This window comes from Melanerpes formicivorus, unplaced genomic scaffold, assembly GCF_026170545.1.
Source record: "Melanerpes formicivorus ecotype bairdi unplaced genomic scaffold, bMelFor1.0.p_v2 SCAF_16, whole genome shotgun sequence".
Taxonomy (NCBI): domain Eukaryota; kingdom Metazoa; phylum Chordata; class Aves; order Piciformes; family Picidae; genus Melanerpes; species Melanerpes formicivorus.
The window spans coordinates 13,370,808-13,513,666 of NW_027142368.1; the positions used below are offsets into that span (position 1 = coordinate 13,370,808).

General features: G+C 45.7%; 1 protein-coding gene across 1 annotated transcript; it reads left to right on the top strand.

Moving 5' to 3' along the window:
- The first annotated feature begins 30,309 nt into the window (after window positions 1-30,309).
- PTPRJ (protein tyrosine phosphatase receptor type J) lies at window positions 30,310-105,220 on the top strand. Its single transcript, XM_068148295.1, has 24 exons — window positions 30,310-30,474; window positions 84,059-84,077; window positions 85,622-85,783; window positions 86,475-86,741; window positions 87,284-87,550; window positions 87,851-88,117; window positions 88,570-88,836; window positions 89,277-89,543; window positions 90,586-90,852; window positions 91,282-91,548; window positions 92,392-92,682; window positions 93,257-93,388; window positions 94,746-94,956; window positions 95,107-95,225; window positions 95,888-95,975; window positions 96,644-96,685; window positions 97,571-97,658; window positions 98,671-98,761; window positions 99,646-99,719; window positions 99,888-100,022; window positions 100,572-100,691; window positions 101,189-101,349; window positions 102,199-102,334; window positions 103,554-105,220. Exons 1-24 carry the CDS (start codon window positions 30,400-30,402, stop codon window positions 103,710-103,712), a joined length of 3,972 nt encoding a protein of 1,323 aa, XP_068004396.1. The 5' UTR covers window positions 30,310-30,399; the 3' UTR covers window positions 103,713-105,220.
- Window positions 105,221-142,859: the final 37,639 nt, after the last annotated feature.

The window sequence follows — 142,859 nt, forward strand, 5'->3', positions numbered from 1 at the left end:
GCACTATGTAAAATAGGGACCCAAAAAAAGGCTCATTCACCATACTGCCCATGGTATAGGACCAAATCCTTGAAAGACACCTGTTATGTAGATTTATGTCTGATCTCAAAATTTGGAGAAGCACCAATACCTTGGCACCCAAAAGTGAGGTTTTTGAAGGACTCAGCTTTACCTGTGTGCCAGCATCGACAGGCTGGGTCCTGTGTGGCAGGGTTCCATTCCACTGCAGTGAGGCTTTTGGGGATTCAGGCTTTCCTCCCTAGAATCATCAAAGAAGTTGTCTTTTATGTTGAACTCTGAAGGTAGAAGGCAGCAGAGATCCCAAATATTTTCACTGGCTTTAATAGAGGGCAGAATGGCACAGTGACTGAAAATGGAACTTGTTGATGGACAGCCACAGCTAATTCACTGTGAGGTGTCTTGGGACTTTTCTGGACCACTGGTTTCTGAACAGCATAGTTCCTTTTCTATGTGCAGTGATGCTTGGATATGGAGATGGGGAAGTGTGTGTAGGAAATTCACAAGTTATTCCTAGCTATCTACATATTTAAACAGCAGAAGAAAATAACTTTTCATTTCATTTCTCTCAAGAAATAGAGTTCTGGTCTATTCTTTTTATGCAATTTACCAATGAATAAGCAAAAAGACTGAAATACTTCTGTACCTTGTAGACTGTGATTAAAAGAAGGGAAGCATTACTTCAATTAGTTACACCAATTGTGAATTGTAGCAGAGGTTTGACAGAAGTAGAGGGGAGATCCATGGGAGTATCCACTGCATTAATCAAGGTGAGATGGATTGCAATGAATACTGAATGAATAAAAATGAAACACCAAGAATAAAATGTCACCATTTAGAAGTATAAATATCTTAACTCTTCCATCTACTTGACTATCAGATACAATTGATCTGGCACCAAACTTTAGGGCTGGTGGCACGTTCATTGTTGCTTAAAAGGAATGAAAGCGTGGGCACAATCGAGGCCATTTAGCAAAAGCTGGTTCATCTAGAGCTTGTTACAAAGCTCAGCTGATTACCTGAGTTACAGAGTTTTGCCAGTCACCAGTTAGAGTAGCACAGATCCATTTTTGGATCATGAACACTGCTGTACCACAGTTCATTAGAGGTAAATGTCTGTGCCTGAGGGCACAGAGAGAAACAGTTACAAAGTATATTAATTGTTTGGGGAGAAATATATGTCTTCCTGATGGGAGAGGTTAGGTGCCAATGATTCTTACCTATGGCTTACTTATTTTGAAATGCTGAGGTCCCACTTCGTTGCTGAGAGAGGCAGATCCTACCTGGATGATTTGTGTCCATATCTTGCAATTAGTCTGGAATGTTTAGTGGGATTAACCAACAGAAACGTTGCAGTAAAACCAAAGTGTTGGGGTCACAGATTTTCCCTGTAAATTGGATATTGGTTCTCCAAAATCACAGTGCAAAGGGAGTCATTCCAAAAAGGAAATTAATTCATTTGTATTACAAACAGTTGAGATGAGCTAGTGTGAATTTCAAGTGATGTGATGACACCAGCAGATGAGTTATAAAAAAAGCCCCAATTTTGAAACCTGCACTGTGAGTACTTACACCAGAAGCTTGGTTCATGCCTCCACTTGAGAAGCAATGCAAGGCCCAGTTCTGGCTTCATTTGTTCTGGCTGTTACAGATTAATAAAATTAAGAGCCAGATTGCATAGTACATTCTCTAATCACAGACCACAGACTGCTGTCCTCACAGTGATCTCTGTGTGTCTCACTAAAACACAGCCTGCACAAAGCATGCTTCCAGTTTGGGCTCAAAACCCAGAGAATCTGCTGCTTCCCCTGCTAGTCTGTTCCAATGGTTAGTCACTCTCACTCCTAAAAATGTGTTACTTATTTCCCATCTGGCACCCAGATACGGGAATCTATGTCAGAATAGCTCTACTGGCTTTTATGTGCCTCTCCTGATGAGAGGAGAAACAGGCCTGAGGTCTGTTTGCTCCTGATCCTGACTTTGCAGAGCCTGTTAGTGCTACAGGTCTGAGCACTTGGTGCCAACTCTTCCCCTCAGCAAGCTGGGATGTTCATTACTGCCTTATTATTTTCTTCTGTTTGTGCCACTAAGTGAACATTTGTTCACTGAGTCAGCCCTTACATGGCTGTTCTACCCACTCCTTTTTCTCCCTTTTTCCCAGAGGAGAATCATTGCAGAGTGTCTGCCATTTCCATGGCTAGGGCAGGAGTTCATTCTGCCCATTGACAAGTTGTTCCTACTCCTTGAAGCACACTCAAAACCATGAGCAAACCCACTCAGAATCTGTCTTAAATACTCCTGCTGAAAGCTGTGAAGTATCCCACACCGAGGTAGCCTTCCTTTTAGTCTTTTAACTGTCATGTCTGTCCTGATCAGCAAGTGAGTGCATGTCAGATCAGGCAGTTGCTAGCAAGTGGTAAACTTGTCGGGTTTGGATCAATAATGATATATGAAAGCGTCTAGATAATGGTTTTAAGACTTGGACTACAACTTGATTTTGCGATTTCACTGCTGCTCTCGTAATTACATCGCCACCTGGTGCCTGCCAGCATCATAAACCGCCCTGCACAGCAGGCCGGGTTACTATGACAATAGCTGCAGCCGCTGCGCTGGCTTTGATGTGAAATACTGGGCTTGCAAGGTTTCTTGTGAGAGGGGCAAGATGGGCATGGCTGATATCGAAATGCTGGAGCCTGAGGATCAGATGGGTTTGGAATGTGCTGGTTGCCACTGTCCTCACTGCTGTTTGTAGAACCAGTGTAACCCTGTAGTTTACTGCAGTGATAGGGCTCCTGGGGGACACAGAGGTAGTGGCTGCATCCTTTTAGCAGTACCACATCTGTTGTAGATCTGCACTGGCAGTACCTCTTCATCCACTTCAGCCAAGTGCCCAAGAAAACGGATTTTTGAATACTCTTTAAATGCAGAAGAGTTTTTGCTGCTTTTGCCTTGGTGTTGGAGGGAAATTGAATCACTAATTGAGCTAGTTTCTGTTTCCCTTAAAGCGAATCCCTTCTTGATTGTGGAAGAAGTCCCACAAAGTTTCAGAGCTGGGATTTACCCTCTGCTGTACTCCAAAAATAATGAAGGAAGAAGAGATGGGCCTTCAGGACAGCCAGTAGTAGAGCAGTAGACATGCTAGACAGCTCACACCTACAGATCTGATTTTATTTCATGGTTTAGGATCACCTCCTTGTTGGCTTAATATAGAAGACTCCATTTCCATGCTGTGAAGCCTGCATCCACACCAACCTGACTGAAGGTGTCTGTGCTGCTGTGACAAGCAGTTCTGTTCTCTCTGAGTCAAGAAAGTCCTGGAACAGCCTCTTCCTCACATCCTTTCTGCATATTGAAGGGAATACTTTTGGACAACACCCAGACACAATCCCATGCTGTGCTGTGCTACAGGGTTTCCCTTTCAGTGGAAAGCCTGCTGCAGTGCTCTTAAAAGCCTGTATACTGTTAAAAAAAACCAATACTTTTGATATTAATAAATAATAATTAGTATTATTAATCCTGTTTCATATTTAATAATTCATTATTAATAAGCATGGCAACTGCAGGCTTTTAAAAGCACTGCAGCAGGCTTTTAAAAGGGACATGTTTTGGCAATATTTGGGGCATCATTCTGGGCATATGTGCCCCTCAGCAGTGCAGTGCTTTTAAAAGCCTGCTGCAGTGCTTTTAAAAGGGAACTGGGAGCTTGGTCATAGCCATTTCCTAAACTTCTTACACTGTACTGTGGTTTTCAAGAGTTTTAGTGTCCGAGGCCAAATGGAGGTGCCAGCTCACCCTTCTACCCCAAAATGCATATTTCAGGCTGTGTCCTGCTTCCTGCTGCCACCACCAAAAGCATGGGTGGCATGAGGCCATAGGATGCTGTGAGAGGGATAAGCAGGGCAATGGACTGGGTTGGTTGCTAGCAGCCAGGAAAAGTGAGGCAGTTAGGAAGCCTGGAAGGGCAAGTCCTCCTCAAAGCCTATGACTCTTTGTCCTGCCAGAAAAGAATGAGTCAAATCAAAATGTCAAAGGAAGAAGACTGATCAGAGTGGTGGGTGTTGCAGCAGAGGGATTAAGTCGGGGCAGATGGCAAGTTCAGTGCTCATTTCAGATTATTCCTTTATGCTTTATCTTGCACAGAGGTCAGTGCTCAGCACTTCCTCATTTCCCATAGCTTTCACTCCTCAGCACTCTGCAAGCAGCTCTGTCCCCCCTCACAGGGCCTGTGTTTAACCTGGAGTACCTTTCTAGCCAGTTAGGGCACCAAGTAAGAATCAGTGGCACTATGTGGGGTATTTTAGGGGTACTAAGTACTTGCAGATTTGATTGGCTTTGCTTGGAGCTGCTTCAGTTCAGGAGTTTGGCCACCGGTCTTCTGATGAGTTAGGGAATACATCCAGCCAAACCTGAGCCTGCTTTCTTCAGCCAAGTGAAGAGAATTTGGCATGTTGACACCAGATGAGAATCTGGCCCTAAAATATCTGCTAGGCAAAGAATGGAAAACATGGAAAGCTCTATATATAGTCCAGTTAATGTTTTATAAAGTTTCCTGCTATGTTGCTAGGGGAATTTTAACACATCAGTGCATTTAGAATAGATCTCAGTGAGATGTTTGAAATCAGAGCCAATTCTACCCCCACCCTGAACTTCCTTATTGTTCCTCTCACTATTTCAGCTCTCTCCTGTTTGGAAAAGACCCTCTTGCTGACCCACTTCCTGCCCCCGCAGCAGCAGCAGGAACTGCACAAGGAATCCTTGTTTCACTGCACTTCAGACGCTGACATTGCATTTTGCAGCCAGCCAGGCTTCATCTGGAGAGTATAGTTCTTGTGTTTCCTGACGTGAGTCAGTTGTGAGGAAAGTGTTTAACCTTTCTGTCAAAGGTTAAACATATAAAAGGGGAATGTGAAGCTCTTGTATTCCTGTTGTTGCTACATTAAAGTGAGCAGCTTTCACAGCTGAGCTACATCTAACTTTTGGGGGGGGATATTTCTTTCCATATCCAATTCAAAGCTGCAGTTTACTGTGCTTGTTAAGGAAAGTGTGTGTTGGAACAGGGCTGTATGACAAGGGTCATTCATTGACTATTTCCATTGTGGGTTTTTTTCTTCTTAATAGTCCTCTCTGCCTCCCAGAATGGATTTGAAGAGGCTGGGACAGGCATTTGTCTTAAATGAGCCAAGCAGAATTTTTCAGGATGAAAAAAAAATCTTTCTGTAAAATACAAGAACTTGAGAAGAAAATAAATAGCAAGCATTCTCCTGCTTGAGAGCAAAAGAACTTGTCCCCACCTGTCCTTCCTGACACCATATCATTTGAATCCATCTTTCTCCACTGCTTGGCTGGGTACACTGTTATCTGTACTTACCAAGACTGATGAGTTAGCTGTATTACCTACAATGACATGCCTCTTGCCACTGACTAAATCCTTACTGGCATACTCTTGTCATGGTCCAAATGTTTCTGCCAGAGAGTTTGTTCCAGTTTTACTGTGTGTGTTGGCTGCTGCTGTCCTTTGTGAGGCATAGGAGCACATCTCTTTCTGTTTGGAGGCAATGGCACAGGTAACCTGCTGGTTGTTCTGAACCAACTGCACCACTGATCATTTTTTGATGTTTATCTTCATGGCTGAGCCTGAAATACCTGATCATAAGCAGTGGGCAATGGTTATCCAATGGGTCTGTGAACAGAGTCTAACTGAGCACTAACTCTGGATTTGCTCTTGAATCTCTGTCAACAGAGCCTACACTGACCACTAACTCTGGATTTGCTCTTGAATCTCTGTCAGAGTCTACACTGAGCACTAACTCTGGATTTGCTCTTGAATCTCTGTCAACAGAGCCTACACTGACCACTAACTCTGGATTTGCTCTTGAATCTCTGTCAGAGTCTACACTGAGCACTAACTCTGGATTTGCTCTTGAATCTCTGTCAGAGTCTACACTGAGCACTAACTCTGTATTTGCTCTTGAATCTCTGTCAACAGAGCCTACACTGACCACTGACTCTGGATTTGCTCTTGAATCTCTTACTCAAGGCTTCCATCCTAGCAGATAATTAGATTGTTCTTCTCTGGTCTGGGTTCTTTTGCATCTCTCTAGGATTGTGTCATAGACAGCTCCATGCAACAGTTTTTCTGGGCTGGAGAGATATAGTCTTGAAAGGGAAAAAGAGGATAAACAAAAGATAAAGAGTAAAGAAAAATTAGAAATGTCATTCCCAAGGGAGTGTTCCTGACAATCTGTGAACTTTTCATTGGTGTGTTTGTAACCACTTCCAAAGAAATCTCCCAAACCCTTAGCAGAGCAGCATGACCCTCTGCTGATGAATTGAAGGAAATTTGTTCTAAAGAAAATACATCACATGAAGCTAACCCACAGTGCTGGATCAGCCAAGAACAACACCACGGAATGGGAATTCCTTCAATGTAACAACACCATAATCTCACTGCAGGCTGAGCAGTAACATTAGAATCTGCACATATAAAAACCCCCTTCTCCTAGTTAAAATTTGGCAGTGACAAAATAATTGTTTGTTTGTTTAATTCCTAAATCCAACCTTAACTTCAGCCTGGATGCATTTATTTGACAAAGAGAATTTGTGGAGTAACCACTCATAAAGTCAAATCAACGTGGTGCTAAAATTCCTGTGTTTTATTCCAGGCATTTCAGTAACATGGTATTCAAAATACACTGCAGGCTAGTTCAGAGCTGACACTGTGAGTACTTCTTTGCATGAGCTGTGGAGGAGTGCTGATCTTCCATGGTTCTGAGGTGTGTTTCAGTCACTGGAGTTCTGTCGTCTTCTGCAAGGCAAAGTCAATCTGACTGTGCTTGAAAGGACAAAAGAAACCACTGTGAATCACGCTGCCAAAAACCTAGGCACCACCTTCCCTAGCGCTTGTTTCACATTGTGATTGAGTACTTTTTGGTCCAAAACTTCATTTCTTACAAAACTAGGGTGAAAGAGCTCCGTGTTAGGACCTCCTGGGCTCAGGAACTGGTGGGGATTCAATGTTATTGCAGACATGCTACAGAGCAGCTGCATGATCTTCACTGCAGCTCCTGGCCTGCATTTGTAGCTTTGACCTCCTCTGTGTTCCTGCATGGAGGAACTTTGAGAAACAAACCTGACTGCAGGTCAGTAAGACAAACACAGACCTGTCTCCCTGGGCATGTGACAGCTCTGGCCATTTGTCTGCTGCAGAAGAAATCTTTGCACCAATACAGGCAATTCCTGCATATCACTTCTCTGCACCTCCTTTGCTCTGAGGCTTCAATCCAGGCATTTGCTTGAACTGGGATTTGTTCCATCTAACTGAATGCCTGAGTCAGGAGTGCAGTAACACCAGGCACTGTAGGTTAATGGTTCCAGATGTCACAAAAATCTTCTGCAACGTAGATTTTGTGATACTAGCAGATCTTCTGGGCAAGGGATCAATGAGGATCAGGAGCAGGCTGTTTCTCTGAGCAGGAATCTTTTCTGTCTTTGTCCCTCCCTGCTCCAATCTCACTGCCCAAAGAGGTCCTGAAATATTGGCCCCCTAAAAAACTCAAACAAGTCAATTAACAAAAGGTTCCAAAGGTGTTTTTCTTTTGTAAATCTTAGATTTGTAGAAACCTAGGTTGGGCATTTGGAAGATAGAGGGCTGCTAGGATGACAGTAAGTTGGGATTTATGTTAGAGAAGGGAGGAAAATTATGGCAAACCCAAAGCATTATTTCTTCTGGGACAGGAGGCTTTACAGGGCGAGAAGTCTGTGTGGAACAAAGTGATTACTTTTGCTGCTATTCCTCTGAAGAGTGCAGGCTGTAGCAGAGCCTCCACCTTCTTTCAGCTCAGATAATAATTTAGTCTTTCCATTCACAGCATCTGTACATCCTCCTGCGTTTAGCCGTAGATTACTAAAACCCTGTGCATGTTAGTCACCAGTATGGACCTTACAGACCTACAGACACAGGACAGTTTCAGTGCATTTCAGAGGAAAACATGAATTGGAACTGAATTCTAAATGAGAGAACTCAAGCTCATTTTCCAGCTCTGCCATGTACATCTTGCAGTCTTGGGCAAGGCTTAGCTCTCTCTGAACAATTTGGGGAACACTGCTCATCTGCTCTGCAGACATGCAGAACTTACACAAGGGGACTCCAGCCACTCAGGAGAAACCAGTGAGCAGATGGTAAGTTGTCAGTGTGCTAGGTATTCCCACTCTGACAGCTTTTGTAGCAAATCTCATCTTTGAAAAACTCCTGCCAACAGGCTGAACCTGGAGCTATCTGAAAGAAAAATTAAATTAAGCAGTCTGTGTTCCTGCCAACAGGCTGAAACTGGAGCTATCTGAAAGAAAAATGAAAGGAAGGAGTCCATTTTCAAAGTATCTTTTCCCCAGCACTAAAGTATGGAAAGCAGAAGATGCTTCTTTACTTTGAGGGTGAGGGACCACTGCAACAGGCTGCCCAGGGAGGTTGTGGAGCCTCCTTCTCTGGAGACTTTCAAAGCCCACCTGGAAGAGTTCCTGTGTGACCTGCCCTAGGTGATCCTGCTTTGTTAGGGGGTTTGAACAACTAAAATAGGGAAAGCAGAAGATGCTTCTTTACTTTGAGGGTGAGGGACCACTGGAACTGGCTGCCCAGGGAGGTTGTGGAGCCTCCTTCTCTGGAGACTTTCAAAACCCACCTGGAAGCGTTCCTGTGTGACCTGCCCTAGGTGATCCTGCTTTGTTAGGGGGTTTGAACAAGATGATCTCTAGAGGTCCTTTCCAACCCCTAACATTCTATGATTCTGTGACTCTATGACTTTCTGCTGAGGAAGCTTAGACACATCATTTGCTATACTGGCAAAGTCCTGCTAAAGCCAAATGCCAGTGAGTGCTGTCTTAGGTGAATCCATGGCAGGCTTGTGCTTTTGACTTCCAGAAATGGAGTAAAGAACTCTTTGGGGCTAGATATTTCCTTCATCTCTCACTTGCATTCACTCAGATGAGCTTTGTCCAGGAGGAGTTGCCCCTTTTGGCAATCCTTCTGCATTGTCCCAGGCAGAGATGACAGAGTGGACTGCTCTTACACATAGTCTTTAGCTCATCTGGGTAAAAATAGTGACCCTCCGCTTTAATCTTCAGAACTTGCGTCGCAGTGCAGCTATTCTGATGACAAGGGTGAGCAGCTCTGGCTAAGGCAGGAAACAGATGTATCCTCTTATTCTTAACATAAATTTTGGGGGTGTATTTTTTGGTTAGCTGTAGTCCTAATCTCACTTCTCATCGAGTGCAGAGGAAAAGGGTAATTAGTGAAGTATTAGTGTTATTATTGTTTCCTGACATTAACTCTCCTGCTACTTGTCCATCCTTTTCTCAGGCCCAGCAAAATGGTGCATGTGCTTACCAGCAGAAGAGTGTTTATTGCTGGTCCCTCTCTTTGCTCTGAAGTCATACTGCAAGCACTCTCCTGGGCTAGTGAGAGAAGAAGAAACAACTCCCACTGTGTGTGGCCACAGTTTGGTGGGTGGTAAGTGCCTTGTAACAGCAGCCTGTGCAGGAAGGGGAATACCTTTTAGTAGCTGAGGTTTTTGTAGTTGAAGAACTGCTTTCCAAACACACAGTTTTATCTGCAAAGCAGATACAACTAGAGCTTATAAAAGCTATATTATTGCACAGCAGTAATATATATAACAATAACTAATGTCTGTTAGTGTGACTCTTTGATTTGAAAATGCATTCTTGTCCTTTTTAACATGACTCTGGACGATGCAAAACTGCTCTTTGGCTTAAGCCATCATACAGGTGGTGGAGGCACTGAAAGAGTTGAACTGATTTACCAAACATCACAGTCCCTTGTCTGCTGAAGGTGAGACCTACAGCCAAGCACATGAGGTTCTTCCTTCCCATTGCTTTCCAGGAGCAGCATTCCTGACACCTCTTCACTTACCCTATTGCAAGAAGCATAGTCCTTGTGTCATTTGTTGTGCAGCACATCCTTCCCTCCTAACATCTGGTCTGGACAGATACCCCAAGGACTGTAGGATGCAGAGTGGTGGTTTGTTGTTGTTGTTGGGGATTTTTTTTATCCCTTTCCCTCTTTCCCTTTTTTCTTTTTTTTTTTTGACTATTACATAATAGTTGATTTTTTGGCTGCTGTAGTTATCCCTGATGAAATGTGTTAGTTCCCTAAGCATTTGGACCATATTGCAAACATTTTTGTCATTTTCTTTTTTACAAACCTCCTGTATGTATATCTCTTTAGTTTCTGTGGCAGTTGTTCATAGAGTCATAGAATCAGTGAGGTTGGAAAAGAACTCAGAGATCATCAAGTCCAACCTGTCACCCAACACCTCATGACTAACTAAACCATGGCTTCAAGTACCACATCCAATCCCCTCTTGAACACCTCCAGGGACAGTGACTCCACCACCTCCCTGGGCAGCACATTCCAATAGCCAATAACTCTTTCTGTGAAGAACTTTCTCCTCACTTCCAGCCTAAACTTCCCCTGGCACAGCTTGAGACTGTGTCCTCTTGTTCTGGTGCTGGTTGCCTGGGAGAAGAGACCAACCCCCACCTGTCTATAACCTCCCTTCAGGTAGTTGTAAAGAGCAATAAAGTCTCCTCTGAGCCTCCTCTTCACCAGGCTAAAGAACCCCAGCTCCCTTCTTAGTATATCGTAGCTCTACAGCATAAGGTAGTTACAAAACATTACCCCTCCTTTGTACTTCATTCTCTTAAGAAAGAACCAGAAATCCCAGGATATATTTTGAAGGCAAGAATGAAGGCAAGATTTTTCTGAGACAAACAGACTTATTTAAAGTATCTTTTTATACAAGCAAAGAAGATAATTCAAGAGGCAATCTAGTCCACATCCATGAAACTTTTGGTCTTTCTTCATCAAATTTCCATTTGTTTTCATTGTGGTCAGCTGCTTTGAATATATTTTGTCACTTTATTTAAAACCTACAATTGCAGGTTAGAATCATTATGGCCACTTGGAGCAAATTCAGTTCTAAGGCAAGTGGGTGAAAATCAGTGTTGTGCCTGCAGCATTTGTGAGTTGTTTCCTCCCAGCGTCAGGGCCAGGCACAAGTACCTGCTCTGCTGACAGGCCAGGGACTCCAACCTGCATGTGGCAAAGCACAGTGCCCAGCTGTGCAGCTCTCTCTGTGCAGTGCAGCAACAGCCTTCCTCCAGAGGCACTGTGAATACCAGGGTGTCTTCCACAGGGTAAGTGGGTATTCCTCTCTCTCAGGCATCTGGATGAGGAGTGGTGAAAAGTGGAAGCTGAGGAGTGGTGAAAAGTGGAAGCTGAGGAGTGGTGAAAAGTGGAAGCTGAGGAGTGGTGAAAAGTGGAAGCTGAGGAGTGGTGAAAAGTGGAAGCTGAAATAGCTACACTCTACAGGCTCACTGTCATTCCTTAGGCTCTTGAACAGGAAGGGAAAACGCCCTCTTCCACACTTGCACACAGTTTATGTTCGCTGCTCAGAGATGCATTGCAACTCATAATTAATCTTTTCAGGCTCTTCTGTCCCCATGGAAACTTTGGATAGCAGAAAATAACAGCACAATATGCTACAAGTTGCTATATTTGCTAGGGCTGGCCAGCAGGTTAGTTCTACATATCCTCCCCATTTATCTTCTTCCTCTCCCTTCTTTTCAACAGCAGTGTTGAATATGGCAAACAAGGCTGGTTTCAAACAGAAGCATTTAAAGGAAGCTTCTATGCAGATTGGTGTGTTTAAAAACAGGTCTAAAATAGTTCTCCACAAAAACTGGTCAATTAATCCAAGCATTTTAGTTTACATTACTAAACCAAATCCATCTAAACTGATTCAGGGCACCCATCCAGCGGGACCACCCTATGGCTGCGGCCACAGTTTTGCAGAGGAACTCTGATCTTTCAGATGAGACACCTCCAAGAGAGGCAGAATTTCTGGGAGCAGACTGTGCTGTTGTGTATTTTCTAAGGTTGGAACATTCACCACATGCACAGTATTTTGGGGGTGTGATAACAGGGTGATGCACATTGGAAAGGCCTCATCTTACATCATCTTTGGTGACTGAAAGGAACAATTCTTGAAATGGGTGGAGAAAGAATTGTTACATCTCCCTGCTACCCTGAAATGATAAATTCTTGTAAAACTCCCAGGATGTTACTGAAGTGCCTAAAAAGTAAGTGTTTGTTTTGCACACAAACCTTTTAGATCTGTAAGTAGCTGAATTTGATTATTCCTGTGTTGGTTGCTGTTATCTGACTGGGTATTTCTAGACAGATGGCCTCTTGTAGTGTTAATAAAAACAACTTCTGTAGAATGATTGGGCTGTGTAGTAATTGGGGAAATACTGAGGGATTAGGAAAGAGCATAGCCTGCCAAAACCTAGTTTCTGTTTATACACATTTAATTCCTTCTTGTAGCAAATTAGGCTTTTGTCTTCAGGCAAGTTCAGTTACTCAGATCAAGGCTACAGTTTAGGATGCTGAGAATTTGAGGTTTGTAGGTCAGACTCCTCTTCCTGTGACATTTCACTGGTATAAGAAAGAGGAGTGTCATTTTGAGTTGCTTTTAATAGCCAAACCCCCTATACTTCTGAACCTCTGCCAGCAAATCTCTGAAATGCTACAGACTGCAGATGATGCAGGAAAAGCTGGGAAGGGACTGAGCTGTGAAGAGGGGTGAGCAAAAGACAGTTGCATTTATGACCTTTGACAGGCTTTTTCCCCACTGTGTATTGTTCCCCCAATCTCCTTCTTGCTTTGTGCTGCATCATCTGTAGAACTTGTTTTTTCTTCAAAATCTTCTTAATCCCCACTGTCACCTACTTCCATTTAGTGAAAAATGTAAATAAGGAAAGCTTTAAAACTGTGTTTACAAAATCAGCACAAGTATTTGGCAAACCTTATCAAGATGCAGTGTTTTGAATTGTTGAGAATTTATAGCATGAAAAAAAAAAACCCTCTGCTTTTTCAGTAATGCCATCAGTTGCTCCTCCTCTTCCTTCTCTTCCCTTGAAAGAAAAATATGACCAGCTTTCTCTGCTTTATGTTTTCAGGCAGCTCTTGAGCAGAGATGCAAAATTTAGCCTCTAAGTGTGAGGCATTTTGAAACACACTCATAGACAAATGAGATGCAGAGGGGAATAGAGAAGCATCCCCAAACCTACTGTGGCAAAGACTTCCAGTAGCCTAAAACTCAGAGATAACTGAAAGTCAGATTCTTCCCTCCTGACCACAGAGATTTGCAAAGTGGATGTCTACACCTGAGCTATCCTCTACACAGCCTTGAAAATCAACAGTGAGGAAGAGGCACTTTTAGGATGCTGTCTGCCCAGCTGCACTGTGCCAGCCAAGGAGCCTTTTATCTCTGTGGGTAGTTAAAGGAGCCTGCAGTGACTAGTTCAGACATAGTTGCCCCCACTGCAGGTACCTCTGCTTGGTCATCTGAATCCCACCCCAGCTTCCTGCTGTTTGATGGCAGTTCTGAATCCCACAGCTCACTTCCCACAGTATATTGATACTTGTGCTGAAGCAGTCATAGCCCCTGGCCTGACTTGTGTTTCTCCTCTTGGCTGTTGATGCCAAGACAGAATGCATCCTGTGATGAAAGGAAAGCATGTACAATGCAGTTCAAAGTATCAAAACTCTTTGCTGAGCTGGCAGGAAATTTAATTTAGCACGTGGGACTTAATGCTGCAAAGATTAAATATTGGTATTCAGATGACAATGAAAGCCTTGTGATTGCCTTATCAACTGAAACATGTGTAGAACTTCCAGTCAGCAGGCCATAAAAGCACTGATAGACTTGGGCACATTACAAAGGTCTTCCTAGCCCTTCCTCTCGCTCCTCTCAAAATGGTTTAGCTAAAACAGGATGACTGACTGCACCACTGGCATAATCCCACCTAGTTTATCAGTTTACCACTGATAGCAATTTATCTCAACAGAGTCAAATGGGTGGGGTGCAAAGGGAATATGAGACCAAGGCAGGCTGGGAAAGTTCTTTCTTTCTTTTTAGTTTATTTTTCCATAAAATGCTGCAGGCTTTCATCAAAGAGGCTGGTATTTAGAAGTCTGAGTTACCTGTGAAAGAACAGAACATCTGTATTTTGATTCTTCATGGATTGTGTTCTTGCCCATAAAAAGCATCAATGTCAGGACCTAACCATGTAGATGTGCTACAGATTCCTGTATTGCTACATTCCAGAGCTGCAGGTTGTTGGATGCTGGAGAAAACCTGCTGGATTGACCCTGAGGAAACACTACTATATGCTGAGCATGCTGTGACTCACTTCTCTTACTCCTTGAGCTCCTGCTGTTGGCCACTGTCATTTCCAGGATTGTGGGCTAATGGGAGGTTTGATATCATCTGTCAGGTTTCACTTCCTGCATAACATGAGCACCTGCCATGGTAGCAGAGCTGTCACTATTCACCTGGTTGAGTTCCAGTGTGGCCAGTCCTACCAAACTGCTCAAATCCCAAGCAACATGACACCGAGATGGCACAACGTGGCTTAGCTGCCTTGAGGCTTACATGCACAGAGTCAGCTGGTGGGCAGTTTACTCCAGCAAGGTCAACATGAGGAATGCTCATGAGACTGAAAAGCAGAAGAATTGTACCTTGAGCAGAAACAAACCTCCCCCTCGCTGAGTTCCTCTTGGGGTCCTGGGAGAAGTGGTGGTGGTGTCTATGCTCAGGTGCTCAAAATTCTCTTCCTGACACTACCAAAGTGTGCTTCTATAGAAAGGATCTGTATAATGCTACTTCAATAAAAGCTCTTAGGGGAAGATCATGCAGAAGGTTCTTAACAGAATATTAATCAGGTAATATTGATAAGAATAGCCATGGAATTTTAAGTTTTTATAAGAGCTCAACCCCTTCTCAGAGTGCTTTGTGAAGTCAGCCTGGCATCACTTTCCTGGTAGGAAGTTACAGCAGCTTTTGTAGGCAAAATATCATAGTATCATAGTATCATTCAGGGTTGGAAGGGACCACAAGGATCATCTAGTTCCAACCCCCCTGCCATAGGCTGAGTGCTGTGCATTGTAGTTTATAAGATCAGTAGATCCCTTTCTTTTAGGATCCTGATGTTAAAAGAAGAAACTTCTTGTTTGTCTGCTGCCTTGGCCTATTAGCCTTGGGGTTTACTCATAAAAGTTCTTTTAGAGGACTCTGAATGATGAGACTCTTGAGCAACTTTTCCATAACCAGCCAAAGCATTGGACTGAAAAAAGAATAGGCAAGAAAAAAGCCTCCTGAAGTCTGCCTTTCTGCAGGCAGAGCGTCTCTGAGTATGAATTTCAGAGCAGGTAGCAAACACATTTCTGCTTGGCGTGGAAATATATACAAAATAGCAATTAAAAAGGAAGGAGAAAAAAAAGATTCAGGAACTATTCTTAGCTTATCAGTTCTATGGGTGTATTAGCAGCTTAGATGAGAATAATTTTTGTGATGAAAAGTTAACTGTGCATGCTTCTGGACTGTTGTTGCAAAAGAAGAGGGAGGGGGAAGTTTAATAACTGCTGGTTTGGGCTGGGCTTTTTACTGTGTTTTTACATATCTTTTAACAGCTGTGGGCAGGGGAGCATGGAGAGGACATGTTTCTGTTCTCAAATGGAAAAAGAACAAAAAAAAAGCTTCAGAAATGTTCCTTGGACAGCATTCAAAAACTAGGAGCATTTAAAATTCTTCCCCAGGCAAAAGAGGCCATTTTATGAAAAGGCAAATTGCAGGACCCACCCAGACAGACCCAAGCCACCAGTGTTCCTTTTTCTAGGTTTATTTGAACAGAGCCTTCATTTTCACACCTAACCTGTTGGTGTAGATAGAAAGCACTGCATGTACAACTTGTAGATCATGAGCAAAATCATTAGTTGGCGAGCCAATGTTTTAGAGGAAGGGCAGTGTTTTACAAATGTGCATGTCTAGAGTTCTGTTAATGCCTGTTGAGGTTTAGCCTTCCCCTCCCCAGAGGAATATAGGGCTTTTTCATGGCTTCTGGACATGTGCAAATCCCATTGGAGATGAGAACAGGTGCTCATTTGAAAGTCAAATTGCTGTTATAGAAACGTCTGTGTGAATTCTGAGGTACAATTCCCTTCCTACAATGTGCAACATCAGTGCTAGCAGAGCTCCTGATGCATTCAGGCCTCCTCAAAAGCCTTCCTTGTGGACTCAAACCTTTAACAATCAAGTTTAGTCTGGTTTGCTCCTCCATTGCTTCTGTCTCCCCATCGGTGCTGATATGGACTGGTGGGGAATGTAGGAAAAAATCTAGCCCAGGCAATGCCAGGGAAGCTCATTCTTGCAGTTTTGGGAAGTCCTTTGAGATAGTGGTGTAGCAGAGCATTTGGTTTGTGTGCTACACCTCAAGCCCCGATGCAGCCACATTGCTGTTTAAATGACTGTGAGTGTTCAGTCAGATCAGAGGCTGTCTGGCAGGGCAAACAGTCAGCCACCTGCCAACTAGGGGCTTCTCCCTACACAGCAGGACCCTCTGCCCCAGCTTTGTTTCTTTCTTTACCATCCTGTGTCACCCCACCTCTTCAATTTCCAGAGCTCCCCAGGAAAGTATCAAATCTCTTTATTGACTGAGGAGCTGTTTGTTTGCCTTGTGGGCAGAGGTGAAGGACTTTGCAATGAGACAGTGCTGATGTTTCTACAGGCCTCCTGGGAAGTTCTCCTTTCCATTATTTTGGTGCATATAATGATCCTACATTTTATAATGGTTACTGTTGGACACTGGATTTCTTGCTAAGTCTTGCTAATTTCAGCTGCTTGAGGCTGAGGCCAGCTGTCTGCCTTGCCTGACCTCCTGTAAAAGAGGAAGCTAGATGATCTTTTATTTTTTTCACAACTTTTCTCCAGAGGAGAAATTCCTGATTCCTGCAGTGCTCTGCAATCCAATTCCCTCCTGACACCCTGTCCCCTCCTCCTTGCTGTAAATTGCAAGGACTTCACCATTTAGCCTTGAGCCTCCCTTGGCAACTACCTGTGCCTCTAGCAGATAGGCAATATTTTCACATAGCTCCTCCAGACCTCTGAGTTTGGCTTTGGAAACTTTGAATGAGCTGAATAGCTGTGGAGGATGGGTAGAGTTGTAGAAACTGCCCAAAGCAAGGAAGTCAGATGTGAGAGAGAGGAGCAGCAGCAGTGCCACAGTGTCAGCACTGGTGAGTCATCTCCCTGTTGGAACTGAGTGTGGTGGTGACACTGCCCAGCAGTGACCCAGATGATGAGGCCACTGCCTTTCTTGCAAAGAAGTAGTTTCTTTTCCAACCTCTGTAAGATACAGATAGGTTTTTTTTCTTTAGCTAATGAAAGTGCTCTCTGTTTACTGAGTTCAGTTACATTACAGCAACTGACCTGCATTCTATCACAGTTGAGCTCCTTGCTGTTTATACAGTGGGAGAAAATTCAGATGAGTAACCTCATGTTTTATGACTCAGCAGATGTGGCCTCTGTTTCTTGCTGTCACACAACCTCTTTTTGCTACATTGGGCAAAGTACTTAACTGCTTACTGTGCCATCTGTAAAACCCCTCCCCTTTCTCTATCTCCTGTTTTATCCATCACCTTCTTACTGCAAATGTTACCCCACATATTTGTATAGCACTTGTCAGCAAAGGGACTTTACTCTGGGAAATCCTTAGGCATTTAAGTAGCAATAGCTGAGCAATTAAACCATGCCAACTAGAGGTTGAATGAGGAAACATGTCTTTAACATGTCTTCTGGATGTCTTCTAAAAATTGCCCAACTAGAAACATAAAGCCCTAATAAGAAGGTATCTCCTATCACGTAGTTTGGCTGCAGGTTCCAGAAACAGGGAACTGTCAGTGCTGAAAGACTGAGCACAGATGCCATGCCAGTGGGGAGCAAGGCTGCAAAGGGAGAATTGGAGCCATGAGCTGCCTGGCAGTTATGACAAAGACTGAAATTCTGTTTATTCACCATTACATTCTTTGTCTCACTTTCTTCCTGCCAGAGTACTGTGCATAGGTGGCAGAACCCAGAAAACATGCTTTCTTGCTTCCCTATGTGTGGCATGCTTAGAGTTATTAGGGAATGTCTTTCTCATTTCCTATTGGATTTGCACCTGAGGTTTGTTTCCTGTAAGACATCCATCCCCCAGTACAGATCAAGGAAGGGGAAGGTGAAATACTTCCTAAAGAGTTGTCTTTGGAACCTGAGAGGGGTTACAACGTGTGAGGTATCTATAACTATGTCATCAGTAAGCAGCCTGCCATGTAACTAAAGAGTAGGTCTTCTGAAGCTCAGGGAATTCTGACAAAAGCCATAGTAGTAGGGTCTGAGAAGAAGTAAATGCTGAAGAAGGAACAGAAGAAAGCAAAGGTATACCCACCAACCTTCCTTCTCAGTCAGTTTCAGGTGGGCTCAGTTTTGCCACTTGTAAGCAACTGTGTGGCACTGGTCCCTTTTGGCAGTACCCCAGGGCTTCATGAGTGCTTGTGTGGGAGCAGCTCCCCATTTCTCTGCTCTCACAAACTCATGAAGAATACATTTCTGTATTAAGATTCAGGAGATTCTTCAGCACTGCAGTGTGAAGTAGCTCTCAGCATCACCTTGTGTCAGTCTCCTGAGGTACGTGGGATAATTCTGCTTGTGAGCCAGCCCAGGGATTTGTAAAAGAGACAAGAGGATAGCACAGGCTATCCAGAGTCCAGCTCCAGTTGGAGAGAGCCTTCTGTGGTCTGTTATGAAGTGTGGGATGTTTACATTTCGCTTTTCCTGTAGGAAGAAATAGATCTGGCAAGCAGCCAGCAAGCTATTTCTGGAAAAGTACTTTCCCAGTGACTAAAAGCACCTGGGCAGACTTTCCTTCTCCAAACAGCACTGTCTGGCCCGGCCCTTAGGGTCAGAGATGCAGACTTTATCAGTGGCATCACTGTAGGGATTCAAGGTGCTCTGTCTTAACTTACACATCTTGAATATCCATTTGCAATCAAAGGTAAAGATGACAAAGGGCTGAATAAAAGTGTGTGAAAAGTTCCTCCAAAGCTGGATTTCCAATCTGGCTCTGCCAGGTGTTCAGGCATTGTGAGATGAATTTGAAAATCATGTGCTCTTGCCCCCTGCAATCCCCCAGCTCCCCAACATGCCTTCTGGATTGTGATACTCTAGGGAGCTCTTGAATCATGTTTCCAGGCTTACTCCTGCAGTCAGGAGGGATGCAATCATATTTCATCTTAAGGAAAAGCTGGGAGTCCTTCCTGCTTGTGATGCAAATGCAGGTCCTTCTGCAAGGAAAAATTCCACTGTCCTGAGGCTGGCAGTCAAACTGTTAAAGGTGGTGGTGCTGCAGTTAAAGTGAAATTAAAATGGAGAAATTGAGGTGACTGTAATTATTTATAGTTGGGTGGAAGCAAGATCAAGCTTTGCATTGCATTGGGGCAGCTCCTACTTTCTTCCTGGCTTTGCTAGTCAGTTGGTGTCTCTTACAAAATACGCTGTGTCTACCTGATATTGTCTGGGGAGGGAATGGGGATTGGCAGGCCACACTGAGGGAAAGATTATCTGTTGGATAACAGCTGTCTTCTAGCTTATTCTGCCAAGGCCTTGATGAGGCAGTAAAGATTGTATGGTTAAAGAATGTTTTGTAGCTAGTGGGATACCAGAAGGGAATACAGCCCACATTTGTGGAGGTAAAGGACGATTAGACTGGGAACAGCAGGCTCCTGCGTCCAGAAAGGGAGAGCTGAGAGGAGAGAGACTGGGGAATCTACCTGACAACTACCCTCTAGAAAGAAATAGCAACACCGCTGACTGCTAAACAGATGTCCCACCTCTCCTGTTCTTTTCAGTATCAGTGTCACTAAGGTTGGAAGAGACCTCAAAGATCATCGAGTCCAACCTGTCACCACAGACCTCATGAAATCCTATAGCTCTTGCTTGTCTTTGGCCTAGGCATGCCCTAACCTCTTCCTCAGCCCATTCTTGTGTACAGCGTTCCAAACCCCAGTAAGGCACACCAGAAAGCTCAGCTCCTGCAAGAAAGGGAGAAATTGCTGCAGCAAACTAAGTAGATTATTCACCTTCCTATCTTAAAGCCTGAAAATAAAAACCTAAATTCTCTCTCTTACATATAAGGCTTGCTTAGGAAATCAAACCTTCTAACAAGCATGTAGACAGCAATCAGGATTGATCCTTGTGGCTCTAAAGACCTGAGCAAGCTAAAGCCTGAGGAGCTCTTCAGAGGGAGAGCAGCAGGTAAAAATGTTGATAGTTCATCAGAATCTCAGTATGTTCATGGCTTTAACTTTAACTTTGAATCTCACACCTTTAAACAAAGAATTGTTTGCATCCTGGAGATGCATGCTTCCTGCACTGTCAGAACTGGCTAACAGGCTAGGTGAGATTGATGCTGTGACAAATCGTTTAAAAAAAATTAATTGGGTCTTATTTATCTCACCAAACCATTTATTAATAGTATAGGCAGGGTTGAGGTCTGTTGCAGAAAGAATATGCTTTCTAGAAAAGAAATATAATCAGTTTTATTCCCTAGGCTAATTAAGTATGCTGGATATAGGAAATGAATTAATTGTGCAAATGCTCCATTATGATTCCCTCTGATAATCACTAAGCACATCCTCCATTATCTCCTGCTTTCCTGAGCTGCAGGGATCAGAAAGCTCTCCAAAGGACATACCACCTTCAAGCTGCAAGACCCCCAGCTGGATGGGACCCAGGCAAGGCTGGTGAAATCATTTTGGTAGATAGCCATGGCAAGTACACCCATGACAATAATTTCCCTCCTGTATCTGTTGTTAAGTCTCCCTCTTAGGAGTGCATTAGAGCAAAGAAGCCAGCAACTGAGAATGAAGTGCTTAGTCCTAACAGAAGGCCTCAGCACTGTCTGGTTTGTGGAAGATGACAGCACAGTCTGACAGAAACCTCATGCAATGTGTTTATGGCCCCTCTGCAGTGCTTGGAGCCACAGGTTGAGTCCTGCCTCCTGCTTCTGCTTAGGCTGATAGCACAACAGCAGCAATGCTCTTCCAGCAGGGCAAGAAACCAGTTTGTGTTCCCCTGCTTTTGACTTGCTGTGTTCTTGTTGAGGTTCTGGATTGTTTGATGTGTTCCTGGTCAGCTGCTTCAAATATGTATTTTATTTCTTTGCTTTGGTATGCCCTGGAGGTATGATGATTTTTTTTTGAGAAATAAGGCAGTCATTTTTCTGCCATACCCTTCATATCTGTTTCCCCCTCGCCCTTTTCTCTTCCTGTTTCCTGTCTCCCTGGCCACTGTTAAGTTATTTCTTGCCAAAAAGGAGTGTTTTCACAGTGACACAGTTAATTTGAGTAATGTGCTGCTGTAGAACCATGTATAGCACATACTTGAAAGGAGTTATGTGCTTAATCTCTCTAGCAACAGAGGTGACAGGTACAGCTCCTTAGCCAGTCACTCATGGGGGCTAAAAGAGAGAATAAACCCAGGTCACTTCTCAGGATCTCAGGTAGTGATAGGACTAGGGGGAATGGAATGAAGCTGGAGGTGGGGAGATTCAGGCTGGAGGTGAGGAGGAGGTTCTTCACCATGAGAGTGGTGAGACCCTGGAATGGGTTGTCCAGGGAGGTGGTCAAGGCCCTGTCCCTGGGGGTGTTTAGGAGCAGGCTGGATGAAGCTCTGTCCAGCCTGATCTAGTGTGAGGTGTCCCTGCCCATGGCAGGGTGTTTGGAACTAGATGATCCTTGTGCTCCCTTCCAACCCTGAATGAAACTATGAAACTGTCACATGCAGGCTGTAGAGCCATTGTCTTCCTGTACAAGCTCACTTTGGAGTTACCCTGTCTGCAGCAATTAGGAAGGAGGACAAGTACAGAAAACAACAAATGATTGGTTGTTTTCATGTCCTGCAAAGCTGCTGCAACATCTGTGTAGAGGCACTTTGGGAAGTTGAGGATCATTAAGAAACTGGAAGTTTTTAATTTGAAAAGAACAGAGACTACTCACACAACATTTGTAAGCTGTAAGCTGTACAGTTAACTTGGCCTGTTGCTGGTGAGCACCTGCTGAAGTGGGCTGAATCTAATCCATCAGAAATTATTGGTGGTCAGTTATAGTTATAGTTATAGTTATATTATTTATGGGGTGTCCCTGCCCATGGCAGGGGGGTTGGAACTAGATGATCCTTGTGGTCCCTTCCAACCCTGAATGATACTATGACACTATGATACTATGTGGTGTCCTTGCCTTTTGGACCCTTGAACAGCATGGTGCAAGGGCACAGGATTGGAGCATGGGGAACATCAGCAGCAATACTTCGTTGTTTGATTTGTAGCTTGTTATTTCATTTACAAGAGTTCAGTGAGTGGAAGAGCTTTTCCCAGTAGCATCAGGAAGCTGTGTAGCACTGACTGTTCAAGGGGTGGATAGCAGGGAGTTTTCTAAAACCAGAAATTAACAAAAGAATGTTATCAAAAGCCAGAATGTGGCATTTTTGGAAAGGATCTAAGCAAGCTGGGCACTTGGATCTCGTGGAGAGTTGAAAGGCCAGCAGAAGGATTTGGCCAGCTAAGCCTCAGCATGTCTTTGAAGGGTGTTTAAAGCTGTGGTGCCACAGTAAATAGCAGGTTGTTGCCAAAACATCATTTCCAGTCAGACAGGACAAGTAAATGAACAAAGATCAGAGTGCTTCATCAGGCATTAGAATTGCAAGTGCAGGGATGCAAATTGGAACCAGGGAGTTCAGCCCTTCTAGCTGGGATGTAAACTAATAATTTTTTGATGTCAGCTTTTGTTTTCTTCCCAGGCAGATGTCTTCCTTCTTGCCATCTTGCTTTTCAAGCTCAATTGGTAGGCGTTACTGCCAAGATGCTTGAAAACATCCCAATTCAACCACAGTGGTTTGAGCACAGTAAATAGGACCTGAGAGCTATCAGGAGGATACACAAAGAGGAATCTGAGGTTATCTGATCTCAGTGTCTCAGGACTGGATACAAAAACTCCAGGGACTTTGTCTCACCTCTTCCTTTTTTTTTCTCTGCCTGACATTTTTTGCATACCTTTCTAAAAAGCAGAAGATGTTTAGCTTAAAGCAGATATTTGTACAGGAGAATATTTGCTCTATGTAAAACAGGCCAGTTGTGCTCCAGCCAGCAATTTTATTGATCACATAACTGCTTCTCTCGCTGTATAGTACTGCCAGATGTAGATTGCTGTGAAAATAGTCCATGCTTCAGTACCACGTGTGAAATGAGTCCAGGAAGATGTGTCTGCTTCACTTTTAGGGGTAATTTCTGCAGTGGAGCAAGTGTTAAATGGCCCTGAAAACTACTCTCCTAGGATGTCCATAAAAGGTTCTCTCCTGATATCATTGATAAGCATCATGCTTGGAAGACACCTTCAATTTTGCATTATACTTCACTGTTTAGATTTCCTAGACAAACAAAAGACATCAAAGCCTAGTGTTCAAAGTGTGCCCACCCCTCCATTTATAATGTCAAAAGGAAGGAAAAAGGAGGCTCAGTCCTTTTGTCAAAGGTTTAAACACATTTCTTTTGGAAACCTTTTAGCTTGTTCCTTATTTCATGGATATCTGCTACTCTGGGATTTGAGCAGTCACCTACATCTCTAGAGATGACAATCCTGTGATGTGAAAATCTTGGTGCTGTTAATCAGTGGTTTTGCAAGTGGCATCACAGAACCTGGGTTTTGGTGACAGGCTCCTTAAGGTTTCAGTTCTTAGAGGTTTGTTGTATGTTGGACTTTGTGCAGCATAATCTGTCCAGCCACTCCCTTTTCTCCTGCCCTTGACAGAGGTCCCCAGTCATACACACACCTGCCAGTTTATACTAGACAGGCGGTTTCATCCATTCCCTACTCAGCTATTGTATGTTCTCCAGTACAAATTTAGAAATCAGCTTGGTATTTTTCCACTTGGATTATCTGGTGTCATCCTGGGGACCTAAATAGTCAATGGAAGTGATTCCACTGGAGTTTTATATGCTAAAAAGCATCTATGCATTTCTTCAGTCAGCTGGGAGACAAGAACAAAAAAAACCTGGCAGGTGGAGAAAGGGAAAAATCTTTCTGCCAGCTGCACAGGCTGCCAGCTTCTGGTATTTCCCAGAATCCTGCCAGTCCCTGCTTCCTCTTGCTCAGCATGCTACCTCAGACCTCTCTCCTGTGTGGGGCAGCTGAGCTATCACTATGCCCTTCACTAATCCCTGCAGAGACTGCCTGTCATGAACATTGCTTTCCTCCTGCCCTTTCTACAGGTAGAGTGAAACTCTGATGTGTATCTGGTGTGCTAGAGCCCTTTGCAGTCCGTGACATCACTGCTGGCTGAAGCCTAGTGATTACATGGGGCCTCATGTTTGTGAGACAAGCTATGGGACCATGACCTCTTCTCAACTCCCATTTGCTGCTGTCTAGAAGGTGACCTGTTTTAAAGGCTGGGGTCTGCCTGAACTTGAGTCACTTAAAAAAAAATGTTCTCTTAAGTTGGAATTAGTTCAGGTGCCACAGATGCTTTGGAGTGTGCTAGTCTGTGGAGTGTTAATGGTTATTTTTCCTTCAGTTATTATGTAAAAGACATCCTCCTACCCACTTGCCTTCCTACACAGAGGAAACCAGCCACTGAATGAGTGTGATAGATTGAAGGTGTTACCCACCTCCAAAAGCTGATTTCAGTAGTAACTGAAAGCAGCACCTTAAAGTCTTTGGCCCACAAAGGCTCATTTTCAATTTGTTCTCTTTGCTAGCACTCACCACAACAGCAAAGACTGACTGTCCTCCCCTTCAGTCAAAATAAACCCATCCCAAACATGGCCTAACCAGAATCAACCACTTAACATCCCTCTTGTTGTAAAAAGTGACATGTTGTCTCTGAATGTCCACTCTGCTCGTGTTTTACCTCCATCTGACATGGCTCTGCCAGCAGCTCAGTACATCTTTAATTCCTTGTGAAGAATGTGAGGAAAAAAAAACCTAAAGCCCTGTGTAAGAGTTACACAGGAGTCCCCAGCCAGTACCTGCTGCAGCTACAGGCTGTGGAGAGCTTGGACCAGCAGAAAAGAGCTTAGGGCCACATCCTCTCTGCATCACTTCTAATGGCAGGACCATCTCTAGATGCAGCATTTAGTTACTTTCTGGTTTTTCACTGAAGCTGCTGCTGAGGCCAGTGTAGTGTTTGCTGTGGATCTTTCAGTTGCTGCCTCCATCTTTCCCAAGGACTGCCCTGCTCCCAAGGAGGATTTCTGATTTAATATCCAGTCTTTATCCTGTCCCTCCTGAGCTCAGGCAAAGAGACCTTTGAGCTAAGAACATATGAATCAAAATATACTTGTATCAATTTATTATTCTCTCTTATTACTACTCTATATGTGGAAAAAAAGAATTAAAATCCCTTCTAATAGCAAGACTTTTGGTCAATCTTTTCAAATTCAAGGTTATTTTAAAAGCCACAGCACTGCATTTGCTCCTGGGACAACACTGCACATTATGTTCATGTACAGTTTAGTTTATGCTCTCCTTATTCCTCTGTTACAATGTAAAAGGGACTTGTGGTGCTGCTTTATGAGTTGTTCCCAAGAGACTCATCTTTGAGTTCAGTGGTAAGTAGAAGCCTGAAGGACCTTTTGGCGTCAGGAGTGGTGTAAATAAGAGCCAGAGCAATGTCAATCAGAAAGAGCACTTCAGGCTGTCACAGCTTCAGGGCACTGAGCAAAGATGGACAGGACAGAAGTCCATTTGTTGTGCTGTGTGAGTCACATAGGTTCCATCTTGTCTGAATCTGAGGGCTTGCAATGCCAAGCAAAAACACACAGCACGTTTTGTGCCTCAGTGTGAAATTGCATCATAGGGTGCTCCTCTCTCATGAATGACAACAGGAGCATATCCTTTCCTTGCCACTTTACCTGCCTTGCTTACTGAAATGGCAAGCTGATGCCAGCAGACTTGTTACTTGCTGTATGCTTATGCAGGACTTTGTACAGTGAGGCTCTGGTTTGGATACTGCCTCTGTATGCAGGTAAGAAATGCTCTGCTTGGTCAGACCACTGATGAAACCATCCAACCTAGTATCCCTTTGCCAGCAGTGGCATTAGGAGATTGTTTAGGAAGAGCAAACAAGCTGCTGTCTGAGGTCCATTCCCAGCATCCACAGACATTGATTAGGGATGTTATGGACTCATCTCTGCCTTTTCCCTGTTTGTGAACACGCTGTCCATGAATTTGTCTACCCTCTTTTTTGGAACTGCTTTCCTTTAAAATCCACTGTGACTATGTATTTCTCAGGTTCATTGCCTGCTGTGGAAGAGAACACTTTATCTGTTAAATAAATACCTTAGTAGTGTTAGTGATCCTTAGTTCTAGGTAGGGTCTAATGAGCATTTTTTTTCATTCATCTTATTTCCTGGTAGCCTTTTCTTCTCTTCACTGTTAAAATTTTCCTGGGTAAAACAGCTGGACCACCATCCACAGGGTTTTAACTGCCCTTCTCAGTACCTTCCCCCTGTTCATTGTGTCTTTCTTGCAGTGCTGAGAGCAGTGGCATGTGTCACTCAGGATGTGGGGTGCACCTGGCTTTTACGCCTTGGTAAACGATGCTCACTGCATTGTTCTCAGCACCCTTCCTGATGGCGCTCGACGGTTTGATGCCTCTTTTGGCTGACACTGCACACTGAGCTGATGAATGGAACTGTGAATAACTAATGAGAAGATACTGTTGTGATGAAGGCTGGCTGCAGTGTGCAGTTAAATAGAGCCATACTGATTTGAATTTTTTTCTTCCTTTTTAATATATTTAATTGCCAATCTCAGTGAAAGAGAAACATTATCAATTAGGGCAACTGCTCCAATTTGGACAGCTTTGACTCACTCTATTTTTGCTGTTTCCTCTCTCTCTCTCTGCCCAGAGCATCAGCAGTATACCTTGCTGTGTGAACTAGAGCACTGTCCATAATATGCCTGCACATTCTTCCTGGATTTGTGTGCAAGAGCTCAAGGCAGCTTTTAAACATAGGTCTCTTGTTCAAAAACCTGATTAGAAGGATGTGGGAACACTTCTTTCTGACACTTCCTTTTGAAGAGGTTTCATGACTCAGGTGCACAAATTAACTTCTAGATGAAAAGTATAGTAGAAGCTTTAGCCCAGGAGCAACACCTACCCACTTTTATAAACCTGTCACACACAAAGCTTTAATAAAAGCCTGTAGAATAAACAAAACTTACCTATAGAAACAATTAGGCAACAGCACTTGTAATTCAGGGGATTTCCAGCAGATGAGTGACAAGCTCTGAAGAGCCTGTGGCCTGAAATGCAACCTTGAGCCTCTAATACCTAGGAAATTAGTTGTGTTTTGATGGTTATTGCTGCTGAACAATTAACACTTAGAAGAGTTTTTAAAATAGGGCTTTTAATTTCTCTTTTCCTTTTTCAGCATGTGAAGTCTCCAGTTCTGGCATGACCTCTTCCCTGAGGTCCACATGGCTAGCAGTCGAGCAGAGCACGCTATAAAGAGCAGAGGCACGGGTCCAAGGGAGCAATCAGGTACATGTGTAATTCTTTCTCCACAGAACTCTCCAAATCTAATCAGAAATGCTTTTTTTGGAACATTTCTCACAGAATTTTAAACAATCTGCAGGAGACAAACATTTCATCAGAGTGTGCAGGCAGAGCTACTGCATACTTCTCACACCCAGTAAATGCCTCTGGAAAGGAGTTGGTCCTTTCCTTGAGCTCTGCTAACAGTCAGTCAGAGATGTATCAGTAACAAACCTCCTATGTCCTCTTTGTGCCAGTTTAACCTACTGTGTATAAATCCTGCTGATGACCAGCACTAGTTATGGTTAAAGATAGGCATTAAGGTAATTTTATACTACAGGCCTAGAAATACTCTGCTTAGATACCCCTACAAGCAGATTTAATGCAGTCCTCTACTATTCTGGGTGCTCTGGAAATGAAACTGTCTCCCAGAACTTTGCAGGTCTCCTGATTCAGGTACTTGACATACGAGTAGTTGTGAGGGCTCAGCCACAAGGGTTATATGAGAAAGTAATTAATCACAGAGGCCATGGAGCTTATGTGTGAAAAGCCCTACCAGTTATACTGGATCCAGACAGACCTGGTGTGGTGACAGAAGTGCAGCTTCCTGCAGCAGAGATGTAGCTGCCCAGTCGCTCTTTGGAGCGAGGAGTTAACCCAGCCTAAGAAATACAGTGGCCCTTACTTCTGAGCTGGGTTATGTGGCCTGCTAAGGAAAGAAAAAATGAGCTTGAGAGTGTCCAGGGACACAGAGAGTCTGAGGATGACAACATCAGCTTGAAGATACTGACACTTTCGAACAGGTCAGGATCTCACTTCTTGCCTTCTCAGTGCATTTTCTATTTAACTTCCCCCCTCGGGGCTGGCTGCCATGACTGCTTAAATCAGTGGTGAGCTTCCCTCTGAATTTCAGGGGTAACTGGATTAGTTATTAGGCTGTTGTACTGGAAAGGCATGCAATTAAAAAAGCCACTCTCTTCTCACCAAGCTGGAGCCAAGGATCACCAAGTATGATTGCTCAAGGGCAGCTGTGCAGCGTAACCCTGCTCTGCCACTGTAAAGGTAGCTGCTTGCATTTTACATACACATGCAACCTGGGCTGGCCAGAAGCTGCACTTTGGGAGCCTAGACCCACAGTAGCTCTGCTCAGGCACAGGGAGTTGCAGCAAGGAGTTTAAGAGTCAGAGCTGTATTTTCTCAATGGTTTGGTCTGAGCTGCAGAAATTCTCTCAGAATGACAACTTCATTGCAGCCCATAAGACTTCTGGCAGGTGTGTGCTTTACCAGGAGTCTTCAGCTGGAAAACGATTCTCAGGTGCTTGGCTGTGAATGGAAATGTAGGAAGAGTACCTGTAACAATGGTGTTTGTTTGTGGGTTTTTTTAATGGTGTTTATTTCCTTATTTGAATAGTCCTTGACGTTTGTAAAGTACTTTTCTGATGCAATTACCTATTTCCTACAAATTTTATTGACATGAAGGGATGCCCCCACATTTTACCTGACTCCGTCTCAGCTTCCTGAACAGTAAGATATACACATGCCCTGATAACGATCATAGATTGGGTTAGAAGAGATCTGTGAAGGTCATCTAGTCCAACCCTCTTGCAGTGAGCAGGGACATCTTCAACTTGAGCAGTGCCTGGTTTGGCTGACCTCAAATTTTTCCAGGGATGGGGCATCTACTGCCTGTTTGGGCAACCTGGGAGAGGGTCTTACTGCCAGTATTGTTGAAAAATTTCTTCCTTCTAGCTGATCTGGATCTTTCTCTTTTAAACACATCGCTCCTTGTCCTGTCAACAGGCCCTGCTGAAATGTTTGTTCCCACCTTTCTTGTATGGCCCTTTGACTACTGCAAGTCTGCAATAAGGTTTACCAGGAGCCTTCTCCAAGATGAACAACCCTTATCTTGGTGAGTCTTCCCATGAACTCCTGTGGAAATGGTTGCTTCCATAATGTTATGCATATGCTTCAAGGGCTCGAGAAAGATGGGGAAATTACAAACATGTGAGCTCCAAGCTGTAGAGAGAATGAAGAGTGCCAGTGTTTCCAGAGCTAAAGATAGGATCTGAGCTGACCCTGCCTCTCCTTTTCTCTCATCCACACGACTGAAATGGGAAACAGCGCATGAAGCCTGGAAGTAAGTTAAGGCTACAAAAGCGATTGCGTTTGGTAATGTCGTGTCCTTTTTGATGACATGGATAAAACATATCCAAAACAGTGCCTGGGGTGGGACAGGACTTCTGGGGGGTCTGCCCGCCGGTGATGAATGGCGCAACAAGCAGAATCGCTCACTGCGGGCAAACCTTTTCGCAGCCCCTTACACCCACCCGGGAGCCATGTGGGACCGCAGCACTCCTCTCCTCTCCCGCTGGGTTAACGTCATTTCGCCACCGACCCTCCCGCATACCGCCCGCCCCCGAGCACCGTCCCGGGTCGGGGCACACCCGCGGCGCTGCTTCCTCCGGGGGTGCGCACCGAGACCGGGAAACTTTCTGAGGGAGCCACTTCCTAGCCCGGCGCGGCGGGGGGAGATGTCAGATGCCGGGAGGGAGGAGGGAAGGCGGGGAAGCGCCAGCCGCAGTTCCCCCCCGCCCGCTGCAAGACGGCCATTTAAGCCCTGGGCGAGGGGCCGGCGGGAGCAGAGGCCGAGGGACGTAACCGGCCCTCCCCTCTGGCGGCTGGCTGTCCCGCTCGTCCCCTCACTCCGCCCCGCGCAGGGCTTTCCCCGGCGCGGCGGCCCCAGCCCCCGCCAGCCGCCTTTCCAGGCGGGGAGCGCTAGAGGGAGCGGCGGAGGGGTGGGACGCCGGGCGGTGCGGGGCGCGCAGCCCGGCCATGTCTCCGGGGGAGGCGGCGTCGGGCTGAGCGGCCAAGCGCGCAGCGGGGAGCGCTCTCCGCCACCATGAGGCAGCTGCTGCTGCCCCTGCCCTGCCTCCTGCTGCTGCTGTTGCCGCCGCTGCTGCTGTTGCCGGCCGAGGTGAGACCGCGGCGGGGGGCGCGGGAGGCACGGGATCTGCCGCTGCCCGCCGCACCTGCCCCCGCCGGGAGCTGCCCCCGATCCACTCCGCGTTGCGGGGAGCCGTGTGGTCGGCGGGGCAGGTGTGCGGCCGGGGCTCGGGCTTTGTCCCTCGGCGGTGCCGCCCAGAGAGGGAAGGGGAGGCTGGGGGGAAGGGGCTGCGGCGTGGCCCGGCGGAGTCGGCGCGCACCTGGGGCGGGCAGCTGGCGGGATCCTCAGGGCCGCGGCCTCCCCCGGTGTGCTCCGCCTGCCCTCCGGGGGTCTGAGCCCCGCCCGGCCGGTGGTGCACCAGCGTGGCTTCTCTCCTCATGGAGCTGCCCCGGTTGTTTACCTCGCTAAGGGCTGCCTTAGGTGGAGCAGGGACAGCTTCTGGCTCCCCACCGATACTGCAGCCTGCCCTCCTCGTGTCGCTGCCGGTTAATTAGTAATACGTTATTTGCACATCGCCCGTGCAGGTGGTGTACATCTCCCGCAGGGTTACAGCCTGTAGGAGCCGTGCGGAGTTTTAACGTAAAACCCTGCCGCGGTGCGGAGAAAGCGGAGCTGGCCGGGTAGGGCCACGGGGGAGCAGGAGGCCTCTGCCTCTGTTCAAACCTGCTTCTTTGCCCGAGTATGTTACAGGATGTCTTTACTAGAACACCTTCCACTGATGTAAATCAAAGTCTTTTGCCAGGTGATCCTCAGTCCTTTGCCAGGTGACCCACTTATCTCACGCTGGCATAGACTTTCACCTTTGCTTCTCTCAGCTAATAGCTTCCTAGCGTTTCAGCAGGAGCGCTGCGTGACTGCTGTGAACTCAAATGTTTAGCTCTTTGCTGAACTTTTGCTCCCAGGTGTACCTGCTTGGTCTCTGCCGTAATGGTTTCTGCTTCAGATGCATGAAGGTGTCTTGTTATGGGCCACAGTGCTCAGCTATCTGTTGTGACAGTTCTGCCTGGCCTATGTGTCAGTCCCACCCTGAGGACTGCAGAGCAGAACTATGCGACTGCTTTAAACTGTTTTTTCTGTATCTTGCATTGGCACCAGCTTATGATAACAGCCAGAGGCTGTTATAAACCTTTGCTTTCTCCTCTTTTTCTGTCTCATTCAGCTTGGGGTACCTTGGAGTGTTTTTGGTTCTCCATCTCTGTTTGCTGTTGTACCAAGCCTAGGTTTTAAAACTTCTTCTGAATGAGGCTGTCCTGGGAATCCACGTACTCCAGCATTTTGGAAGAGCTCAGGGCAGGCCTGGATTGCCCTTGGGTGTAGTCTTTCAGGCTCACCCAGGCAACAGGAACCTTGTGCAGGCATGTGGCTTGTACTGACTTCTGTTTCTTGAAGCAGAGGAGCCTTTATGTAAGAATCTACCAGCCATGACCCTCTACAGTTTGTAGATTTTCTTAAGCAGGGTATGAAATCTTGTGACAGCAGCAGAGCTCCTGTCAGTGTGCTTCAGAACAGAGGGAAGATCTACAGGTTTTGGTATGGCTCTTAAGTTTAGGTGGGAGCTGCCCAGTGCATGGTGTCATCATCTGAAAATTCCAAAGACTGCAGTTTTTGACCATCCTGGTTGTGACTTTGGGTGTAGGTGTGCATGCGAGGGCTGGTGGAAATCTGCGTTCACCAGATCTCTTCACTGGTGCCCATTAGCACCTTCTGGAATGTTGAACATTAGGAGAGCTTGCTTGGTATACAAAGAGAGGTGGGGGAAAGGCCCCCTGAGAGTATTTTCCTTGCAGGAGTAGGATGTAAATTGAGTCCTCACTGATGGTGTGATTTTGCAAATCATTCACTCACTTGAAGTAATTTTCTTTCAGTGAGGCATCTTCAGGCAGGTAGGGAGAACAACTCATGTGAGAGAAGTGTGTAATGTTTATATAGTCTGTTAATGCCAGCAGGAAGGATGCAGAACAAAGCCTTGCTTGGAGGGAACACACACTCCAAGCACAGTACTTGTTGCCTGTTCCAAGGAAAGTTGAGAGAGTATTGCCTTCTAAAAATCGGGATGATCTCTAATAGGGAACAGTTTTGCTCTTCATGGTGGATTCTTTGCACAGGTTAAGTCAGGGGTCAGAGCTGGCTCATGGGGACATGGCCTGGGACTACTTAGTGAGGTGTTTAGCTGGTACAAGAAGGTGACAGCAGCTGGCAGTGCTGTCAGGCATGTGGCATAAGCTGGACTTTGTGTTGCTAGTAAGAACTGTTGCCCGTTGTCTCCAGGCCAGCTCATGAGAGCAGAGGCAGTGAGTTGTGTGGAAGTGGCTCTCGGCTGGGTCTGGTCTCTGTGCTGCCTTTCAGATGACTCTGGGGTCGGTAAGGGGACAGTGCTCCGAACACAGGCAGCATTGTCGGCCCAAACACGCCAGGGCTGGGGAGCATCCCGAGCTGTGGAACAGCTGTGTCATGGCAGCTCCTGGGTGGTGTGACAGGCATATGATCTTTCTATGGCTTCCTTTACTCGGGGATAAGCATCTTCCTTATTTTGAATGAATTTCAACGTATTGGACAAGGTTGGAGTTGATAAAAGGCAAACTTTGTTGCGTGGGTTTTTTAATGGGGGCTAGTGACTTGAGAATGATCGTATTAGTGATACGGCAATGTAGCATCTACTACTCCAGATCAGTGAACTGCTAAGCTCCAGTTTTTGTGCTTTTGGTGCCTAAAGTTATAAAATGCCTTTTATGTGCACCTAATAATTTATTCTTACAGATAATTCCATGCACAGACTCCTACTGGTATTGTGCAAGTGGATTTCATAAAACTATGACTTAATTACTGATCTGAATTTCCAACTGAGGCATTCAAATGAAGCACCATCAGATCTAAAATGTGGGCTTGCCATGTGTGTGTCTCACATGTCAGTTCATTTCTGCTATATATTGGTGGTTGTTAATTCTTCTCCTGTACAGCACTCTCAATTTTAATGAATGAAATTATTCTGGGTACCTTTCAGTACATAAAGTTAAAACATTTTGCAAATACTTTCTGACACAGGTCTGCATAAACTAATTTAGAGCTTTTAAAAGGAATTAAGCTTGAGAAATATGAAGCTCCCTCGCAACCATGGTAAATACCCTTCTGGAGGAAACCCTTTAGTGACCACTATTAAGAGCACAGGTGTGGGCATCACTGATTTGGAGACCTGAGCAGGCTTGGACTTTAGGCAGCATAGGCCAGAAGGGAAAGCTGTGGCTGTGAACTGAGTTTGCTTGTGTCAGAGGAGCTTAGAAATACACCTCTCTTCTGTCAGGACGAGTTACTTTGCTGTGATGATTAACAGTGGATGCTGAAGTGCAAAGGCTTTCATTTTTGTCTAGAACTGTGACACAGGTTAATTTCACATGCTTCCTAATGTTCGTTTAGGAGGACCCACAGAACACCAGCACCTTCTGCAGTCCTCAGTAGATGCTTTGTTTCCAGCGTGGCATGGATGTACGGAGCACTTCCCGAGCTGCATGGGCTGGCTTGCACATCACAGCGCACTCAGATGGCTTCCAGTACTTTGATTTGAGTCTCCAGTCAGCAACACACAACAAAATATCTTCTTCTGCATGTTTGAGATCAGAATTCAGGCCCACAGTGGAAATGTTGTCTGTGCAAACAGCCACGCTATTATTAGTACTTCCTCAATTATGTGAGCTACATGCAAGTCTTTGTTGAGGAATTTCATGGCATCTAAATCTTGTTGCTTGGAGTTTCTAAATAGAAGAGAGTGAAATTGCTGCTGTTTTAAAGTCTTTGGGTGTTTATTGTGTAGGGCATAATCTGTATCATTTTAGTGCATGTGTTTCCTTCTTCCTACTACAAGTACAGTGAATCAGAGAGTGAGTATTTCAGCATGAGTGGTTAGGGACTAGGATTTTGATGTTTGTAGATAGGAAGCCTGTCTCAGGTCCTTCATTTGAGTTTTGGTTGTTGGGGCTTTCTTTGCATGCTGGAGAGGTGATAGGAGCAGGGGAGAGAAAAGCTATTAAAACTGTCAGTGGCTGCACATTTGGTTGCTAGCCTGATGGGAATACTTTTAGACTCCAACATTTGAGTGTAAATAGTACCTTGAACCTCGTGAAAGGTCGCTGGAAGTGTAGGAGGAGCTAGTTGAATTTGCTCTAGCAGAGAGGGCTATGTAGGAAGGGGAGAGTGAAAGAGAACCTTGTCTTAAATGGAGCCATCAGTAGGAAATTGACTTTCAGCAGGAGATGACTGTGCAGCGGAGGATTATAATTGTGGGGGGACAAAGGACAAGTAAGTGTAGGTGAGCATGTGTTGATAGGAAATGTTGGAAAGCAACGTGTAGAGGGGAAGGAGTAATCGGGCATGTGCAGGAAGAGAAGAGCAAAACAGATTCATTGCTCTGGAAGGCTGTACCAAGGCTTCTCTCTTAAGTGCCTTCCAGCTGTTCCCAAATGTATCTGCACATAAACAGGCCTCCTGGGGCTATTAATCTAAAATTCCAGGATGAAATCCAAGATTAAATGGCAAAGGTATTTCTGTGATTCAGCAAAGAATGGCCACGTTCACGGGGTCCAACAGAGCTGGATCGATGAACTCGTGCCTTCATTTAGTTACCTTTTGTGCCACTGCTGGGCACTCATTGGAAAAGGCAGAGCAGCAGAGAGTAATGCCCATACACCTCAGTAATGGAGGTGGTATTTGGCACATCACTGAATGTAATTAAGGTTATTTTCATACCATCTCCAGGAAATTGGAAGAATCCCTTGGTATCAGAAACCACATAGTCCATTAGTTGCTTGTTTTCCTCAGAGTCCCCTAGGGCTACATAGGAAAGCCTCTTTCTCCACCTGTAGTAACTTAAGAGAGTAAAGGAAACTGGTATAACTGCTTCTCAGAATAGAGGAAACTGCACCTACAGCCACAAATGAAGGAAGGAATGATGTTGGTGTCTGATGTTGATGTTCCAGACCTGTGGGGTCTGTGACTAATCTTGGCTTTGTGGTGCTTCAGACCTGGTTGGTATGTGTGGGGAAGAGGGCTCGGGCCTGTGTTTGATGCAAGTCCTGCTTTGGGAGGAGAAAGGATCACCCTTAAGCTCTCCTAGCCAGTGCCTACAAATCCCTTTCTCTGCAGTGCTGCTCATCTGCTTGGTTTCCTTTTCCTATTCTTCTTGCATGTCCTCTTTGTTTGGTACACTTCTGACTTTTTCCATTGTTTTGTTGAGTTTTAGCCAAACTGTATATACAAAAGACACATTTGGTATGTCATTGGTTGGTGCCTAATGCATCCAAAGTTTTTGTTCTGTACTGCATCTGTCTCTAGGATTTATTTTTAAATGTTAGGTTGGGTGTTTTGCTAATTGGGAAGACTTCATGGTCTTTTGGTTAAATGGTCTGGCTGTGTAGAGTGCAGGAGAAGGCCATTTACATAACAGTACTGTTGTCTGTTCACTGTGTACCATATGGGCCAGGGGGTGACTGTAAGGAATCATTTCTGTGAATTTCACCCCTGTTTCCCCTCTTGATGGCAAGAAAGTTCTGCTTCCGAGACTAAAAAATCCTCAAGTAAAGACTTGAATATGGATTCACTATAAATTGGAGTCTGTCTGTTGTTGCCTGGCAAGCAGATGCAGTCTCTTAACATATCCGTGTTGGAGGCTGTGGGTGTTAGAGAAAGGGTGAGGGTGACATCTGGTCCTGGCTCTGTGAGTGGGTTTCTTCTGAGCCTGAGGGTGCTGGAGCCCTCTTTCCTATCACAGCCTAGGTGAAAGGAAAGACTTCAGTGCCTGGGAGCTTTTCCTGGTTGGGATTTTATAGTTTGTATCTAAAACACAGCTGGCTCTGTGATTAGGTGCGTTCTCAGATTAATTCCTTACTTCCTTTTGGCAATATTTTGTTAGGCTTTGGTGTAGGTTTTTTGTTCTTGGTTTTGGTTTGGGGTTTTTTTGGTGGTTGGTTGATTGTTGGTTTGGTTTGTTTTTCTGTCTGTGATCCTGTGATTCTTTGGCCCTGCTCTGGCAGGGGGGTTGGACTAGATGATCTCTGGAGGTCCCATCCAACCCCTAACATCTCTGATCCTGTGAGTTGAATCTAGTCTGAAGGGGAGTGCTCCCCAAAGAGGGGTTACTTGGGCAAACCAGCTTCGTAGGAACCCAGCTTGCCCCTGGGCGCTGGGGGGCTGTAGTGTGGCATGTTCTGACAGGTTTAAGTGGATATTTAAAACCTCTGCTTCTGCTAGTTCAGTGGAATTATTTATTTTTTTACATTTTAAATTGTATGAAGCTGAATCAGAGGACTTTGCATTCCTCCATGAGACTCCAAGCCACAGCCATGACATTAGGTGTCTTGTTCTGTTTGCTGATGGTTGGTCTCTGGAAGGCTCTGGAGGGTGTTTCTCACAGAAATGCTGGTGACATTTGTTTCTGCATTCCCTGCCATGGTGGGGCTTAGTCTGAGCTCTTGGACACTTGGGTTCTGTTAAGGTAGAACATTTGTAATAAGCTTCCTTGTTAATTATTCTCTTATATATGCTCATAAACAGGTCACTCTGGTGAGGCTGTTTACAGATCTGCTTTGGAGTCCTCATGTTCAAATGACAATTTCTACCCAGTCAGTGTCTGGAAATGAGGAGAATGGGCAGGGGTCAGCTGAGGATTGGCTTGGGAGTGCTGCATTGCCTCAGGAGATGGGAGGATGCTGCAAAGGGTGAGGCAGCAGGCCTTGGCTAGAGAAAGGTGCATCTTCATTTTGGGGCAGGCCAGCCTTGCATGCAGCAGCACCAAGGCACGGGACCATCTGTGAAAGCTTCCTGTTGCCTCCCTCTGGGACTTGTGCCTGCCATGGCAATAGTCCCTGCAGAGAAATGGAGGTCAGTTGTTTTCACTACATGTCCTTCCTGGGGTTTCCTCACAACCAAAGCAGCTCAGACGATTGGTTCCTAGAACACTCCCTTCAACCTTTGAACTTAATTTTGCCAAAGATGTCATGGTACAGGGGAGCAAAAGGAATAATTGTAAGAGTTCACCCAGTTAGGTTCTTCTGGCCACAGCCTGTATCAGCTGAAGGACAGATGATGTGTTAGTTTCTGTCTGAATTGATAGTAAGATGGATTGCATCTTTGCCTTTCTTTGTCCAAACTTGCTCCACTGCTTGTCTTTATGCCAGGTGGCCTATGCATTTTGAAGTGGAAATGGTAGGGAGGATGCTAGAGAGCTCAGTAGTGTCCAGCTGAACACAGAAGAGGCTTCTGCCCCTAGCAACATTTCAACAGGAAGATCAGCCCTGATTGAAAGGGGGCCTGGTCTTCTGTGCTGTCAGGGATTGAGGGCCAATCACCTCTCTAAGACCAAGATGTAGCTTTGGCTGTGAAAGAGAAGGACTTCTGTTGATACCTGCTGGGGTGCAGGTGAAAGAAATGCATGTTAATAGCAGAAAGTACCAATGTGGAACCATCAAAAGAGATTTGACTCAGCCTTGCCAGTGGCTTTGTTGCAGTATTAGACATGCTGAGGTTTCAGTGTACTTTTTAAACGTTGCAATGTGACTTGTTACAAAAAACGTTGTGAAGGGGAAGAAGTGGGTGTCTGTGGCTGCCATCACATTTACATATGCAAGATTGTCCTGTCTAAATAAGGGATTTTAAGGGTTTCCTCCTTTTGTGCTCTTGCTCAGTTGTTTTCCCTGATTCTGCAGCAACTTTATGTCCTTACAAATGTCTCAGACCAAGAAGGAAATAAAGCCAACAGTGATAAATTGGTAGGGTTCCTTTTAGGTCATCACACCCAATGCTTTTTCTCCAGTGAAGGCAGATGCAGAAATTGTAATGTCATCTTGGTGCTGCACATATTGTAATCACCAATTTGTAACTAAAATTGGGTTTGGAGAACAGACAGCTCATGGCTTTCCTGCTAGGTGAATTAGGCTTCTTTCACAGTCTCTTTGCAGGATCAGCCACAGTTTCTAATGCTAGGCTCAGAGTTTAATACCACTAAACCCATGATTGTTCTGGTCAGATCCAGTGCCATTTTGTTGCTAGGTAGGCTGTGCCTGCTTGACTGAGTTCTTTGGTTTCATCTTCTATGGATTTTTACCCTTTTTTTTTCTTTACTGTAAAAGAGAAGATAGAAGAAGTGTAGCCACAGTTTCCTTCCCACAGCCCTGGTAAATGCTTAACTGTAACAAAACTGGGGAGGAAAAAAAAAGGCAAAAAATGTTCTTTCTTTGGGGAAGTTTATTATCTTTGATTCAGTTTGCATAAGGCATTGAGGGGAATCCACGTCTAGGGTGGCACCAGATGGGCATTCCAGCTTTGAGGTGGGGATCTGGCTTTTCTTAACTGGCTCACAGTGGACACCACAGACACAGGCCTGGGTTTTTAAACTCAGGCTTTTCAACAGAACTTGTATCTGACAGCTGAAGGAGACTGAGGTACTCTCGCAGGAGATAAAAGGGCAGTGTTAACAGCTGCAGAAGGAAAATGTTTCTCTTTTCTTTTTCAGTACCTCACTGCAGTTTGAAACCTTATTGCTGGATATATTCCTGGTATTTAAAAACTGGGTACAATTTGGAGAAAGTTGGTTTGCCTGTTTTTGAGGCTCTGGCCAGCCTGAACTAGTGTGGGGTGTCCCTGCCCATGGCAGGGGGGTTGGAACTAGATGATCCTTGTGGTCCCTTCCAACCCTGACTGATACTATGATAATAAGCCATGCACTAGTTCTGAAGGCTCTCCTTACAACCAGCTGAAAAAGCCACACTCTAGCAGTACCATTAAATTGAATGAGCTCACTTGAATGATCAGTGATAAATTAAATGTATTGCTGCATCCACGTTAAAATAATTGGAACTCTCTCTAACCCCATGCAAAGCCTGGGTAGATATTGGTATTGTGAATGTGTTAACTGAAATCCAATTTTAAGACATAATTATGGGAAAAGGCAAGGCTGTAAGATCTGGAATTAGATCTGTTGCCCCTTTGTCCTTTAATCTCCATCATAATGTAGGTAATTGTATGTATATGATAAATCTCAACAGTGCCCTCCTTTGTCCTTACTGAAGGAAAGAAAACTTTCCTTTCTCTGTAACTTATCAAGGACTTGCATTTGGAGATGTTAAAATTTCTGGGAGATAGGGTTTTTTTCATTTATTGTATTTTACTTCAATTAGCTGGCTAGATGTTTTTATTTGTAACTAAGTGCTGACTCCATTTGGAAACAGGCATCTTTCCCAGCTTTACAGTTGCAGATGAAGTAACTGTTGTGAAGTGTTCATAAGATAAATCTGTGGTGGCCAGCATCCTCCAGCAACATGGCAGTGCCTTTTTATCTTCTCATTGTCTCTCCCTCCAGCTGTAAAGATGCTTCATTGCTGCTGAAAGGTAGCTGATCCAGAATATAAATGTCTCAACACGGTGTATTTTTTCATGTGGAGTTGAGATGATGTAATGAAAGTGTAATTGCTTTGGTGCTTTTATTGTGTGTGCCTGATTCCTCTGTGACATGGTAATTCCTGATCTCTACCCTTCCAGTAGAAAATAAACATTGAGGAAGCTAATAATTGGCTCTTTGTATTCAGCAAATTGAAAGCTTAAAATGCTTGGAAAAAAAGGAGGCATATCCTTAACTAACTTTATAATTGTAGGACCTGTTTAAAAAAAATGGTAGTTTTAAAATCCCTTCAACCAGGCATTATCTGCTTTTCATGATTGAAGCATCTGATGAGTTTATTTTGCTCTGTGTAAAGCTGAATTGCTTTTTCTTCTTTGCCTGGACTATTTAGCAAAGCACTGACACTGCCAGTGAGAGTGCATGTGCTGAGCTCTAGCCAGCAGCAAATATTTGCAGGTGGATGCAATATCTGGAACGGCCTTAGGCAGTGCTCATTTCCCAGTACTACAAGACAGACCTACAGTATGTGGTTGAACTGGTATTTAACTATTGTCTTCTGACTCAGTCTTCATACTTTGAGATGTATCTGTACAACCATTTCCTGGTTCAGCATGGGAAGTACAATGCTGCAGGAGGAGTCAGCACAAGGCCAGAGCTGCTAATTATTCACTGCACAGCCTGCAACTCTTCTCCACCCCAGTGATCTCCTGGTAATAGAGCCTAGTTCTCTTTATGGTGAAACTGGTTAGGACTTCATCTAAGTGGTGCAAATAATTATCTTCTAAGTTCCTGGAAGTTTGAGCAGCCTACAAAAATCCCTCAACATTTCTCCTTTCCATTCACTTGCACTGTTGTTTAGTTTTTTGACTTGCAGGAAGGCACTGCTGTTTGTCCAGCAGCAGGTCTGGGTGATTGCCAGAGCAGCCCCTGCTCCATCCTAGCAAACCTACTGCCTGCTTGCTGTGCTGTTACCAGACAGAAGGCTATTTCTGATAACATTTGCTGTGCTCTATAGGTTATGATGACATACATAGTTCTGTGCAGTCCATTTACAGTTTGGTTTGTAAGTGTTTGCAGTGATTCTTCCTTTGCTTGAGTTTGAGGCTACTGACAGCAAAGGGCACACTTGCTGCTTCTCACTTATTTTTCCAGCTCTTCAAGGTAAGAAGAAAATAAGTTGCTCTCACCAACTCTGTCAGAGCCCAGATGCTGCAGAGGCTGTGAGTCCCCTGTGCTCTACTTCCCACAAGCTGGCTACCCTAGTTGCTTCTGCTCTCATCTGAATTAAGGAAAAATGAAGTTGTGAAAAACAGATCTCTCATGTGCAGACATTTATTCAGTCATGGTTATGTGTGGTATTTGTCACTGTTGTCTTCAGATTGCATCAAAGCTAACTCCAGCTGTGTTAATCTGAGCTTTCCAGTGACAACTGGTCACATAAATGTTTGGTTTCCACCCATTGAAATGTGTGAAAAAGACAGGAGATGATATACTGCCAAATTTCAGTTTCCCTTTTCAGCAGAGACCTCTTTTTGCTCTCCTGAAGTCAGACATTTGCTGCTCCATCTTCCAGGGAGTCTGTAGGACTTCAGAAATCCTGCTAAAGTTTTGAAGATGAAGTTAATGGCTGAGAAGCTTTAGTTCTTTAGGCTGTGCTGCTGAAATACCTCTGAGGACACAGAAGCTGCTCAGCTGCTGCCCCTCATACCTTCTCTTCACACTTTCCTCCCCCTTGTTGCACTGGCTCTGTTTTGTGACCTGAAGGTTGTAAATTGTGTTGTGTGTTTGTACATGTCTAGTACTAAGGGATCTTGGAGTTAGGACCTCTGGCAATGACTTCAGAAAAGAAGTCTTTCTCCATTGCCAGGTGCATGTAGGAAGTCAGCTTAGTGCCTCACCACATTTGTCTCTACCAGGATTCACTTCTGCTCAAAAGTGTGTCAAAAATGAGAGCTGGAGGGGGAAAAAAGCTTCCCTCTCACAGCTTCCTGTAGTTTGTGAATACAGTATTCCTTTCTGGCCATGAATGGGTTATAAATCAGACAAAAGCTGGGTTGTGAGGTCTTGTCTCTTTCTTCTCCAAGTGAATTGGTTAATTCTTGGCGGGTCTGTAGATAGCAAAGGCGTTCCTTACAGCGGGCACAGATGGGGAAGGGTTTCTTGTGCTGCAAGATAGACATTCACCTCTGGACACAGAGCAGCCTGTGGTAAACCATTTGAGTGCTTGGTAAAAGGGGGTAGGAGTATGACTGAGGCAGTACAAAACCTTGGCAGGCATTTAGCAGGACACAAAATTCATCCTGGATGCTTGGTGTGTCATGGAGCAAGTCTGAGTTATGAAACAGCTACTTGGAGCAAGTGAGAGGGATCGGGATGCTAGAGAACAAACTGTACCTCCAAGCCTGTGAAGGGATGGTGCATGGCTCTGCAGATCCTCTTGGGAAATTGGGGCTAAAGATAACACCCACTTAATGAAATGCTGCAAAAATCAGTATGCTAGTAAAATGTCTGCTGTGTAAATGGCTTGGGTCAGGTTGCTTAGGCTCCAGACTGTGTTGTGTGTAACTGAAACAAACCCAGTTGGTGGTGTTGATTGCAGAGCCAGGCCTTCTTTCTGCAGGGGAACAAACCCCCCACTTTGTTTCTGCATGTCCTGTAGTGCAGTGAGTGGTCTTGTGGGCAGTCTGTGGTTTGTGTGTACCAGGAGTGTTGGCAGGACTCTCATTTGAGATGCTGTATCTCTGCTTTAATGCAGTGAAGGAACCTGAGCCATGTGTGGAGGAGGACAGGGAAAGGCAAGCGAATGAGAGGCTAATTGAGTTTAGGGTGTAAGCACTCTTTCATCATGTCCGTGTCTACGAAACCAAAAGCAAAGAGAAGTTTCCAAAGAAAAGGAAGTAGGTTGAGGGGGAGGATGATGAGTAAACACAGAGTGTACATGAGAAGCAAGACTGCTGCAGCCTACGTAAGTTACCAGTGTGTATCAGCTGTTGAAGCAGTGCCCAAGTATGTGCTGTTTAATTACACAGAGCTGAACCGTGTTCGTCCCTGAAATAAAACTGACCAGTCCCCCTCCTCCTTTTTAATTAGATCCTTCTGGGATGAGACATCCCTTCCTGAAATGAGAGAAAGGCAAGGCTCACCCCCCTGCCTCCCCCTACCCGCAGACCTTAGCACACTTGACATCTGTGATAATATAACACTATCCTCTGTAATTTGGATACTGCTTAAAAGTGATAGAAGGCATTTCTAGACAGCTAGTGTTGAACTTGCAAACTCTTGCTCTAGGGGGTTACTAGCTGTCTGCTGCTTACAATGAGGCAGTGGTAATTGGTGTCTGCTCATGGTCAAAACCACTGTCACCTGAAAGTTTCAGGAGTGAGCCTGTCTCTGCTGTACTACAATAGCAAAGTCTCCAGTCTCTGTGGCTACTTCACCTGGTTCTTCCCCATCCTTCCTCTTCCCTAGTCTCCCTCTCTGTTAGTCTTTTGTTAGGAAACCCTGAGCAATGTCACATTACACCCTGTGCTATTACCAGCCAGGCTTCTCACTTAGCTGTTGGCCTTGATTTTCAGAGCATGGCTGCCTTCCTCCCTTTCATACAAAACTGGTTTTCCTACTTCTGCCTCTTGTCTTGCTGCAGGCAGTTTGACTGCACAGTGTGCAGGGGCATCCTCAGTGACAGCAGTCACCCAGGTGAAATCTCTGAGCACACCTGAGAGGGGCTGCCCTGGTAGAGTGCTGCCACAGCCCATTGTCACAACTTAAAGTGGATGAAAGCTCCACCTGTGTATAAAATCATGTGAGATTTCTTTATGCAGGTGTGGATGGTCTTTCTCACAGCAATCAACTCATTTCTAAATCAAACTTATCCAGTTGTCTTAAGTCTTCTCTCTACCTTCACAATTGCAGTTTCAGTCAGTCTGATTGCAGATCCTTCCCCAGTGGCCCCATCTTCTCTGCAGCTCCTTGTTACCTATGATTTTAGAGAAGGCTGTTTTCATATTTCAGCATTCTTCTCAAGATGAAACTTCACAGTATGATTTCTCTTGGCTTTTAAAAAAAAGGTCTATTTCTGAAATCCATCCATGTTCCTCACACCTTTCTCTCTCCCTCCTTCCTTTTCTGCCCACACTTCAAGTCAAATTTTAGGTTTGTGGGTGGAATGGTTTTTAGCAATGAGAGGGAAATGGATAGTTGTATGGAGTGATGATGGGGAGAAATAAATGCCTGTGGAGTATAGTGACAAAACAGTGTTTGTTGCAGAAGGTGGATTGTCACTGCACATGGTATATACAGCACAGCTTCCACTCCAATTTGCTGTCACACTTGTCTTCATTTTTGCCTATACATGCCACAGAACAGTTTAGTTTAATTTGTATGCATTTGGTTTGCTGAGGAGGAGGAGGAGGGTGTTTTAATTGAAAGCAAGAATTCCTGTAAACCATATGTCTTGCTTTTCAGTCAGCTCTAATTAAATTTCTTTCTCCTCCCTGATTTTGAGTTGTTTCCCCTTCGTGGAAGTGAGAACTTTACGTGGGAGATCCCCGTCGTGGGTATGTCATGGTCCTGTTTTCTGGTCTCCTGGTTCTCTCTGTGGTGTTCAGGTATGTTGACAAGGGTTGTGATTACAAACAAATTCTTTGTGGAAAGAGATTAGGGCAGGTTAAATACTCCTCCTCTAAGTCCTTTGCTCGGTATTTCAGTATGATAATGAAGATCAGTCCCCCAGGAAAACTTTGTTCATAAATGTGGAGAACAAGGCATCAGGATCTGAAGTAGCACAGTGCACTGATGATACACAGCTTGGACTCTCTGAATGTGTCCAGTTCTGGGTCCGTCAGTTTAGGAAGGATGTTGACTTGCTGGAACGAGTCCAGAGAAGAGCAACAAAGTTGGTGAGGGGTTTGGAACACAAGCCCTATGAGGAAAGACTGAGGGAGCTGGGGCTGCTTAGCCTGGAGAGGAGGAGACTCAGGGGGGACCTTATTGCTCTCTACAACTACCTGAAGGGAGGTTGTAGACAGGCTGATGATGGTCTCTTCTCCCAGGCACCCAGTACCAGAACAAGAGGACACAGTCTCAGGCTGTGCCAGGGGAGGTTCAGGTTGGATATTAGGAAGAAGTTCTATACAGAGAGAGTGATTGCCCATTGGAATGGGCTGCCCGGGGAGGTGGTGGAGTCGCCGTCATTGGAGGTGTTCAGGAGGAGACTTGATGGGGTGCTTGGTGCCATGGGTTAGCTGTTTGGGTGGGTTGGATTGGTTGATGGGTTGGACACGATGATCTTGAAGGTCTCTTCCAACCTGGTTTGGTTTATTCTAAAATTATTGTAAATTTCAGTGCTGCTCTCTGATTGCAGGAGAGCTCTACTCTTGTTTTCTCCTTCTGCCAAGGAGTCATGTTTAATGCTAGTCAGCTCTTGTAAAACTCTAAGATAACAGGGTACTTATATACTTGAACTGGCTAATGCTGCTATATGTGTGTGTGTGTATATCTGTGTGACTGTGTATACACACATGCACATAGATGCAGAACAGGAGAGCAGAAATGAGCCTTCAGTGAGAAACAATTTATTGTGGTGTTTAGTTTTAGTTGTTTAGCATCAAGTATTGTTTGAAAGAGGCTAAAGGAAAAGGAACTGTGTGTTGAGATAAGCAGTAGGAGAAGTAAAAAAAAAGGCATGTACTTGGCTTAAAAGATGTCCAGACTCACTGTGATATTTTCCAGGCACTGATATTTTCCTTTTTTATTAAGATTATAAACAGTTGAGTTTTGTTGAGTCTACAAAAGAATAAACCCGAGCCGTGATATTAATACACCGAACTGTTCCCAAAATACTGCTTGGAGTGCCTTGTTTTGTTTATCCTTTGTGTGTTTGAAGAGGAGCCTTGTTACATCAGGTTTTAACTTCCAGGACTGGTGGAAGAGCCTTTACCTTGACAAATAACCATGTGATTAATTGCAGGCAAAAAAAAAAACCACCAGTAATTGGTGAATCAAATGGAGAACTCCTGGAGTGCTTTCGCCTGGCAAGGAATTTTATCAATGGAGCATGCCGGTGTTAGTTCAGTGACTCTTCTGCTTCTGTTGAAGGGATTTGGGCAGGAGGGCTTTTTGCAGGCATTTTGTGTACCCACATCTCTGACTGGTGGAAATATCAAAGGCTTCTTCCAGTCCCAGCATCACTGCTGTTGATGTGGTTGCCTGGTAAACAGGGCTGGGGGTTTTCAGGAGAGCACGGTAATGGTGTGTGTTTGCAAGTGTGGGTTTGATGTGTGTGCTTCTGAGCTCTGCAGTCCCTTGCTGGGCTGGTGTGTATCCAGTCTAGATCCATCACAGAATCACCAAGGTTGGAAGAGACCTCAAAAATCATCAAGTCCAACCTGTCACCACAGACCCCATGACTAAACCTTGGCACCAAGTGCCACGTCCAGTCCCCTCTTGAACACCTCCAGGGATGGTGACTCCACCACCTCCCTGGGCAGCACATTCCGTTGATGAACAACTCTCGCAGTGAAGAACTTTCTCCTCACCTTGAGCCAAAACCTCCCCTGGTGCAGCTTGAGACTGTGTCCTCTTGTTCTGGTGCTGGTTGCTTGAGAGAAGAGACCAACTCCCTCCTGGCTACAACTACCCCTACCCTTCAGGTAGTTGTAGACAGCAATAAGGTCTCCCCTGAGCCTCTTCTCCTGCAGGCTAAACAATCCCAGCTCCCTCAGCCTCTCCTCATAGGGCTTGTGCTCAAGGCCTCTCACCATCTCTGGTGTCAAGCTGATGCATTGCAAGTGTGAGGATGGAAAGGTGAGATGCTTAGGGTTTAGCACTGAAGGGTTTGTTGCAGTTGTGGAACCTGATAGCTTGCTCTTCATCCAGCCCATCTGATGGGGCAGTTTGGTTTGTGTAGTACCCAGGCTCTGCTTGTCTGGGTCCCAGGGGCTACTGCTGGTTATGTGTTGCCTCAACAAGATGCCGTGTGCATTTGGGCTCCAGGAAACTGTTCTCCAAAGCTTTTGGTCACGTATCTCTTTCTGAATCACAGTGCTGTGAACTTCCCCCTGCAAGCACATGGCTCCTGGAGAAGAGAAGGAATTAAAAAGCCTTTGATGGGTTTTACACTTAACAATCCAGAATGTAATTTTGGTATGGAAATTTAGGTCATGGTCCACTGTGACCTGGTAGAAAATGACTTACCTTGTAATGATAGAGCTCCAAGAGGTTGGCTGTGAAGTCTGAGTGTCTCCAGATACATAAATAATGCTGTGTTATCTTACCATGGCCTAGGCATAGGTTGCCTTCAAATGGGAGAAATATGTAATGCTGCTTGTTGAAAAATCTCCCTTTCCATAAGGTGTGTGCCGAGAAGCAGTGTGCCGGGGAGTAAGCTCAGTTGTAACTGGAGGGGTTCTATTTTCCTTTTATTAGCAGAATTGTTTCTGAATGAGCAATGGAGCTGGTGACCTACAGGCTTTACAAAATGTAGGACTCTGCCTGTCTAGCCAGCATTATAAATAAATGAGAGAGGCTTCTGAGAGATTTTTGTCGGCTGGATACGCGTTCCTCTGTTTCGGCAAGTCTCCTCTGCTTCACAAACTCCGTTCTGTATCTTGTGCTATTTATAAACTGGGGTGGAGGAAGAGTCCCTGGGAGTGGGTGATTCACAGACACAAAATAGGGTGATAAACAGAGTTAACACTGTGGCATAATCTGATAAAATCAGAAGCTTGGACGGAGAGTGCAACGCTGTTCCTTGCTGGCGCTGCTGTGCAGCAACTTTCTTTTCCTTTCCGCTGACCTTCCCTGACTTGCCAAAAATGCCATCTAGTTTTGTTTGCACAGGGGCCTGACATCCAGCTGCCCAGGGTTAACCTGAGATCAGAGCTGTGGTTTGGGCTTCTGCTGGGGCACACTCCTGTCAGACCCATCTGAAGAGCATGTGTCACCGCTGGTGTTGTGGGATGTGGCGGGGGAGCCTCTGAGGCCTTCACGGTAGCTCCGTGGCTGTCTTCTGCACCCTGGCCAGGAGCTTGTGTTCCTGGCCAAAGATAGGTTAATGTTCACATCACAGGCTGGGAATTGGGGTGATCATTATGAGTATGTGTTTCCTCCTGCTGTTCGTTTTGTGGGCTCTGGTAGAGGAAATAGGGTGGAGGATCTAGCAAAATCTCCTGGAGCTTGCCTGTCACTATGTGGAGGGACAGTGGGCAGAGCACACAGGAGCTGTTTCAGTGTACTGAAGTGGTATTTTGGGTCTGTGTCCTTCCTGTTCAGGTAGTTTAGTTACCTCCAGGGAAAATATACGAGCTTCCTTGTGAGAAATAAACCACTGACAAGTCCAGGATTATTTGCTGAAAGGAGAGAAAACAGAAAAGTTGTGAAGAGAACATAATCACTACTGCTTCTGCCTGGCAGTACTTGGAGCTGCTGAGCTGAACTTTGGGGCACAGCGTATGCTATGTGTACACTGCATGTGCATGGTGTGTCCATTGCCTTCTAGGCTGTTACAGTCCATTGAAGAGGAAGCAATTTCTCAGGTTTACCCAAGTACTGCACTACAGAGCTCATCCTAAAACTCAGGACCCATTAGCAGGCCAGCCTGGCTACAGAACCCTGTACATCCCAGTATCACGATACACTATCACAGTATAACTAAGGTTGGAAGAGACCTCGAGGATCATCGAGTCCAACCTATAAACACAGACCCCATGACTAGACCATGGCACCAAGTGCCACGTCCAATCTCCTCTTGAATGCCTCCAGGGATGGTGACTCCACCACCTCCCTGGGCAGCACATCCCAATGACAAATGACTCGCTCAGTGAAGAACTTCCTCCTCACCTCGAGTCTAAATCTCCCCTGGCGCAGTTTGAGACTGTGTCCTCTTGTTCTGGTGCTGGTTGCCTGGGAGAAGAGACCAACCCCCTCCCAGCTACAACCACCTTTCAGGTAGTTGTAGAGGGCAATGAGGTCTCCCCTGAGCCTTCTCTTCTCCAGGCTAAACAATCCCAGCTCCCTCAGCCTCTCCTCATAGGGCTTGTGTTCAAGGCCTCTCACCAGCCTCGTTGCCCTTGTTGCTTGTATGTCAGTGAGTCATGTAGGAGATGAATATGTGGAGAGATGAAGGAAAAAAAAACCCATGGCACAGGAATTAAAGATGAAATGTGCCTCTGCTGGTGGGTGGGGATCCCAAAGTGCTGCCTCTCAGAAGCCTGTTAGAAGAAAATTCGAATTACACTTCTGAGCCTTCACTCCACAATGGAGATGAACAGCACCCAGAGCTTAAAAAAAGGAAAAAGCAAGCCCAAGCAAATAAAAATACACAGACAGAAGTGTGCACCCATCCCAGGCAGGAAAAGCCTATCTTTTGCTTTCTCCTATTCTGGGAGGAGTCATTGTTTCTTTTCCTGGTAAAAGAATCCCTTTTTAAAAACGTCTGTGGGAAAGGAGAATAGTCTGAATTGAGTCTTTGAGATGTTGTGTTACAGAGAGTCACAGAAAATGTACTATGCAAATGACTATCTGCCTTATTAGATGCCTCAATAGAGTTCATTGTCTCAATATTGCTATTATTGGAGATGGATGGACACTACATGATTTTACCATCAAGCTGAAAAACTTCAGTGTTGCAGTCACATTGCTTGGGTAACAACAATGCACTGACTTAAAGGGGAGAATTGAATTAAGGGAAGTGAAAGGTCCATTGCTCTGTCCATTTCAGTTTGTCTCTTGTAGACTGTACATCATTTTAGGGGTCACAGCAGCGGGGGGGTTGTGCTTCATGGGCTTGGTTTTGTTCATCTTTCACTGCTAGTAGAAAGCAAGCCCTTTTCTGGGGCAAAATCATCCAGCACCTGCTGTGACTTTGCTTGATTGTGGTTATAGGGAAGCTGGCATTTTGGGGCAGTGGTGGTGCTGGCATCTTTTTCAGGTGGGTGTTGATCATCTACCAGCTTGGCATCCTTGTGGGGAAGGAGCATGCCCTTCTTTGCTGCCTGGTGTCAGGAGCTCATCACAGTATTCCTCTTCTCCTCTAGCTTCTTACTTGTGGGACTCCTCAGAGACTCTCCCTTGAGCTGCCTCACACACAGCCTAGGGCAAAATCTAAATCCTGAGAGCTGCTGTAGTCAAAAATCTCTCTAATGTCAAAGGCTATGCACTGGCATAGTCTCTTCTGAATCTGCTGTTGAGGTGTTGCTGTGGATGTAGGGGGTTGACTTATGAACAGACAGGAACGCTTTCATAGATCAGGTGCTTGAGGTTTCAGCAAACTGCTCTTTTGTGGTGTGTGTTGAAGCTTTTGTTTGCATTGGAGTTGTTTTGGTATTTCAGCTTCTCAAGCAGATGTGGCAGAAAGTTTGGTTCTGAAGTTGTTAGAATGGATGGTCAGTGATGCCTGTTTGGGTTTTTCAGTTAAGTTTGGCTACCACACAGGGTGGGGATTCTCAGGTAAAACTTGGGCTTAGGGATTGTGTTTGCTGTCCCTAGAGCCTATGTAACAGCAAGGATCCATCACCGAGTTCTCAGTTAGGGTTGAGCTGTATTGCTGATGTCTGTGGAAGGATGCATTTCTTCTGAGCAGTTTTGGTGATGTTGCCCCTACTGCTTGCTTCATTTGCTTCTTGGTGAGCAGGGGGAAACAATCCAGTTCCCCTGTCTCTTTTATAGTTTGGTTAATGTGTGAAAGTCAATGAGTAACTGGAAGCAGCACAGTCAAATTGGAGAACAGTAACCTTACTCAGTGTTTGCTTTTCTTTCTTGACTTTTCAGTTGTGGAGGGGATGGGGAGGACCTAGTCTTCATTAAACAAGAGAAGTTCTCAGCAGCCCCCAGCGTTTTGCCCCCAATAGCCAACTGCCTCTCCCTTAGTCCTTGAAAGCAGCACCTGTCATGCAGTACTCTCCAGTTGGTATTAATAACCAGGGATTGTGATGAGTGCACACCGTGAGCTCTTGGCATAGCAGGTACACAGAAATGCAGCCATCCTGAATGTGGAGGCTTTGTTTTGTGTGCTTGGTTCCTCTCCTAACTGTGACCTCTCCGTGTGTCACCCAACACTTATTTACAAGCACAGCCCAGCTGACCTCATGAGACAGCCCTTACAGCAAGAAGCCTCTCACTGAAACCACAATTTTGTGATGAGAACTTAAACACTGTGTCCTGTCCTTTGTCCCCTCAGCAGTACTGACAGTGAGGGGAATGGCTCTTGCCTCTCCTTCATTTCACCAGAGCCCCATGTGTACACTGACCTCTGCAGTTGCAGAGTTGGATAAATCTGCTCCTAAATAGTCCTTAAATACTAAGGAAATGTTAAATCTGAAGATATGTGTTCTGCTCACCAACCTTTATGAGGAGAAACCTGATAGGCAGCAAAAGGCTTGCTCTGCTCTGTCATTCAAGTCAGGGTATGTACTCCAGTTCTCAGTATTTCAGTGTTGCTTATGGATGTTCAGTGAACTTTCCTCCCTGATAGATATATGAAGCTCTTTATTTCACTTTTCCACTTCAGTATTCCACCCTGGAGATGTTAGTTTAATACAAGTGTGTGTAGAGAAAAAGAAATGAAGGTATTGGTGCCTGCTGTTAACTCCTGCCTTCCTGTGCTCACAGCTTTGGATCTCTCTCAGAGTGGGGGCAGCTTCTAGGGGTTAAAAATTGTTACCTTACTGCAGTCTGCTGGGAGTTGTTGTGGGAAGGTTTAAGCAGTAACTTAGCCTAAATTCCTCTAGCACCTAATCCAGTAGACCTGCTGAAGCTGTAAAGCAGCAGCTTTCAGCTTTTCTGATTTCATCTGAGTTTTAAAAAATATTTTCATCTTTTATTTTTTTTCATGATGATTTTCTACTTCTGTGACCCCTAACATGGTGATTACTGGAAGTTCTTTAAAAACAACCCCAACCATCTTTGAGAGAGTCCCAACCACCACTGAGAGAGTCCCAAAGAGGGCTTTAAGGATCATTGAGGGACTGGAGCGCTGCCTTATGAGGAAAGGCTGAGAGCCCTGAGGCTTTTCATCTGGAGAGGAGAAGACTGAGAAGGGATCTAGTAAATGTTTATAAGTATCTGAGGGCTGGATGTGAAGAAGGAAGGGACAGCCTCTTCTCTCTTATGCCCTGTAATAGGACAAGGGATGATGGATATAAACCACAGCACAGGAAGTTCCACCTCAACACGAGGAAGAACTTCTTTACTGTAAGTTCACAGAGCACTGCAACGGGCTCCCCAGAGAGATTGTGGAGTCTCCTTCTCTGGAGACTTTCAACACCTGACTGGATGCATTCCTGTGTGACCTGCACTAGATTCTGTGGTCCTGCTCTGGCAGGGGTTTGGACTTGATCTCTAGAGGTCTCTTCCAACCCATAACATCCTGTGATCCTGCAGATTTTTGACCAACTCAGTGTCACGTTTGCTCTGTGTATTCACTCATGTTGCATGTGTCAGGCACAAAACAGGGAAGGAAGAAGCACTGTAGGAGGAAACAGATACTTCTGTAAACCCAGAAGGCACTGTAGATCATCAGGAATAACCCCAGCACCTGAAAATATTCTTAACTGCTGAAAAAATAAACTTAATTAGTAATGCAGCTTTTAAGCTAAAACTCTGTTCATGCTGAGTTCAAGTGCCTGGAGGGTTAACTTGTGTTTTCCCTCTGTCAATAGAGAGAACTTAAGAATATGCTGGGGGAACAAAGATTACAGTGGTATGAGTTGTTTGGCATGTGCAGCAGCAGAAACTCTGCCTTTCTTCTGCTCGTCAGAAGGGCTCAGTGTACAAGGTAGTGTATAGTTTGGCTCTGAGCTTTCTGTCTAATCTTTACATGCATATGTGGCATTTTGTGTGGCTCCAATATACTCTGTGATGATCCATAATAAGGTTCTATTATATGCCAGAAGCATGCTTAACGCTGGTTCTGCCATTGCATTTGTTTTGAACATTGTGACTTTTATGCAGTTTCTCTCTTTCTTGTGTGACTTCTTTGTATTTTCTTTTTTTTTTTGCCATTCACTTTATTAAAGTGGTAGGGAAAATACACTCACTATCTCACTTAAGCAAGCAAGTAACCCATTTTTTGACTGGCTGGCTGCAGTTCAATTACCATTTCACAAAATGACTCACAAAGCTGTGAAGAGCTGCAGGGTCATTCTTTCTCCCAGCCTCTTTTTCTGACTCCCTCATTTGGCTCCAAAAGGCCTGTAGTCATTTTCTGTGCCCTTTCTCTGAGGATTGAAATTGTTGTTTCATAGAATCAACAAGGTTGGAAAATACCTCAGAAATCATCAAGTCCAACCTGTCGCCCAGCATCTCATGACTAACTAAACCGTGGCTTCAAGTGCCAAGTCCAATCGTTTTTTTTGAACACCTCCAGGGATGGTGACTCCACCACCTCCCTGGGCAGCACATTCCAATGGCAAACAACTCTTTCTGTGAAGAACTTTCTCTTCACCTCCAGCCTAAACTTCCCCTGGGGCAGCTTGAGACTGTGTCCTCTTGTTCTGGTACTGGCTGCCTGGGAGAAGAAACCAACCCCCACCTGGCTACAACTACCTGAAAGGAGGTTGTAGAGAGCAATAAGGTCACCCCCGAGCCTTCTTTTCTCCAGGCTAAACAACCCCAGCTCCCTCAGCCTCTCCTCATGGGGCTTGTGCTCAAGATCTCTCCCCAGCCTCATTCCCCTTCTCTGGACGTGCTCATTTTTAGCATCACCACCTATCCCAGGTGACTTTTCCTCCTTTCCTAATGGAAGACTGAAGGTTTGGTTGTCTAATGAAGTGAACCCTCATGTCTTTTGGTTGTTGATGATGGGAAGTGGAATTGCAGCCCATGACCACTGACCTCTTCTACCTCACTTGCCTGTTCTCCTTCTAGGCCAAAGGAAATGAGATTTTTTTTGAGCTGCTACCTTTGCATTTCTGCATTTGCCTTATTTTTCTCTGTTTCCAAAGCTGGGTTTTCTTAAATTCTTCAGTTTTGGTCTGCCAAATCTTAACAACTTTTTTAGGTCTCTTCACCTAAAGAAGCTGCAATTTGGAGGTGACTTCTGAACTAGGGAAGGGTAGATTATCTCTCTTCATTATTCCTATGCTTTGGACCTTGCATGTGCACTACAAAGGCACCTTTTCTGGACCATGAAGTGTTTATGTGTGGTGAGTGTTATGGATTCATCTTCTGAGAAAGACTAGATCTTTCAACCTGGCTAATTCTGTGTTAGGAAGAAGTTCTCAAGTATGGGGGGTGATGGGACTCTGGAATAGGCTGTCCAGGGAGGTTGTGGATGCCCTTTCCCTGGGGATGTTCAAGACCAGATTGGATGAGGCCTTGAGCAGCTGAGTCTAGTTGAGAGGTGTCCCTGCCCATGGTGGGGAGGTTAGACTAGATGATCTCTAAGGTCCCTTCCAACCTGAGCCATTTAGTGAAGAATGTATTGTGAGAAACAGAATTAGCATTTTCCTCTGGTGGAAAGGGGGAAATCCTTTACAAATACCAACTACCTGAAAGACCCTGCTGGGTTTCTGCAGTCAGCTTGGAAGGACAATGGGCAGGAGCCCTTTCTGCCAGATGTGGGGATGGCCCTCAGCAGAACAGTGCTGAAGTGTTACTAAAGTGCAGATATTTGCATGAAGAGGCAAAATAAAGGGTGTTAAATTTCCTCCTGCTTTCTTCAAGTTCTGCTATTTTGAGCTGCTGTATGTGTCTTCTCTGCTAATGCTGCTGTGCAGAAGAAGGAGGTAGAGCTTCTTTCAAAACAAGTATTTGATAGCAGTTAACTTGTACAGTATTTATAGCAATCATTTGAAGAACACATGGTACCTTTTCTGTTGTGAAGAAAAGCTTTACTGAGCTCTACTAAGGAGTAGTGTAGGTTATCTAAGTATTTTGCATCATGTGGTTTCCAACTGGTTCATTCATTTCACTGTTGGTGCTGGCTGAAAGATGATTTGTTCCTGCTCTGTGAGAATAATCCCTCTCCAAGTGCCTTGTGCATCTCAGTAATGAGAACCTGGAGCAGTGAGTCTTCTCTAATAGCATATGCTCCTGTCCACAAATCTGCAGTTATGGCCAAGGGCCCTTCATCTGTGGGGCTTCTGAAGAAGTTGCTTTTCCCTCTTGTGGCCTTCAGCTGAGTCATTGAAGAGAAGTAAGGCAGGCAGCTGGGGAATGAATGGATTGTAGGAGTGATGCTTTTGAGATTCTTGGTCAGTAAAGAACATGCCTTCATTTTGTAGGCAACTGGTGGAGCTTTCCCCAGGCAGAAAGACAGGCAAATTATTCTGTTTCTTTTACCCCACTGAAGTATTTGTCACTATCTGAAATGTCTGTTGCTGGCAGGTGGTGAACATTGTCCTTCCTTGTTCAGCATTGAGGTGGATAAACTCTACATCTTCCCCTTTATGTTTGTGAGAGAGGGAGGCTTTGCGAAACAGCTGAGCCAATCTCTTGGCCATCTACTTCCCTGCTGTCATCTAGTGACGTGAGCTGCTTGCTTTCACTCTGCTGGCCCATGTCTGACCCCATGTCAGGCTGGGTGAGATAGCTAAACTACCAGAAAGCTATTTCCATTATGCTGCCAGAGAGGTTCTCTGCCAAATTAGCTGCTTAACCAAATACACTGTGCAGTCAGGTGAGTGACTGTGCCTCAGCAAGGGCAGCCTGAGGAGGGGAGGCATTGCTTGCCCCAAAGTTGGGTAGGGTCAGCTGCATTCTGTAACAGTAGTAGTAAAAGTCACATTCACAATACTTGAGTGTCTTGTGCAGTGTCACATGCTCTGGTTCTGTAAACCTAGACCCAAATGCCAACTTCAGAGCTAAATGCCTGAACCATTTCAGTAGAGCACATCAAAGCCCAGCATGGTGGTAATGGCAGTGTGCTGATGATCAATGAGTTTGGTTCAGACTCTTCTTCACAGCTACAAAGACTAAGGGCTCTTTCAAGCATAAAAATCTATTTTCCTTTTACAAAATAATTTCTACTCCTGGGTTTCTCAGAAAAATAGAACTACTGTGGTGGTTCTGTTGCACACCTGTGTAGCTGAAGTATCTGCTAGGAAAGCTTAGCAGACCTTTCTGGGAGTTGTGTGCTATGTGATGCTGAGGGAGGTGTTAGTATGTGTTAGTGCCTGACCAAACCTGAGATTAGTGGCAGAGTTTAGTTTCTTACTTGTTCAGAAATAACCTTCTTTTAATCAAAATATGTAGTGAAGTCTAGCCATTCCAGTTTTAACTTTGAGCTTATTGCAATATCTGTGCCACTCTTAACACCATCCTGTCCCCACTGTCTTGAATTATTGCTTGTTTAACACTGTGTGCTCTAGATTCCAAGAGTGAGGATGGGCTTTGTTAGTTATGTCAGCATGAGCTGGCAGAAACCCACACATTCAAGTACACTCAAATATTTTGAGTATCTATCTCTCAACACATTTTCTTCTGGGGTAGATACAGTTGATTATGCTAAAACTAATTAAGCTGTGGAGCCATAAACATGGGGATGGGATAGATGCTCCAGTACTTGGCACCTCTAAGTGACTGTGTTTCACTTCAGCTGGTAACTTAGCTAAACCCCAAGACATAGGTTTTGTGCAGAAACCTTTGCAGAAAGAATCAGGCTGTGGGCTCTAAAGCCTGTAAGGGTCTGTGCCTTACATTGCTCCTCTGATAATACCTGCAGTGAAGTATTTTGGTGACTTGCAGTGAGGGGTTGAAGCTTTGGTGTGTATTTTCATTTGATTGACTCGTGCCTTGACTGCTTAGCAGAAGTTGGGAGGACTGGGATCCTTCAGCATCTCCCTATGCACTTTCCACTCTTGCTGCTGTTAGAAGTTGCAGGCTGGTTACTTAGAGTTCATGCAGAGGTCAGAACATAGGAATCTACTGGCAAAATCTTTTTTCTTCCTCCCCCAGTTTACATTAGGGAGTTAATTTTTGTTTCTCTGTTGTTTATTTTACCCAAAGGCTCTTATCTGTTTCCCCAAACACATTCTGTTTCTTTTGAAGCTTAATGCTCATGTTCTCTGATGCATTTATTATCCACTTTAACCAAAAAGGTGAGGTTTTTTTTCAGTCTTTTCTTGTAGTCCTGCTGTCAAGAAATTAACTATATCTAGATGGAGTTTAAAGCCTTTTAGTTTCTACCAGTTGGTGGAAGCTATGAAGCAGACTGAAGTCCTCTCTCCATCTCTGACAGTCTTAAGCTACCGTTACCAGATGTTCTCACTTGTAAATGTGATGTCCATATGGATCCACTCCACCTTTCTTTTGTGTTTATCTGTGCTTAGGAATAAGGGCTCTTCTCTTCTTCCAGGCAACCAGCACCAGAACAAGGGGACACAGTCTCAAGCTGCACCAGGGGAAGTTTAGGCTGGAGGTGAGGAGAAAGTTCTTCACCGAGAGAGTCGTTCGCCATCAGAATGTGCTGCCCAGGGAGGTGGTGGAGTCCCCATCCCTGGAGGTGTTCAAGAGGGGATTGGATGTGGCACTTGGTGCCATGGTCTAGTCATGAGGCTGTGGTGACAGGTTGGACTCGATGATTTCTGAGGTCTCTTTCAACCTTAGTGATACTGTGATACTGTGAAAGTGGATAAAAAATATTGTAAACTTTATTCAGTGTTATTTTTTATACCCTTGAGTTTCTAACCTACTCTAGGGTGCTGGTAACTTTTTGAACAGAAGTGGTAGCACAGAACCCGTCTTGGACTTCTGGGTCTGGTCTGGTAGGAGATGGTTAAGGAGGGACATTAGGCGAGGTGAATCTGGGGCTCTCTGTGGTTCGGCTTCCTCTCCCAGGCTGTTGTTGCAGGTGGCTTCTGAGCTGAAACTGGTGGCTGGGCTACACTGGTCAGAGGGGCCAGGCAGAAGGGATTCTCCTAAGGATTTGAAAGGTCCTTTGACAAAATTTGCCATGATAATTTAAGATACTGCCAGCCTTGCCTGGCAGGGGCTCAGTTTGTAGCTGGGCTTGGTTAGCATTTCAGATTTCCTCCATGAAACTCCTCACTTTCTCAGCTTACCCACATCCTGCACCTGGAGCAGTGCAGAGGTTTGCAAGGAGCACCATGTGGGTAGGCAGGAATTTGGAGCTGGCTCATGGAGCACCAGGCTGTCTGCAGTGTCAGAGGCTGTGGGAGTGTTCTGTGTAATCAGGAATGGGAGGCAAGCTTGCCCCTTGACCAGAGCCCTCCTACAGAGTGAGGTGCTTGTTCCCCTCACACAGAGCAGACCTCAAAATGCAGAGTTGGTCCTTTGAAAAGGACTGAAATAATAAACAGGTTGGAGTGGTAGGAACAAAGCTAAACAGAAGTTTTCTCCCAGTGCCACTTGCCATCTCTTCCTGCTCTAAGTGCCCAGCCAAAGTGTGAGTACTGAGCTGATGCAGAGAAGTACTATAGACAGTCACTGATAATATAAGCAACCTTTGTGTGTAGTTAGATGCAGATTACCTGTTTTCATCTCTTTGAGGTATTGTTGGCAATGTTTTAATTACAAGCTTCCACCTGAAGGTATCAGAGCATATAGTAGTCTTTGGCCCACTTCTTCCTATCCTTATGAAAGAAAATGTAAAGGAAAAAGCAGCAAAAACCTCTCTTTGAAATATACACAGACAAAATGTTTTGATCCAGGGAAGTTTACACACAAATCTAATGATGAGGATCAGTTAGTCATACCAACGTTTGGATGTTTACCCAAAACCAGGGAAGCAAACAGCAAACACAGCTCCCAGCTCTGCTGCAGCTCTTTCCTTATCAAACTCCTCCTCTTGTTTGCTGTTGCCTTATGGTGCTTTGGGAAGAAAGAGATGGCTTGGCATTCCTCCGTGTGTTTTGTGAATTCTCGTGCTATCACTGCTGGTGTCTCCCTCCTCCCCTCTTTTGTCTCTTTCCCTTTCTCCTCTGTCGTTGCTCTTCCTAAATTAAAGATCATTGTGGGAAGTGCTCTGCCATCTCTGCTCTGCAGCAGAAACAATGCAACAGGGCAGGAAAGCAATAATCCTTGTAAGCAGTTGGTTGGGAAAATCAGTCACATGTCTGTTTTGAGTGCCTGGGTGATTCAGAATGCATATGCAATGGGAGAAAGTCTGTCAAAACAGTTCTTGCTGACCCGGGGGTATGCATCAGAACCTGAGCAGCTGACCCGAAAAAATGCTTGGGCGCTACTGTCAGATCTGTTCTTCGGATTCAGTGTCTGCAGGGCAGCAGGCAGGCCCTGTAACATGCAGTGATTTCAACTTGTTCATTAACCTGAAGGTTTTTTTCTTCAGCATGAAGGTTTTCCCAAAGGCTGTGTGTTCAGGAAAGCTCTGCAAGCTCACTTAGTAGTTTTACAGCTGATGTTTTGCCTGGCTGTATTGCTGATCTCAGTGATGGTCAGGGGAGGGGAAAAAAAAGAAAACCCAGAAAGTGCTGCTCCTGATGTCATTAATTTCCATAACTTGTCAAGATTTGAAGGCTTATTGATTGGTGGTTGCTGATTAGGGTGAACAAACAAGTGTTAAATTGTAAGGTCAGGGCGATTAATACACATAGCTGTCTCTTCAGAGGGTTTTTTAATATTCATAAAGATAAGCAGATTTGCCCCTTTCTGTTCCAGTGGCAATAAAAATCTGGCTTAAATAAACTGAAATAAAATAGAAAGAAGCCTTTAAAAACAAAGGGTGGAAGGAAGGGGCAGCAATTTATTGGCTCATTGTGTTGATGACATGCTAAATACACAAACACAGAGCAACTTGAGTGGGTGGAACAGCTCATGGTCTAGTTCAAAGTCCTCTCACGGTGTGTTACAGTGTCCTTAAGGAAGACGAATTCTTAAGTCAAGAGGCTGTCTGAGAGACTTTAGTGCTAAGATCCATGCTTTATCTGGTTAAACACTGTTGAAACTGAAAACTGTTAAAATAGTACTGGGTGGCTTTAGTGTGATGTTAACTGAAGTTACTTTGCATAAAGATCTCCTGGGCTTTGGTGTCTGGCTGTGGTCAGCAGGCCACTTAAATATACTTGTGCTTAACTCATACGCTGCTGTGCTTGTTTTGAGTAATCTCCTCTTCCTGCAATATAACTGTCAGATTTCTTCATGTAAGTTCTTTGCAAGTCATGCTTCTGTAGGCATGTAGATGAGAAGAAGGGTTCCTAAAAGCAGCTCAGTCAGTGGAACTGTTTGGTGATTTCAAATTGCAGATGATCAGAGGGCTGGAGCACCTCTCCTATGAGGACAGACTGAAGGAGTTGGGGCTGTTCAGTCTGCAGAAGAGAAGGCTCCGAGGTGACCTCATTGTGGCCTTCCAGTATCTGAAGGGGGCCTACAGGAAGGCTGGGGAAGGACTTAGTTTCATAGTTTCATAGTTTCATTCAGGGTTGGAAGGGACCACAAGGATCATCTAGTTCCAACCCCCCTGCCATGGGCAGGGACACCCCACACTAGATCAGGCTGGACAGAGCCTCATCCAGCCTGCTCTTAAACACCCCCAGGGACGGGGCCTCGACCACCTCCCTGGACAACCCATTCCAGGGTTTCACCACTCTCATGGTGAAGAACCTCCTCCTCACATCCAGCCTGAATCTCCCCACCTCCAGCTTCATCCCATTCCCCCTAGTCCTATCACTACCTGATATCCTGAGAAGTCCTTCCCCTGCCTTCCTGTAGGCCCCCTTCAGATACTGGAAGGCGACAATTAGGTCACCTCGGAGCCTTCTCTTCTGCAGACTGTACAGCCCCAACTCCTTCAGTCTGTCCTCATAGGAGAGGTGCTCCAGCCCTCTGATCATCCTCGTGGCCCTTCTCTGGACACGTTCCAGCACCTCCACATCCCTCTTGTAATAGGGGCTCCAGAACTGGACACAGTACTCCAGGTGGGGTCTCACCAGGGCTGAGTAGAGGGGGAGGATCACCTCCCTCGACCTGCTGGCCACACTTCTCCTGATGCAGCCCAGGATCTGATTGGCTTTGCGGGCTGCAAGTGCACACTGAGAGCTCATGTTGAGCTTTTTGTCCACCAGCACCCCCAAGTCTCTCTCCTCAGGGCTATCCTCCAGCCAGTCACTGCCCAGCCTGTATTTGTGCCTGGGATTGCCTCGACCCAGATGCAGGACCCTGCACTTGCTCTTATTGAACTTCATGAGGTTGGCCTGTGCCCACCTCTCCAGCCTGTCAAGGTCCCTCTGGATGGCCTCCCTTCCCTCCAGCGTGTCTGCTGCACCACACAGCTTGGTGTCATCAGCAAACTTGCTGAGGGTGCACTCAATGCCACTGTCCATGTCCCCCACAAAGATGTTGAATAAGACAGGTCCCAGGACTGATCCCTGAGGGACTCCACTTGTCACTGGCCTCCACTGGGACATGGAGCCATTGACAGCCACTCTTTGGGTGCGGCCATCAAGCCAGTTCCTTATCCATCTAGTGGTCCACCCATCAAACCCATCAAACTTCTCAGGATATCAGGTAGTGATAGGACTAGTGGGAATGGAATGAAGCTGGAGGTGGGGAGATTCAGGCTGGAGGTGAGGAGGAGGTTCCTCACCATGAGAGTGGTGAAACCCTGGAATGGGTTGTCCAGGGAGGTGGTTGAGGCCCTGTCCCTGGAGGTGTTTAAGCCCAGGCTAGCTGAGGCTCTGGCCAGGCTGATCTAGTGTGGGGTGTCCCTGCCCGTGGCAGGGGGGTTGGAACTAGATGATCCTTGTGGTCCCTTCCAACCCTGACTGATACTATGATCTTAAGTAATTAATTAAACCAAACCAGAACACCAGAAAAACCCAACCAGACAAATAAAACCCCACCCCAACATCCCAAACCAAAACCTACCAACCAAAAGAACAGCAAAACACACCCAAATGAACACAAAACTCTGGTAGCTTCTCTTGCAAAGTCACATCCAAATCACCAAGGTGCCGTGAGGTAAGATCCTGCTGCGCTGTTTGTAGCAGCCCTAGGAGAACTTCACACTCAGGCTCATTGTTTGTAGCACTGCAAAATGTTTTCCTTGCCCTGTAAGATTTTACTGCTTTGTGTGCTCTGATACTGTTTGTGTTCTGATAACTGTGTTTCTAATCATGTATGCTCTAAAGCTTAATGTGGGAAATGGCAGACTTGAAAGGGGGGGGGGGGGGGAGGGGAACCAAAGCAAAACCTTTTTAGATTTCAAAATTGAAAATGATTTGATTTAGACTGCTGTGGAAAGCCACAAAAGGAGCAGAGCAAATAAAGAGGAAATACTGTTGACAGGTTCCTTTTCCTTACCATAATTATTAGAAATGCTGGCTTGTGAAAGGGCCTGTGAGTAATGGGTATAAAACACAGCAAGAGAACCTTAACGGTGAAAGAAAAGCCTGGTCTATCCTTTTGGTTGTTTTGTGCAGCTGGTCAGGGACTGAGTGGGAAAACACTTCTGCAGTAAGCCCTAAATTAAGGGGGAATTTGACTTGAGTTGTATTAACAACTACACAGCTTTTTGGGAGGGACAAATGGAAGCAAGAGTCAAGTATGGCTAAATCCAGTGTCCCAAAACTTCAGGCACTTTGTCCCCAGTGCTGTCTTCTACATGCAACTGTTTTATTTTTAAGGCTCAAAACATGCCTCACTCTTCCAAATCTCCCTTGCAAAGCCTGCCTGCTGTGCCTGATTCCTTACTTAGTATAACAGAAACATCACTAATTCCTGTCAATTTGCTGAAAAACTGCCTGCCTGTGTGTGTTCAGCACTGCAGCTAATGCCTCCCTCCCCTTGGTTCTTGGGCACCATAAAGAGGATGAAATGTTTCTCATGTGCAGTGTTTTCAGCTGTTTTTTTAAATGACCATGTTTCCTTGCCCCTTGTTTGGAAGGAGAGTTTATGCTTGGGCTCAGTGGCTCAGGGTTGTTTGCAGGCAGGCTGTTACTTGAAGCCAGACTCCTTATTTCTGCTCTCCAAAGCTGTAATGCTTAAATCTATAGGCTGTGTGATACAGGGTTATACACAGTGAGGACGAGGATTTGAGATGTCCTTTTCAGACAGATTCCAGAGGAGGCCTGTTTGGAGTAGCTCCAGCTCTTACTGGTCCCTAAGGAAATGAAACCTGCATTAAGTGCACCCTTAGTGCCTGTAACAGAAGTGCTGCAGGGAGTCTGAGGGAATTTTCAGTCATTTCTGCAGAAATGTGTACAGAGAACAGTTTGAGTGTCCGGTCCAGGCCTGCTAGAGATGTGAGCTTTTTCACAGGGTGGTATCTGCAGTACTGGGAGAGATCCAAGTGAGTGTATCCCATATCTTGTTACACTTCTGCTCTTCTTGTGAACCTAAATTAGGCTTTAAATCTCCTTTTACCTGTAAAATGCACACTTATCTGCTGAATCCAAGCTTGATTCAGACTTGACTGTGTCAGAATCCAGGCCCCCAGCTGGCTCCCCAGCCACCCTCCTTGTTGCTGTCTTCAGTTCAGAGAATCTTCTGGCCAGCTTCAAAGAACTCACTTCAAAGGCTTTCAGCAGACACAGAACAGCACAGGCTGAGGTTGTCGTTTCCAGCTTCAGCAGAGCTAGCGATGTCTTGGCTTCTTGGGGAGCCCTGCTCCTTTTTCCTTTTACTCACTCAATGCACAGCAAAATGCTGACTGATTTGATGGGGAGTGGAGGCTGGCATCCACCCTGTGCTTGAACCATGCAGCACGAGGGAAAAGGGCCAGTGAAAGGTAGACAGATCCAGCTCCAACAGAACAAAGCAACCTAAAATACAGCTGTGGAGAGAAATTCCATATTAGTTCCCCATCTTCCCTGAACACAGAGATTGTCTTTATAAGTGAAGTGCAAAGTTTAATCCTGCCCTTAAGGGATTTTTTGGGTTTTGGCAATCTTACTACAACTCTTCTGATTCTTGTTAGTCCCACAAAGATCTGGTTCCTCTTCTTGGCAGCTTCCTGTAACTAAGTGAACTCCACAGAAATAGTGTGCATTGCCTGGAAATCTGCTTTCTTTCTCACTTGGAGATGTGGTGCTTTCTGGGTGTGAAGTGCACGCTTGCATAAGGGCAGACTGTGGCTGCTGCTGGCACAATTGCTCTGCAAACCTCAAGCAAGCTGGAGGCTGGGGTGGCCCCATCTCTCCCGGCTTGGAGCAAACCCCTCTGCAGTGGGACAGGACCTTGGTGATGCAAAAGATGTGCTCTGTGCACCTTCCTGCCTTAACATCCTGAAACTGTGGTTTTTTGGGGGGGAATCCTCACTCCCTCAGGGTGTTATGTCCTGTTGGCCACTGTTCGTGATGAAAAGCTGCTGTCGCTTCAGAAGGAACGAAACAGGCTGGGAGAGCTGCTTGAGAAGTCTCTGTCCAAGACAAATAAAATCAGGGCAAGGGGAAAGCATCCAGTACAGTGGTTTTGTGAGAGATACCTTCATAAGTCAGTACAGAAATATGTCAAGTGGAAGCCTTGCTGCCTTCTTCACAGCCCTGGGGTTTTTAGTATTAATAGTTTCCTTTAAAACAGTGGCTCTGAGGTGGGGTGTGGTTTGTCTGCCACACTTGCCAGGCTATTTATATATGTATATCCTTGCTCATGGTGGGGAAAGGAGCAAGGGGTGAGGGAAACTGTGGCAAAAAAAAATGCTTGAAGTTGTCATTTTTTTCTTCCCCTATTACATTAAAGTATGGAGGAACAAGAGATCCCAGTGCCTGCAAAGACCAGAGGTTTGCTGGCTGGGCAGAACATTGGTGCATAATCAATAGCAGAAAAGATCTCTCAAGTACTGATTGTTTTTCTTAAACCATCCAAACATTTCTCATACATAAATAATAAGTCTATGTATATTTCCTCTTTCTTTTTCCCCCCTCCACTTCTTTCTGCAGTAGCTGTTCCTTGAGCAGAGACTGGGAGCTAAGTCTCTGCTCCTGACAAGCACTGAGTGTCCTTCCAGTTCTGAGCTGTGAATGTCTGCAGCTCTCCACCCCAGCCTGGCATGTGCCACTGGCAGGGAGTTGTGTGCTGGAAGACATTATCAGACAGGAACTTTTGATTCATTTGTGCACACACACACAAAAAAAAAAAAGGGGAAAAAAATAGGCAATTTTGGCTGCTGTCATATCACTGAGATCTTTCATTGTCTCGATCTTGTTTTTAGAAGTCTTGACGCGGAGTGGTGATTGAAAAAGCTGTGCTGCAGGGCGGAGGCTTTCCTCTGGCTGGGCTCCTGTGAAAAGCAGTGGCTGATGCCACCCTCTCGGGACTGGGGTCCTGCCAGCTTGGCCAGGTGTCAGAGCAGCAGGGGGGGAATCAGTTCAGACGCTGTTGTATGGGAGAACTGCCAAACTCAGCTCAACCTTAGCAGCTGGATCTTTTTGTGTTTATCTATTTACTTTTCAGTGTCATCAGGGGGGTGTAAATTTGCGGAGTGATCATAAAGATGCAAGAGCTGGGCAAGCTCGGGTAATTGGGGCAGCATCTGCAGCTGATTGCGAGTTCCTGTCCGAAACCATGGAGCTGAAAACATTCAGTCTCTTGAGTAATCACTTAGAGCATCCCTGCTGGTAGGTAATGGGGTATAATGCCTCATGAAAGCTGTGTGGGTACTCAAAGGCTAGTTTGGTGTATGAATGGCTGATGTTTAGGTAAGGAACTACACCTGCAGCACCACTTCTTTCCAGTGAAAGTAACATAACAAAAAGAGCCTGATGCGGAGGGCTGGGAATGCTGCACTTGGCGCCTGTGTTAGAACACTGATTCCCAAAATACCCCAGGCTGGAGGGTCTGGCTTTGCTATGCACACATTGGCTCACCTTTACTGCTGTCAATCGGAGCGTGGCATCATGAGCTCCATACTCTCACTTCATTGTGTTGTCAAGGCCATAACTTTGATAAATTAGATGATTTTGGGGTCTAACTTCTTATTTTATTTCTGTAAACAAACCTCACATTAAATGGTTCAGATCCTGCCCTCCCTAGGATATTCATTTCAGTGAGTGTATTATAGATGTCTCTGATACACAGGCTTGCTGAATGGCATTTAGTCCCACCCTAGGTAATAGGAAATCATGAATAACATTCTTACCATTGTGCTCCAACTGCTTTTGAATGAGGGGAATGTACCGAGTGGCCTCGGGTAGAGGAACTTGCTGCTGTTGCCCAGATTAGTGCTCTTTAGTGGGATTACGCAGACAGCTAAGGAGAAAGGAAAAAGAACAATTTATGCCTGGTGCTTGTACTCTGCTGCCTCCCCACCCCGGCATGCAAACAGATGCCTTTCCCCTGTGCTTTCTTTTTAACGTTTCTTTATTGGTTTTGCTGCATTTTCTGCTCCCAAGGTTGTTGCCCTCTGGGTGCTAATAAAATGTGACTGTGTCCCAGACTCGCCCTCTCCTAAGAGCACACAGTTCTGCGGTGGGCAGGTTCTTCATCTGTAACATAAAAATCAGGAATTTACCCATTTTCTTTAGTTTTGCAGTGGGTGACATAGTTCTGATAAAATATTTATTTTTAAATTACTTTTTTCCCCTCCAAAAATTTTTCAAGGGAAAAATTGTGGCAATTCAACAGAGTATTGGTGGGGTTAGGGATTACTGGGGACAGGCTGAAGTGCTACAGAAACACAGAAAACCCTGGTTTGGCTAGTTTCAAGTTAATTTGGCTGTTTGGTGTGACCTCATGTTGGAGTGGTTTATCTTGGGCTTCTTGCCTGTGTGGTTTGTGTTGTTAAAACCAAGAGCCACAGGGGAGGGAGCTGGGGGAAGGCAGTGGGAGAGGAGGGCAGCTTGTGTTTTTCCCCTCTACGGCACATCTCGTGTGCCTTTTGTTGAAGCCCTTTTCCTTCTCCAGGGCTGGCCCTCGGGCGTCTCCTGAAGCAGGAATGTGTAAGGGGAGAGCTTGGTGCTAATGAAAGGCACACGGTGGAGGACAAGTCTAACCTACACCGATGGCTCTTGGAGAGGAAGCTGTGGCCCCGCTCTGCACTTGGGCATTGCTTCTGTGAGGGGGTGGCCCTGCAGCCGGCTCAGCATGCCCCTCTGAAACCTGAACCTGCAGAAGGAAGGATTAGTCTGTCGGCCAAGCAGCGAGGAGACCTCAACCTGAATCTGCTGCCTGCCAGCTGGGTGCTGTAACCATTTGGCTATTGGAGCTGCTTTCACCGTATTATGCCTGAATGTGGCCCTTTGTTGCCTTGGCTTTCATTCCCCGCACTCAGCTTCTGAATGTTTTTTTTTCCTGGTCGAAATAGTTCATTTTGATGTCCTGCGCTGGTTTCAATGCAAGTCAGAGGGAGTTGTCCTCAAGTGAACCCTCCTGTAAGTTCAGCCCAAATTCATGAATAGTTTAGTCTTCCCTGAAACTGTGTCTTTTAATGAATAAATGATTCAGCAAGGGGGGAAAAAAAAAAAACCAGCAAAATCCAACAAAAAGTTCCATCCAGAAACGGCAATATTCAAATCTGCCAGGCCAGTTTCTTTATTGTCGTGTAGTCTTTGGGCTTGCCCTGAGCAATGCAGACACAATTCAGCCAGCAAGAGAACTTGACTGCCTCAGACAAATGAGGGCTTTTGTTTTGGGCATTTTTATTTTTAATAAGCCTATGGCTTTAAAGAGAGCTTTGCACCAAAAGCTGCAGTGCTGCAGTAGAAGGAACCTAGCTCACATGGTAACACAAACAAGATACCTAAGAGGCAACATAAACTCTCTATAATAATAGAGGAAATGATTAGTCATTTTAAACTCATCCTTATTCAACACTGTTCTGGCTCTTGGGCATCTGTTCAGTGTTTGAAGTAACGGAGGAAGTTTTGGTGCTTTATTGGAAAGGTTGTTTCTGCAGATCAGCTCACTGAGAAGATGAGGGTTTGGTCTATTTTGGGTTGTGTAGCTGTACACTCACCCCGCTTCTGAGGTGTCTGAGCCACCATTTTCACCTAGCTTTTCTGATAGTCGCTACAAAGAAACCTGGATATGTTCTGTTAGTGGAATGACAATAAAAATGTGTACTAATTAATTGAATGAAAGAAACCTCATGGGCTGCATGTTATAGGTACTAGAACTGGGTAAATACATAAAGTGTTCATATGATGTCAAAGAGGAGTGTGAAAGAGCACATCACTGGAACAGGTTGGCCAGGGATGTGATTGAAAACCTGTCCCTGGAGAGATTCAAGATCACAGTATCACTAAGGTTGGAAGAGGCCTCGAGGATCACCGAGTCCAACCTATCAACACAGACCTCATGACTAGACCATGGCACCAAGTGCCACATCCAGTCCCCTCTTAAACATCTCCAGGGACGGTGACTCCACCACCTCCCCGGGCAGCACATTCCAATGACGAACGACTCGCTTGGTGAAGAACTTCCTCCTCACCTCGAGTCTAAACCTCCCCTAGTGCAGCAAGATCAGACTTGATGTGGCCCTGAGCAGCCTGATCTAGTTGGAGGTGTCCCTGCTCACTACAGGGGAATCAGACAAGATCACCTCTGAGGATCCTTTCCAACCTGATGCAATCCATGAATCTGAAATGGGATAAGAGGAGTATAGGAAACCTTAGGAAAACTCCCAGTATCTTTCAGAATGAATTTCTAATTAAATCAGGATAAAGAGTAGGAAGAATAAAATAATTATCCACTACAATTGTTTCACTCTACAACTTCCAGTGTGGGTAGTTTCAATTGAGGGTACAAAGGATCTTACTCAGATGAGGCAACTTCAGTAAACCTACAGTGTAAATGCTTGGAGCCAGAGTTAACAACACCATGAGTGCAATTAATTTTCCCCCCATTTAAATATGTTGCTTAAATTCCCGTTAGTGATATTGTCTAGCTTTAGTTTTTGAGATATTGGCTAGGAAATACTCAGTGATCAGTGTTGGATCAAAACAACCATGGAAGGTGTTTCCGGAGACTTTCCCATTTAATGACTGCCTTTTGTTGTAGTAATTGTGACTTTCAGTGCAGGATTATCCCTGGACTTAATGTCTGACCATGCCATCTCCTTCTGTCAGTTACAAGGTAATTCTTTTGTATTTGGTTTCATCTGTGCTTGGATTGTCTCTGGTGGTGTTAGATTTCCATCTCCAGAACAGCAGTGTTTGAATGAAAGTAGGTAACTTCATCCTCTCACAGTCTGTAATGCAACATGGTTGGTTGAAGTACAGGTAGTGCAAAACCTTCTTTTTCTGGCACCTACAAAACTTACTTCTTGTAGGGTGCTTTAATCATGAAATGTTTACTATAAACACATCCCTGGTTTTCGAGCAGACCCCTGATAAGACATTCTAGTTGATGCTCTTTTGAGGGAGGGGGTTGGGTGGCTTTGTTTGGGTTTTCATTTAACTATGATCTTGAGAGGTAGGTGATGCTGTGTCATCCCTCTTCTGTGCAATAATGTCTGTATGATTAGAGCTCATATTGGCACCCTCAGTCTCTCTTCCATTTTCAACCAAGAAGGAAACCTTTTAGTTATCCAAATACTTTCCTGTTTGTTTGGCTTACTCATGAGGAATGTGCTTTGGTAAGTGTCTTTCAGAGACAGAGCAGGGGCTGGGCTCTAAATCTTCCAAGTCTGGGTTTAAAGCAGGCTCTGAACACAGCCTTCACAACATCCAGTTGCTGTTAAAAGCAGCAGAGAGATGCTGTATGGTGCAAGGGAGAAAGTGTTATAACGGTGGATTTTAAAAGGTTATGAGTCATGCAGACAGGCTATATCACTAGAAAAGAAAAGGAGAAAATGGCTTTATAAAGATGTTCAGCCCTTAGGGGTTGTCTAGACATCTGCCTTCATGCCTTTTGGCATCTGGAAACTCATGTGTCCCAATAGATGGTATTCCCTTGACAGGAAAAAAAAGTCTGTGGGTACATTTCCATTTTCATAGCTTGAGTCAGGTGATGGATCAGTCATCTTTCTAAAACAGGGCCTTGTCTGCACTGGTGTATTCAAGCTAATGTCTTTCTCAGTCATTTGAAAAGTCTTTTAGTTTTGCAGCAGGCAGTCTGGGTGCAGTGAACAGTGGTCTTTAGTTCAACTTGGCTTGGTCTGCCTTCACTCTCATTTGTATGAGTCTTCCTAGCTGAGTCTTTCATCTTGATAAAACTTCCCAGTCAGTGTCTGCAAGATGCCTCCTCTGCTGATACAGAGGGTGGGGGTTCTGCCACACAAGCAAAGGATCAAACCCTGCTGTGTGTGCTTTAAACCCTGCTGGCACCTCTTGCTGATAAGGTAAATTGGTCCAAAATCCTTTTTCTTGGTACTTTGTTCTTTGCAGTAGAGCTGGTTACTGTAAGCAGGGACAAAGCAGCTTCTAGAGATGATGGGAGGCTGCCATAGCCTGTGCAGGATGCACTGCTTTGTTCTGATGTGTAATCACACCTATAGAAGTTATACGTTCTTTATTCAGACCTGATGTTCAGGTAGTCACGTTTGTGTCAGTGTTATGTAACATTTTGGCTACTTCTGTTAGAGACAGGAGAGCTGCACAGGAAGCCAGCTTGTGAATCACTCTTGGTTTAACTCTTACTGGAAGGTGAGGAAAGAGCAGGAGGCCACTAAGGGAGCAGTTCAGGGAAGGCGATATGGAAGTCTGCACAACCACATCAATTCAAAGGTACAAGATAAGGAGGTTTTAGCAGGTGGAATGCAATTACCTTCCTCTTCACTCTTATCTCTCTCCCCTACCTGCACATTTCGTGCGGGTGAGCGGCTGTGCGGCGGGTGGCAGAGGTCAGTTGTTGATGTCATCTGATACAAGGCTTTGACTTCTGCCTGCACCCTGACTCCTCATGTCGCTTTTGTTCATGTGCTACGCTAGAAAGACCAAGGAAGATCCCACCCAGCAGTGTGGTGCAGAGCACTAGAGGTGTGTGTCAACTCCTCATTTATATTGCTGCTTTATAGGCTTTGCTGTTGGCAAGCAGCAGTTCATAAATAGTTACCAAAATGTACGTTGTCCTCCTAATCCTATCCTCTGCAGAGAGACCTCGACAGGCTGGACAGATGGGCAGAATCCAACCGCATGAGATTTAACACATCCAAGTGCCGGGTTCTGCACATCGGCCACAACAACCCCAGGCAGTGCTACAGGCTAGGAGCAGAGTGGCTGGAGAGTGGCCAGGCAGAGAGGGACCTGGGGGTGCTGGTTGATGGTAGGCTGAACATGAGCCTGCAGTGTGCCCAGGCAGCCAGGAGGGCCAATGGCATCCTGGCCTGCATCAGGAAGAGTGTGGCCAGCAGGAGCAGGGAGGTCATTCTGCCCCTGTACACTGCACTGGTTAGGCCACACCTCGAGTCCTGTGTCCAGTTCTGGGCCCCCCAGTTTAGGAAGGAGGTTGACTTGCTGGAGTGTGTCCAGAGAAGGGCAACAAAGTTGGTGAGGGATTTGGAACACAGCCCTGTGAGGAGAGGCTGAGGGAGCTGGGGCTGCTTAGCCTGGAGAAGAGGAGACTCAGGGGTGACCTTATTGTTCTCTACAACTACCTGAAGGGGGGTTGTAAACAGGCAGAGGTTGGTCTCTTCTGCCAGGCAACCAGCACCAGAACAAGAGGACACAGTCTCAGGCTGCGCCAGGGGAAGTTCAGGCTGGAGGTCAGGAGGAAGTTTTACACAGAGAGAGTGATTGCCCATTGGAATGGGCTGCCCAGGGAGGTGGTGGAGTCGCCGTCACTGGAGGTGTTCAGGAGGAGACTTGACAGGGTGCTTGGTTACATGGGTTAGTTGATTAGGTGGTGTTGGATGATGCGTTGGATGCGATGATCTTGAAGGTCTCTTCCAACCTGGTTTATTCTATTCTATTCTAATCTGGGGGAAAGCTGGCTATTACATGAGCAAATACAGTAAGTCACTTAGCCTTCTGTGAAACACACACAAAGCAAGACGCAGGCATGGAGGAATTAGTTTCGCCTTTGTCTTAATGCTAGTTTAATGAGACTTGAGTATTTGGGTGGAAAATGAAGGTTTGCCTCAAGTATTCATGGTGAAATGCATCCCAGTAGATTTTCCTCTACCCTTCTCCACAGCTTCTGCTCCAAATGTACAGACATCCTTACGTGGGTTTTCTATTCAGAGCTTTGGTACTTGCCAGCCTTGAACATGTAGCTGGGGAAATTCAGAAGTATATTTTTAACAGTTCAATCAAAGTCCTGTTTGTGGCCTGGGCATGTTTTAATACAATACTTGAACATTATTTTTTGGAGCCTTAACTGTCCTTTACTTTTTTAAGCAGGTTGGTTTGTTTTCAGCAAATAATGGCAGTGAGTGTGCCTTAGCTGGTTTGGGCTATGACCTTGTTTCCTCCCTGAAAATGATAGAAATGTTAGACTGCAACTATTGCAAAGGACAAAAAAATTAAACACTGAATGCCAGCCCAGAAAGAAATGTCTCTGATATGGAAATGCTGTAGTACAATTTGTTGCTTTCTTGATTGAAAATGCTTTGCTACTGGTTTTGTAGGCATTGGTTCATCTTTTAATAGGTGAAATCCATATAAATCTATGTGCATATAAATCATAAAGTTCTTCTAGGCCTCCAGAGTGTTTTGTGGTGGGAGACTTTCTACAGTTTAACTCAAGGTTAGAAAGCTTTTGAAGAAGTACCGATACGTTTCGGTTTCCATGATTGTGGTTTCTTGAGGACATAGCAGCAAAAGAGCATACTTGTAAGGTGTCAGAGACATCAGACACAATCTGAGCAAAACAAATTCCAATCTCCTCCTGTGTCCTTCAGTTGGAGTCAAAGAACAACTAACTGATGCAACTGTTTCAATGTTGTTGAAGCTGTAACAAAAATGAAGCAGAAGGATGAGGAGTTGCAATTGATTCTATCCCCCCTACCTTTCTTTCATCCTGCCATTATGTATCTAAATACTGAGAGGCTTCTCTAAAATATGTTGAGGATGCCTGGGGGGCATCTCCAGACTGGAGTTTCTAACTGTCCCCAATAGGCATTTTAGTCAAATTAGATGTTTTTGTAAATGGGGTAATAACCAAGATAGCCAAGAGAGAGATGCTGGTGAAGCCCTTGCCCAGCCTCAGTGTTGGTGCCTGACCGGTGTTAGCACTCTCTAACACCTTGCTCTTCTCTGGCCACAGCTGAGGCAATAGTTGCTCCTACAGACTGCCAAAGTGCATGGAGGGTTGCACTGCACTTTCTGCTGCCCCTTCTCTATCTCCATTAGGGGTAACACTGTCAGATGTTATGGAGGCCTGTGTGATAGCATTGCCCTCTAAGAGTGCACTGCTATTTCTAATAAGCCTTAAAAATGCCTTTAAAATACCTTGTCAAGGCACCCTGTTAAACATGGTGTTGCCTCTAGGAAATACTTTCATGTGCCTTCAGAAACAGAGCTTTTGTGGACATCTTCTTTCTGAAATCTTGTGGGTTTTAACTTTGCAAGAACCATCATCGAGTGGAAGGTGAATTGCTGATTTGAAGTAATTGCATTTCACTCGCTGGCAGGGGATATTTAGTACAGTGGTGGTTTGGATGAAATTGGGCACATTTCAGGATGGTTTATCCTTTCACTTGAGGCTGTTTTCAGTAATGATCTCATTAAGACTTTGAATTTGTCTGTTGAGACCATGCAATGCAAAGAGGTGTGCTTTTGTACCCTGGGGACGTAGCTAGCAGAAAATAGGTAGTTGTGTGGAAGGAGCAAGGGCTGTGGGAAGCCACACCAGTGGTGTTACTGCTCAAAGTGAGCAATGACCACAGTGTTGTGGAAATTGACCCTTTAGTTTCAAAAGCTTCCTCTGTTTCTTCTCTCGAGGCTAAGCAAACACCGCCCAGTGATACGGCATGCAGCTTATTTGCAATGAAGGGGTTTTGAGACTCACAACAAATCATGTAAACAAATCTTCCTCTAAAACACAAGACTCCAAAGTGAGCTGCTGGTGATGTGATCTGTATCAGAGCTAAGCTAAACATACAGATCAGCAGGAGGCCCTTTGGGTGTCTTGGAAGGAGAAAGAAGCCATGGGTATTGTATTTCTAGAATGAGAAGTTTGCAGCTGGTCAGGCTGCAGTGTCAGTTTGATCTCCAGTTTTGACCCTGCATCATCCAGCCTTTTTCTACCATAGCCAGTCCTCCCAGATGGCCATGAAGTTGACCTTTGATAGACATGCCTATTGAGTGGGAAGTGAGAGAGAGCCCATGTTGTTGTCAGTGAATAACTTCTCATGCAGCCTCAGTGTATTCATAGAGGCGAGCCTGGCGCTGGGGCGATGGCAGAGCCAATTCTCAGTCCTGTTTCTATTCAGCTTCTGTTCAAAGCAGAGGAAAAGAGAGGCTCTACCAGAGCCCTAGATGAACTTACTGGAGCTCTACAATGAGATCTTTTGTTCCCTCCCAGGAGTACTACTACATGTTTTGAGCGTTTGCAGTCTACTTGTCTTTTGCTACAGTTTAAATTCATTAAAGGATTAAATGGGCTGAAAGTTGCAGGCAAACCTCAAGGGTGTCCCCCAGCCCTGTGGTGCTGCATGTGAAAACAGCATATGGAGAAACATTGTTTAATCAGATTGTTTGTGGTTTTGATAATCTGATCCTTGTAGATCAGCCAGATCTGACTTATTTTAGAGTTGGAAAAGGTTTAAAATCACATTTGTTTGCTATCTATTTTGGAGCAGTTGATCAAATGCTCCTTTGCTTTTATGGCCTGTGGAAAAAATGCAGCTTCAATACAAAACAGTGCAGCTGGTGTAGTAGATAAATGCCTTGAAGAAATTCTAAGGTCCATCCAGTAATCTGTTGTATGAAATTACTTCTCTCATGACAGGTTTGTGATGCTTGAAGATGCAATGAGCCCGCCTTAGCCAGCTGGGCATGGTGTCACTAGCTCCTATCATCTGCATCTGGAGCCAGCATTTACATCTGTGTCCATGTTTTATGCTCTAGCATGGTCATCCTGAGCCTTCTACTTTCCAGAATATGTCAACTTTTATGGGAATTTAGGTGTATTTCACCGCTGTTCGTCGCTGGGACTGAAGTTGGATGGTTTTGTTGGGGCCTCTAGTGGTCTCAGGGCCGCATTACCAAAGCGAGCTGCTCTGGGGCTAGTGAGCAAGGATTGCTTTCCTCCCTCCTTTACCCAGCGGTGGGGCAAGGGCAGTGCCATGCAGATAACTTATTCGAATTCCAGTGGAGCATTGCACATGGAGTTAGAACTGAACGTGCTGAAGGAGCATAAATAAGTGATAATAAACAGTAACAGAGCGTGAAGGAGGAGATGAAGGTTAGCCTGAGAGGTCTCCATGTCGGGCAGCGGTCACAGGCTGGTTTCTCCCAGCTGCACACCTCATTGCTTTTTAAATTAGGAGGTTTTCAGGACCCTGGTAAGGGCAAAAAGATTAACTGTTCTGTGGAAAGTATAGAAGTGAGGCAGGAAACAACAAGCCCTTCATGTACCAGCATCAAGACTGCCATATTAAAACAGGATTTTCTGTCTAGGACAGTTTGGAGCTCTGTGTGAGCAAACTGAAGACTCTGGTGGGCCCCCAAACAGGGTGTCATAGATCAAAAATTCAGTCTTTATTTTCAATACAAATTATCTTTCTTGATGTATTTGAGGTTTTGTGTAAATTTTAGAATCCCTTTACAGCTACTTTTACTTGGGGAACCTCTCAATCCAAACACAGCTCAATGTCGTTCTCTTTGGGAAGTGTCTTTTAACACTTTCCTGGGCAAAGACTGTGGAGAGTCTAAGTTGTCTGGCTCAGAAAAGTGAAATCTGCTTGTGATAAGAGAAACTTGAGAGCCTCTGTCACTCTCAGCTATGCAGCTCTGACACAGAGCCCTGTCAGGAAGTTCTCCTCATTTTCATGACTCTGCTGCAAGGATCGGGCAGCTGCTGGCTCTGGGGTACATTTTCCATGTTGCCTGGGTGGCCAGCCCTGCTGATCTGGGGACAGTTAGCATTGTGGCATTGCCACAGGGGGATTTGGGTTTTTTTTTTCTGCCTTTTTTTTGTTTTTAATTCCTTTAAATTTTTCTTTCAATATCTTTTATTGTATCCTCCTCTTTCCAGGGTGTGCCCAAGTAATGACTCACAGTGGTAAAAAAAGCCCCAGTGCTGTTAGGCTGCAGGCAGGAATGTGCCTTGTCCACATAAAATAAAGCTTGATGCTTTCTTAGTTTTGGAAGAAAGAGACTGGCCATGGCCACTGAAAATTCTGATTAAAAGAGGAGGGGTTTGGGGTCAGGCATTGCTTGTTACACACCCAGCTGCAGCTCAGCTGATGTGGGTACGATGTGCAGCTCAAGCAGGATAACAGTTTGGGGGTTAGGGAGTAGTTGTTTTGAATATTACTCATTGCCATTGTCAAGTAAGCACTCTGTTCTCTTTGTAAGCTCCTTCAGCAGGACCACCCCTGAAGAGACATTTCATGTAGGACTTGCTAGGTTATGTGAATAATTTAAACTTGCTGAAACTTCTCAGCATTTCTCCAGGATGAAGGGGTTTTTGTTTTCTCAGCTGGAAGATTGCAGGGTGCTTGGGGACATGCTACTGGTGAGAGGCCTTGAGCACAAGCCCTATGAGGAGAGGCTGAGGGAGCTGGGGTTGCTTAGCCTGGAGAAGAGGAGGCTCAGGGGTGACCTCATTGCCCTCTACAACTACCTGAAAGGTGGCTGTAGCCAGGAAGGGGTTAGTCTCTTCTTCTAGTCAACCAGCACCAGAACAAGGGGGGCAGTCTCAAGCTGTGCCAGGGGAAGTTTAGGCTGGAGGTGAAGAGAAAGTTCTTCACCAAGAGAGTCATTAGTCATTGGAATGGGCTGCCCAGGGAGGTGGTGGAGTCACCATCCCTGGAGGTGTTCAAGAGGAGATTGGACGTGGCACTTGGTGCCATGGTCTAGTCATGCGGTCTGTGGTGACAGGTTGGACTCAATGATCCTTGAGGTCTCTTCCAACCTTTGTGATACTGTGATACTGAACTGGGAGGTAGTTTGCAGGACCAGGAGGTCTGGAGGAAACAGAACAGCTACTGGGTTGCATGGAGAAGTTTTAAATTGTTTGATCTGAAAGCTGTTGGGAAGAAGTCTGATAGTGCTTCCTAGGTGCAATGATGAGAGTTGTGATGCAGTTGTGGTTGGAGTCTGGGCCTATTGTCAGCCCATTTCCTACCAAGATTTGTATTGCTTTGTCTTAAGTATTTCTGTTGCTTGTTTGCTTTGCATGTACTCAGGTAGATGAGTTGTTTCCTTCTACCAAACCACAGGAAAATTTAGTCAGGAGATGTGTTCTTGAAAGTAGGACTGGAGAAGGGAAAATAGATCTAGGAGGTAGAATTGAGTTGAGGTCTTGGGGTTTTTTCTTCTTTCATTTTGACATGTTGCCCAGAAAACTTCTCCTTCCCTGGCTAGCTCTGAGAAGCATTTACAGGTAAAACTGGAAGAAAAATCAGGAGAAGAAGAAAGAACTTTCTCCTGTATAATTCACCAGAAATTTCCATTTGGTGTTTCATCTTGGCTTTCCTACAATGCTTTGTCTCCCACAACTTTTTTTAGTTCACTGGAGGTGCTGCATAAACCAGAATCTTCTCATCTGTTTTCATAAAAGCCAGTGAAAAAAAGCTATATTGGGTCCTTCTTTGGAGAAAAAACTTGCTTCAGGGGAAGAGAGACTTTAGAAATGTCAGGGGTGAAATATAAATACATGCAAATTGGAAATAGTCTTTCCTCTTTCACATAACTGCAGAATAGCTCAAAATAGCCTGTGCACAGTTGGGTATGGCTGCCAACTGCTTTAGGGTTTTGCATAGCTTCCTAATACAACTTGGTGTCCTGAGAGGGTCTAGCCCTACCCAGTTAATAACAAACATCAGCTCGTGTTTGTTTCCACTGGGTTCTGCATCTCTATCTGCTCCCATGCAGTCTCATTAGCAGAGCTGCTCATTCAGGGTTAAAAAAAACCCTGAAAGACTCCAAAGATCTTGCAGAAAGGGTGCACTGCTTCTCAAATGAAATCTTCCTCCCTCCTCCCCCCATGGATAAACCAAATATTCTGTGCAATGGTTTTCTGTGGATAGGCCATGACTGCCTTCCTAAGATACCAGGGGGGAAACCTATAGAGCTGACACTTGCCACAGAATATTCTCTGTCTTTGGTTGGAAGTGAATGTGGCATATTATTGACATCATCTAGAGTTAATTTGAATCAAAACCTCTGTTGTGGCTTACAGTTAAAATAAACTCAGCAGAATAAATATACACTGGGAAGTTCAATAAAACCACAGCCAAACCCTAGCACCAAATCCAGAAAGTAATCAGTCTCAAATGAAGCTGTGTAAGGTAATTAAGTGTTAGCTTCTGACTTAAGCCTCCTGTTGACTGTTTCCTCCTTCAAGTAGTAAGGAGCTGATCCAGGAGGGGTGAGTATTCATAAAAGCCATTGAATTTGGTGATTGAATATAGCTAGGGGTGAATCTACCAACTTCATCTGCATTGGCTTTTTTCCTTTCTTACAATGAGCACAGGGGAGAACACTTGTCTTGGCCCGACACAGCTGAGTGTCTGTGCATTTTATGGTAGTGTAACAGCACAATGAGAAATGCTTTGCAATTGAAGATGGGCCATTTTAGGAAGAAACCAGAAAATAAGGTAAGCTATTGCACTGGTATACTTCAGCTCATTTTCTGGTGTGATCATTTTTTCACTTCAGACCTCAGAAGATGCAACTTCCAGTTCCACACTCTCAGTGCAGTAAGGGTATGTCTCCAGCTAGAACAGCAGTCAGGGCCTCATGAGTCCTCAAAAATCAGCAGGTGTGGGAAAGCTCTGCCAGGCTGCAGATGCAACACCTGGGCAATCCCACTTCTGTTACTGTGGGGCTTCCCAGTGGCATCCCAAGGTTTAATTTACACTTACTTTATGGGACCTTGAATAAAACATTTGAGTGAGAATGCTTTCTGACTAGACCTGTGCCAAGTGTGAGGAGATACCAGAGGTGGCAGAGTGGGTTACAAGTGGCTGAGCTACAGCATCTTGACTGGTTAATGTTTGTTGGCTGACAGGTGGTGGCTGGTGCCTGGAGTCTCCAAACTGTCCTGGTGGTTGCAGCATAGTGTCTTGCCCTAGCACCCATAGATTTGGGACAACTAATGGTAGGTGGGCATGGAAGGAAGTGAGAGCAGGGTTACTGGGGCAGTGATTTTGAGTATGCTGTTCCTTTTGTGATAGGGTGTTGAGAGAAGACTTTGGAGACTGCTGTGATTGCTTTGTAGTATTTCTGTGGAGTTCCTCCAAATCTAAGAGGATGGGTGGGTGCAGAAGAGATCTGAAGGTGAAAACTTTGGGAGGGGTGTGATTAATTTCCTGGCTTTTTGCATCTGAGTCACAAGGCTCACACTGGTGAGCCCACAAGAAACAGCAAGCAGCAGCCTCAAGTAGTGTCCTCAGAAAGGATTCGTGGCTAAGGGTTTTTTTTGGGTTTGCTCACTTTGACTGTTCAGCCAGCCTCATAACCTTGTATTTACATAAACCAAACCACGTTGTTTGTTTTGGAAACTGGAGCACCCCAGACAGGTGGGCTGCTGGCGACAAGGGTTTTTCCTCTGGGGCAGGAACCCTAACTCCATTAGTGAGTGCTATCTGGCAGCAGATCCAAGCTGATCTGAAGTCTCCCAGCTAGCAGCAGGGGAAGCACTGCTGTCTTCCCTGCTGCTGACCAGTTCCTGTGGCTTCCTGCATGTGTACAGCAGACCTGTTTTAAATCCTGCTCCTGAGAGTGTCTCAGTCTAAATCTTACTATCAGTGGAACTTGGGCTTGTCAGCCACTTAGTGTCTTTGAAGATGTTTTTCTGCAGCACATCTTATTTCTTCCTCAATAAAATCCCTTGTGGGACTAATAATTTCTCAATTAGTATACTTGAGGGAGGAGCTGAATATCCCACCTCTATTAGGCACCACCAGCTCCTGCTCAATAATAAACTGCACCTGTACGGAGCTTGGGACCGTCCTTGTGCGAGTGCAGATGAATTCTCCAGCTCCTCTGGAGCAGACAGCCTTTGATCAGGCTCCACCTGTGGCTGTGACGTGAAAAGGTTCATTTGCCATAGCTGATGACAGTGATGAGTTCCTGTACACACATCACTCCTGTTGTTCAGCTGAAATGTTCAGTGTTTAGCATCTTGCCATCTTTTGTTTTCTTGAGGAGGGATGTTCCACCCCTGCTCCAAGTTTCAGCTCTGTAGATGAATGATTTGTGCTATTAAAAAGAAAGCAGAGATGGCAGAGCTCCTGGTATATTAGATGCAAATACAAGGAGAATCAGGTGTTCAGCACAAATGCCCTCTGAAATAACAACTGTTTTGTATAAATAGCTCCCATTAGGTGATAACACAGGACCAGGGAACAGTGCAGTTCATGGCTTGTGTTGAAAAATACAGCATGGAATGACTGAGTCAGCCTGAGGCTTGGCAATGGGATCATTTGTTCTCTGTGGTTTGGGGTTTCTGGAGGAGGTCTGCCTGCTGCTGACAGGGGGCTGTTTTGTGAGTTTGGTTTGCACACAGGGCTCTGGAAGGCCAGAGGGGTATTGCAGGGGGGGTACTGCCCAAGTGTGTGATAAACAAGTGAGTGAAGCGATGGGAAGCTGCTCTTCAAGTGACAGAACCTTCAGCGCAACTTCCCTTGTGTAGTTGGAGCATCATTAACAAACCCCACGTGTGACACTGCAACCAAGCTTCCAGCAGCTTGGGGATAACCTGCTGTTGGATCAGACTGCTGTAGCTGGGGGTAAAACAGGAGTCAATATCCTGCTGCTTTGAGATGGCAGGGAGCAGACAGGGAGATGAGAAGCAGAGGGACCCAGCAGTGTAGCTGTTTCTATCATATGATATCTGTGGCTCAGGAAGGATGCCATGCCCCGAGCTCAAACTCTAGAGAGAAGCAGAGGAGAAACTTCTTCATCTTCAGGCAGTTTCACAGAAGGGAAAGCGACTCAAGGGCAGGTTGTGGGTAATGTCAGGCTTTTGCTGTTTTATCTGTAGGGCTGCAGAAATCCCTGTGACTTAGTCCTGTGGTGTTACTTGTTGTTGTCTTTGTGCTTTTTGCAGTTTCCCTTTCTTAACAAGCATAGTGCCTGCCTGGCTTTGCTTTCAGATTGCTGTGCTTTCCAGCGAGTCTCACCTCTTGCTCATCATTCAGCAGCTGTTTCCACATGGCTTAGCACTTCCACTCTGAACCCTGCATGGTAGTGTTTTCCTGTCTCAAGAGATGCTTTTTCCTTTGTAGTTTCTTTTTCCTTGGATACTTCTTTGTGAAAGAATACAGAAGGGTTCTTGACCTGGCTGCAGAGAAGTATTTCCTCGCTGCCTAACAGCCTTGCAGTGCAGCTGGGCTCTCAAATGTTCAGAAAGGTTGAGGAGGAGCCTCATGCTTGCATGCAGAACATCTGCATGTTCTTCACATGCTGAGCTGTCAGTACCACTAGAGAAGACCAGGCATTAGTTCTTAAGAGTGTGCCTAGACTCTTCCTGCTGTGGCACTTAAATCATCCCAGGCTGGAAGGGGGTCACTCCACCTGCAGCTTGCTCCTGCTGCATTTCTCCTGGCTGTAAAGGTAGAGGGCTTGCTTATAGTGTTGCTTCTAGCCAGGTGGCTTGCCTCATCTTTGTGGAGAGTGTTTTTTGTAGTCTCCCATATAAAAAATGAGATTTAGTGGTATCTTCTGACTACTTTTTGAGGCTATGTCTGCTATGTTGTCTTGCGGGGAGGTACTGCTGATGGAGCTGCTTGTGACACCAACAACATAGAAGCTATGGGATGAATGATTTGGGCTTCAGGATTTGTATTGGGTTGTTGGGATATAGCTCCTTATTTTGAGTTAGCTTGTGGAATTGCAGAAACAGCTAAGAAACTCTCTAAGAAAAGATGGTGGAAAGAGAAAGTGACACAACTTGAAGTGCTTAGATAAGTGTGTCAGCCTCTGCAACCAGCAGGCTTGGTGCTTTGTATGGGTAAAGCTCCATCAGCCATAAAAGTGATCTGGGTTTTCCAGGAACAGCACAGCATAAGGCCAACCAAAAGACCAGCCCTTCTGCAGGTGATGTTAGAGCTGCTGGGGCCAGGGACTGACTCTGACTGCACCCAGCAGGATGCCAAACCAGACCCAGAGGTTCATGGACACAACCTCCCACACCTGCAAGCCTCCCTGGCCCAAGGCACTGAGACTTGTGGGTCTGCAATACCGTGCTGGGGAGCTGCCTGTCTGGGGAACACCTATCTCTGCATGTCTGGGTTTGCCTTGTCAGGTGTAGCTTTGCAAGGTGAATAGTATTTAATCCTTGGGATAACTGCTGCAGCAGTCTGTTTCATGACAAAAGCGGCTGCCGCAGTCGGTTGGCAGCCACCAGTCCCAGGAACTCAGGGTTTCCTCTCCAGCGCCTACAGACCTCAGCCCTTTCTGTCTCTCCTTCAGCAGCATATTGTGCTGCCGCCTGCAGGGAGATGAACAAACTCCTCGACGAGGGCTGGGTTGCACACTAAGGGAGGGGAAAAGGCTTATTAGGAAGTTAAAGCACGAAGTTCAAAGACTCAGAAGCACTTTCAGAGCAAAATTGTGGCGTGCTTGTAAGCAGAGCGAGCAGAGCAGCTGATTCTTCCTGGATATGTGCACATACATCAGCCAGCTCCCCAAGTACAGTCCTGAGTGTTCTGCACATTGACTGCACTGAGGTTTTAGTTCAGAAAATGCAAAAGACTCTTTTGTGAGAAGTAGTAGAGAGGTTTACGCAGCAAAAGGAGGAGAGCAAAAATTCTTATGCATATAGAAAGACCTAATTCACATCTGCTGTGTTTTGTGGGATGGTGTTGAAGGCGCTGACTGAAGTGTCTTTCTCTTTTCTTTTAACTAAGATCTTGGAGGTTTGGGGATTTAAATTGGTGTGTGCAAAGTAATCAGCATACCTCATGCAAACTGGTTTGGTGACAAAATAACCTGGTACAGAGAGAAAAAGAAAAGCTGGAAACTTTCCCCATAGCAAACTGCTGGCCAAGCTGTCAGCCCATGGCTTGGACGGGAGCACACTGCACTGGGTTAGGAACTAGCTGGAGGGCCAAGCCCAGAGAGTGGTGGTGAATGGTGTCACAGCCAGCTGGCAGCCAGTCAGTAGTGGTGTGCCCCAGGGATCAGTGCTGGGCCCTGTGCTCTTTAACATCTTTATTGATGATCTGGATGAGGGCATTGAGTCAATCATCAGTAAATTTGCTGATGACACCAAGCTGGGGCCAGGAGTTGATCTGCTGGAGGGTAGAGAGGCTCTGCAGAGGGACCTCAACAGGCTGGACAGATGGGCAAAGGCCAAGGGCAGGAGATTGAACACATCCAAGTGCCAGGTTCTGCACATTGGCCACAACAACCCCATGCAGTGCTACAGGCTGGGGTCAGAGTGGCTGAGAGCAGCCAGGCAGAGAGGGACCTGGGGGTACTGGTCGATGGTAGGCTGAACATGAGCCTGCAGTGTGCCCAGGCAGCCAAGAGGGCCAATGGCATCCTGGCCTGCATCAGGAACAGTGTGGCCAGCAGGAGCAGGGAGGTCATTCTGCCCCTGTACACTGCACTGGTTAGGCCACACCTCGAGTCCTGTGTCCAGTTCTGGGCCTCTCAGTTTAGGAAGGAGGTTGACTTGCTGGAACGAGTCCAGAGAAGAGCAACGAAGTTGGTGAGGGGTTTGGAACACAGCCCTGTGAGGAGAGGCTGAGGGAGCTGGGACTGCTTAGCCTGGAGAAGAGGAGACTCAGGGGTGACCTTATTGCTCTCTACAACTACCTGAAGGGAGATTGTAGACAGGCAGAGGTTGGTCTCTTCTCCCAGGCAACCAGCACCAGAACAAGAGGACACAGTCTCAGGCTGCGCCAGGGGAGATTCAGGTTGGATGTTAGGAAGAAGTTCTATCCAGAGAGAGTGATTGCCCATTGGAATGGGCTGCCCGGGGAGGTGGTGGAGTCACCATCACTGGAGGTGTTCGGGAGGAGACTTGATGGGGTGCTTGGTGCCATGGGTTAGCTGTTTGGGTGGGTTGAATTGGTTGATGGGTTGGACATGATGATCTTGAAGGTCTCTTCCAACCTGATTTGGTTTATTCTAACATTTTACCAGGCATGGCTGGGGCTTGGTTTTTGTCTGTAACACTTTTTTCCCTGTTGTTTTTCTGACTGTGAGTTTTCTGGTGTGTCTTTTGCAGGTTGAAAAGTGGGCTTTTAATTTTGTGTTTTAATTATTACTTTTTAACTGATTTCCCCCATCTGTGTGCTAATTAAACCAGTCCTTGTTTTATTGGAGCTTCTGATAGTTCTCAAGTTTTAACTTCTGTTCTTCTTTTTTGTCTTCCCAGGTCAGATGTACAGCTGCCTGTAAGTATCATTCTGTTGCTCAGTTTTAAAATGTAGCTCTCATCAGTGTAATTTCTTTCAAGAAGGAAACCCCAGTTTCCTGAGAGGACTGTTTGGAAATAGGGCAGTTTACAGTTGTCCTAGTTTAGAACAGGACAGATTGCCCTGTTGCTCCAAAAGGGGCAAAAGAGTAGCACACAAATGGAGTGGATAGTAGTGGAAAGTTTAAATGGAAAAGCAATTCATGTACTACCAAAACCCACAAAGCATAGTGGTGAGCATAGCAAAGTTCCTTTACACCAGACCAAAAAACCCAACACTTCCCTTCTCCCCACCTCTGGGGTTCACCCAAAACCCCAGGGCTCACTCTTTCCCCCCTCTTGCTAGGGTGGTTTCAGGCTGGCCAGGCCAGAACTGCCCCACTCCCACCCCCTTTTTACCCTGGCATTAGGCCTAATTAGACTCAGGGGTGACCTTATCACTCTCTACAGCTACCTGAAGGGAGGTTGTAGACAGGCGGATGATGGTTTCTTCTCCCAGGCAGCCAGTACCAGAACAAGAGGACACAGTCTCAGGCTGCGCCAGGGGAGGTTCAGGTTGGATGTTAGGAAGAAGTTCTATACAGAGAGAGTGATTGCCCATTGGAATGGGCTGCCCAAGGAGGTGGTGGAGTCGCCGTCATTGAAGGTGTTCAGAAGGAGACTTGATGGGGTGCTTGGTGCCATGGGTTAGCTGTTTGGGTGGGTTGGATTGGTTGATGGGTTGGACACGATGATCTTGAAGGTCTCTTCCAACCTGGTTGGGTTTATTCTGAATAAGGCCAAGATTGTGCAGGTGGAAAAAAGGTTACTCAGGCCGAAGAGGCCGCTGATATCCCCCCTTGTTACCAGGTAAGAGAGTGTCTCTCTCCCATGGGAGCAGAGAGGGGAGAAAGAGAAAGACAGTATCTTTGCAGCCAGATTTATAAGGGTGCAGAATTTATGGGCAGAAATAAACTTTTTCCTGTGTCCACCCACTGGGCTGGACACTCTATAGACACTGGAGGTCTCAAGTCTGGGGCTTCTTTTTGTGAGGCAGCCAGCCTAAACAGCCACAATTTCAGATGCTATTTCCACTGTAATGCCTGCAGTGCATTCAAGGATATTTAAAGATCAGGATATTTAAAGCTATCCATGTGCACTCAGTCTTTTTGCTTTTCAGTTTGTAAAGAGTTCTGGTAAAGTCATGTGCTTAGAAAGACTGGGAAATAAACTTAAAAGGCAAGAAAAAACAAACAAACCCCAAAACAAGAAGTGAGCCCAAAGTGATGCTTTAAGGATTTTCTGAAGTGAGGATTGTAACTGCTGTACTTGTCGAGATGAGGAGCTGTCATGAGGCAGGAATTCACAGCAGTTAAAAGCGGTAAGCCCAGGAACTGTGAAGTGAAATCTCTGTGGGAGAATGAGCTGAGAATACAGAAGGGACTTGGGGTCTGTGTGTGGTATCTGTAAATGACTGCACTTGTGCAAATGGGAAACCCAGGAGTCTTGTAAAGATGCTTACTGCCTTTGTGTTCTGTCTTTCAGGCACTGAAGATTGCAGCTCAAAAAATGTAACTGCAGAAACAGGAACCAGTAGTAATGATAATTTAGCAGTAAACTCTCTAAGTGGGATCAAAGCCTCTGGAGGTGGAAGATGGACCAGAGCTCTGTCTGATGGGGCAATAAGTGATCTGGACAACCTAATAGGTAAGTGGTTTGGAATGTGACTGGGGCAGTAATCTTCAGGGTATTTTATGCATTTGTACCGTGTTAGCACTTTAAGCCTGAACCCTAGTCCAGAGTGCAAAGAGCATTGCAGGGCTAATGTGAATCCAGCTGCTTTACTGGAACAGGGAAGGAGCTGGGAAGTTGTGACTGCACAGTTCAATGCTGTGGCCTTGAGCATGAGGCCTGTGTGTGGCCTTGCAATAGTTTTATCACTGTTGGACTCGAGCTGCCTTCCCTGCTAATTATAGCTTTCCAGGTGATGAGTACAGCTGAAGTACTCTGCCCAGTACAGAGGCTACTGTAGCAGTTATCTAGGGGAGAGCTGTGCTATTCACTCTTCCCTTGGGGATAGCCAGTGCAGGATGAAACTAGAGCAGAATATGTGGTCCAGTCTTTCTCAGCACCCTACATGAAGATGGCAGCTGAGGCAGGACAGCATCACTGCTGCAGCCAGGCAGTCTTACTCCTCGAGATTAAGTGAATCTTGAGGAATTAAGTAGCTTGCAGAGCCTTGCAACATGCAAGGATAGCTTAGTTGTTTTCACAGGCCAATTCCTGTGTTACAGAAACCTGTCATTTGGGTAGAGCAGGGAGAAGAGTCCTGTCTGTGTTTGTCAGAAAATATTCTTGCAGCTTTAAAGATTTATTCCCCACCCCTTGCCTTTCACAGAGTCCAGCCCAACTCTTGATCTCAAGGCAGAGTACGTTGGTGAGACTTCTGTCAACTTAACATGGACAGCGCCCAGCGGCAGTGACAGCTCCTACATGTACAGCGTAGAGGTCGTTAGTGGCTCCTCTCATGTGACCAAGGAATCCAATGACACCAAAGCCACGATCACCGAGTTAGTCCCTGGGATGCTGTACAATTTCACAGTGTTTGCAGTACCAAATGGTGATCAGATTGTAGGACAAAGTGCATCCATACAGCTGTACACAAGTAAGTCACCATTTCTTGTAGCCCAGGACCTGCTGGGTTGTATTTTGCTGTGCAGCACAGAGCTCTGCCTACCTACGTGAAGGTTATGCTTCAATGCTGTTGCGTATAGCTGTGATATTGCGGTCCTGGAGCCTGAGCTGAGCTATTTGCAAACGATGGGATGTTAGTGTGCAGCAGAAACAGCCCTAGTGGCATTGTTTTGGTTTTAATTATCTTCCTTCTCCATGTTCTTCTCCATCCTTGCCTCTTTGCTGCCCACCTCTCTAGGTCCTCTCTAGAACTGGCACAGTGATGAACTGTGCTGCTGCTTCAAAGTGTCACAGGGAGATTAATCCCACTCACAGTGGGATTTTACTTCTCTCTTAGCTGCACAGTGATGCAAAAGTCTCCAGAAGCCTCTGGGGATGATGCTGGGGGTCTCCTGGTGTCTCAAAAAAGTGATGTGAAGAGATGTGAAGCAGTGGTGTGTCTGTGTTTCTTCTGTCCTTGTGTGTGAGCAGATGTTCTTGCAGGTCGACACACTGTTGTCTTGTCTTTCATAGGGCCCAGCCCAGTCCAGGATCTCAGGGCAGAGTATGTTGGTGACACATCTGTCAACTTAACATGGACAGTGAGTGACAGCAATGCCAGCTCCTACACATACAGGATAGAGGTTGTCAATGGCTCCTTTAGCAGGAACCTGACGTTCAGAGCCCCTGAAGCTGAAATCACCGAGTTGGTCCGTGTGACGCTGTACACTTTCACGGTGTTTGCAGGGGTGAATGACAGCCAGACTGAAGGAGAAGGAGTGTCCATAGACCTGTACACAAGTAAGTCACCAATTTTTTACAGCCTTCTTCCTTCTGAGCATGGTGGTGATCTAAGATTCTGCTTTGGAGTGTCAAGGGGAAATTAATCTCACTCACAATGTTGTGTCTTCAGTTCTCTTATATCTCCCCATTGATGCAGAAGCCTCCAGGAGCCTCTAGTGATGATGCTGAGGTGTTCCTGGAGTCTCCACAGTGAGAAATGTGAAGAGAGTGTAGCAGTGGTGTGCCTGTGTTCCTTTTGTCCTTGTGTGTGAGCAGATGTTCTTGCAGGTCGACACACTGTTGTCTTGTCTTTCACAGGGCCCAGCCCAGTCCAGGATCTCAGGGCAGAGTATGTTGGTGACACATCTGTCAACTTAACATGGACAGTGAGTGACAGCAATGCCAGCTCCTACACATACAGGATAGAGGCTGTCAATGGCTCCTTTAGCAGGAACCTGACGTTCAGTGCCCCTGAAGCTGAAATCACCGAGTTACTCCCTGGGACATTGTACACTTTCACGGTGTTTGCAGGAGTGAATGACATTCAGATTGAAGGAGAAGGAGTGTCCATAGACCTGTACACAAGTAAGTCACCATTTCTTGCAGCCTTGTTGCTGGTGGGCTGTGTTTTGCTGTGCAGCTCAGAGCTCTGCCTACCTGCCCAAGGGTAGAAATACAATATTGTTCTATTTCACTGCCTCCCTGCCATCAGCAATGTTAGTGCTGTGGGGGAACTGTTGCCTTCCTTGTGGATGAGCACCTTAAGTTGTTATTTTGAAGGGAGTGCATTGTGCCTGGGGAACTTCCCCCTTTAGAGGGCCTATGGCTGCAGCTGGGTTCTGGGCAGCACTGTAGTGTGTGGCTCTTAGCATGGAAAAGGCTTCAGGAGCCTCTGGGGATGATGCTGGGGTTCTCCTGGTGTCTCAAAAAAGAGTGATGTGAAGAGAGTGAAGCAGTGGTGTGTCTGTGTTTCTTCTGTCCTTGTGTGTGAGCAGATGTTCTTGCAGGTCGACACACTGTTGTCTTGTCTTTCACAGGGCCCAGCCCAGCCCAGGATCTCAGGGCAGAGTATGTTGGTGAGACTTCTGTCAACTTAACATGGACAGTGAGTGACAGCAATGCCAGCTCCTACACATACAGGATAGAGGTTGTCAATGGCTCCTTTAGCAGGAACCTGACGTTCAGTGCCCCTGAAGCTGAAATCACCGAGTTACTCCCTGGGACATTGTACACTTTCATGGTGTTTGCAGGAGTGAATGACATTCAGATTGAAGGAGAAGGAGTGTCCATAGACCTGTACACAAGTAAGTCACCATTTCTTGCAGCCTTGTTGCTGGTGGGCTGTGTTTTGCTGTGCAGCTCAGAGCTCTGCCTACCTGCCCAAGGGTAGAAATACAGTATCCTTCTATTTCACTGCCTCTCTGCCATCAGCAATGTTAGTGCTGTGGGGGAACTGTTGCCTTCCTTGCAGTCTTTATTTTGAAGGGAGTGTATTGTGCCTGGGGAACTTCCCCCTTTAGAGGGCCTGTGGCTGCAGCTGGGTTCTGGGCAGCACTGTAGTGTGTGGCTCTTGGCATGCAAAAGTTTCCAGGAGCCTCTGGGGATGATGCTGGGGGTTCTCCTGGATTCTCAACAATGAGAGATGTGAAGAGATGTGAAGCAGTGGTGTCTCTGTGTTTCTTCTGTCTATGTATGTGAGCAGATGTTCTTGCAGGTCGACACACTGTTGTCTTGTCTTTCACAGGGCCCAGCCCAATCCAGGATCTCAGGGCAGAGTATGTTGGTGACACATCTGTCAACTTAACATGGACAGTGACTGACAGCAATGCCAGCTCCTACACATACAGAATAGAGGTTGTCAATGGCTCCTTTAGCAGGAACCTGACGTTCAGTGCCCCTGAAGCTGAAATCACCGAGTTGGTCCGTGTGACGCTGTACACTTTCACGGTGTTTGCAGGGGTGAATGACAGCCAGACTGAAGGAGAAGGAGTGTCCATAGACCTGTACACAAGTAAGTCACCATTTTTCACAGCCTTCCTCCTGCTGGCCTGTGTTTTGCTGTGTGTTGCCTAGCTGCCTAAGGATTGAAAATGGAAGGACTTGCAGGCAGAAGTGCTGTGCTTTGCCTGCCTGCAGAGGTGCTTGTGTGGTAAAGACAGCCTTCTTTTGAAAAGTAAAGTAAAACAAGCCCTCTCCAAACCAGCAATTATTGAATGTGGTCTCCAAATTCTGTGGTAAAATGAAGGAACTCTTCCCCAGAATCTACCTTCCTGGCCTAGGATTTATGTGGGCAGTTTTTCTGCCTGTGCTTCGTGAAGGATGAGGGCCTCAGACCCTGATTTTAAATGGCTTCCACAGAGAGAAATTGTGATGTTTCCAGGGAACATGTGTGCTTTGGGGGCCTAGGGCCACCAGTGGGCTACGGTAGGAGAGTGAGCTTTAGACAGTGAGCTTTTTATCTCAGTGAGTGAGATCAGGGCATGAAGAGTGGCAAAAGAACAGGGTGCCCAGGTGTTCACCTCTGTTCCTTTTCCAGTGATATTTGATGTTGCTTACGTTTTGCTGTGCACAGATACACCACTATCTCCTCTCCCCACCTTCCCCTGCAGCCCTCTGTCTTTCCTGACAACACTTCTGAATTCCTAAGGGAAGCCATGGAAGAACTGGCATGGTGGTGATCTATGCTTCTGCTTTGGAGTGTCAAGGGGAAATTAATCCCACTCACAATGATAAGACCAGGCAGGATGAGGCTCTGGCCAGCCTGAACTAGTGTGGGGTGTCCCTGCCCATGGCAGGGGGGTTGGAACTAGATGATCCTTGTGGTCCCTTCCAACCCTGACTGATACTATAATACTATGTGTCTGGTTCTCTTGTATCTCTCCATTGATGCAGAAGCCTCCAGGAACCTCTAGTGATGATGCTGAGGTGCTCCTGGAGTCTCCACAGTGAGAAATGTGAAGAGAGTGTAGCAGTGGTGTGCCTGTGTTCCTTTTGTCCTTGTGTGTGAGCAGATGTTCTTGCAGGTCGACACACTGTTGTCTTGTCTTTCACAGGGCCCAGCCCAGTCCAGGATCTCAGGGCAGAGTATGTTGGTGACACATCTGTCAACTTAACATGGACAGTGAGTGACAGCAATGGCAGCTCCGACACATACAGGATAGAGGCTGTCAATGGCTCCTTTAGCAGGAACCTGACGTTCAGTGCCCCTGGAGCTGAAATCACCGAGTTACTCCCTGGGACATTGTACACTTTCACGGTGTTTGCAGGAGTGAATGACATTCAGATTGAAGGAGAAGGAGTGTCCATAGACCTGTACACAAGTAAGTCACCATTTCTTGCAGCCTTGTTGCTGGTGGGCTGTGTTTTGCTGTGCAGCTCAGAGCTCTGCCTACCTGCCCAAGGGTAGAAGTACAATATTGTTCTATTTCACTGCCTCTCTGCCATCAGCAATGTTAGTGCTGTAGGGGAATTGTTGCCTTCCTTGCAGTCTTTATTTTGAAGGGAGTGCATTGTGCCTGGGGAACTTCCCCCTTTAGAGGGCCTGTGGCTGCAGCTGGGTTCTGGGCAGCACTATAGTGTGTGGCTCTTGGCATGCAAAACCTTCCAGGAGCCTCTGGGGATGATGCTGGGGTTCTCCTGGTGTCTCAACAATGAGAGATGTGAAGCAGTGGTGTACCTGTGTTTCTTCTGTCTATGTATGTGAGCAGATGTTCTTGCAGGTCAACACACTGTTGTCTTGTCTTTCACAGGGCCCAGCCCGGTCCAGGATCTCAGGGCAGAGTATGTTGGTGACACATCTGTCAACTTAACATGGACAGTGACTGACAGCAATGCCAGCTCCTACACATACAGGATAGAGGTTGTTAGTGACTCCTCTCGTGTGAACCAGACATCCAATGACTCTGCAGCTGAAATCACTAAGTTAATCCCTGGGACATTGTACACTTTCACGGTGTTTGCAGGGGTGAATGACAGCCAGACTGAAGGAGAAGGAGTGTCCATAGACCTGTACACAAGTAAGTCACCATTTCTTGCAGCCCTGTTGCTGGTGGGCTGTATTTTGCTGCCTACCTGCCCAAGGGTAGAAATACAATATTGTTCTATTTCACTGCCTCTCTACCATCAGCAATGTTAGTGCTGTAGGGCAATTGTTGCTTTCCTTGTGGATGAGGCCCTCAGGTCTTTATTTTGAGGAGAGTGCATTGTGCCTGGGGAACTTCCCCCTTTAGAGGGCCTGTGGCTGCAGCTGGGTTGTATGCAGCACTATAGTGTGTGGCTCTTGGCCACACTGCCCTGCTCAGTTCATCAGCAGAGAGGAGAAGACTCAGGTACTCCTGTGCTCCTCATGCTAGGCACCATGCCCTTTTTTTCTCCTTTGCTTTCAGTATGTGCTGCTGTGTCCTTTCCTTCTTTTTGTCCTGTTTTGCCTGAGCTTGAGCAACGCTGGCTGCTGCTGTGCATTTACTACACCGAGCTTATGCTCTTTTTCTTACTTGTTAGCTAATAAGACTTCTATGCAGTTATATAGAAATTAGCATCAATTATGTACTGCTCTAAAGATGTTCAGTGTAGGTGGTTCTGTATTTTGCAAACTTTGCTGGTCTCAGTGGATATACTCCACCAAAGTTTTCTCTGTAAAGCTGTCTGCAGAGGACTTGCAGAGTGCTAAAGGGTCTGTGTGCTTAGTGTGCTAAGTGGGGTAGGAAGTCCTTGTAGGCAGTGGTTTCATCTTTTCAAACATGGAAGGAATCCTGTGGTTTTACACTGAACTTAAACAGACATTTTTTTTTCTGGTGACTACAGTACTTGATATCTTACTCCTCTGTTTTTTTCTTGTTCTTTTTTTTGTGTGTGTGTAGTTCCTGCCTCAGTGAATTCATTTCAGTGTGAACCAGTGGCCAAGCAACCTTCCCTAATGCTGAAGTGGAAATGTCCTTTTGGTAACAATTCTGGCTTCATGATTAGAATATATGAGGACTCCTTGGTAAAAGAAGAAAATGCTTCACTCTGCGTGAGCGAAGGCTCAGAGAACAACCTCAGCGTCACAGCTTTGGCTTATTTCACCTCCTATGATGTTACTATTGTAACTCTTTCAGATGGTCCTGGTGTAAGCCCTGAAGTGCATGCAGTGTGCAATACAAGCATTACTGGTAAGCTTCACAATTAGAGGATGAGAAATATCTGTAGAAGCAAAATATGAACTTCATGAGTGCAGAACACCAGATTGATATACTGTACATTATCTGCCTGCAAATAAAACGCTAGGTTCATGATGGGGGCCTGCAGGGAAGGAGGGAGAAAGACTGTTTACATAGGCCTGCAGTGACAGGATGAGGGGCAGTGGCTTCAAACTAGAGAAGGGCAGATTTAGATTGGGTATCAGGAAGAAGCTCTTCACTATGAGGGTAGTGGAACACTGGAACAGGTTGCCCACGGAGGTGGCTGAAGCTCCTTCCCTGGAGATATTCAAGATAAGGCTTGATGAGGCCCTGGGCAACCTGTTCTAGTTGAGGATGTCCCTGCTGAGTGTGGGGAGGTTGGACTGGATGACCTTTGGAGGTCTCTTCCATCCTGGACTGTTCTGTGATTCTATGATTCTATGCAGTGTCTCATGTGGTGCTTAATAAATGTGCATTATATGAACACTATCAGAGCATTTGCTTGTTTGAGAAACTGTTCTTTATCAGTTACTAAGGTACTGAAAACTCTAATTTCTGTTGATAGACCCACCTGCTCCAAGAGAACATCCTGTAGTCAAGGCAATCAGTCACAACTCCTTGTCTGTTGAATTCTCTGATTTTGAGTCAGTGAATGGACCATTAAAAGCCTATGCAGTCATGATCACAACAGGGCAAGGTAAGAAGTTATGACACTATTCTTGCAGCCATGTGAAACGCATTATCAGACTCCATTATGTTTGAAACTCTAAATAAGTGTTAAATTAACAAAGAAAAAGCTGGCTCAGTGTTTTCAATCACCTTTCATGAATCATGAGGCAAACACCTTGCTCCCCTGAGGCCAGAGTACTCTCTTTTCAGGTTTTCACTCAGCCTTTTACAGGCTGGTTTAATCTTGTATGTGTTTCATATCCGTTGCCATTGTGCTGTTACCATCTTGATTTGCCAGTGATTCCTGCCACAAAATTGTGTAGTGTCCTTTTTCCCCAAAGGATGATTTTCAGAGCTACTAAACTAAGCAGCTTTTGGAATATGGGTTGTTTCTTCCCCTTCCTTCTTTAGCTGGAAGATAACCTTACCTTAACCTTAACCTTAACTTAACCTTAACCTTAACTTAACCTTAACCTTAACCTTAACCTTAACTTAACCTTAACCTTAACTTAACCTTAACTTAACCTTAACCTTAACTTAACAAGAATAATAATAAATAAAAAAAAGGTTTCCTTCTAATTTTGCTTTAAAACTTCATTAACAGAGAGACGGGGTGCAGGTGGGAGGCTTGAAGGGCATGGTCAGTGTTACATGCCATGGGGTGTTGAACACCAGGGAAAGCATCAGAACAGAGAATTTGTGAATGTCTAGTGATAAGTCATAAAATTAAGGAACTTATTTCTGCAGTGCAGGTTTGAGTTCATTTCTTTTTTGCCAGAGCACTGGAAGAACAAAGCAGCTGATGTGGTTTCCCTCAAGTGGAATTTGACTTTTGTGTTTATCCTTTTGTCTTAACATCACAAACTTGTCTTGCAGCAGTTTGGCTGTAGGTCTGTCTTTGCTTTTCTGTACAATAGCCAGGTGAGGGTTGGTCTCTTCTCCCAGGCAACCAGCACCAGAGCAAGAGGACACAGTCTCAAGCTGCACCAGGGGAGGTTTAGGCTGGAGGTTAGGAAGTTCTTCACAGAAAGAGTGATTGGCCATTGGAATGTGCTGCCCAGGGAGGTGGTGGAGTCACCATCAGTGGAGGTGTTTAGGAAGAGATTGGATGGGGTGCTTGGTGCCATGGTTTAGTTGATTAGATGGTGTTGGGTGATAGGTTGGCCTCAATGATCTCAAAGGTCTTTTCCAACCTGGTTAATTCTATTCTATATTCTATTCCCAAGAAATACCTTTGTACCTCTCTCTGTGTAATACACCAGTACAGAAGATTGCTTTTCCCCATTCCTACTCAGCTGCCCCAGAACTGCAGATTTGAACATCAGTCTCTTGCACACGGAATCTGGGTGACGACATCTAGCCTTGTTTCTTTTTTTTCCCCAAAGATTGTGAGTCTTTGGAGTCTAAACTGAGCAACACATACCAAGATTTCAAGAGGAAGACAACAGTTGCCTACGTGGCATACGTCATCAGTGCAGAGCAGACGAAATCTCCTGCTTTGCATTCCCGGAACGGCACAACCGTGGTTGATGTGGGCAAGGGGAACAGAACGTACGGCTATGAGAACGGACCCTTGATTCCAGTTCAATCATACAGGTAGCTCTTTGGCACCACTGGTTAGTTTTGCTGCCCTAAAAGACTATCTCAGGAAGTGATAACACGCCTTGCCTGAGGCTGTTCAAGCCCTGCATTTACCTGTTGTTTGTTTGGGTTTTCTTGGTTAATTTCCTTCTCTCTTCCCCACAGGGCAAGTGTTGCAGGTTTCACTAATATAACCTTTACCGAGTCAGGCATCATTGTGGGAGAAGATAGTTATGTGACTTTTTCACCCTGTTCTGAGGCAGTTTTCCTACCACAGGATCCAGGTATAGTAGATGGCAAATATAGGCCTGGCAGCCTGGCACATACACAGTGCATGGAGCTTTCTCAGTTATGACAGGTTCCATGACAGCAAAACACCCATTGGTTTCTCTGTGGAGGATTGTTTTTCTAACTAGCTTTGCAGTGGCACTGATCTCTAAATTCATACCTTGCTACTTCTGAGGGTGACCTCTTTCTCCCATGTATGACTTCTACCGAAAGCTGTGCTGCTCATGGCATGTCCAAAGGGATTGGATAGCACAAGACTTGGGTACAGAAACAAGTAGCAAAAACCACCTGATGTTCTAACAGTTCTGCTAAAGTAGAAGTGGGCGTATTGGACTGCAATTAGTGCTCCTTTAATCCCAGTGTTAGAAGCAGGTGTATTGGAACACAAACAGTGATCCTTTAATTCCAATATTAGAAGCAAGTGTATTGGAATGCAAATAGTGCTCCTTTAATCCTAACATTTTCATTAATTTACCATCCTTGGTTTATTATTCTTAATGAGCTTTCAGTAGCTCTACTGCCAAAGGACACAGTCAAGACAAGATGTTCAGTAGAGCAGTGTGCCCTCTCACTTGCAAGGTTCTCCTGTAGCATGCTAAGTTATAGCACAACCAAAGAGGTGAATAAGTAGCGAGTAGAACTTGTTCTCTTTTACCAGGTGTCGTTGCTGGAGCTGTCATTGGATGCCTTTTGGGTGTATTTGCTGTAGTGGCTATTGGGGGTTTCATATTCTGGAGAAGGAGAAGGTAATGTGTTCATTGTTACCTGTTGTGAAGGGGAACACCAGTATTGCACTTCTGTGTCTTGCTCCTGAAAAAACAACCCTCTTTTTCTGTTCTCTACACCTCTGTTACAGTGCTTTAAAATATGTTCTATTAAAAGTCTTATTTGTATGTTATGGATTAGAACTGATGCAGCTAACCACTTAGATGGCTTTCTTCAACCTGAAGAGTTGAGATTTAGTTTATGTAGCTCCTCTGAAATGCTGCATGCTGATGAAGTAGCTCAATCAGAAGTAAGCATGACAAATTATTGTATGTAATTGTGTCTCAGATGGATTTATTTTTCATTATCCAGTAATCACACTTTTTAATGGCTTAATAGCCCACCACATGAAACTTCTATTCTGGAGTTTTCCAGAAAGTGAGGAGCTACCTAGGGTTTGAGCTGGTCTCTCAGTTTCCAGGGTTTTCCAAATAATCTGGGATTTAAGAGTCCACAAAGGCTTTTTCTTGCTTCTGATTGTGTGGTACATCCTTTCTAAAGTAGCTGTAGGGCCCTTAGTCCAGTTGTCTTTGTTCCCTTGATGAACTGCTGCTGCTTTTATAAGGGAATCCAATAGCTGTGGACAAGAATGAAAAGAGCTTCCCCATTCTGCTGTGAACCTGTTGTGTTGTTTTCTTTCACCTTATAGGAAAGATAAAAGGAATACTGAAGTGTCCTTTTCTCCAATCAAGTAAGTCCTTTCACATGTTTTCTGAGCTCAAGTGATACTTGCCAAACTTCCTCTGAACCCTGATACTTGTTTTCTGTGCAGTTTTATATAGCATTTCACAGTGTTAATTCCCCATGGAATTTCAATTCTTCAGCCTGCAGACTAAAAATAACCACATTGATCAAGGCTTCTAGAGCTGCTGCAGGGATTTGAGGGCTTGCTTCATGAATTGCTATTAAACACAGAAATGCTCCATGTGATTTAGAAAGCAGGATGGCTGAATGAAATACAGGCTTCTGTGCACATCTAAATTGCTGATAAAGTGCACACAGGCAAAATTCTGCATGGATTTTCCAGTACTTTGTGCTGAGCCATTAATTCAGATAATATTGAGATGGTTAAAGCTGGCCAATACATTGGAAGTCACAGGCAGTGCACTTGAATCACCTTATTGGCTCTTGCACCAATTTCCCTGCTTGTGGAAAGGTGTGGCCGGAGCATCCCATGAAATCCCACCTGGGGATGCTTTGCTAGTTGACATAAAATACACCAGAGACTGGGGCCTGTCTGGTGGGAGCACATAAGGGGCTGACTGAGACCTTCTGTGATGTTCTCCTCCCAAAGGATGTGCTGTTCTCTCCTTGGTGTAACGAATCAGTTAAATGCTGTACTTGATACCCTTCCCCTGTAAATGCGGGTTTGTGGCTGCTACTAACAGTCATGCTTTCATTCTTGTATTCACATAGTGAAAAATGCAGCTGCATGTGTCTAATCAACCTTTTTTTTCTTCCCCTCACCCTCCCCTGAAGAATCAAGAAGTAAGTAAAGCACACTTTCTAACACATTAACTGAATTAATGGGTTATTTACCTAATACATTACCAACACATGGCTTCTTTCATTTTAGATCAAAGCTGATTAAAGTGGAGAACTTTGAGTCCTACTTTAAGAAGCAGCAAGCTGACTCCAACTGTGGGTTTGCTGAAGAGTATGAGGTATGTGCCCTCAGTGGAGAGAGCTTCATGACAAAGATTTTTGGGAATGCAAATTAGCTTTCCCATGGAGCATACCTGAGGCTTACTGAAGGGGAGAAGAGAGCTTCATTACAGAGATGATTAAGCCATGTGTAGAGCCTTCCCTGTCCTGATTAAGCTCCAAATTTAGTTGAAGTGCATGACAAATACTTCACATTAAGAACTATTTTCTCTACCTGTGAGCATGGCTTGCTGCTCTGAGCTCCCACTACTGAGAGGCTCTTTCGAGTTCCTGCACTACTCACACTGCAGAGTTGGCCTAGGGAAAGCTCTGCCCTTTGGTTTTTGTATCTTGGTAAGACAGCTCTCTTGCTAATATCACTGATTTCTTCAGGGTGTAGGTGTGATTTGCAAACCATACCTGTGAATAGATTGAAGGACCAGTCAGAGAGGCAGCAATTATGCTCTGCTTAGGACATGTGCTAAAGCCCCATTGTTACAAGGTACAAAAGACAGGAATCCAATGTCAGGAAGGGTTTTGTCGTGTCTGCTGTTAATAGCTTCATCTTCCTGAAGCTATTAATTGACTTTCTTCCTTCCAGATCAAATTCTGTCCCTTTGGTTGTCCTTTGCAGGCTTGTGCTCTACCTTACCTTCCTCTTGGATTCTGCTTCCTTCAGTCCTTTCATGATGTATTTACTCCCTCTGCCTGTAGTGTCTGCAAAGCTTATGCAAAGGAGTCTGCTGCCTTGGGGTGACAATGTCACTGCTGTGTACTTCTGGTACTTAAAGCTCATCTCTAGGATATAAACGTGCTGTTATGCCTGCATTCTGTTAATCCCTTCTCCATCAAGTTTGCCACTGTCATCCTTGCACTCTGTAAAAAGGTGATTTTTGTTTCCTCTCTCCCAGCCCAACCTGCTTACTTTAGCAGCAAAGACAAGAGCATCTGAAGTATTTTCCTGTTTCAGTTGTGTTTCTGTACAAATCCTAAACCAAGACTGAGTGCTCACGAGCCCTTCTTTTATTGTAGGAACTCAAGTCTGCTGGTGTTCATCAGCCTAAATTTGCTGCTGAACTTGCTGAGAACAGGGGAAAAAATAGATACAACAATGTCTTGCCATGTGAGTTACTGCTCTGTTTGGTTTTGTGTCTTATACTGATTCAGTTTTTAGGTGAAAAGCCTTGGGTTTGCCTAATCTCATTTAATTTCAGAAGTTTCAGAGAGGGATTACTGTCATCAATTTCCAAATGAATGACTCTCAGCTGCTGCTTTCCCAAACCCATTGTCTAAGCAAACCTAAAGCACTTCCCTCAAGTATGTTCCCTGAAGCTCCCAAACTTTCCCTCAAGAAAGCTCCTTACAGAACCTTCTCTTAAGTAAATAATTTGAATTATCCATTTATAAGAAACTTGCAATGCAGATTGAAAAAGCAGTGGGTTAACAATTGACTATGGACAGATAGATGTGCAGCGCTAGGAGAGGCATTAAGGTGCTGCTGGGCAGCTTTGGAGGTGAGCTTAGCCTGGTCAAGCTGTCTGCAGGCACCTCAGTGTAGCAGGCTGTAAGGAGGGACTGGATGGTGAACAGTGAATGGGTACTGAGGGATGCTTTGAAGGGAAAACCTGAGCTGCAGTAGCAGCAGGTAACAAATTACCTATTGTTCTCCAGGAACTAAACTCTAGCCATTTCATGTTGGGTTCAAAAGAAATAAGCAAAACCAAACCATGTTTTAGGAAAACAATAATCTCTGTTGAATGTTCTGAACCTTGATCCTGGCCACTCACTTTTCTGAGACCTTTTGTTACAAGAATTCTAAGCTTAGAGCTCTCTGTGATTCCTAATGTTATATTTTATTCCTAAAATACCCTTGGTTCTAAACCACCTTTGGAGCACAAAGCATGCATTCAATCAGCAGCATGTTGTTGGAATGTTCTAGCTATGAAATTAATCCTTTCTTCCCTTCCCCTCCCCCCCCCCCCCCCTTTTTTTTTTCTCTTTCCACAGATGATATTTCTCGTGTGAAACTTTCAGATCAAGGCTCTGGAAGTGGTGATTATATCAATGCAAACTATATGCCTGTAAGTTGCTCCATCAATCAGTTGGAAGGAGATACAGTGTGTGTTATGGTGGTGTGGGTTTAACAGCTCCGAACCATGTTTGAAATGGATTGGGTTTCATTTGGTTTGCCTCACTGATGCAGGTGTGTCTGTGTGTGTATTTATTTGGGGTTTTTTTTTACTCCTTAGGGCTACAACTCCAAGAAGGCATTTATTGCTGCACAGGGTCCTTTGCCCAATACAATAGAGGACTTCTGGCGCATGATTTGGGAGAAGAACGTCTACTCTGTTGTGATGCTGACCAAGTGTGTTGAACAGGCCCGGGTATGTTTGCATTCAAACTGCAGTTGGATCTCTCTCAGTTTGTTGCTACCCTAGAAGGTTAGAGGCAGACCACTTTCTTTTGACAACTACCCCCTTAGTGGAAGATTGGTTTTAAATTAAATAAGCCCTTCTCTCTCATTAGCTTGTTCCCCACTTTTCTGTCTGCTGACTACCCTGTCTGACTGAACAGATTGTCACAGGAGCGTTATAGAATCTCTAAGGGTGGGTTCTTCTCCCTAAAGAGTTATTTTAGTAGTGCTTTTGCCCTGGAATAGGGCATTGGGACAGGTATCAGTATCACAGTATCAGTAAGGTTGGAAGAGACCTCAAAGATCATCAAGTCCAACCTGTCACCACAGACCTCATGACTAGACCATGGCACCAAGTGCCACATCCAATCCCCTCTTGAACACCTCCAGGGTTGGCGACTCCACCACCTCCCTGGGCACGCATCCTACCCCTGCCTCCAGCGTGGTGCTTTATCTAAAACTCATGGCCAGTTGTTTCACTGCTGTGTGTAACTCTCTAACCTTGTAACTCTCTCCTCAGACAAAATGTGAGCAGTACTGGCCAGACAAAGAGTCCAAGAGCTATGGTGACATTATTGTAACCATGGTCTCAGAGATTGTCCTTCCAGAATGGACGATAAGGGACTTCACTGTAGAAAAGGTGAGTACCCCCTCAGGTGTTAGTTGTTGGTGTAGAAACATCTGCAGGAGTGCTTTATCTTAGCACTGTCAGTTCACAAGCCAAACAACACTGGAGTGACAGATTATAAGAGTTTCACTGAAACGTAGACTTACAGAGTCATAGAATCAATCAGGTTGGAAGAGATCTTTAAGATCATCAAGTCCCAACCACCATCCCAACATCACCCTGCCCACTAAACCATGTCTTGAAGTGCCACTTGTCCTTTTGTTTAACACCTCCAGGGATGGTGACTCCACTACTTCCCTGGGCAGCCTGTCCCAGTGCCTGACCACTCTTGTAATAAAGAAGTCTTTCCTGATTGAATTCAGAGTTAGCTGAGGGGAAAAAGATAAGAGTGGATTGTTTGAGAGTGGATTGTTGTGGGGCTTTGAATATACCAACTGATCATCCATTGGGAGTCCCCACTGTTGCTCCTCTGAAGCCAGTTTTCTTCTATTGTGTGCCTGTTTCTGTAGGCCAACACACCAGAGAGCCACACTGTGCGCCAGTTCCACTTCACCTCCTGGCCAGATCACGGAGTGCCAGAGACAACAGACCTCCTCATCAACTTCAGACATCTCGTGCATGAGTACAGCAGTCAGAATCCAATTGACTCTCCTACGCTGGTGCACTGCAGGTGGGCAGAATGTGTGTGTGTGTGTGTGTGTTGGATGCACTTTCATCTTCTGGCTGCCCTTTAAAATTCTTTTTTCAATGTAAACAAGGTTGTCCCTTAAACAGGGTTGTGACCCTCTCAACCCACTGCAACACCACACCCAAGAACCCAAAAGAAAAGGGAAAAACCACCACAAAACCAAACCAGCCAACCAACAACACCCCAAACCAAACCCCCAAACCATCACCACCAAAACTAGAATAGAATAAAATAGAATTAACCAGGTTGGAAAAGATCTTTGAGATCATTGAGTCCAACCTATCATCCGACACCATCTAATCAACTAAACCATGGCACCATAAAAATAAACCAAACAGCAGCAAAAAACAAAAACACACAAAAAAAATAAAAAATTCCACACCAATTAAAAAAACAAACCCAAAGCATAACAAAAACCCACAACAAAAAAAAAAGGAAAGAAAAAGAAGTCTTTTTAAATCCCTCGGCTTAATGGCTGTTTACTCTGCCCAGCTAAAACCTTTGCCCTGTTTTGTGCGTTTCTGCCTCAGAAATGTAGCAGTGCTGTGAAGGTATCAAATGATGTGATAGAAAATGTTACTACACAAGGCCATCTCCCCTAGCCTGGGAAACTGGGATGAAAAAGTTGCCTTTTCAAGTGCTTTTGTTTGTGGTGTTGTGTAAGTGCAAGGCTGGGAGGCTCAAAAGCGTGTCCTACCTCCCTCTTGGTGCTGCAGAGTCTTTTCATACCTGTGCCACTGAAATCATAGCAAACACCTTAGTTGGCTCGCTGGCCAGCTGTCAGCAGGTGGTTGAGAGCGAGCAGCAAAGAGCTTCGCTGTGTCATTGCAGTGCTGGTGTTGGGAGGACAGGGACGTTCATCGCCATTGACCGCCTGATCCAGCAGATGGAGATGGAGAGCACTGTGGACGTGTACGGGGTGGTGTACGACCTTCGCATGCACCGGCCGCTGATGGTGCAGACTGAGGTGAGGCTCACTCCGGGAAGGGGGGACTCGAGCTATTAAAGAGCCAACTGAAATTGCTCTTGATTTAACTGCCCTCCTTCCTGCTTCATCTCCTCACACAAAAGTCGTTGCAGCCAGGAGCTGTAGTATGTCCAAGCAGTCTCTTTACAGACAGCTTTGCAGCTGTCAAAAAACAAAGGGGGTTGCAGCTTGTTTTACCCACGTGGTTTTATCCTTGCAGCTGTGAGCAAGGCTTATCTTGAGTCAGGTGGTCACAATGTGCATCTTTTCTTTTGTGTTCCTGCTGAAATTGCCCCTTTGATCCAAAAGTGATACCCAACTGATTTGAAAAAGGCTGTGCAGACTCCATCATGAAGGTCTTTTCAAAAGGTGTAAGGCATGGCAGCAAATTTGATCCTAGTTCTTTAGGGGGGGGGTGATTCATAAATCATTTTCCTTGGAAGAGACTTTTCAGGTCGAGTCTAACCATTAACCCAGCACTGCTGGATCACCACTCAGCACCGTGGCCCTCAGCACCACATCTCCATAGCTTTGAAACCGCTCCAGGAGTGGGCTGCCCTGAGCAGTGTGTTCCGGGCCTTGACAACCCTTTTTGGGAAGAACTTGTTCCTCAAATCCAGCCTAAACCTCCCCTGGGGTAACTTGATAGGATAGGATAGGATAGGATAGGATAGAATAGAATAGAATAGAATAGAATAGAATAGACCAGAATAGAATAGACCAGACCAGACCAGACCAGACCAGGTTGGAAAAGACCTTTGAGATCATTGAGTGCAACCTATCACCCAACACTATCTCATAAACTAAACCATGGCACCAAGATGACATCATGAGGTCCTTTCCCAGCCTTATTTTCTATGAACTATGCATGCAACTTCTAAAAAATACTCTGTGAGAACACCATTGTGGTGCATCCCAAACTCCAAGCCTGTGTTCAGGAGCAGGATTACTTTCTGCATCAGGTGTTTTCTAGAAAAGGATTATCACAGTATCACTAAGGTTGGAAGAGACCTCGAGGATCATTGAGTCCAACCTGTCACCACAGACCTCATGACAAGACCATGGCACCAAGTGCCACGTCCAGTCCCCTCTTGAACACTTCCAGGGACGGTGACTCCACCACCTCCCTGGGCAGCACATTCCAATGACAAACGACTCACTCAGTGAAGAATTTTCTCCTCACCTTGAGTCTAAACCTCCTTCTCTTTCTCCCCATCAGGACCAGTACGTCTTCCTGAACCAGTGTGTTATGGATATTATTAGATCCCAGAAAGACAAGAAAACTGATCTCATTTACCAAAACATGACAGCAATGGCAATCTATGAGAATTTCACACCTGGGCCAGGCTTTGGGAAGGCCAATGGCTACCACGCATAGCCTGGCAGGACGGCAGTGTCTCCAGGAGGAACGTGTCGCCCGCGCCCAGGGAAGGGAGATGCTCTGCTCGTGTTTTCCGGAACTGTGTGCAGTGTCTCGTGTCTGGCTTCCCCAGCTCTGTCCCCACGTGAAGATGTGACCTACAGGAGGGAAAAAGGCCGTGCTGGCAGGAGCCACAGGTTGCTATTTAACAAAAAAAACCACAGCCAAGCCAAAACTGTTTAACAGAGGACTCTTGCTTTTCCCTTGGGAATTTAACAGTACTGATCGGTGAGATAGCGCTTGCAGTATGAACAGTGACCTAGGATTTAAATGTTCAAGTAATAACACAAGCTTCTTGTGACAGTTTCCTATGATTTCATTTACAGACACCAGGCTTGTGGGCTGGTTTAATATATTTAATTCTAAGTTTCAGGAACCTATTTTATCTACTGTATCTCGGCTACTAGATCTGTGCCTCTGTGATTTTTTTTTTTCTTTTATATTATTTTTATTTCCTCTCCTGTGTTCCTTTTTATTTAAAAAGGAGCACAAGCAGCTCCTTGAAATGGACATTTATACTTGGAAATTGTGCCTTTTCTAGTTGCTACTCTAGGGGGGGAAAAAAAAAGAAGACAAAAACAAACAAAAAAAAACCCATCAGAGATTCTATTTTTGTACTGAAACTCATAATGAGAACACAGATTTTTAAGTGAGGCTTATGTCCAACTTAACTGTAGTTGCACTGTTGGCAGGAACTTCTCTGGAAGTTTGGAGGTGAGCTGTGGTGTTTGTTGCATTTTCACCACCAATATCCCCTGCCTTAACGTTTCGGTGCCTCTGCCAGAGGAGAAGGAGTGTGCTCTGTCACTCCGAGCTTTAACTGTAGTGAAGAACCTGGAGCAAGTGAATGTGAATGCGTGTGGGGCTGCGTGTGGGTGTGCATGAAGGACAGAAGAGCTCCTCCCTGTTCCTGCCTGCTATTCCTGTTTTTATACAGTTTATAATGATTTATTTAAAGGTGCAATATATGATTTACTGAATAATGATCACTCTATTCTGATAGAGTTTTACTCAGGTCGGTGTCTTTTTATCATTGTTGGTTTTGTTTGTTATTTTTTTTTCCTTTTCCTCAAATATACAAATCTGTGAAAATGTTGAAGCTGAGGTTCCAAGTGTCCAAGCACTCCCAGACAGATTGACTGGCTTTACTGTTTCTTACCAAAACAAGCTGCACAAAATTCTGCTGTAAAGGCCAAGCTCTCGGTGGTTTCAGCCGTTCAGAACTGGGACACATCTTACCTGCCCGCATCTCATTGATCTGACGTAACTGGTTTGTAATTAGTTGCAATATACTGCTGCTGTTGTTTTAACTGGTCCTATGAGAAACAGAACAAACAAGCAGGAACCCTCTTGTTGGTGATTTTGTTTTTTCACAAGTCAAGGATTAGACTGGATTTTGTTTTGCTGGTACATAACTGTTAGACTTATGAAGGCATTGCCAATGAAGGACTTCTTCAGTAGTGGGGTGGGGGGTGGGGGTGGGTGGGAGGGTGGTGTTTTTAGGTCTTCAGATCATTGCACTGGTTGCATTGCAGAGGATTATGAAGTTTATGAATAATGCTATAGAATAGCTATAAAACTATGAAGGTTTAATAACCAGAGTCCCTGGAATTCTGCTGCTTTTTTGTTGTTGTTTTGTTCTGTTTTGTTTTTCTGGGGGGTGGTGTTTGGTTTAGTGGAGTCATCAGAAAAAGCTGCAGATACTAGGAGTATATGTGGCACTGCAGTGGAACCTGGCAGCCTTGCAGATTTCACTGTCAGCTGAAGGAAAATGCAGGAATTCCTGGTGCACAACTGTAACTGTACACCTGCAGGAGTTTTGTACAACCTGTTGTGAAATGGTGCTGTGGGTGATTAAAACTGGAGGATGAACCACAGTGCACTTCAGCTTTTGGGTCTGGGGGCTTGTTTGTAGCAGCCATTTCTGTGTTCTTGAATTTTTCCTTTTCTCTCCTTCTCTGAAATACTCTTAAAGTGAAAATGGAAATGAAAGACCCCACAAGAAACCAACATGAGGTTAGTGACCCTGCCCGATTCCATCCCAGCTGGCAGTTCACATAGAGCGTCCCTCACCCAGTGTTCTTCCTAAGCTGCTGTCAGATGACAAAGATAAACCACTTGGACCAAACAGAAGCATTCCAAAGGAACTGGGAGAGTGGAAAGCCTGCCCCTTACAGTCATGTTCTTTTTTTCCTCTCCTAGTCTTGTAATTACTGCACACCTGTGCAGAGCACAGAGCCAGTGTTTGTTGTTCCAGGTCTCCCAAGAACGTGCTGCCCTAGGGTGGCAGATGCTCTCTGGCTTCAGAAGGCCCTTGTTTTGTATAGCACAGAGGGAGATGAATCTTCCACACTAGATTATGTGCTTGCATTACAATGCAGCAGAACATCAGAAGACTAGCTGGAATGGGATGGACTGGAATGGGCTTCTGCCTGACCTCCACCCAGGCACTCTTGCAGCAAACCAACCTATCTGTCCCCTTGTTTTGACCAAATTCTGTCATCACCCAACAAGTGTCCATTTTGCAAACAGTTGTAGTACTTGTGCTTTCATAAAACTTGACTCATGAGAAGAGTCTAGAATTGGAACTAAAAGCCCTGCTGGTCCCAAGTAGGGGTGGAGAAAGGTGGTAAGGCTTCAGGTGGTGTAAACATCACGTTGGCCAGAGTGTCGATGTGAATGGGGATTTGCCTCACAGAGTATCTCTGCAGGAAGAGGAGGATTCCAGGTAGTGCTCCACTGCCTTGTGGGTCTGCCTTGGTCAAGGTGACTTGAATGCCTGACAGTTTTTACTTTTCCTTCCCTTTTCTTCTGATGTTCTCTGTGTTATCATTGCTGAGATCTGTGTCTTGGGTCAGCGTTTTCTCTCTCTGTTGCTTCTCTAAAGCTGTCCTCTTTTCAGGCTGAAAGCTCCACTGTGTGGCACTTGCATCTCCTGCCTTTCTGTTCTACTCTTTTTTCCCATTGGGGGCCTGTGCTTAAGAAGGGAAAAGTTGACATGTTTCAAATGAGTGACTGTTGAATATCTTTAAATGATTTACAAATTTTATTGTTTTCATATTTGTTGTACAGGAAATTTCAGCACATGTCTATAATGTTTTTAATGGTTTGATTTGTTAAAGATACAAAAATAACAATTAAAAAGCATTATCCCAGAGCACTTTCTGTCTTTTTTTGTGTGTGGGGGGGTGTTGTTTTGTTTTTTTCTTGTTCCTTTTTTTTGGGGGGGGGAGGGGTGGGATTCTTTTCAGTTCCTCTTGAACAAAATCAATTTGCCAAAACACCCCTTTCATTCAGGAGGATGTTGTAGTGGATAAGGGAAGTGGGCTCCCATCCTCTAGGGTGGCACTTGAGTGTAATACAGTCCCTGGAGCTCTCTCCTGAGGATCAGGGCCTAATGCTGATGTGTCCTGGTACCAATTGAAGGAGCAATACCTTTATCCAATGCCACTCAAAAAAGATTTCCACTCCCTGAAAGAGCCTTGAGGGAGATCCAGTGTTTGTAGGACTTGTTCACTTCCATAAAAAAAGTGGGGACTTCTCCACCTCTTGAAGGAGATGTTGGGTTTTCAGGGGGCAATGGTAGAAGGGGGTGCAGGAACAGCTGTGTAATGTTGCAGGCTTCTGTGCCAAAGATACCTGACAGCAGACTAATGTAAAATGACCTCAGTTGAATTTCTGTCTTCTAAAATTCTTAGTTCCCTTCCTGGTTGTCATCTGAATCACTCCCAAGGAGGATCACATGCCTGGAGGGTGATGCTGGCACTCCACAGCTCTCCAGTTCATCACGGGATGCTGACACTGACTGTAGAATCTTGTGATCCTCCACGGTGACTGCAGTGCTTTGTGAGAAGGGGAGAGCCAAGTGGGATTGTCTCCTCAGCTTCCAGTGGGAGCAGGTGCTGGCTACACCGTGGTTGGTTGTGCAGTGTTGGTGAGTCTGGTGCTGCATAAGGGAAACTGTGACAGTGAACAGCTCTGTGCAGGACCTGCAGCAGGTGACCACCACTACTGGGGACAATCAGCCTCAGGGAGACTTGTAGAAACCAAAATTCTTCACTTTTTACCCCTTAAATCAGATAGGTTTGCAGTACTAGAACTGTACTAGTACCAGCTGTGCTGGATGCCTTTTGGAGTGGTAGTCTGAGTGGGGAGAGCTGGTGCTGTGTGTCTGGAAATCACATTCTGCACCTGGTTTTGTCAGGTGTTAGTTTTACTGCCTGTGAGATTAAAGAGGTGGAGGTCAGAAAGGAGAGGATGTAACATTTCTGTCTTGTTCTTTGCTTGATAAATGGGATGTAGTCAGAAATACTGCTGCCCTTGCATGCCCTTCCTGGCTGGATCTTACCAAGCAGCAAAATGGAGTTTGGAGATGAACAGGTGTGGATGAAGAGGGGCAGAAAGGGGAGCGTGGAAGAAAGACAACACCAGAAAACTGTGCCCTGCTTCCCTGAAGGAAAAAGAAAAAGCCTCACAGAGATGGGAAAGATGCTGGCTCTGAAGAGCTTCTAGTGATCCAAGTAAAAAGGCATTTTAAATGCAGATGCAGTCAGCATTTTTCCAGGGGCAGAATGAGGGGCAAGCAAAGAGCAGCAATTTGCTTGCTTCTGAGGTAAGTAGATACAGTGCTCTCCTGCTCCTCACACCCACACTGCACTCTGTTTCCCAGTTACTGGGGCACTGCTTCAGAGAGTCCCTCACATAAGCCCTCATTTTGCTGAAACCTCTGGCAGTCCATTTTCAGCACTGTGCAGAAGTGTTTCCTGTGTTGGTACCTGACAGTTTCTGTCCAGTGTTGTGCTTTGTTCCATTCTCCTGCTCAGGTTGGGCAAACTCTGCCTGTGCCAGACTCCTGCCTGCACAAATGAAGCAGAAAACCAATCATGGAAGCACTGGCAGGAGCTGCTTCTCACCTTCCCTACTGGCAGGAGGGAAGGAGCTGTTTGTCCATCTCACAAGGGGGAGAAGCTGGGAGCCTCTCTCCAGACTATTTCTTAGATCCAAAGAAAAAGGATCCAGGTCTGGTTTTTGTCCCCATTACTCAGCAGAATCTCACTTATTCAAGTTGCTTTTCCTGGGTTTATTTACTTTTAACTTAGTAAAGATCACCTGCCAGCCAGAAGCACAGCCAGCCAGTTAGCCCCTCTAGCTGAGAAAATGTCTAGTTTGATCCAAAGCAAGTTGCTTTTAACTCACATTTTACTTCCAGGTTTCCAAGTGCCCAGGGAAGAGCCAGGTTCTTTGGAATGATGTTCTGGATGTAATGCCAATGGTTCATGGACATCCCTAGCATGGTCATAGTACTTACAAGATTGCTGTGTGCTTGGTGTGCTAGGGACAGAGCACTCTCCACACACCACGCTGTGTCTCTGCCTTTGTGTCAGTGCAGTGCAGGATAGGCACAGAGTCCTGTACCCTCTGTAAGAGACTCCTGGACTCGTTTGGGTTTTTTATCTGGTGGTTTTCTGATGTGCTTCCACTGGTGGGGAAGTACTATCAGGGGAAGAGAGGCTCTGTGGTCTAATGTCAGCTCTGATGAAGGCAAGTGTATGAAAGGCAGTTGCTGACACTGCAGACAGGAAGTGCAGCCTGTTCATCCTGTGTTATGCCTCCAGATGGCACATGACACCGCTCTTCTTCCCCGGGAAAGCTTTGCCTGCCAGGCTGCCGGCTTTTTCACTTCCCGATTCTAGTGGCCTCCCTCCACACCATGTGCTGTCTCCTCTTATTATTCCCCAGGCTGTAGCTGTAAACCTGTCTCTTCCAGCCCTGTCCCATGTCAGTGGTTGAGCCCAAGCTGCTGCGTCTGCAGAACGCTGCCTGCCTGCTCCACAAGGGCAGGGTGCCTCCTGCTCCTCTGTAGAGTGTGGGACACTCAAGTTTATCAAGAGCCTGACAATGCCAAATAATCCTTTCCTTCCTTAGGCAGTGCTCTGACTTTTGGCTCTTTTTGATGCCTAGACATTTTCTGATGGTGCATATGGTCCTAGGTGTTAAGGGCTCTGATTCTGACCAGCCTGGAGCTGGTTATTCAGTGTTACTGGCTGTGTGCTCAATTCCCAGCTCACCACTCTGCTCCACAGCTGTTCCCAGCGATAACAGGTTTGTGGGACTGCTGAACATAGAGCAGATACATCAATAAAGGCAGCAAACAACAACATGCTTGCTCATGCTGCTCAATACAAATAACAGTTAAAAGGCTGTTGCAGTTAATGGATCTGTTTATGTGCCTGTGTGTAACACTAACCGTGATTCTTCTGTGCCTTTTTTCACACAGGTCCTTAGGGAGGTTTTAAATGCACCTTTTAAAGCATCCAGCAACATCTGCTGAGCTACTTTGGCTTCTTCCATCTCTCCAGCCTGAAGTACAGCCAGATTTCGATGCAAAACTCTAGTGGTAGGTAGGTAGATAGATATGTTTTATAATGGAGATGGGCGTGTGAGGGAGCTTCATCAAATGCTCTAAATCTTCTGGAGGGTGTATCTACAGCTACCCAGCTGTTCACAAGCTCTGCTGCCTTTGAAGGAGGAATAAATCACACTTCACATCCAAGCTTCCCACTCTCCTGTATCAGCAGTGGTCCCGCTGGCTGCGCTGATGGGAGCTCGGCTGCTGCCCTGCAGTCTGAGTGCTGCTCCCAGTGCTGGTGGTGACAGGCCAGGTTGGCAGGTGCTGGAGGAGAGCTGGTCTCTGGAGGCTGGTTACCTAAATACTGACAAAAATTTCTGAGTAGTAAGGATCAATCAAGCCTTTAAAACCATTGTCATTTAATAACAAGCCACGTCTGAAGCTGTTGAATTATTTTTCCTCTGCGTGATGATCTAAACCGTGAGTGAGATGCCAGCAAAATAGATTTCATGGTGTGAGCTGCAGTGAGACCATCAATCTTCTGCTTTGTCGAGCTCTCTGCCAGCATGGCACTAGCAGTCATCTCGAGGCTGTTAGGACACTCAGTGCTGCCACTTGGTGTTGTGCAAATGAGCTTTCTAGGCTTTTAGAAAGCATTGCCTTTCACAAAGGCTAACAAAGAAAGATGGAAGCAGTTTGGCAGTACCTCCTTCCATTCAGTTTCTCACCATTTGCACATTTTAAGCAACTTAAAGGTGAATCTTCTTGGCTGTTTCAATCAGTATTTAAGTGTCCATTCCCCTTTTGTTCCTCTAAAATGTGTTTTGTAGTCAAGGGGACAGGAGCACAGAGCAATCCAAAGAAAGCCCCAGTTTCAGTCACATCTGGAAGATGACCTTATCTCTGCCCCCCTGCCCTTGCAGGTCAGATGAGAAAGGGACGAGAGGCATACCCAGAACAAAGAACCTGCTCAGGGCCTTGGCAAGTCCAACTCGCTGCTTTCTTTAAGCACCCACTTAGAAAAGGATGGGACAGAGAGTGGGGAATCTGAGTCTATACAGCTGCCAATCAGTGAAATCCCTTTAAAATTTCTGCAGAGGGTGACCTGAGCTACCTCTAACTGAAGAGAAGTTTAGCTTAACACTGGCAGCTCTCCCCTGTGTAGGTTTTGGTATTGAAATAATCCAACACACTTATGACATGTATTATTGCCACAGTATTCTCTTATCTGAAGTACAGATTGGGGCCCAGTTCTAAGCAGCTGTGGAAAATACATGTTTTTTTCCTGAAGTGTTGCCTGTGTTTCATGCTCAGCTTCCTGTTTCACAGACAGCAGTTACAAAGCCTTTTGAATTTGTTTCCCTCTAGCCAAATGATCCCAGTGTGCTGCAAGCCTGAAATCTTACAAGTCAGTCTGAGAAAGGCAAGATGTTGATGTCAAACTAGAGCCTTAAGCCTCTCTCAAAGCCAGAGCCATTAAATGAGACTAGAATTACATGGAAGAGTTGTTCTACAGAGTATGGTCAACCAGCTCCTGATGAAGCATGTTTGTAGTCACAATTTACTGTCTCAGGTGATCAGTATATTGAGAAGCTTGTACTAGGTAGAGCCAGAATCTGTGTGAAAACACAACCACCAGCCCCCCAGACTACAGAGGCTTCTCTCTCTGCTCAGAGAAAACATGACGCTGCCATTTCCCCCAGGACTGGGCTTTCACTCGGAGAACATTTCAGCTCTCAAGGACTTGGCTATTTAATTTATTCTGGAAAAGGCAGGATGGCTCTGGAGGAGTCCAGCTGGCTGCTTTCTGGGCTGGTGACAGAGCTGCTAAGGAGGGAAGGTCCATCTCCTGCTGAGAGTTTGCAATCAGTGAGGGGAGCAGGGGCAGGAGGGAAATACAACAGCAGCTGCATGAGCCACAGCCAGTAGCGTGATGACCATGGCCACCCTACTAAGCAGCGTCTGCAATTGTCTACCATTTGCTGCACCTCTTAGACACATTTTTAGGAGACATCTGAAGGCAGGTTAACAAAATGCTCAGCAGTGGTTCCTTTCAGCAAAACGTGTGGAGCAGGAATAAAATCAGAGAGGATTGTGGCAATTCAAAGCCTGACCAGTGCATATCTCCCTCTCTGGAGATACTGAAGCCCCACCTGGATGCACTCCTGTGTGCTCTGGTGTAGATGCTGCAGGTCTGTACTGTGAGTGTTTGTGGAAGTGAGCCTGTACTGCCTCTTTTTGTTTCACACAACAGGGAAGGGAAAAAGAAAGCATTTCCACAGTGTGGCAATGAAATGATTTAACTAATGTAACTTCTTAATAGACTGGGGCTGTACTAGAAATCAGCAGGCAAACAGCAGGATGGGATTAGCATGGAGTCTCTCATCAGCCTGCATTGGACATCATCGTGCTCCAAGCTGACAGTGGCCTTTTAACTTTGCTGGCATGTAAGGAAAATTCTTACATGCTAATAGTCAAGTTATGATTTCCCATGATTGAAAGGCAGGAGCTGCTAAGCACAACAGAGTGAGCTTCCTGTGCTCACCAGGACATCTGCCAGCACTGTGATCAAATGATGGCTTTCTCTGGCCTGCAGTCAGGAGCAAACTGCGTACTCTTGATCAAAAGCACAGTCTGCTGGGGTGGAGACAGTGTAATTATTGGTGACAAATCTGACAGAAGTCCTTTGAAGTGACAGTCTCAGGATGGCTCAAGATTCACATATGGGGGAATCAATTTGCTAATTATAGCAATAAATAACCTCAATAATGAAAAGGAAACATAAGGTGAGGGTTGGAGCTTCACCAAGCTGCAGCCATCAGGCATGAGGGTGGCCAGGCGCAGGGGAGTTGCTGGTGATGAAGTCTGTGGGTGGGAGAAGACATGTTTGGGTTAAATCAGTTGTCTGGGGAGCTGCCTGGCATTTTGATCTAGTTCTTGTGCAGAAGCAGCTGAGGGGCCAGCCCAAGAAGTTGCAATGAATCAAGCAGTGTTTTACTGTGGTGCCTTGACAGCCTTGCAAAGCACCTAGCAGGGGTCTGACTCTCTCTTGTGGGTCCACTTCCAGTAGCAGCACAGGATCCTCCTTACCAGGCAGAGCCACAGCAAAGGAGTCTAGGAGATACAATAGGTCTGCTGTGGGTGGGAAGATCCAAAATAGATCATACAATTAAATGAAGTGCCAACTACTCCTAAGTAACTTTGGAGCAAAGAGAAATCCAAAATGGATCATACAGTTAAATGAAGTGCCAACTACTCCTAAGTAACTTTGGAGCAAAGAGAAAACATGGTGGTGATTGGGATCTTGCTGTACCTGGGCAGATGCCTCTGCCACAGAAGTCGACTTGTTTAGTTGCAAGGAGTAGGTTGTGAGCAGCCCTAAGAGTAGGCCTGCTGTCTCCAATCCTCACTGTCTCCAATCCTCCCTGCCCCACTGGTAAACCAAAACCAGGCCGGCATCCTGCGTGCAGCAGCAGGCCTGCTGCCAGCTGTGGGACAGACTCATTTCCAAGGGCGGAAGTCACGGCACCCAGATGGATTCCCCTTTGGCAGCAGATGAAAGCTGTGTGGTTTCAGAACAAAGAGCTCCATTTCTGCATGTAGGAAATTAAGAGATCAGCCAAGCAATGTTATGCAAGCTGGAGGGGAACCCTTAAAAAAACCACATTATACTCGCTGCGTTCTCCAGTGATGCTGAGTGAGGCATTCTGTGCTAACTGGAGGTGCAATACAGCACAGGTGAGGGCACGGGGCCAGGGGAACAGTGGTGGCAATGGATTTATAGCTCTTCCACCCTGCAGCACATCACTGTTACTAAAAGGAGGAGAAAGGGGGCTTGTGAACACTGATCTATTTGTGGCTGTTTGAAAATGGGGGCTGGCCCAAGTAATGTTATCTAGCACTTAAATTACAGAAGCCAGTAACAGTATCTTAATTTTTCTCAGTTAGGCAGTGCCTTGCAGACTTGCATGCTGGGCAGTTGAGCCAGAAGGACTAGGTTGGCATCAAAGGTTTTCTCTTAAGCAAAGCTTTGTGGCTCCTATGCATGATCTGTTGAGCACAAACATGACTTAAAGCAAGATTCCTGAGGCACTGACAGCTGAGAATGGCTTCTAAGGTACTGACTCACAGAAAGAGCTCCTGTGCTGTATGTAATACCTGGTTCCGTGGGTTTATATGTGAGGTCACCCTGAAAGCAGTAGGCTAAATACAGAGGTAGTACTGCTGTGGAAGCAAAGGTGTACCTGCTACCCTGAGGGTATGTATGTTGAAACAGAGAGATGTAGGGAAACCTGAGTGTGCTTGAGAGAGTGAAACAGGGAACTTGTCCATGTTGCCCACAAAACACCTACAGCAAATCTAAAGAGAAATAAGTAAGTGCAGAGAAGCCTAAAGCTGACAGCAGAGAAAAGAGCAAGTGTAAGGGTTGTATCGCAGTACACTAGAAAGGAAGGGACCTCCAGAGATGGTCAGGTCCAACCCTCCTGCCAAAAGTAGGATCATGTAGGGTAGTCTGCACAGCAATGCATCCAGAGGGGTTTGAGTGTGTCCAGAGAAGGAGACTCCACAAGCTCTCTGGCAGCCTGTTCTAGTGCTCCATCACCCTCACTGTAGTTTGATAACAAGTTAAAGTGGGTTGACCATGGCTGGCTGGAGCCCCACAACCAGCTGCTTTCTTACCTCCTTCCCCAGCAGCACAAGGGAGAAGAGATTAAAAAGCACAGGGGCTGTAATCAAAGCAGACAGCTGCCTACCAGTTGCCATCATGGGCAAAATGGATTCAGCTTGGGGAATATTAATATATTGCTGATTAGAATGGGTCTGGATAACAAAAAACCCCAAAGAAAAATGAGAACATACACAGGACACACTTCCCCCTTTTACCCTGGCGCCGTTTGGCGCCTTCATTCCCAGCTCCTCTGCCCGGGCAGGAGCAGGGCTGTGGCCAGCTGTAATGGTCACTCTCTGCCCTCCCTTCCTCTCCTGCCTTCCCTGGCAGGGAAGCTGGCAGGGCTCTTCCTTGCACTTCCCCTCACTGCCCCCTGCCTGCATGGCCTTGGGCCTCGGTGGGGAAAAGCTGCCCAGGTTGGACTGATTGATCCTGGTCACAGGGATTTGGTGAGCCTGTGAGGGGCTGGGTGGAGCCCTGTGGGGCAGGTGCTTGAGAAACCGGCTGGCACCGGCTGGACCCTCACCTCCCAGTGCCACCCTGCAGCTGCCTCAGCTGCCAGCACCTGGGCACTGATGCCCAGCACAGACCTTCTCAGGCTCCTCTGTCCAAGCTGGCTGCCACATTCAGCCTGTCCTGGTGCCTCCATTGCTCGGCACAGGATCAGGCACTGCCCCTGCAGCCATCGCCTGGCCCTGAGGCAGCGCCCGGCCCTTGGGTCACCCAGCAGGTGGCTCTCCCTTCTTCAGCTGCTTCCTTCTAAAAGGAAATGAAGAGATAATGTTGAGAGAAACAGAGGATCCCATCCCAAGTAAGAGTTCCCTCAGGGCCCCCTGGCACTGGCATTGCCCAGGGTTGGGCGGGAAGGGAGGCTGAGCTGGCACCTCAGGGACCACTGCCCTGGGGGAGAGGTTGGTTTGCACCTTGGACATTGAGGGAGGTTCTGGGGGCACACATTGCTGGCTGTGGTTTGGATCTCACATTGGGGTTCCTGGGGCACACATTGCTGGCTGTGGTTTGGATCTCACATTGAGGTTCCTGGGGCACACATTACTGGCTGTGGTTTGGATCTCACATTGGGGTTCCTGGGGCACACATTGCTGGCTGTGGTTTGGATCTCACATTGGGGTTCCTGGGGCACATATTGCTGGCTGTGGTTTGGATCTCACATTGGGGTTCCTGGGGCACATATTGCTGGCTGTGGTTTGGATCTCACATTGGGGTTCCTGGGGCACACATTCCTGGCTGTGGTTTGGATCTCACATTGGGGTTCCTGGGGCACACATTACTGGCTGTGGTTTGGATCTCACATTGGGGTTCCTGGGGCACATATTGCTGGCTGTGGTTTGGATCTCACATTGAGGTTCCTGGGGCACACATTGCTGGCTGTGGTTTGAACCTCACATTGGGGTTCCTGGGGCACACATTACTGGCTGTGGTTTGGATCTCACATTGGGGTTCCTGGGGCACACATTACTGGCTGTGGTTTGGATCTCACATTGGGGTTCCTGGGGCACATATTGCTGGCTGTGGTTTGGATCTCACATTGAGGTTCCTGGGGCACACATTGCTGGCTGTGGTTTGGATCTCACATTGGGGTTCCTGGGGCACACATTGCTGGCTGTGGTTTGGACCTCACATTGGGGTTCCTGGGGCACATATTGCTGGCTGTACTGGCTGTACCACCTTTTTGGGGTACCCTGAGCTCTCCCCAACCAACAGCACCTGCTCAAGAGACAGGAGGGTTGCTCGGGAACTCTCAGGGAGGTTGACATTGCCATGCATCAGCTTCCTGGTGCAACAGGATGTCCTTATGCCTTCCTGAGGTCTGGACCAAACCAGTCAGCAATGTGCAGGAGCTTGGTTTCTCTGGCAGAACTTAGCCCAGAACTGGGCTGGGCTGCAGCCTAGCACCCTTCAGAGCTGGTGGTGATGAAGGGCCTGAGTTGATGAATTGTGCAGATTGATCCTTGTGCAAGTGGAAGAGGAAAGGGGCTAAGTGATTCATGAATAATTAAACACTGAGATAGAGCAACATACATAATGCATGATAAATGAGACAGAGCACAGCAGAGGCAGCATGGGTGAAGTTTGTTTCAACAAGCATAAAATGGGATGTGACAAGGTATTTATGCCAGAACAGCTGTTTGCTGAAAATTTTCATTTATTTATACAGATTTTTTTCCCTCCTTGTAGTTAGGAGCTCTGCCTAGAGTGGGGCAGACACCAGCAACTGAACTGGAAAATAAATTTGGTTCCTGCTGGGTCCCAGTCCAGCCAACCTCATGAAGTTCAATAAGAGCAAGTGCAGGGTCCTGCATCTGGGTCGAGGCAATCCCAGGCACAAATCCAGGCTGGGCAGTGACTGGCTGGAAAGCAGCCCTGAGGAGAGAGACTTGGGGGTGCTGGTGGACAAAAAGCTCAACATGAGCTCTCAGTGTGCACTTGCAGCCCACAAAGCCAATCAGATCCTGGGCTGCATCAGGAGAAGTGTGGCCAGCAGGTCGAGGGAGGTGATCCTCCCCCTCTACTCAGCTCTGGGGAGACCCCACCTGGAGTCCTGCCTCCAGTTCTGGAGCCCCTATTACAAGAGGGATGTGGAGGTGCTGGAACGTGTCCAGAGCAGGGCCATGAGGATGATCAGAGGGCTGGAGCACCTCTCCTGTGAGGACAGACTGAAGGAGTTGGGGCTGTTCAGTCTGCAGAAGAGAAGGCTCTGAGGTGACCTGATTGTGGCCTTCCAGTATCTGAAGGGGGCTACAGGAAGGCTGGGGAAGGACTTCTCAGGATCTCAGGTAGTGATAGGACTAGGGGGAATGGAATGAAGCTGGAGGTGGGGAGATTCAGGCTGGATGTGAGGAGGAAGTTCTTCACCATGAGAGTGGTGAAGCCCTGGAATGTGTTGTCCAGGGAGGTGGTCGAGGCCCCGTCCCTGGGGGTGTTTAAGAGCAGGCTGGATGAGGCTCTGTCCAGCCTGATCTAGTGTGGGGTGTCCCTGCCCATGGCAGGGGGGGTGGAACTAGATGATCCTTGTGGTCCCTTCCAACCCTGAATGAAACTATGAAACTATGAAACTACGTTCCCACCTTGGAGATCCCTTCCTTGCCTAGCACTAGACTTCCCTTTTTGAATATCTGATGCAATATATCCCTGCCCAGCTATTTGGGCTGCATTTTAATTGCAGTTGAGGTGGGTAGGGTAATGCTGGTAATGCCATGGAAACAGAGAGGCCCATGTTGACTCACTCCAGCCTTTTCTGATCCCAGTTTCCCCAAATGTCTTCTCCTCCTTCCAAACTGCATTTGCTGTTGCAACATAAATTATTTAAATGTGCTACATTCATTACAGATGGTAATGAGGCTGCCAACCAGAGGGCATCAATGCTGTACTGCAGTGTCAAACTGATTTAAGAGGATGGGGGGGGGGGTTGAGGGGGGTGGTGGTGTTTAAATACACACCCCCCCCAGTCCCTTCCCTTTTCTAAACAAATCTGTTCAAACACAATTTTCCTGTAAATAACACTAAAGGCCAAGAGCTGCACTATTAGACTTGCAAAGTTGCTTCATCTGAATTAAAGTGAGTTCTGAGCAACAGGACTTTATTGTTCTTTCCTCGCTGTGAATCACTGCCAGCCTCTTTTCCTGTGTTAATGAATAAGCTATGTATTGGTGATGGTAGATCACAGGACCTCAAACACAGAAGGTGTTTATTACAGATAGCTGGTACAGCTACTCTGACACACGAAAATCCCAGCTTTGGCAGAGCTGGCTTCATCCCTTTTTCTCATCACAGGCTGCAGGTGGAGTAGGATTGTGTGAAGCCACCTGGAGCTGAGCACTGAATCTTTCTGGTCTCTCCTGCACCCTTCACACAGGGCTTAGTGAAACACCAAGCCTTAGACCTTCCAAGCTATGCCCATTCCAAAGTGGCCTTCCCTGCTAAGGGCCACTTGTCGTGCCTGCTGACCTGGGTGCTCAAAGAGGGGAGTATCTTACTTCTCACTGATGTAAACAATACACAAGGAAGCAATCTTCTGCTCCTCTCTGCAGACTGCATTTTTCTGCTTTGCTGCTCTCTGCAGGCTACACTTTCCTGATTAATACTTTGTGGTGTGTATTTACAGCTCTTTTGTCTAGGGTTGCACTTGGACTGCTCCTCATTTCTGGAGCTGACAGAATACTGTCTTCAAGCAGAGACTGCTTAGACTTCAGGTGAGGCCAAAAATAGTGAAGCAATCAAAAAAAAAATCTCAGACTATTTTATTCTATCCATGGGTTTTCATCATTTCTTGCCAGTGAGAGCAAAACTGTGGGAAGTGACACTGTCCTGCTGTCACTTGTAGGTAAAATACGTGTGAAGGGTTGAGTATAAAGCAGTTGTCCCCCCAAAATCAGTGTGTTGTCTTTAAACATTGAGGTCATCTATCTATCTGTCTATCTATCTATCTACCTATCTATCTATCTATCTACCTACCTATCTAAATATATATATATAAACAGAAATACTTTTTGAAAGGGGAGATACTGAGTCCATGAAATATGCCAAACCAGGAGACTGCTGTGAGAAGGCTAAAACTGCTCAGTGCCCTCCCTGAGGACCCCCAGATGCAGCTGCATATTCAGGTGCTGGACGGGAGGGGGGAGAGAGAAATACCTTTTGATCTTGCATTACAGAGAAGCCCAGCACCATTTTAACAGCCTTAGCCCTAACTACAAAGCTGTGCTTCAGTTCCTTGAGGTGCCTTGTGCACTGCTGGGCTCTCTGGGTAGTAAGAAAAAGTAACATGAACTACCCAGAAGTAACACCCTGCTTTCCAAAGCCATCCTAAGGAAGAAAGCATTGAAGAGAATAAAACCATGCTGTGGCCAGGCAAAGCACAAGCATGCTATGGAAACTCTTTTCTCTTGTGTTTTTGTAGGGGGTTCCCCTTTCAGCTGATGCAATGACTCACTGATTTGCATGGCCACTCATGTTCTGGTTTCTGAAAGGCTTTGAGCACAGGACTGTGATGTTGAAATGCCCTCTCAGCTGCCCCTAATTCAGCTTGATTTGATTTTTTTTCTCCTTCTTTTTCCTGCCTTAATCTAGATGGGCCTTGCCTCTTTAAAAGTAAAGTGGGACACGGGGATGGGAGAGAGAAGAGGAAAATTTCTCAACTGTCTGCCCTGTTCCAAATTAATTAGAGCCAAACATACCTCAGATATGTGTAGAAAGCAGACGAGAAAATGCTCTCCATTACTGCATTTGAACACTGCAACTAGAGGTGACTGATAAATCAAATTGTCTGTCAGCAGCTCTCTGTGCAGCTTGAGCACACTCCAAATGCAGGTATTTACTGGGTTTATGGAGCAACGTGCACAACTTGCAGGATAAATCAACCCAGTGCTTGCCAGCGGGATGGGATGCCAGAAGAGCTGCCTGGCCAGATGACTTTTCTTCTATCAGCCATGTGAAAATTAGCAAGTTTCTGGATGCAGGCTGCTGTGGCAACCTGTTTCCATCCCCCTTTTTCATATGCCACTGGTGTGGGCCCTGGCCTGCTGCTGGCTTTGTGTTCTCCTACTCCCAAAAGTATGGAAGCTCCTCGTTTGCTTGTCATATTTCCTTCAGTTGTGTTAAGATGTCTGCTTCCAGTAAGTGTATGTCCTGCTCCTCTTTGCAGCCAAGACACTGTTTTCCTCAGCTACTACTTGACAAGCTCCTTCCCACACCACTCAGATCCCCTCTGAGGGATCATCCAGCATGCAATTCCCTTCAGGGAGGCATGTGCCCCCTGCCCAGCACTGCCATTGATGGGTGATATGGCAGTGTACAGTGGCTTCAAGTGAAAGCCCACATTTTCCCAAGAGAGCAGAACATCCCCAACTGGAAGGAAAGCCTGCATGAGCTGGCATGTGTCTGTGCCAATTTACATCAAAGGAAAATGCATATTACAAATGCTTGTGGATGTAGCTTTCCAAGATCAGAGGACAAAGTCCAGGCTGGTGAATTCAGCTAGGCTGTGCTTCTGTGCTGTTTGATTTTAGCATACTGTGGCTCTTTAGGTGTCTCTTTTCCAACTCCTCCTGTGTAATGCAGCCCTCAGAGCTCTGGGGTAACATCTTTGGCCTCTGGTCCTTCAAAGGGCTGTAGTATCAGCAAGTAAAGAGAGCAGAGGTAGGACTGTCTTGCATAAATAAGCACAAATACATCCATATCCAGACAGGTGATTAAAGACAATGGCAGATGAAAGAGAAAAGCAGTTCTTGCTCATGAGGGTCTTGCTGACCCTATTCTAATGTAACTCTTTTCCCCTTACCATTTGTTTTTCCATTAAGAAGCCCCTTCCATTTCAGGGTGCAGTGTAGCATTATGGCAAAGTCTTAACTTTTCAAGGGGTTGTCTGTGCTACAGAGAACTTTGCTCTCTAGTACTGGTGACCTGCCTATAGGCCTGGTCTTCCTCATAGTGTTCATTTAGGAGAACAGTCTTCCTAAGGCCTCTCCTGACCTGCTAGCCTGTGTAGCTGCAACAATGCCTTCTCTTCTCCAGGGTTTCCTGTAGGTTAGCTAATGCATATGAAGAAGGATTATTTTTTTCTTCCTTCTCTTCTTTCTTTTCCTAGTGAAGCAAGACTTAAGTTTCCCTGGATGTCCCCACATGTCAGCCAGCTCTGACTCTCATCTCTGCAGTCTTGTTGCATGCTAGGACATTGCTCTGCTGCCGTAGGACTGGCAGGGTGAAATCAAGGGCTCCTCTGAGCAGTGATGAACTCCAGGATGAACACGTGGGTCTGAGGACAGGATGGTTGCTTGCAGCCACTGCAGCAGGTCCATCTCTGGAAGATTGTAAAGAGGTAAGAATCTCATGGTTTCCACACTGCCCACCATGAACAACACCTCTGCCTCAAGTGAAGGAGAGATTGTATGGCCAGAAAGTCTCACCGCCCCCTACAAAGCTAGGTCTGATGTGGTACCCCTGCTAGCGGCGTGAAGTCACAGCTCCGGATGTCGCTGTATTGCTTCCCAGCACACGAGGCACCTGCTTGATTGATTTCTTTACCCTTGTCAGTGTTCAGAATAGCTGTGCATCTATTTTAGCCAGGCAAGTCAAGTGCAAGTCGTTTTTCATGCAGGGTGCCTGTGTACAGCAGCACAGGCAGAGGGAAGCTGGATTTTTGGAGAGCAGACCCTCGGTGCGGGGCAGAACGCTCGCCCGCGCTCTGGCGCTGATTTCCTTCTTTATTGGCTGCTCCTGAGTCTGCAGCCCGAGGAACGGTCTCCTGTGGAACAGCAGCTTTAGACTATTTTATTGGCTGATGAATCTGATCTTGCCTGGCCACCTTCCAGAAACACTGACTTGCCCGAGATGAGAGTGAGCGGAAGGTTGCTCTGCCTGGGGCTTTAAAGCAATCGTTTCGAGACGAGCGTAGCACCCATGCCTTGCTGCACGGTAAGTATAGAAAGGCAGGTCTGTGTGCACACATGTGATCTATGTGTAAAGTGCTTTATGATATCATTGCTGACACAATTAAATGTGCAGCTCCTGTGGGCTGTGTCTCGTTTGCTGCTTAATTATGTGAAAATGTACTTGGTGAATTGCTTGCTGTCACAAAATGCTCAATTAACTGTTGCAGTGATCTAAGTTGAAACACAGCATTTGTCTCCTCCTCTGATTATTTCCTGTGCTGCAAGACATTGATTTAAGCTGCTTTTTTTTTTTTGTTTGTTATCATTATATTTTTTTCCCCCATAAGAGAACAAAATACAGCTGCAAGATGTTGATATTAAAATGTTTTCTCCAGCTTTATTCTATTGCTAGTGGAAACTCAAAATACCAGAGCTGCTTGATAATATTTGCTCAAGTCTTCTAAAAACTGCTGATTAATCTTGCCCATTCCTTTTTAAGGGCAACTTCTGTGAAGTTTGATGCTATGGAGTGCTTTGCCACAGAGCAAAAATAGGGCAGAGCTAAGGAAGATAATGTTTTCAACATAGTCCCCAGCGCCTGTGGTGCTCAAAGTGGCAGGATACTGCATTGCACCTCTGTCAGTTGCAAACAGCTCTCCAGATGAACATTTCTGGAAGAGCTTCCACAACTATTACTACCTAAGGAATTGATTGTTGACCAGCAGCACTAGAGCAGGTTGAAGGAATGCAGCTTTTCTTGACTGCAGCAGCTCTACATTTAAAGATACAGCTAATCCTGAGAGCTCAGCAAACCTGATGCTTGGGAGGTGATATTAAGTGTTTGAAGTTTCCCTCTGACTACCTGCAGTGCCAGAAGGGAGCTGGAAATTGTAACTTTTTGACAACCTGGGAAACAACCTTTTATCACTCTAGTTGTTCAATACACCCCTCTGTAGTGCTTCAAGACACGATGATCTTGAAGGTCTCTTCCAACCTGGTGTATTCTATTCTGTTCTGTTCTATTCTATTCTGTTCTATTCTATTCTGTTCTGTTCTATTCTGTTCTGTTCTATTCTGTTCTGTTCTATTCTATTCTGTTCTGTTCTATTCTGTGTTCTTTGTTGGGAAAGGTGGGGAGAAAATGGGGTGGCAGCATCTTCTGTAGAGACATCCCCACTGAGCACAGTGCAGAGACAATACAGCATCCAATGTAGTCCCCAAACATTTCCTCAGCTAGCATTTTCTCTGCTCTTGGGCTCTGCTTGCCACAGCTGTGTGGATGGCAATGAGGTTTTTCTTTGTTCTTCTTCCTGAGGGCCAAGGGGCAACCTGAGCAGCTTCATGATTTGCCTTGGCTGGAGTAGCTGAGGCTTCGCTTGGTGCAATTCCCAGCTGTATCTCAGCTGCAGGAGGAAGTAACTGTGTGGTACTGGCTGCTGTGACAAGTGGAATGGTAGTATACAAAGTCATGTAGCTCTGTTATCAGCTTTGATTGCAAGATTGAAGTAGGACCTTATCTTATTGAGAAATGATGCAGCAAATGTGTTTGAGTATGACTTTGAAGCAATTGTACCAGGTAGCATGGACAAACTTTGGTGCTGTGCCTTCTAAACATTACTTTTGTTGACCCTCTAAATATTTTAAACTACTTTTTAAACCTCTTCTGTGTTCATGCACTTCTCCTGCTCTGCTTCTTGTTGGCTGAGGCTTCTAAGGGAGCCACAGGAAGCTGACTTCAGGCACCCTTGTGCCTGTGGCTTGTCTGAGCAGTCCTCGAGAAGCAAGGACAGCAGGGCTAGGGAGGAGGACAGGTCACATTGGATGCATCATCCTGGTCTGGCTTGCCCCCACAGCTCGTAGCAAAGTGAAGGCCATGACTCCAGCCAGCCCCAAAAAAGCATGGCAGATTTTACCTGTTCTGCTGTAAATTGTCTGATGTGGTCCTCTTCACCCTGAGTGCATCCCTCAGCCTTGTAAATGTTCCAGGATTCTGGTCTTTCATTTTTTCCTTGGAGTAGAAAACAGACACAGGCATTTCTAGTCCCTGTGCCTGGAGAGGGGGAAAATGGAGAAAAATGGAAAAATCTCAGAAGAGGAGGCAACTAAAAATATCATAAAGCTTGTGATCTTTGTTAATGGTTAAATATGGCAGCTCTGTAGAAATGGATCTGGGAGAAAGCTATGAGTCTCAGCCGCTTGACAAAAGCATTTCTTTGAAGATGTTTAGTGTTAAAACTGAGATGTGAGTGAAGCAAGTGGGAATACCTTGGTTTGTATTTTGACAGTTTAAAGCAGCTTTTGTGCAGTGCTTTTCCAATATGTTAGTTCAGAATGGGGCCTTGCAAACTACAGTAGTATTTTAAACCACTTGAGATTCAGAATGACACGTGAACTGACTGCAGCAGTTTATTTTTACCATGGGGTTGTGTTAGCTTGGATGTGGATTTGTGTTTAGGCATATAAACACCATCTTATTAACACACATGTAAGTAGGAAGCTGGTAGGCAATGTGCTTGCATATATATCAGCATATTATTGAGCCACAGCATGAACTATTTACCACCAATATCCATTTGTAAAGCTGATGTGCAGGGACTCCATGCTAGGACTAATAAGGCAAGAAAGTGTTTATGCTGTGTGTTACAAGTAACCAGCTCAACACCGGGAGTGAGAGCTGGAATACTGCTCTTCAGTTTTAATTACAGCCCGACAAGTGGTGCATTCATTTTTCATTGTTAATAAACGGCCCATATGGCATCCTTTGATCACATGCTCTGCAGCTCCTGCAACAGTGAGGCACTTATTTCCAGGGAATACAGAACATAGAGTTTAATTTGGGCTTTCTGAGCAGAAGATTGTCTTGAGTAGGAAAATGGATGCTACAAGGAGAAAGGTGCCTTGGGTAGCTCAGAGTTTTCCAATCTGAAGGCTTGGTGCACGTTGCACACACCTGAGCAGCAGGGCCAACAAATTCCTCATGTTCCAAATCAAACTCCTTACATCACCAGCAAATTTCATTCTTTCACAGAATATGTGAGGATTATTGTTTTTTCCCTGTGGTGCACAATCTGGATTCCAGGGTGCCTGGCATGGAGGGACAGATTAAACAGGGAAAGGGGCTTTATTTACAAGGCAAGGCAAAGCAAAATCAGAATTTCTTTGGGTATGAGAAATATGCATCACAAACCCCACCACCAACCCAGCCCTCCTCCTCTTTCCCCGACCCTGCACACCTTGGAATGGAGAGAACTTCTTTTCTGTCCATTGCAGCATTCATCATACCTTTTAGAAACACAACTGAACTCTAGAGCATGGCACCAACTGGAAACATTCAGGAACATCAAGGAAATACCATCTTGGAAAGCAAAGCTTGCTAAAGTTTGCTCATTATTGTCTTCAGAGCATTGCTGTCAGGTGGAAAACAGGAAGCTAAGTGACAACTAGTCTCCCTGTTCTACACTGTCACCACAGATGGATGAGTGGTAGGATCTCTCTAGAGCAGCTCATGTCTACCCTTACAGGGTAGCTCCTGTAGCCACCTTAGTCTGACTGGGCAGCTAGTATTTGGGATGTTTTACACCACAAAATGATACTGATTATACACAGCTGTCCTAATGTGGTTGGGCCAGAATACCACGTCAGCCTTTGGCTGCAGGCCCTCAGCAGTTTGGAGTCAGGCTGGAGCTGAACCTGGGAGGGGCAGAAGCCAGGACAGCTGCCCTGAGTTGGCTCCAGGTGTATCCTAAACCAGGAACATCACCCTATGTATAAATGGGGCAGTTTACTATGGAGATATCTCCTTCTGCTCCTCCTCTTCTTTCTTCTCCTCATCTCTGGAGGTACTTGCTCACCATTCTGCTCCTGATGACTACTTTCCATTTTATTGTGACTGCTGTACGCTCCCTGGGCTGAGTATATCTTTGTTTGCTTTTTATTTGCATTAGTATTAGCATTAGTTTTGCTGTTTCATTAAATCCATTTTCACTCCAGCCCATGGGTCTCCTCTCCTTTTCCCATTCCCCCTTTTCAGCTGGGGAGGGGGCATCAGGTGATAGAAAGACTGCTGTAGTTTAGCCCCAGATATGGGCTAAATGGAGATAATAACTCACAACTTTAATGTAGCCTTATGTGTTTACAAAGCACTTGTGTATGTATGCTTCTGTTTCCTTGAACACAAGAGGTTTCCTCCCTCACAGTTTTCATGTGATCCTTCCAGGAGCTTGGAGATGCAGGAAGAAAGCAGGGAGAGAGCAAGGAAAGCCTATTGGTCTTGTTTTGGGGAAGCTTCATCAATAAGATGGCAACCAGTGATCACTCATAACCTGCTGCAGCACTGTCAGCCCCTGCCAGAGTAGTTTGAGCTTGTGATCTGACAGCAGGCAATGACCAAATGGCACCAACTCCCCCAGTGCTCCATATAAGCAAAGACTTGTGTCCTCTTAGCCTTTTGCAAATGATGAACACAACATGATAGCTTAAAACCCAAGGCAGATGGTGCCTGTCTCTACCAGGCATCATTTCATACGTGTGGTGGAGTGTGGCTGGCTAAGTGTGTCCAGATGGGCACTGCTCCTTTGATGAAGAAATCATTGGAGTGTGGGAGTCTGTGGGAATCTGGGCTAACATGAGCTCTCACGTGCAGCACTAGTTCCAGGCACAAAATTGAAGAAATCATTCTCTACATATGTAATTAAAGTGGAGGGGGGAAAAAAAGCCCCAAGAACAACAACCCTTTGAAAGACTGTGGTCATTTAAGCTACTGCTTCAGGGAACTCACACATAAGGCACTTAAAACAGTGGAAGCAAGGAGTGTTGGGAGCTTCCAGCTAATACTCTAGTCCTAATATACCAAATGTTCCCCCAGTACACCTGATTTCTTCTTTCAGCTGACTTTTTAGGAGGGAGTTTTGAGGGAAATACTCTATCTGATGTTACATACATGTAACTTTCAGCCTAGACTACAGAGGGGATTATATACTTGTTATTTTGATTTCCCTTTAGGGCAGTTGTGTGCTGTTTCATAAATCCAGATGACTGGTGCAGGTTTTAGGGAACAGGTAATTTGCCATGTGGACTGTCTGCTGGTCACCACCTCTACTCTTAGAGGAGATGGCAGCTAACAAACACAAGCCCTATGAGGAGAGGCTGAGGGAGCTGGGGTTGCTTAGCCTGGAGAAGAGGAGGCTCAGGGGAGACCTTATTGCTGTCTACGACTACCTGAAGGGAGGTTGTAGACAGGCAGAGGTTGGTGTCTTCTCCCAGGCAACCAGTACCAGAACAAGAGGACACAGTCTCAGGCTGCACCAGGGGAGGTTTAGGCTGGAGGTTAGGAGGAAGTTTTACTCAGAGAGAGTGATTGGCCATTGGAATGGGCTGCCCAAGGAGGTGGTGGAGTCACCATCACTGGAGGTGCTCAGGAGGAGACTTGATGAGGTGCTTGATACCATGGTTTAGTTGGTTGGGTGGTGTTGGATGACAGGTTGGACACGATGATCTTGAAGGTCTCTTCCAACCTGGTCTGGTCTGGTCTGGTCTGGTCTATTCTATTCTATTCATGATTTCTGACAGCCTGTTTCAGGTGGTGAGGAATGATCTGCCATCTCATGTCCTTGTAAATAGCTGTAGCCCAAGATCAGAGTGAAATGTCTAAAGAAGGTTATTAACTTTTAAAAGTGCTTTAGATGGGGGCTTGTGCTGTTGAATCCTGTAATCACCTATGGAATGGTTTTCTAGTTCACCTTCCTTGAGTGAATAGAAAACTCTCTGCCTACCATAAATAGTGCCTAACTTTGGCCAGGAAGCATTGCTGGTCATGAACGTGCTGAAATGTTATCTGTGAGCTGTAACATCTGGAAGTAACTTCCTAAACTGATGAGATTGTCAGGACAGCAATGGGTAAATGCCTCAACCTGTGTAATATAGTTGATCATATTTGAAACTAAGCATGGGGAGGGCAATGCAGTTGTCTCAGGAAAGGAACAGTGAGCACTTGGATTCTTTTTCTTTCTTGTAGAACCCATGCCAGAAATAGGAGATTGCTGAAGCAGTACTGTCCCAGCAGATTAGGGTTTTAGATTCAATGTTCCTGCCTGGGCTGCAACATTTTAGGAAGAAGTTCTATACAGAGAGAGTGATTGCCCATTGGAATGGGCTGCCCAGGGAGGTGGTGGAGTCACTGTCATTGGAGGTGTTCAGGAGGAGACTTGATGGGGTGCTTGGTGCCATGGGTTAGTTGTTTAGGTGGTTGGATTGGTTGAAGGGTTGGACACGATGATCTTGAAGGTCTCTTCCAACCTGGTTTGGTTTATTCTATTCTAAATAAAGTTTATTCTATTCCTCTTGCTCTTATTTAATATGGTGAATATCAAAGTTTAACATAAAAAAGGAAATACTTAGCCAACTTCTTACCCCCTGTTTGTGATACAAAGCTCTGTGTATGGTGTAGAAGTGGCCCTGCCTAGAGTTAGATAATGGCTGGACCTGATGATCCTAAAAGTCTTTTGACAGCATAGTGATTCAGTGCTCCTGTGATTCTGTATGAGTGGAGGCACAAAGATACAATACATGAAACATGATTGATTTGTTTTTAGGCTTGTCATGTCAGTTGCAGTTGATGGACATCAGAGTGTCACAGAAATGCCAGGAAGGTCCTATAGGGATGGTGATTTCTGCATGAGAGGGAAGGTAACAAACTTGACACAGTCAGGTCTGTGATATATATAGACAACCACTGCAGCACCTTGCACCAGCTGGCTTCTAGGAGGTTATTGCGTCTGCATCAGACTTGCCCTGATGGAATGGCTGCGTTTCAAGTTTCCCCTGAACGCCACAGGAGCACACCAGCCTGTCCCAGGAAAGGTCTTGTCCATGAGAAGTTCTGATGAAAGATGGTTAGATTTCTGACAACCAAAATGAAAAGGGAAGTTGCACTGGCTAGTCTGGGAGATGTCTTTCTATTCAGCCCTTATTCGTGTTTGTGTCCTGCTGTGGTGGTTTGCATCCAGTTACTGAGCTCAGCAAAGCTTTTCCCCTTGCTCTGATGTTGTTTCATATAATTCCAGGATGTGGACCTGCCACTCATGCTTGCCAGGGAAGAAACGGAGGTGTGATGTAATTTAACTATAGGTGAGATGGCTTAATTAACACCTACAGTTTGACTTTAATAGGCAGGTTTAGGATGTGCAGTTTTGGTTTGCATTAACTTTCAACTTGTCTTTTGCATCTTTCCTTTTCCACTGAAGCAGTGGAGAAAAGCTCATGTGCTCTCTAGCTGTCATATGACCAAGCAGCTCCAGAGCGGGACAGGGAAGGCTCTGTTCAAGAAAAGTCAGTGTATTTGGGGCAGAACTCAGGAAATTAACTGGGAGCCTGTTTCTCTAAGGGCTGATTGATGCCAACAGGGAGATCCTCATACAGTGTGAAGCAGCACTGTGCTGATCTCAACAGAGCTACGTTGTCTGTGCAACTTAAAAATCTAGTCCCAAGTGTGTGTGATTCTTTCCTTACACTGATGCAGTTATAATCACTTTGCCTGGGGAAGATTTTTGCCTCTGTCTCCTCCTCTCCTCTCTTTATGGCCAAGCAGCCCTACAATGCACTGTTTATCCCCCTGGTCTTTTGAAGGTTATCCATGCTCATGTGGAGCGCTGTGTTTGTGGCTGGGTGTCGCTAATTGTGTGAGCTTTGATGCCACAGGCTTGGTGGCTGTGAAAGCACAGCAGCCCTGGCTTTGTCACAGCCTTACTGCCTGCAGTGAGGCCCCAGGACCTGGTTTGTCCAGCGCAGCCCATGCTGCCGGCTCGCTGCTCACTTGGTTTGCCTCCATATGCCAAGCATGTCCTTTCCCCCCTGCAGCATGCTGTGCTGAGGAGGGTAGGAGTTCCTCTGTGACATCCTTCTCTGACAGCACTGGCTCACCATGCCATATTGAACTAGTTTGCTTCTTATATATGGCAGCCGGGCAAAGCCTGTCCCCATGCTGCTTCTGCTCAGTTTATCATTTTAAAAGACATGGTCCATTTGACTGGCACTCCTTCTGTGTTTGTAGGTTAGGCAGAACTCCCTGTGGGTCAGCTTTACATCTTCAGCTGTAAATGTAGGTCAGCTGGCTGCAGTGCAATGCACTCCTTATCTTTAAAAGCACAGGTCCTCACACGCAACTTCACAGTACATTGCATCTTCCTGCCTCATAAGAGACCTCCTTTTGCCACCCTAGTGAGTGGTTCAGCTGCTCCCATGACATTAGCAGTGCTGCCAGCATGACAGCAGAATATTCTTTAGGCTAGGTGTTGCAGACATGTAATGAGACCATTTTCTGTGGTTTCACTGGAGGGTTTTCCTGCCGCTGGTTTGTTCTGGAGACACTGATCTCAGCCCTCTTAATGACATTATTTATTACAGGATGTGATGTTGCCTGTAAATCAAAGTCAATCCTTCAGCTTTGCTGCTGTGCACAGGGTCTGCCTCTTGTGATGCTAAAACCCCACATTTGCTCATCCCTGAATCCTGGAGAGCCCATCAGAGGTTTGAAACCTAGATGTGAAAGAGATTCTTGTGAGCTTGAGGGAGGCAGTTTGGTTCTGCAGAGGGGCCTGCTGTTTCCCTTGCAGCACACATTTGGTTTACATATCCCTGCCTGCAGACTCTAATCTTAGATATGACACTTAATGTACTTGGATATTTTTTTTTAAGCCCTGTTTCCTGAGAACCCAAGGCTTATGCAATCCTTATGCAAAAAGAAAAGCCCCAAAAGGCTTCCCAAAAAAAGACAGCACAAAGCAGCCCATAGGTACGTGAATCAGAAGATCTGGTTTAAGTTTTGTGCTGGAGAAGGTGGTGTGGAGCTCCCTTTGTGCGTGGCTGCAGGGACCTTCCAACTGCCTGCAGGACCATGGTAGGGTACACACTGTGGCTCTGGGTGACCTCTAGATGTCTCTGCCAACCTCAACCATTCTGTAATTCTATTGTCTGTGTATCATAGTATCATTCAGGGTTGGAAGGGACCACAAGGATCATCTAGTTCCAACCCCAAAAGTGTTAACTTTTCATCAGTGTTCAGTGGAAGGGTGCAGGTCTCAAAGGCTAACAAGTAATGATGAGTGTCTGCCCCCAGGGGAAGGTTTTAGCATGGATGGGGCAATTGGATGTCTGATTAGCTCGAGTATGTTTGGACTTGCCAAGTGTTCATGATCCTCCAGAGCTGCTGGTGGTTGGTGGATGTAGAAAAGAGTAAAGGGATACAGTGGAGGAGAAAAATATGGAAATGCAAGGCAGGTCAGGAAAAGGCTTTTTGCAGTGGCTGCTGTAACATTCCCAAGTGGTGATGGGGAAGGTACCTGAGCTTTTGGGTTTTTTCCTCAAGCAGGTGCCTGTGGCAGGAGTTGGGAGGACAGCTTTGCTGTCAGCTGAGGGTTAGGCTGCCAGTGGCAACTGCTAACAGTATCTAGCAGGCTGTATCAAGGTTTGGGAGGTGGACAGAAGTGTCTTTAGAGCCAGAGCAGTGACCTGGAAGGAAACAGCAAAAGTACTGCCAACACTGGCAGCAGAAGACTTGTGGGCCAGAGGAGGCATCAACAGAAGATGGTTGCTGGGTGTGCTGGCTTTGACTGGGGTGGTTATTTTTCTCCACAATAACTGGTATGGGCTGTGTTTTGGTTTTGTGCTGAGAGCTGTGTTGGTAACTCAGGGATGTTTCAGTCACTGCTGAGCAGCTCTTACACAAAGTCAAGGCCTTTTCTGCTCCTCACCTCACCAATTAGCAGTCTCAGGGTGCACAAGAAGTTGGGAGGGGAACACAGCCAGGACAGCTGACCCCAATTGACCAGAGAGATGTTCCAGACCTATGACATCATGCTCAGCATATAAACTTGAGGGAAGAAGGAAAGGAGGGACATTTGAAATGATGGTGTTTGTCTGCTTAAGTCACCACTATGTGTGATGGAGCCTGGCTTTCCAGGGGATGGCTGATGGGAAATGGGGAATGAATTCCTTGGTTTGCTTTGCTTTGCTTTGTGTATGCAGCTTTTGCTTTACCTGTTAAACTGCCTTTAGCTCAGCCCACAGGTTTTCTCACTTTTACCCTTCCCATTCTTTCCCCCATCCCACTGTGGAGTATGAGTGAGCAGCTGTGTGGGGCTGAGTTGCCAGCTGGGATAAACTACAGCACTGGCCAGGGCTGCCTGGCTTGGCTGGAGGTAGGTGCAGGAAGCAAACTCTGTGTTTCTATGTGGCCAGATCCCTGTGCTACAAATGGGAGAGGAGAGGGGGAAGAAAGTCTCCTCAGGCATTTGAGGCGGGGAAGGCAAGCAACTGATTTTTTGAGTCTTCTCACCAAAGACTGCAGCTTGAGAAGGATGGTGGTGGGAGGCTTTTGAGCTGTCTTCTCTCCTGCTGACATGCCAGGAGGAGCAACTTTCCTATGCTGCCTGCCTGACATCAGCAGCATGAAAGGACACCATGTGGGGATATCCAAAATGCTGCCCTGTGTCTTCCTGTGTACCAGAAGCAACATAACTGCCTTAGCTCAGCCCATATCTGAGCTAGGTTAGCCTGCTTTGAAATGAGACCAATTTGATTGGGCAGGAACCAGTTTCTGGAGGCTGTGCTGCTGGCTGCACTTGACTTACCCAGGCTGTCTCTGCCCAGCACTGCTTCGTGTGGTGGGGGCCTCTTATCAGAGACAGCAGCATGTCAGAGGCTCTCCTGTCTGGCAGTCAGCACTGGAGTGGAGGATAAGCAGATAAACCTAATCTTTACATGAAAGAGGCTAATCAATCACTGGAACAACTTACCAGGGCTTGTGGTGGGCTCTTCACCACTTACAATTGCTAAATCCTGATGATGTATGGGGTTTTTAAATATGAAATACATATGTATGAGTGAGTTCAGCAACATCTTCTGCCTTGTTCCAAACAAGAAGCCAGATTATGATCACAGTGATCTTTCTGGCCTCATAAAGATGACTCTATACATCATTTATAGACTGATAATGAAGATGAGAAGCATATTACTGACTTGCTCTTGAGACATCTACTCTTTGTGTCAGGATCCTCCTTCTGACACACAAGCACATTTAATAACATGTTTGCTCTTCATAGCTAGTTGGTGTGATCTTCATTTATTCTGGCATAAAACAATGAACATTTTCCCAAGTATTTTATCATCTTGTAGACTAAAGTGCAGAAGTGAAGTCTCAAAGTCCAGAACTGCTGCAGGACTGAGGACTAAATGTAAAAGAAAATGGTCTCCTTAATATTAGTAGATTTGTGCATGACCAATTGTGAATCTCAGTAAGATCAGGACTTGTGTAAATCAGGAGACTTTGAATATGGAGCCAAAATCCACTGACCAGACTGAGGAGCTTTTCTAGGAAAGGTTTCATCATGTTTCATTAGGTCTCTTGCTTCTTTTCCATACCCCTGCTCACTTCTCCCAGGTCTGCCAATCCAAAGAACCACATCCTTTTAAAGCTGACAGGCTGTATTTTGCTAGGATATACCTATGTGTGGGTTACTAGTGATCTCAAGGAGGTAGATTGTCAGAGGAGAGCTGGATCTTGGGTTTCTAGCCATATGGTGTGCCCAGCTGTCACTGACCCAAATGCCTTGGCAGATGTGGCATTGCAACTGGCTCCATTTTGGAAGGGACAGACGCGGGGAGCAGGACTGCCCACAGTGCTGCCCACAGTGCTGCCCACAGTGCTGCCCACAGTGCTGGCACACTTGGAAAGAGGAACAGGAGAGGCAAAGGCATTTGACTTCAGGACCAGACAAGGTGCTGCAAGGCCTTGGCTCTGCTGTAGGTGCAGACAAGGCACTTTACAAACACCTCATTGATGGTTAAGCATGTTGTCTTGTTAGTGACTGCCACAAGGAAGAGAGGCCAGTTGTATCCCAAGGAAAACCACCTTTATGAAGAGCTCTGCAAGCTGAATTCCTACTGTATGTTAGACTGTTTTCCAGTGGTTGTGAATTCCCTGGAGATACTGTGCTTTATTAACAAGAGGAGCATGTGCTCTGCCAGAAGCTGAGAAGAAATAGGTTACCAATTTCCAGAGGAGAGGATTGCAAAAGCCTTGTAGCTGCTAAGGTATGGTTTAAACCTTTTCTGCCTAGGCATTGCAGGTGCTATGCTTGCCAGCTTGGCTCCTGGCCTAAGAGTGTCAAACATCAGCTCTCACACAGTAAGTTTTTGCCTTGTGGTTCCCTGGTGCATCCACAGGAGGGAACACACCACTCAGTTGTGCTCTGATACCGGTCCCAGGGAAGGTCAAAATATGCAAATCCAGGTCTACAGTAAGCTTTTTGCCAAAGCTCTTACAGACTCACTGAACTGAATTGTCAAGTGCTGTAAACAGGATTTATTCTACTGAAATGATTTCCAATGACCTCAGGATTTATGCCAGACATAGATAAAGCCAGCAATGTAGTGAAGGTAATTCAGAGAAGTGGAGTTCTATTGGTTTTAATTTGGGCAACAGAGCCCTTCTCTTCCATCAAACAAAAGGCAATCCACTCCTCAGTTGTTTCTGGACGTGCCCAGAGGCACTCATATTTTTGCAGCTTGATTTTTAGCTTCTTTTCACCTCTTCTCCCCTCTGCTTTGAAGAGCAATGTGCTCTTAGCCTTGACTTTTAAACTTGCAGCCCTCTTCTCTGGCCTCACACTAGAAATATTTTTACTGGAATATATTTGGCAATGTCATAGTTTACAAACTTCATTTTGGTGGACTACAAGCTGAGCCCCAGCATGACAGCTCCATGGCTCCATGCAGGCCCTGTGGAGCACAAGGATAGCTGGTCCCAGTTCATAGCAATCCTGAGTTTGAGACTACTCACAGAAGAGAGGAGCCTGCCAAGGAGATTTTATTGCTGGCTGGCTCTTCCCAGTGCCTTCCATTGCTCAAGACTGAAGAGCTGGATGTGGGAGAAGGTCCTAGAGCAGATGGGATGGGGAAGAGGGAAAAACTCTACCATGACCCTCTGGGCAGTCTTTGTCTCATCTCAGATCACTGTTTAGAGATTGGAATCTTGCCATATATGTGAGTCAACACTGGGGTAAGAATGCACTTCCTTAGCTTTTTTACAGTGTCTTATGGAAAAGAAGTCTGCTTTAGCTCCTTTCTGTGCTTGTGTTTAGGATGGTGAAGAAGGCTTTGTCATGAGGAGGACAAGTTTCCAGTGAAATAAAAAGTCAGGCCATATACCTAGCTCCTTCTCAGCTGGCTGTTGGGCTGTGCAGCAAGGTGCCAGGCAATGTTCTCTAGCGTCTTGCTAATAAAAGAATATGAGCCAGCTTCTGAGTGTCCCTGTTTTGATGAGCTGCTGCCTTAAACCCCTTCAGTTAACATCCACACCACCCCCCCTGCAATTTTCTTGTGGAGATGTGGAATCTGATGAACCTCTGCATAAAAGCCTTAAGATCTAGGATGTAATGGTATCTTTTAGTGTGGCTTGTTGCAGACCACATCAAATCACTGGAGGAAGCCCAGCTCTCTTTCTGATAGCACTCTCTTAAAGATTGTTGACTTTACTCTTGAATAGGGTGACCATATCTTTCTCAAAACTGTGGACATGAATGTGAATCTTCTCCCACTGAAGTCAGTCATCAAAAGATCTTCATTGCAATGAACACATCCAGAATGCCAGGTCAGAAAAGCCTTCCAGGCAAGTTTTAACTCTGTAGAAGTTATTTTGCCTTGTCAGACTAGATAAGAGACTTTTTTTCATCTGAATTTAGCCTCCTGGTTAGCAGGAATCTCCCAACAGTCAGTGGAGAGTGAGCATGTCCAGGGGGCAAATCATTGTATGTAGCAGTGAGGCCCTTGGTAAAACAGGATTAACTCTGCTGTGAAGATCTGGGTCACTGAGCACTGGCTGGAGTGATTACACTATTGACTAGATGCCTACAGCTGCCTGTAGCTCACTCCAAATGTTTATTCTCCACTATATATGCTTAAGTGCTTATAAAAAGCATTCAGCTTAATCACTCTACCTCTGTCAGAGTGTGTCTATGTATAGCTTCAGTTCATATAGTGCTGAATGTAATATAAAAGAACCCACAGTGCCCATTCTTTCAAAGGCTGCACCTTGATCACCTTGGTTGTGGCCAGCCTGATCTAGTGTGGGGTGTCCCTGCCCATGGCAGGGGGGTTGGAACTAGATGATCCTTGTGGTCCCTTCCAACCCTGAATGAAACTATGAAACTATGAAATTTCCTAGGCAATAAATGCAAATAATACTGCTACTCCTCTTTACCCTTTCCTTACAGGTTGCTCTCACTGCTCAGGTATTTTTCCCCTCATTGTTTGTTTGCTTTCTCACCTCTGCTGCTAGAAGGCTGTAAGCTCTTGCACGGCAGTGCTGGCTGAGAGCGTAGTGAAATCTCATCTCGGACATGCTCCTCCTCTCAAAGACCTGTACTGCAGTGTTGTGACTCTCCCTGGTGCTAGTGGGAGTCATGCACCTCTACTCTTGCACGTTGATCTGAAAACACTGGAGCAGATTTAGTCTTTTGAGGCATGTTGTACTCCCCTCACTTCTTGGCTGATTTCCATTTCTGAACAATGTGCTAATTTTGGGGTGTTTTTAAGCCACTTGCTGTGGAGAGCAGCAGAGAGAAGCAATTTCCTGCAGTTATTCCATCATTTCCATTCTAGTCAGAGCTAGAAGTGGTGAATCTTGTTCAGCAAAAAATGCAGATTGAAAATCAGCAGCACATTTTGCAAGTTTGTGTTGATTTTGCAAATAACTCAGGGGAAAGGGAAAAAAAAAGTTATCTCAGTGTACCCCAAATCTTCCTGAGCAATATATCCTTTCTTATCAAACCTTATTAAATTACCTGCAGACCTGAATAGTTTCCTCTTGTCCAGGGATATCTTCTTTTTCAGCCTGTCTTTTTTATTCATCTGCTCTGCATGGGAGACTCATTATAGATCTGTTGAAAGCTAAGGCTGTACCTGCATGATACAGCTCATTCTGCACAGGACAGCCCAGCCACAGGAGAAGCCATAGAACTATGGTGAATCATAGACTGGTTTGTGTTGGAAGGCACCCTAAAGATTATCTAGTTCCAACCTCTCTGCCATGGGCAGGAACACCTCCTGCTAGACCAGGCTGCTCAAGGCCCCATTCAACCTGGCTTTGGAAACTTTCACACTTGGAGCCTCCACAGCTTCTCTGTGCAACTTGTTCCAGTACCTTACCACCTTCACGGGGAAGAATTTCTTCCTAATGCCTAATCTAATGATGCCATTGTCTCCTGTCTACCAGCTGGGTTGGCAGGAAAGCTTTGTTGCTGGAAGATGTTATACTGCAAGACAAATTTACCATCTTCTGGTTATGATGCAGATCTTTGCCTCAGCAGTGCTGTAAGCTTTCCTGACATGGCCAACACGGCTCAGAAAGGCTTGAGCTTTGTCCTGCAATGACTTCTATGAACAGGAAACCAACTCCCAAAGACATGCACTGATGAACACACACCCAGTGCCAGTTTGGGCACAATAAATATCATCCTGACACATCTGCCACTCTTTCTGAGGGAAAGGAGAATTGCAGTGCAGGTTTAATGGATGGTGTTTCTAGCAGGCAAATCAAATGCTTCAAGCCTGCAGAAAAACCATTCTCATCCCCTCCTCAGTACTAAAACTTCTTGGTAGTCCTGGCTGAAGGAAAAAAATTACATGAAGGTATAGTTCTGGAAATATATCAAGAGGTAGGCTCCAAGGGAAAGATTCTTTAAGGTTATTTTTATTCTTATAATCAGATTCCTGAGGAAGGAGGAGAACCTCTCAGCGGGAGTATAGAGTTCTTACCAGCTAATGAAATGGAATCAATATCAGGAATGTTAAGTGACTACATTATGTTCTCCATTAATTGCTTTCCATTCATTTATCTGGAAGCTTCTTAAAAGAGCTGGTGATTGAAAGGACATCTCTTGAAAGCATAAGGATCTATTCTTGAAATGCATCCATTGTTAACAGTCCCATGTGACAGCCATCTAATTGTACCGTTGGTAGCGCTGGGGTCTCATTTATCTTTCATTAGTAATGCCAAGGTTTAGTTACACTAGCTTCTATTTGTACTAGTCAGTCTCTTTAGGGCTGGAATAATGTTCCCTCTCTAAAAAGCTCTTTCAGAGAGAAAAGTGCCATAAGGAAAATAAGAGGGCTCTGTTTTCTGGAGAAGCATTTATCACAGTCCTAAGGCCGGCACAAAGCTTACAAATCTCCACAACCCTACCTTTAAGCCTTTCCAACAGGGCCCAGACTTCCAGGCGTGGGTTCCCTGTGCAGGGCTGTGGTTCCCTGTGCAGGGCTGTGGTTCCCTGGGTAGGACATTTCTGGAAGATATGCCTTGAAGAAAAGCCAGAAGCATGTGTGTGCAAAAGTGGTACCTTTCCCATTTGTTCATTGTTTGGTTCTTTTCAATCTCACCCCCCCAAAAAAAACCTTTATGAAAGTCACATATCACTCTCTAAACATGAGACAGCCAAGAGCACTATGAGGCAAGAAGCTGGTTTGCAGTGAGCTTTGCTGGTGACCATGGCAAGCCTGTTGCCCAAGAATAAAACTAAGAGAGGCAGCATCTTAAGAAGGAAGCATTGTCCTGTTTCCAGCATCTGAGCAGCCCCCATGCTGGCTGCATACTCTTCCCAGCCATCAGCTGGCAGCCAAGCAATGGATTTTCTCTTTCACTTTGCTAAGTGAGCACTGAGCTAAGGATGAGTGATAGTCCCCAGGGTACACTCCTAGTAAAGATGTCCTCTGGTGCACTGCAGGCTTCAGAGAGCAAACCTTTGCTCACGCTTTGTGCAAGGCATTTCTGGAGTGTTTCTGATGGCTTGTCTCCTGTTTTGTTTTTGTTTTCTGTTAATTCTGTTTCTCTTCAGAGCTTTGTGCTGGGCTATACAGGATGCAGGAAAGATTAAGCACAACTTTTTTGTTTTGCCTCTCTTGGGATGGGGACACAGGCCAGCAGCAGCCTGCAGGCAGTTTTCCTTAAACATTTATTGAAACCTTTCATCTTCAACAGCTCCACATGTGCTTATGCTGATCCAGAAGTCCCAACCCATTTTTCATAGATGGATAAATGAGGTGCCTGAGTGTCTGCATATGTGCTCAATTTATTGCAACCCACACTCTAATATAGTTGGAGCCATAGGCCCTTGTCCCATGCAAAAAAAAATTGCAAAGCACTAATGCTCCTGAGATATTTAGCCTAGCTAGCTGGAGATGAAGTAGTGCTGAAGCAGATTTCATGCTGCAGGGCAGCCTGTCCAAGACTCTGATAGATAAGTGCTGAGACCTTATTTCAGAGATTTTACTCTGTGAAAGTTTATGGCTCCTGGGCAGCCTTCCCTCTTGGAGTCCCAGTGCAATGTCATAGCTGTCACGATTTTTCATCTCTAGAATGAAGGGTGTGACAAAACCAGGGGATTTTTTCCCATGTCAGGGGTGTTTTGGAGTGATTTAGTGTGTAATACATTAGCAGCAGCTCCCATTAACCAAGGAAGTTGCACGTGCTGGGTTTCACCAAATGTCATGGAGGACATTAGAGGACAGTCTCAGGCTGTGCCAGGGGAGGTTTAGGCTGGATGTAAGGAAGAAGTTCTATACAGACAGAGTGACTGCCCATTGGAATGGGCTGCCTGTGGAGGTGGTGGAGTCACCATCACTGGAGGTGTTCAGGAGGAGACTTGATGGGGTGCTTGGTGCCATGGGTTAGTTGTTTAGGTGGGTTGGATTGGTTGATGGGTTGGACGCGATGATCTTGAAGGTCTCTTCCACTCCATTCCATTCCACTCCATTCCACTCCGTTCCACTCCGTTCCACTCCGTTCCATTCCGTTCCACTCCACTCCATTCCACTCCACTCCATTCCATTCCATTCCATTCCATTCCATTCCATTCCATTCCATTCCATTCCATTCCATTCCGTCGTAGTTTGGGCTGGCTGCCCTCTGCTACAGGGGCGTTTCCTGTGTCCAGAAGTCCAGCCCAGTGGGTGGACACAGGAAATTAGGTTATTTCCTACCATGATCCCTTGCACCACTATAAGTTTCGCGGCGGGGTCTGGCACTTGCTCTTTTCTTCCTCCTCTGTCAGTCGGTAACATGGGGGAGAGATCTCCTGGCTTTGGGCCTTGCTAGGCCCAAGGCCACGGGGGGATGGGCAGTCTCAGATCTGGCCAGCTGAGACTAGCCTATCAATGGGAGGGGGAAGAGGGAGCCCTGGGGGTCTCGGGTGTACCCTCAGGTAGGGATGGGATTTCTCTGGGTCTGTTTTGGGTTCTTTTCTCTTGTCACTGTATTTCTAGTTCTCTGCATGCACTCACTGTTCTATTTAAACTTTCCATCACTTTTGCAATCTGTTTGTCTGAGTCGTTATTCCTGCACGTGGTGGGGAGGGGGTCTGCCCCAACCCATTACACATTCCATTCCATTCCATTCCATTCCATTCCATTCCATTCCATTCCATTCCATTCCATTCCATTCCTTTAGAAACTGTGAAACAAGTCATGGGTCTTGGTGTTCTCAACTTACAGGGCCATTTAAACACTGAACAATTATCTATGGGGCTATCCATGATGATGTTGGTATGAGTTAGTGTGCTGTGCTTTGTTTTGCAACAGATAAAAAGTAATGAGATGATCCTTTTACTATTTTTGGTTGGTTTCTGTTCATTTGTGGTATTTTTTCTTTCTTTTTTAATGTGGATTTCTTAGATGTTGCTCCAGTACTTGTGAGCTCAGAAGCTGATGTGTGTTTCTTCACTGCAATCAGCCATGTTAAGGCATAATCTGCCTCAGGATGGGATGTTGTCTGGTCTCAGCTCCACTTCAGTGAGAGTATTACACATGTTGAACCCTTTTGCTGAATGGTGGTGTTTATGATTTAGACATGCCACATCCGCTGTGGTGCTGTGCAGTAATGAGAGTCTAAGAATAGCTGGTCAGCCTGAATAACTCTTAGCAATTACCAGCTGCTGGCTTTATCTGTGGAATCAGTTCATGCCATTCATTAAGTGCCTTCTCATGTTATGCACAAAATTTGCTGCATTTTAGCTTTTGCCCCAAGAATTTGGGGTGGTGTTTGGCCAACTGGCTCCTGCAGAGTCATTGTCAGCTGATGGGCACCAGAGTAGGAAATGGCTGGAAAGACAAATTCTCTTTGTCATAACACAGCATGGTGTAATGTCTTGGTAAAAGATAACATCACGTGTTCTAATAACTCCTTGGCAGCAGCAATTTACCTTCTACCCTGGAGTATCTGATTGTGAACTCTCTCACCTCTGTTATGCCACTTTTAAGAGCCTCAGCAGACTTCTGATTCAGGCACCAATGCAGCGGTGTGATTGAAATGCACATTGATTTCAGTCAGGATGAAGGCTGTACTTAAAGGTAATTATGTAGTTAAATGTGCTGCTGAAGATGACTTTTCCACTGATTTATGCAAGGGGAAAATCAAGCCCAGACATACATATGAAATAAGGCAGGTATCAGTTCCTTTCAAAATACCATGTCCTCTCTCCTCCTTTCCCATGTCACTGTACTGGAAGACTCTCTTCTTTGTTGTTGTTGTTGTTGGTTGGTTGGGTTGGGTTTGATTTCCATAATTTTGGCAGTGTTGTTTTATGCAGCTATGCTGATGTCCTCAGGAAGCACAGAGAGATCTGTACTCTGCTCTGGAGCCACGGGGGACATACAGACACACAGGGAATTTTCTCCTTTATTTTCAACCTTGACAGTGCACTTAGCAACTCTTAATGAATCACAGAATCAACCAGGTTGGAAGAGACCTCAAGATCATCAAGTCTAACCCCATCTAATCAACTAGACCATGGCACTAAGTGCCTCATCCAGTCTCTTCTTAAACACCTCCAGGGATGTTGACCCCACCACCTCCCTGGGCAGCCCATTCCAATGACCAATCTCTCTTTCTGTGGAGAGCTTTTTTCTAAGATCAAGCCTAAACTTCCCCTTGCACAGCTTGAGACTGTGTCCTCTTGTTCTATTGCTGGTTGCATAGGCAAAGAGCTCAGCCTGTAGCTGCTGCAGAGAAGAAATTAAGGGAATCAAAAGTGCAGCTATTCTTTGCTCTTCTTTTCTTTCTAAGCACGATTCATGGGTTACATTAGCATCCTTCCACCAGAAGGGCATGGATCATTAATGCACCAGTCCAGAGGAGACGTGAGTGGCAGCTTTTTGCTTTGATTATGTTGTGTTGCATACTGCCAGCCTTGTTAGTGGCTCTTGTCTGTGCAGCACTCCCCATTTACAGCTAATACATTCTGCAGGCTCCAATGTGTCCTGCCTGATACACCCTCCTTCACAGAGAAACCCTAACACTGCAGGAAAATGTGCACAGGTGAAAGCAGTCAGCATTGGGCCAGCACACAGAGAGGGTTATGCAGATCAGAATAGCTTATTGACATGCTACTGCAGGTCACAGAAATGTAATTGTTTGTGCTGACCCTCTGCCTTTGGGCATGGAACTCACTATCTGGGTCAGTATTGCAGTACTGCTGGCTGCCATGGGTGGAGAAAATGCCCTGCTCCTGGCTCACCTTTTGTTCAGGCCAGACAGAAACATGCTGGGTGTCAGACTTGAGGAGCAGCAGGTTTAAAATACTATTTTTTTACCCACTGTGTGATCTGTTTGCAAAACAGTAGCTGCACAGGGCATGAAGGGCCCACGGTGTCTG

What these genes read in the sequence shown, in the direction of transcription:
- PTPRJ (XM_068148295.1), top strand. Translation starts at nt 30,400, where the DNA reads ATGAGGCAGCTGCTGCTGCCCCTGCCCTGCCTCCTGCTGCTGCTGTTG. An exon ending in GTCCATAGACCTGTACACAA is followed by an intron (nt 87,551 to 87,850) that starts GTAAGTCACCAA and finishes TGTCTTTCACAG; the next exon opens with GGCCCAGCCCAGTCCAGGAT. An exon ending in CGCTGATGGTGCAGACTGAG is followed by an intron (nt 102,335 to 103,553) that starts GTGAGGCTCACT and finishes TCTCCCCATCAG; the next exon opens with GACCAGTACGTCTTCCTGAA.